This window comes from Ovis canadensis, chromosome 2, assembly GCF_042477335.2.
Source record: "Ovis canadensis isolate MfBH-ARS-UI-01 breed Bighorn chromosome 2, ARS-UI_OviCan_v2, whole genome shotgun sequence".
NCBI classification, from domain to species: domain Eukaryota; kingdom Metazoa; phylum Chordata; class Mammalia; order Artiodactyla; family Bovidae; genus Ovis; species Ovis canadensis.
In genome coordinates, this window is record NC_091246.1 from 231325146 (window position 1) to 231445780 (window position 120635).

Sequence of the window (120635 nt, forward strand, 5' to 3'; positions counted from 1 at the left end):
ATGCCTCCTTCTGCCATCCTTTTAACTGTATTGTGGAGAGGCAACCTAGCCAAATCACAGAAGGTGCCATGTCATATTAGACCCTCAGTGCCCTGAGGATGTTACATTCCATGACTAGCCTGTGGCCTTTTGAAGCTGTGTAAAAATTAGCTTTTCATTTGAGAATTATCCAGAATATGTCAAAGGAAGAGACCGTTTTAAACCTAGAGTTTGCCTAGGATTAAAGTTCATCCTGAGTCAAATTTATCCTCTTGGCCTCAGGGGTGATATTAATCTCACGCTTGCTTTATCCAGTGAAGCAAGAAATTCATCCTGGCCAGCGGCAGGCCTGCAGCCTCCATCGCAACAGCAGTCAGGAGTTCAGAAAGGACCCTGTGGGGAAAAGGGGAGGAGAAAGACCACCACGTCTGCCTTAAAGGAACCCTCTTCCTTGAATTCAATGTGTAAGAACTGCTGTGTGTGTTTGTGTGTGCTCAGTCACTCAACTGTACCTGACTCTTTGCAACCCCAAGGACTGCAGCCCACCAGGCTCCTCTGCCCATGGGATTCTCCAGGCAAGATTACTGGAGTGGGTTGCATGCCCTCCTCCAAGGGGTCTTCCTGACTCACCTGTGTATCTTGCATCTCCTGCATTGGCAGGTGGGTTCATTGCCACTGAGCCAGGAAGCCCTGTATTCAAGTGTAATTTCTGCAATCAACTTACAGGATGCTCTAGTTTTCTTCTTGTAGCTATTTAGGCAAAATAAACCTTCTCCCCCAACATCACAGTTGGGGCAGCCTGTCTGCTGTTTATCAGATTAATCTCAGTTCAGTTCCATCTCTCAGTCGTGTCCAACTCTTTGCGACCCCATGGACTGCAGCACACCAGGCTTCCCTGTCCATCTCCAACTCCTGGAGCTTACTCAAACTCATGTCCATCGAGTCGGTAATGCCATCCAACCATCTCATCCTCTGTCATCCCCTTCTCTTCCTGCCTTCAATCTTTCCCAACATCAGGTTCTATTCCAATGAGTTAGTTTGCATCAGCACTGGAGCTTCAGCTTCAGCATCAGTCCTTCCAGTGAATATTCAGGACTAATTTCCTTTAAAATTGACTGGTTGGATCTCCTTCCAGTCTAAGGAACTCTCAAGAGTCTTCTCCAACACCACAATTCAAAAGCATCCATTCTTCGGCATTCAGCTTTCTTTATAGTCCAGCTCTGACATACATGACTAATGGAAAAACCATAGCTTTGATGGACCTTTGTTGGCAAAGTAATGTCTCTGCTTTTTAATATGCTGTCTAGATTGATAGCTTTTCTTCCAAGGAGCAAGCGTCTTTTAATTTCATGGCTGCAGTCACCATCTGCAGTGATTTTGGAGCCCCCAAAAATAAAGTCTGCCACTGTTTCCACTGATCTTGGGGCCCTCAACTGTCAGAAGCTTGAAGCAGGATCTCAGCTCCCTGACCAGAGATTGAAGCCAGGCTGTGGCACTGGACTTAACCACTAGACGACAAGCTCAAGCCAATGGCTGGTGACAAGGCCCTGGCTTGTCTGCTATGTATAAATGAATTTCAATAGAGACAGAGGGTAGTGAAACAAGTAAGGTGTTTATCAGGAGGAAAAACAGCTCAGGTGGATAGATTCATATGGATGGGTTCAGACAGAGTCCTGCCCTTGTGGTAATTTAAATCACTTATATGGGACATGTCTTCTGGTTTCCCTCTGGCCAACCATCTTGCTTTGCCTGGTTCTGAATCCACACTTGGTATAATTCAGGGTCCTTCCCTGCGTATGTGTGCAAGATGGATTGGATTCCAGCATAGAGGACTATGGATAGGTTGATACCACATATTATGGAGTGATACTCCTTCCCTTCTTGGCCTGCAGGGACATTTTCTGAACACATGTACATAGGAAGGTCTCCTTGACCTTGAAAATGAGAAATATGTGATCTCTTTATCTCTTACCTGGGCAGGACTCAGTTCCTCTTTGTTCTGGCCATTATCTTCATCTTAGAGTCTGTCCACAGGGGACATATTTCAGCTGCTCAGCCTGGGGCCCATCTATTTCCTCCCTAAAGATAATCCAGAAGAAAAAGCAAGACCAGCATTGATGGAGCACTTTTGGGGTTCCACACCCTGTCCTGAGCATAGATGGGATGCTGAGGCTGGTGTAACATACCTATCAAAGTCACACAGCTGGCAGGTAACAGCATCAGGATCTGAATCCCAAAGTTCCACATCCAAATAAGACCTTGGGTACCTTATTGATCAACTCAGAGATTCTAGGTGCTAATGTCAAGAGTTTAGAAAGTGGACTATGTAAAGAGATTAATCTGGCCTTAAAGCTGAGAAAGGGACCCTCCCCTTGCTCCCATGCAGGTCTGCCTTTCCTGATTCCCCTGAGGCACCAGTCCCAGCAAGGCTGATAGACAAGCTTCCGCAGGCAGAGTTAGAACTCCAAGTCAGCCAAATTGTCTGTTTTATATATACTTACCTTTTGCTTATCTCATCCCTTGGGAACATGGAGATACTTTTAATGTCAGAAGAAACAGAACTGGACTTCCCTGGAGGTACAGTGGTTAAGAATCTGCCTGCCAATGCAGGGGTCACAGGTTCGAGCCCTGCTCCAGGAAGATTCCACACACCTCAGGGCAGCTAAGCCTGTGAGCCCCAGCTATTGAAGCCCACGCTATCTAGAGCCTGTGCTCCACTATGAAGCCACCACAACAAGAAGTCCATGCACCACAACTAGAGGGTAGCCCGCGCTTGCTATAAACGGAGAAAGTCCTCACACAACAAAGACCCAGTGCAGCCAAATATAACAAACAAAGAAATAACAATTTTAAAAAGAAGGAAAAACAGAGCTGAGAGTTTTTCCCCAGCCATGTCAACTCTGGCTCTGATCATGTAATCTCAGCAAAGAGGAACGACCCCACCTCCTCACCATCCCCAAAACACCTTCCTAGACTCTCCCCTTCCTGATTTCCATAATGATTTGTTTTCAATAAGTTCAGTTCAGTCACTCAATCTAGTACAACTCTTTGTGATCGCAGGGACTGCTGCAGGCCAGGCTTCCCTGTCCTTCACTACCTCCCGGAGTTTGCTCAGACTCATATCCATTGAGTCAGTGATGCCATCCAACCACCTCATCCTCTGTTGCCCCTTCTCCTCAGGGTCTTTTCCAGTGAGTCAGTTCTTCGCATCAGGTGGCCAAAGTATTGGAGCTTTAGCAACGGCGACCCACTCCGGTGTTCTTGCCTGGAAAATCCCATGGGTGGAGGAGCCTGGTGGGCTGCAGACCATGGGGTTGCTGGGAGTCGGACACGACTGAGTGACTTCACTTTCACTCTTCACTTTCATGCATTGGAGAAGGACATGGCAATCCACTCCAGTGTTCTTGCCTGGAGAATCCCAGGGACGGAGGAGCCTGGTGGGCTGCTGTCTATGGGGTCGCACAGAGTCGGACACAACTGAAGCGACTTAGCAGCAGCAGCAGCAGCTTCAGCATCAGTCCTTCCAATGAATATTCAGGACTGATTTCCTTTAGGATTAAATGGTTGGATCTCCTCGCAGTCCAAGGGACTCTCAAGAGTCTTCTCCAACACCACAGTTCAAAAGCATCAATTCTTTGGCACTCAGCTTTCATTATGGTTCAACTCTCACATCCATACATGATTACTGGAAAAACTATAGCTTTGACTATACTCCTAAGTCATAGCATCTGAATAGGCTTGTTCTCTGAGGTCCCCAAGACCACCCTCAGGGTGGATGCTTCACTAGGACTCCCAAGGATCAGAAGCTGTGAGAGTGACAGTTAGAGTTTATGGCTCTAAAAGGACAGAAAACAAAATCAGCAAAGGGAAGAGGCATGTGGGGCAAAGTCTGGGAGAAACCAGGTGCAGCCTATGTGTCCCACTTGATGATGTCACATGGGAACACCCTTAATTCTCCCAGCAAAGATGGGCACAACACACGCTAAGTGCTGTCAGTCAGGGATGTTCCCCAACCTAAAGTAAAAAGACAGGCTTGTAGGACTTCCTGGTGGCACACTGGATAAGAATCCACCTACCAATGCAGGGGACACGGGTTCGATGCCTGGTCCAGGAAGATTCCATGTGCCACGGAACAACTAAGCCCATGCACTGCAGCTACTGAGCCTGTGTGCTGAAGCTACTGAAACCTGTACTCCTAGAGCCAGCGCTCTGCAACAAGCGAGGCCACTGAAACGAAGAGTAGCCCCTGCTCCCTGCAACTGGAGAAAGCCCATACACAGCAATGAAGACTCAGTGCGACCAAAACTAAATAAATAAAAATAAAAAAATAAATAGAAAGGGTACGTGAGCCCCAGTGTTCAGAAAAGACAGGTGTTTACCATCACTCCCATTGTCTGGATAAACTGTCATGCTGTAGTTGCGTAGCCCAGCCCTTAGGCATGAAAAACACTCTTATCAGGCAGAACATTCCAAAGGCTCAGAGGTTTTCTCCCTAGAGCCAGCCAGCTCTGGAGGTGAGCTTTGTTTAAGAAGGTGCAGGGTTTGAGCAATGCAGACCTGCTGAGTTAACCCTTTCTGTACAAATCGTGAGAAAAAAAGAGAAAGATCTTCTCAAAAGAATTTATCTCCAACATTAAGGGATAAAATGGGAAAATAGGGGGACTTTGCTGGTGGTCCAGCAGTTAAGACTGTGCTCGCAGTGCAGGGGGCCTAGGTTCCCTGGTCAGGGAGCTAGATTCCACACACCACAGTGAAGATTCTGCATGCCACAGTTAACACTGTTGCAGTCAAATAAATACATTTTTAGAAATCTTTTAATAAAAAAATTATTTTTTAAAAAGGGGAACAGTAGGAGCCTAAATCCTCATGGATTTAGTGGGAACCCCCTGAACAGAATTTTAACCTTAACCTTAACTTCCACCTGAAGGTAAGGTAAGGTAAGGTGAAGTCACTCAGTTGTGTCCGACTCTTTGCGACCCCGTGGACTGTAACCTACTAGGCTTCTCCGTCCATGGGATTCTCCAGGCAAGAATACTGGAGTGGATTGCCATTTCCTTCTCCAGGGGATCTTCCCGACCCAGGGATCAAACCCGGGTCTCCCACACTGGAGGAAGTTCAAATGTGTTTACTTATGGAATAAAGAGTTAGTAGCTCTATCTGCTCTGAAGACACTCACAATCCTGAAGTAGATGTACCCTTTTGTCGATGTGTGGTCACGTATCTCTGAGCCACAGTGTTCTCTGTCCCTGTATCATCTGATGTCATCCGTTAATGCTGGGGAGGGACAATGCAGGCAGTTTCACAGGAGCTGACATCTGAACTGGGGCCCAGATGGTGACCGAGAATTGCCAGGTCAACAGTGAGCAGGATGCTCTCAAGGCAGGAAAGAGCTTCCTAGGGTATTCGGGTTAAGGGTCAGGCACATATATTAGAGACTGAAGAGCTTCAAGCATTGGGGGTTTCCAGACTGTCATACCAATAAGGTTACTCTTCTAAGTCCTCTCTGTAAGGTCAAGTTTGTAAGGCTTATTTTTACTGGGTAGTTTATGGCAGTTTCCCAACCTTTTTACGTCATGGCACTCATAAAAGATGATCCTGTTTGGTTCTCAGACTTCCTTTACAATTTATGCTCATTCTAATTCTTATTTTACTACTTTTCAATTTATTAACAGGAGCATGAGATGAAAAAAAATCAATAAATGGACAACCTTTACAGTTACCATCATGAAATATCCTATTCTCTTTTATGCTGTCTTTACTTCCTTCCCTACACATCTGTCCTAAATTTTTAAACTAAATTGCCTTTCTTGTCCCTTATGAGTTATGTCTTAGCTAAGTCTACTGTGAAATATAATTTATTGGTAGCTATCATTCCCAAAGCAAATACCACCTTCTGCCTCAGCAAGCTTCTTTGGAAGGTGTTTTTCCATTTCCGTTATGTCCTCATAACTTTGTTTTCACATCAGTACAGATCTCACATGGTATCTAAAAATCTAGTCAACTCATTTTTTGTAGCAGAGGGCAAAGGAAAGCTAAAGGATGGAGGGGCACCAGCATATCACTATTTTCTATTCCAGGAATTAGAAAAAAATATCAGAAAGGGAAGTTCTAGTCTAACAAAAAAGCCAACCTCTGTAATAATTACATAGCAGAGTCATACATAGTCTATGTGACACAATTAAAAACACAAAAAGTGCATATCTTTAGACAGAAGTTAAATATATATATTTTAGGAGGCTGTTCTTTGTACAACCACATCTATAAACCATTAGATTCTCTCACGTTGCTGGTAAGAGCTGACAATGGGTTTACAACTTAGATGAATGACGTCAATATAAAGAAGTTCAGTCACTCACACAAAAAGTATTGAATTAAGACTGACTTGGAAGTGTAATAGGTTAACTTCTGGTCCCAAATCACTTGTGTTCTTTCCTTGTTTCCTCTTTCCCAAGAAATTAAACATACCATTATGGTACCACCACCAAGTACTCAGTTTTAACCCTGGTCACTTTACTATTATCACAGGGACAACAGCAGCCAATTAGTTGCCATATTGAATTTAGCTTATTGTCATCCAATCTCATTTAGCAAACATTTATTGATATTTTACTGTGTGTCAGGGCCATAAAGAAGGCTGAACACCAAAGAATTGATACTCTCAAACACTTGAGAAGACTCTTGAGATTCCCCTGGACAGCAAGGAGGTCAAACCAGTCAATCCTAAAGGAAACCAACCCTGAATAGTCATTGGAAGGACTGATGCTGAAGCTGAAGTTTCAATAATTTGGTCACCTGATGAAAAGAGATGACTCATTGGAAAAGACCCTGATGCTGGGAAAGACTGGAGGCAAAAGAAGGGGGTAGCAGAGGATGAGATGGTTAGACAGCATCACCAACTCAATGGACATGAATTTGACCAGACTCCTAGAGATAGTGAAGGATAAGGAAGTCTGGCATGCTGTAGTCCATGGGATTGCAAAGAGTCAGACACGACTTAGCAGCTGAACAACAATAACAACAGGCACTGATAAGCATTCTGGGTACCTATCTGCAGACAAAGTGGAAGCAGCAGTGTCACCTGAAGTGTTGGGACCCTACTGTGCTTCAGAAATAAAGTAATTTAATGCTATTTCTGAATAGTATCAAGAATTGTAATGAACTGTACCAAGACAACACAAGAAATAGTATAAACTCTCTTGATGAAAAATGAGCTACTCTGGTGACATACTCTAGAAATGAGCAGACTGCTTGCTGGCCTAATGATTCTCTTAAGATTCTTCAAAAACATTCCCATCTGGAAGTGTTAAGAAAACTCTTTTTATTTTTTTGGCCATACTGTGTAGCTTGTGGAACCTTATTTCCCCAACCAGGATCAAACTGCGGCTCATGATAGTGAAAACGCTGAGTTCTAACCACTGGACCACCAGGGAACTGCTGAAAAATATACTTTCTTAAAGGGGGAGGTTTCCGGTTCTAGTTTGATAACCATAGGTTTCCTCCATTATGCAAAAGCAGGGTGTCTTGTGAAAGTTTTTGTAAGCCATAATGGCATAAATGCGGAGAAGCAGTTACCTTGGGACACATGTTGCTCGGAGATGCACAAATAAACGGAGATAAAGCACAGGTACTTATACACACAGTTCAAAGCTATGGCAGCTTGATGCTGAGATGCTGGGTGTAGCTCCGCAGAAGGAGCTCTGTGGCACCACTCTCCTGCTCAGCGTGCCTGCTGCCTCTGTAGCAGCTTCCCAGGAAACACACATGCATGCCTGTGTGCTAAGTCGCTTCAGTCGTGTCTGACTCTGCAACCCTATGGTCTGTAGCTTGCCAGGCTCTTCCGTCCAAGGGATTCTCCAGACAAGCATACTGGAGTGGGTTGCTGTGCCCTCCTCCGGGGAGCTTCCCAAACCAGGGATCGAATCAGAGTCTTTTTTAAGTCTCCTGCATTGGCAGGCAGGTTTTTTTTTTTACCACTAGTGCCACCTGGGAAGCAGCTCCCCACGAAACACACACAGTATCCTATTTTTGTTTTTTGCCTTTTTTTTGTAAAATTGAAAATCCTCTTCAGATTCATTTTGGATATCAACAACAGGAACTAATAAAGGTCTTTTGTAAAAGCTAAGTGGTGTAAAGCAAACTTTTGAAAAGTGAGGGATACCTGTATGAGAAATTGTGTCAGTGACTGTAAGTCTTTAATAGTACCTTTAGGAGATTCAGAAAAGCAATCTTCTCTGTCTCTCTTTCACACACACATAAACACACACACATAAACACACACACACACACACCCAGATCTCAAGGACTGTTCATAGCTGCAAGTGATAGGTCTGGTCTACAAATATTTATACTATTATACTAAAAATGACAAGTACCCTGGGAGGCACAATTATAAAACAAAGGGGTTTTAGAGGAGGTAGTTCAGTTGCTCAGTCGTGTCTGGTTATTTGAGACCCCATGGACTGCAGCACACCAGGCCTTCCTGTCCATCACCAACTCCCAGAGTTTACTTAAACTCATGTCCATCAAGTTGGTGATGCCATCCAACTATCTCATCCTCTGTCATCCCCTTCTCCTCCTGCCTTCAATCTTTCCAACATCAGGGTCTTTTCCAATGACTCAGTTTTTCGCATCAGGTGGCCAAAGTACTGAAGCTTCAGCTTCAGCATCAGTCCTTCCAATGAATATTCAGGACTAATTTCCTTTAGGATTGACTGGTTGGATCTCCTTGCTGTCCAAGGGACTTTCAAGAGTCTTCTCCAACACCACAGTTCAAAAGAATCAATTCTTCGGCACTCAGCTTTCTTTATGGTTCAACTCTCACATCCATACATGACCATAGGAAAGACCATAGCTTTGACTACATGCACCTTTGTCAGTAAACTGATGTCTCTGCTTTTTAATATGCTGTCTAGGTTTGTCATGGCTTTTCTTCTGAGGAGCAAGCATCTTTTAATTTCATCTTTTAATTTTCAGAGGAGGAAGGTAGGCTGGAATAAGAGAGGAGTCATGAAAGTGACACTCGAGCTGGGTACTAAAGAATAGAGCTCCAACATAGGGAGATGGAGTAAATAACATTTCCAGTAAAAGGAAAAAGCAGAACAAGCAACAGCCAAGAAGAGTAACACATCAACCTGTGGAAGGGTGGGATGCGTGGCTTGGAAGTCAGATCATGGAAGCTCTTAAAAGTCAGAGTGAGAAGTTGCATCAGTAACCACTGAAGCAGGGTAAACGTTTAGTACAGGGCAGCAAGCCCATGTGCCATCAGTGAGGGTAGGCGGTTATAACAGTGGGAGCTGCCGAAGTCTGCAGGGCACTGCCCCCACCTTCTGCTGATTCCTGAATGCAGACATGCAGGCCTTCCCTGCGTGGCCAGTTCTTACAACTTTCCAAGCAAAGCAAAGCAAACAAAAGGGAAATCTAATTTTTGTACGAAATCACACAATTGATTCCACTATACAGTGAGGGCCAAACAAAATTTGTATGCAGGCTCAGGGTAGCCTGTGGCCCCCAACTTGCAAAGCTGACATGTTGAGTGGATGGTAATGCTATGTTTCTACTTCTTAGCAGACTATTCTCCCGATCAGATTTATTATCTCATTACTTCTTCTACATAATTAATTGTGTGTGTAACTCTAAAAGGTGCTATACTTTTCCACTCTCTGAAGATAACCTTGATTATACAAATCCTGACCCTGCTGATGGTAGCCCACAATTGTTTCATGTATCAGGGTAGGCTCACTGCTATAATAAACAAGCCTAAGAGTTCAGGGACTTAACATCAGAGACGTTTATTTCCATCACACGTAACAGTCCAGTGTGACTGTTCCTGCGTGGTTGGCTTTCCCAACAAAATTTCTTAGGTTCCTTCCACCTCATGACTTTGCCTTCTCTGGATTCTGGCGTATTTTGCTTTGGCTATAAACCGGGAAGGATGAGAGAATGGAGTTACACGTGGGAGTGTTTCAATAGCCAGACCTGCACTTGGGCATATGTTACTTGGACCCACATGCCACTGGTCATGATTCCATTATGGATAAATCAAACTTCAGGAAGGGTGGGAAGTGAAGTCTAGCAGTAAGCCCAGGAGGAAACACAAAATGACTTGGTAAATGAACATCTCGTCTCTACCATATTTTCCAAGCAGTGTTTTGATTTCATCCAGCACTGGTCCTTGACTCAGAACCAAATGGAAGGTTTTATTTCATGCTGCTGCTGCTAAGTTGCTTCAGTCGTGTCCGACTCTGTGCAACCCCATAGATGGCAGTCCACCAGGCTCCCCCATCCCTGGGATTCTCCAGGCAAGAACACTGGAGTGGGTTGCCATTTCCTTCTCCAGTGCATGGAAGTGAAAAGTGAAGGTGAAGTCGCTCAGTCATGTCTGACTCTTAGCGAGCCCATGGACTGCAGCCTACCAGGCTCCTCTGCCCATGGGATTTTCCAGGCAAGAGTACTGGAGTGGGGGGCCATTGCTTTCTCCTTTTATTTCATAGTTAGCTATAAAAAAAGATTGAAATGACAAACTTTAACTGAAAGCAGGAAATGTCACATAATTCAGTGATTTTTCTAGATTATTAATCTCTTTTATTCACATTAGCCACAAAATGTATTGCACTTCTGTTCTCCTCTTTCCCCTAAAACACATAAGATATTCCAACTCCAAAATTCAACAACACAACCTTGGTGATTCACTCTTTATCTGTATTCCAAGAGTTGCCCTTCTTCCTGCTCCCATAATGGCACCCTTTATCTAAAGTGCACTCAATATACTTCACTTGTATCATTTAAAAGGGTGAAAAACATGCTTGAATGTCATTAGGCTTTTATTTCATATCAGGAAACAAACTCATCAAATACTTTCATGAAATTTAAGATCTTTGATCAAGACAAGGTTTAATTAAGCAAATGACTAGCACTGGGACCTGATCAAAGCATAAATGTCAATGTAATGATAATTCTTTCCTCTTCTGCATAGTGAATGGTTTAGACTACTAGCTCAGTTAAACGATCCCATCTAATTCTGACATTCCATCCATTTCAAAGAGCAAGTTCATGAACCTTGTCAGTGGTACATTCAGAATGGGTATGAAAGCTCCTAGTTCCTAGTCCATTTTGATGCTCTAAACATAATCAAGACACTTAGTCTTATGGCTCAGAACATCCTTAAGCAGTGAGCGATGGCCCACCTGTGTGCCCGGAGAGACTGATAGATGAAAATCATGTACAGAAGTTTTAGAAAGAATAAGCAATTATTTCCATCAGTTCAAAAGTTCACAAGAGTTTAACTTATATTTGAATAGCATTTGGATGGCTGCCTCAAAAATTCAGTAATTATGCTTGTAAGATTTTGAATACAGAAAGCACAGAGAGCAGAGAGGGTATAAATAAAATATAAGCACAGGTAACTCTCCCTAAATGAGTCTGATCTTTAGTTTATGATTTGTCATTCTTGAGCTTCTTTGCGTGTAGGTAAAAATTTAAATTTTCTTGCAACTTAATTTGCTGTCTGCTCTTACATTTTTAATGAAGTATTCAACTAATAGAGGAAGTATGTACGCATTGTCTTTACCATTATCATCATATAAGATATTTTAAGTAGAACATAACCGATTTTATTTTTCTTATGTGCCTTTGTTTATTCACTTGCATATCCATTGTTTCACTTTTAGCTTTTAATATTATAATTAGCTAAACTGACTCAGTAAAAGATCATTAAAAATACAATTCAAGAAATAAAACTGCTTATTTTTAAAACCATGAAAATATAATCATCATGTATAGATTCTCCAAAATTATTTTATCCTACATAAGGCTTCCTTGGTGGTTCAGATGATAAAGAATTTGCCCACAATGTGGGAGACCTGGGTTCAATCCCTGGGTCACGAAGATCCCCTGGAGAAGGGAATGGCAACCCACTCCAGTATTTTTGCCTGGAGAATTCCATGGACAGAGAAGCCTGGAGAGCTACAATCCATAGGGTCACAAAGAGTTGGACACAACTGAGCAACTAATACACATACACACATAAGTGAAAGTAATATTTATACTTCAAGACATTTTTAGTTTATTAAATGGAAATTAACATTTTACTGCTTCCAATATTGACTGCACTCATTTTCAAAATTACATTTTTATAATTTTTTAATTTAAATTTATTTATTTTAATTGGAGGCTAATTACTTTACAATATTGTATTGGTTTTGCCATACATCAACATGAATCTGCCACAGGTGTACACGTGTTCCCCATCCTGAACCCCTCCCACCTCCCTCCCCAAAATTTATTCTTGTGTCATTCTTAAAAGCATAATAGCCAAAATTATTTTTTAAACTTAATTTTTGATCATAAACCTCTTGCTGGATCGTGGAAAAAGCACGAGAGTTCCAGAAAAATGTCTATTTCTGCTTTATTGACTATGCCAAAGCCTTTGACTGTGTGCATCACAAGAAACTGTGGAAAATTCTGAAAGAGATGGGAATACCAGACCACCTAACCTGCCTCTTGAGAAATCTGTATGCAGGCCAGGAAGCAACAGTTAGAACTGGACATGGAACAACAGACTGGTTCCAAATAGGAAAAGGAGTACTTCAAGGCTGTATATTGTCACCCTGCTTATTTAACTTCTATGCAGAGAGTACATCATGAGAAACGCTGGACTGGAAGAAACACAAGCTGGAATCAAGATTGCCAGGAGAAATATCAATCACCTCAGATATGCAGATGACAGCACCCTTATGACAGAAAGTGAAGAGGAACTAAAAAGCCTCTTGATGAAAGTGAAAGAGGAGAGTGAAAAAGTTGGCTTAAAGCTCAACATTCAGAAAACGAAGATCATGGCATCTGGTCCCATCACCTCATGGGAAATAGATGGGGAAACAGTAGAAACAGTGTCAGACTTTCTTTTTTGGGCTCCAAAATCACTGCAGATGGTGACTGCAGCCATGAAATTAAAAGACGCTTACTCCTTGGAAGAAAAGTTATGACCAACCTAGATAGCATATTCAAAAGCAGAGACATTACTTTGCCGACTAAGGTCCGTCTAGTCAAGGCTATGGTTTTTCCAGTGGTCATGTATGGATGTGAGAGTTGGACTGTGAAGAAGGCTGAGCGCCGAAGAATTAATGCTTTTGAAGTGTGGTGTTGGAGAAGACTCTTGAGAGTGCCTTGGACTGCAACGAGATCCAAGCAGTCTATTCTGAAGGAGATCAGCCCTGGGATTTCTTTGGAAGGAATGATACTAAAGCTGAAACTCCAGTACTTTGGCCACCTCATGCGAAGAGTTGACTCATTGGAAAAGACTCTGATGCTGGGAGGGATTTGGGGCAGGAGGAGAAGGGGACGACTGAGGATGAGATGGCTGGATGGCATCACGGACTCAATGGACGTGAGTCTGGGTAACCTCCAGGAGTTGGTGATGGACAGGGAGGCCTGGTGTGCTGCGATTCATGGGGTCGCAAAAAGTCGGACACGACTGAGCGACTGAACTGAACTGAACTGAATTGAAACCTCTTATAAGTCCATTATTTTCCTTCACATTTGTATAGTCTCAAATTTCACAGATATTTTTCCACAAGAGAGTAAAAATGCTTTTTAAAACTGGAGGCTCCATAAATTCAACAGATTTCTCTCCCTCCAGAAAACTGCATAAAAGAGTTTAAATCACTAATAAAGCAATATGAGAATTATCTTACACTTGCAACTGAAAGCTCCCATAGTTCTTCTTCTTCAGCTTAAATGTCTTCTTTACTGCAAATTATTATCAAGTAAACATGCTGGCATCTTTCCACTAAACATCCACTATATACAAGATTCACATTTTAAATATGCTCAAGAATAAAATAAGAAGCACAGTTCTTTCCAAAATTAACAATCTCAGGTGTAGCTCATAAAGCTAGGTTTAAGGTCATGCTAACAACTGCAAAAACCCACACTAACTCACAGAATTGCAGACAACCTCCATGAAAACACTCAATATTCTCCACAGGAATGAGGAAAAATGACCACTTTTGAGTAATACTGTTGGTTACAGAGGACATGCCAAAGACATGAAAACAACTTTGTCTAATCTAGAAGATAGTTACATCATAAACATATCACCTCATATTAATCTACTGTTATTAGGAACTGTGCTATTAAGCTCTAAGAGATAATCTTACATTATTTATTCTGTAAAGTAGCAAATCAAAGTGGAAGTGAAAAAGTAATAGTAAATTAACACTTTGAAACAAGTAAGTTATGATGGAAACACAATGTAAGTTATGCACTGACTACACAGATGCAAGATTTACTCAGTTTGATTCAGTCAATATGTGAGTTTATTCACAAAGGACTGATCAAAAGTAAAAGAACATCTGAATTCCATATTAAATAGCTGGCTTGAATTCCATTATCAAGTAGTACTATCAAAAAGTGAATCTAATTCGGCCCTGGTTATTACAGTTCTTTCCAGTTTTAGCTGTATGTGACAGAATAGAGTATCACCGTTGAATACCACAGAACATTGTTGAAGGTCAGGATTTCTCAAGAGTTAAAATAAGGATTGAAAAAAATTTATTGACCCTCCCGTTGCAAATAATTGGCTTGCTTACTTACATTCCAGAGGATCTAATGAACTTAATGTAAAATTGCAGGGACCATGTGGAAAAGAAATGAAAACTTTTACCAATAAAGTTTATTGATTAATTAAAACAAAAAAGTAAAGCTAAACAGAGTTCATGAGTGATGTTTCATGGATATTGTAATACAAATCCTAAAGATGAATTATTAGATATAGAAGAACAATATGTATGTATGTTTGAGGGAAAAGCTTTTTATTATTTTAGGAGACTTGATATGGGAAAAGTTTGAATTAAAAATTCACTTGACTGGTCATAAGAAATGTCAACTTTACATTTGTTAATAAAAGAAAAGGAGCTAGTAGTTTAAAGAATGATTTACCACACATGAAAAGATCAAATTATCAAAATGTAGGTGAATCGTGACAAAAAAGCCAATGGGTGCAAAACAATGAATTCTCTTCTCTCATTTGCTGTCACCTGCTTATAAAGTTTCTCCTTGGTGGTAATTACATAGAAAATGATGAGGTTATAAGGTCTTCACTAGAAATTATGATTAGCAATTTCAGACATAAAATCTGATTAAAAAATATATATATTAATAAAAACACACTCAAATTCCTCATTAAAAAACTTAAAAAAATTTATTTGGAAGTTTTATACAAGTTTAATATTTATTATCTTTCCTTTCCCTTAGCAGTTTTATTACATTAAATGATATAAAGAAAACATGATTATTTTCACCAAGGTCCATGTAAGACGTACCCAGGATCCCTCGGATTTATCCCAGAGTGCCATATCGTTATGTTCATTTTCTGTGTGTGCTGCAGACATGAAGTTTGAGGAGTCCCATCTACAGTCAGACAGTGTCTAATACAGAATTCTCCAGTACATGTGTTACATTTGAGTGAGGTTCAATCAATACCTTCATCCAAAAGTCATGAACTTCAAAAGAACCAGAAACACTTAGATAATTACATAAAGTTTACCTTAATAAAATAATTCTTAAAGCTCTGCCGTATTAAAAAAAAAAAAAAGCTAAAGCAAAAAATTAAAGATCTACAGTAAACAAAGTGATAAAAATGACAACCTTCAATCTGATGCCCTACTTGTAAATACACGATTAAGCTGAGGAAATATTAGATATTAAAAGTCTCATAATTACTTCATAGACTAATCTGAGTTATTTCTTTTTTATGATGGTTCTATTTTGAAGTTGCTCAATTTTTACTCATGTTCTTCTACACTTCTCCAGCTGTTTTTCCCTAAGTATGTCTGGCAAGATCAGTTAAAGAGGACATTTTTCTCTCATGTTGGATTCTCCAACAGCAAGCACACTGTTCTCTTAGGAAGAACAATAAAGGATCCCTAACCACTGCAACATGATATTTGACCTCAAATACATGCTGAAAATGCACAGGTAAGACATCAAAACAGGGCACCAAGACAGAACAGTAGAAGTTAGTTCTCCCTGGAGGGTCTGATCACTTTTACTACCTGGTTATATAGAACTTTCATTTCAGGAAGCATGAGTGCGACATAGTCACAATAATAATAGGCAGCAGCAAATATTTCCTTCGGGAGATGAGGAAAGAAAAAGGAGAAAGGCACATACTATTCAGGCAACAATAATAGTCAATGTTCCAAGCAACCCTAATAAACAGTAAGTCTTCAAATATATTAGATATACATGAAAACATATTGGAAACAAAAATATCTCAAGCAACTAAGGGTACTTGTAACATAAAAGATAATTAAAATAGCAGTATTAATAACTATTATTGCTGCTGTTATTAATCTTTATTACACTATTTATGATAAGGGACGTTATAGACACTATTTTCAGATGTATCAAAATCTTAATAAATACACAGAGCTTGTAGAAAACACAACCTTATTGGAATGCCCCTCATATTCAATTAAAAGGTAAAATTAAAACCTTGCCTAGATAGCAGCTTCTAAGGCATCAAAACATATAAGTCCAGTCATTATCTCCCAACTAAAAATAAAATAAAATTTAAAATAACAATAATAAAAGCACTTAAGTCCTATACTATCTTTGGTTGTTTTCCTTAATTCCAGCCCTGAAAAATTAATGACTTCAGGACATCAAAATCAGATACTCTGTATCTGGATTGAAATGACAGCATTACGTGTATTAAAAGTGTCTAACATCATGTATGAACTCTGAACTATTAACATGTGAATCACTACACAATTTAAAAAGCTAAACATTTAGAAAAAGTATTACAAGATATACTTTACACTCAAAATCATGGATTATAATACAGTTTCCATCCTGTCAGAAGGGGATCAAATGCAACAAAACACACTGCAATAAATTTATTTAAATTCGCTCAAAAATATGACATGGAGTTAAAACACTGCAAACATTCGGTCTATTGAACTATGAAGCAGTTTTTTTAACATCCAAGCAGTCATATACAGTATAATACAGATATGAATAATGATAAATATATCAAACAACTTTAATTTTTGCTAGTGAAAAAAAAATCCCTTTTAAGCTATTTTTGGCATGGTGCCAGAAGCCCTGTCATCTAACTAAATTCAAGGCACTGCTTATTTACAGGTTCATAACACGTAGCACTTGTAGTTTTCAAGTAGATGTATGGTTAAAAGGTAGGCTTGTTCATGTATTCTTCCATTGTCTGAAAGAGAACAACAGATTAAAATGATTTCCCCTTAAACCACATCCTTCAAGAGACTGAAAATTTTGAAAATTTCTTCATTCTTCTACTCATTTATTATGCCACTGGTGAAAAGAAGCTTTTGTTTGTTTGTTTGTTTGTTTGTGGGGGTTTTTTGGTGGGGTTTTTTTGTTGTTTTTTGTTTTTTGGCCATGCCTCACATTTTGTAGGATCTTACTTCCATTACCAGGAACTGAACCCAAGTCCACAGCAGTGAAAGCGCAGAGTCTTACCACTGGATGGCCAGGTAATTTCCAAAAAGTTTTGGGAAGTGTATATGGTCATAAATATTTGCATTCTAATCAAGAAAGGTGGTTCAAAGTTTGAGTGTAATTTATATACACATCCTTATGGCTGGAATTAAATAACTTTCAACAGATGAAAAGCTAAGTTTGACTGTAAAATCAATGCCTGATAAGAGAAATGCTTAAGCAACAGCTGCCAAGCTATCACTATTGACTTCAGAAAAATGTACCTGCTAAAATGACCATGAGGACCACTTCCAGGAACAGGTATTAGAGAAATCTGAAAGGTATTTGTATGACATACATATCATTGTTGTTTAGTTGCTAAGTCATATCTGAGTCTTTGTGAACCCATGGACTATAGCCAGCCAGGCTCCTCTGTCCATGAGATTTCCCAGGCAAGAATACTGGAGTGGGTTGCCATTTCTTTCTCCAGGGGATCTTTCTGACCAAGGGATTGAACCCATGGCTCCTGCTGCATCTCCTGCATTGCAGGAAGATTCTTTACTGCTGAGCCACTAGGGAAGCCATATGTATCATTACAGATACAGAATATTTTATTGCCAAGACATAAGGATAAACAGACCATAATACTTTAAATTTCTTCCATGTATTTTGAAAAGGCTTTCCTCCAAAGTATACAAATTATGTTTCTTCATCCTCCTCATCACTTACCAAGTTTGCTAACATGCCACAAGACCATAATTCTTTCCCAGTACTTAAAAAAAAAAATGTTTAAATGGATTGACAGTTACAGGCAGAGTTAAAAATTACATTGATGTTGCAAACCCTTTATTATGCATGATGGATGGGCTTCCTCTTCCATTCTGTTCCTGTTATAAATATATACTTATACAACACAGTGGCCTTTGAGTTGAATCAGTCAGAGAACTCAAGGGGCCAGCTTTAGGTAATACCCCTTCTGCTTCTGTGTAAATAATGTACAATCAGTAATGTTCAACCTGTTCTTCAGCTTGAACTCCAGGGGACGTGATTCACATGCACCTGCCAGTGAAGACATCCACCAGCAAGGGCCGAACAGACCAGACCATGGCTAAGCAAGATTGTGCAGAGGATACTAGGGTTAGAAATCAGGTTTCTTGTTTCCACCAGCTCTATTTAGAATTCCAGTCCTCCTCTGCTGAAAATACTCATGCATCATCATCGACACTTTCTTACAAGCTCTTACACCTCCTGGATGAGCAAACCCACACCTTAAGACCTCTGCCCTGTATCTCCTCTTATAGCTATTGCCCATATCTTTTTTGGGGGGTGAGGAGGCCTACGCCTTGTGTGACTTGGGGGGTCTTAGATCCCCAACCAGGGATCGAACTCATGCCCCATGCATTGGGAGCATGTAGTCTTAACCACTAGACCAAAAGGAAGTCCAAGATATTGTCCACGTCTTTAAACGGACTATCACATTGGCCAGGAGCCCATGACTGTCTCTCAGTACCTAGAGTTTATACCATTTAACTAGGTATACAGGCACTTTGGTGGTCCAGTGGCTAAGAGTCTGTGCTCTCAATGTAGGGGGCCTGGACTCAATCCCTGGTCAAGTAACTAAATCCCACATGCCGCAACTAACACAGGAAGATAAACAAACAAATAAAAATAAATATTAGGAGAGACACAGATGTAAAGAACAGACTTTTGGGCTCTGTGGGAGAAGGTGAGGGTGAGATGATTTGAGAGATTAGCATTAAAACATGTATATTACCATATGTAAAACAGATAACCAGTGCAAGTTTGATGCATGAAGCAGGGCACTCAAAGCCCCTGGGACAACCCAGAGGGATGGGGTGGGGAGGGACATGGAAGGGGGGTTCAGGATGGGGCACACATGCGCGCCTGTGGCTGATTTACGTCGATGTATTGCGAAAACCACCACAATATGCAAAGTAATTGTCCTCCAATTAAAATAAATTAATTCGTTAAATACTAAATATTAAAAATAAATAAAAATTAAAAAATTAAAAAGTATACAAAATTATGAATACAGAGTTGGGTATAAAGTTTAATTAGAATGAGGAAAAGTGAGAGTAGATTATAAATTTTCTAAAAAATTTCTAAAAGTCACAAAATCCAGAATAGCATATGGGTTTCATCAATTAAATGCCTGACACACTTCTATAATAGCTTATATATTCATTAGATGGCCACAAAGTCACTGCAGCTGAGATACCTTACCTTTGCAAATTTGACCACAGGAGCTTGCAGCCTTGGAAAGGGCCTGGCCCAGGAAAGGCCTTGGAGTTGTCACTTCACTGGCCTCACAATTCATTGGTCTCTTGTTACTGGCACTGATTCACACCACTGAGGGAATCAATCTGCTAAAGACTGGCTGCCCTTTCAGAACTCGAGCTTGGCTGCTACTCAAGTTACACGAGCCAATGACATATGTGGTTGGTATTTTCTGGAGCTTGTCCCTTTAAAAGTTGGAATAGACTTTTAGGCCCCACAAGCTTAAAGAGCTCTGCCCTGACCTTTCACAAGGACTAGGGCATCATGGGACTCCAGCTATCTACCCAGCACAGCAGTGCATCTTGGGCATTCAGCACCAGGAATGCTACATTTTATTGTATTATGGTTTGGTTTAGCTGCCTAATATGTTTGTGCTTTTCAGGGAGACAGTGTTGGGTTATACCTAGTCAGTTCTCATGAATCCCAACCTACACATACATGGTATCTCATTGCTTGACCTAATGAGGTACCATTTGACACTCCCTTCTTTATTTGTTTTCTAATTCTGTGCTCAGAACATGTTTGTCACTCCCACTGGTAATCCCAAGAGCACCAACCTCTGTATTTGAGGATCAGTGTATTAAAAAGCAGAGGCATCACTTTGCTGACAAAGGTCCGTATAGTCAAATCTGTGGTTTTTCCATTAGTCATGTACGGAGGTGAGAGATGAACCATAAAGAAGGCTGAGCACCAAATAATCGACACTTTCAAATTGTGGTGCTGGAGAAGACTTTTGAGAGTACCTTGAATAGCAAGGAGATCACACCAGTCAATCCTAAAGGAAATGAACCCTGAATACTCACTGAAGGACTGATGCTGAAACTGAAGCTCCAACAGTTTGGCCACCCGATGCAAACAGCCAACTCATTGGAAAAGACCCTGATGCTGGGAGAGACTGAAGGCAAAAGAAGAAGCGAGTGGCAGAGGATGAAATGGTCTGATAGCATCACTGACTCAATCAATATGAATTTGAACAAACTCTGGCAGAGAGTGGAAGACAGAGGTGCCTGGCATGCTATAGTCCATAAGGTTGCAAAGTCAGATACAACTTAGTGACTGAACAACAATATCATCTTCGTCCTTTCAGAGTGTCCTTTTTCTTCTAATCATTTTGTACCAGTGTCCACAGGTACCTTCAAAATAAGGTACCTCCTAAAGTCATCCCAACCAGTTAAACTCTTCTTTCATTCCATATTTTCAATGTCTAGGAGAAGGAAATGGCAATCCACTCCAGTACCATTGCCTGGAAAATCCCATGGACAGAGGAGCCTGGCAGGCTACAGTCCATGGGGTCGCAGAGAGTCTGACACGACTGAGCGACTTCACTTAGCCCCAGTACACTCAGAATAAGCTTCGAGAATTTAGAGCTTTAAGACTACGCATTTTCTCACTAAAAACATAGAGACAGTCTTTTTATTCTAAAAAAACTTTTATTGGGTAGGGGTCAGGGAAAAGTCCAGGGCCTACTTTGAGATGTTCAGTTGTACTAAAAGTAAAAGGAATATTATAAAGGCCTCTGTTAAACATCAGCAAGTACAAATCATGCTTAGGTCCAAAAGACAGGGAAAAAATAAAGCAATAATTTTTTCTCTTTACCCAATTATATTACATGTGTCTATTCATGCTCAGCAGCTCTGACCAGATACACAAAGCAAACCATACATACAAAGTCAATTTTTCAAGCAGCTCCTCAAATGTTCATGGACTTAGCTGAAGTACCAGATCCCAAGAGAACACTGGTGACTCTGTTTCTATTTGGCAGGTGTTGCTAATTCATTGAGAGTTTTAGAGGACAGTCGTGATACTGCCTGCTCACTATGGGGACATTTAAGAGGACAGTTGTGATACTGCCTGCTCACTATGGGGACAAGCTGGCTAAATGGGGGGCCCCCTGAGACCTACCTATCAAGACCTTCCACTCAATAACCAGGGATATGAAAGACCAATCAATGTTTCATTGTGAAGGGTTTCTCTCTTGAAATAGCAGACATTCCCTGCTTCCCAGATTTAACTGGAACAAGAAGCACCATACAACCTGCAAGCCCTTTAAAACTCTATTTCCTAAGGAGGGAAAACAAAATAACCTAGGGGTGTCTTGGCCCTAATTCAAGCGGCTTTAATTACTGAAGTTCCAAAGACCCTGTTAAATGCCTGTTTCTCCTATAAGGTGATTCCACAGTAAGAGCCTTGAGGATAGAATTATAAATAACTCCCTGGCATATTTTAAGAAAGGTTGTTCTGTGGAATTTCCAAACCAGTGATTTCTCAAGTACCTTGTAAAATTCCCTTCCTGTGGCATTTGGGGAAAGCCAAATGAACATCAGAAAGTTTAAATGCATTTTTTGAGGTGATAACACATCTAGAGATAAATGCAGCAGCTTCCTAATAGGCAAGCACAGAGGCTCAGGGGTACCCTGTACCTTTCTCAGTACCCATTCACCTGAGGACTGGTTCCCTGGATGGGCAGGAGCAAGTCATCAGCTCAAAGATGTGCCAAAACCGTTACTTGGAAGTCATTCCTAATGTTGTTTCACTAACTCAAGCAAGCTCTTATTTCCAAACAGCAGCAAGAATGGCTTTACTGCCAATTTTTAAAAGATACTTCGTAATGCTCTGAGATGTTGTGACCTGCTGTCATGGAAACAGAAAGACAGAAAGACTCAAAGATGCTGTGAAAAGAAGAACCTAGAGGTGGCAGAGCAGGCATGGAACCCAGGCCCTCAAAGATGTGCTGGGTCAGGGGTTAGGCAGATCATCTCATTTGGGAGGGCAAAGGTCAGTGGATGAAGCGCTCTTTCTCATAGTGACTGTGGGCTAATGTAGGTAAGTTCCCTTATTAGGGATGATGTAAATCCAGACTGGATCTATAAGAAAAGCCCCATAGTATTTTATATAACTATCACAGAGTCAGGAGCATGACCAAATGGATGCTTCAGGGCCCATTTATTCCTTGACAGCAAGCTACAGAATTCCCAATTTATTTATGCAAATAGGAACACACACACAGCCTCTCCAGGAAGGTAGGAAATTTTAATTAAAATGATAAATGCCACTTTCAGTAATAAAGCTCTAGTAACCTTGGCAAATAGAATAATGATGTTATTCTATTCATAAGGCGGGTATTTTAATGCAAATCTTTTTATACCCCCATAAAATTATTCTTGAAAAGAACAGCACCAAGTATTTTATACCTTTATGAGAGGGAGGGATCGTCACTGATAAGGTCAAACATGAAAAGCAAAGACTCTGGAGCCCAAGTGCCTGGGTTCAAATCTCTATTCCATGATTACTAGCTCTGTGAAACTGAACAGTCATTAAACTTCTCTGTGTCTCAGTTTATTCATCTTTAAAATGAGGCTAAAGAATTTCCTGGTGGTCCAGCAGTTAGAACTCTGTGCTCTCACTGCTGAGTACATACATTTTGATGCCTGGTCAGGGAACTAAGATCCCACAAGCTGTGGTAGAGCAAAAAAAAAAAAAAAAAAAGTGGGTAACAATCTACCTCTTAGAGTTGCAGTGATAATTAAATAAGTTAATACATGTAACTTACTTAGAAACTATACCCAGCACAAAGTAAACAGTAAGTGTCAGCTAATACATCACCACCACCACCATCTTTTCCCAGGGCATGAGAAAATATGTACTGACCTCCTGTAACATATCAGAATCCTCAATGGCTTTGACAGCAGATTTCTTGGATGTTTCCTGAATTTCTCCACCAATGATAAACTCATCCAGGATAAAATAAGCCTTTTCAAAATTAAAGATAATATCTAGCTCACAGACCTGGTAAGACAAAAGCAAATGTGTTGATAAACTTGCCGCAGTATCAGGGGAAACACGTGCCAGGGATTCAAGCTTTGCAACAGTGACACCCCTGTGGCACACCAAAGATAAAAACATCAGATGGTATTTTTAAGGCCAGAAAAGCAGAACTAGGGGAATCTGAGCCCTGAAAAAAAAGTAAAACCACATTCTATTAAAGCAGAGTATGTCCACAGATAATACTGTTTAATGTCACAACAAGAAATTTGAGGCTCAGTAGAGGTGGGGAGCTGCCCAGTTCATCCTTCCATCAGCACAGATAAAAGCTGAGTCCTCGCTGACTTCAGGCACAAGGCAGCTTCGTTGCTCCTGATCACTGGTCTATAAATTTGGCTCCTGGCTTTAGAACTCTCAGAAGCTCATTCTTCAGAGGCAAATTAGCTCAATTGTGCTAATTTTTCTCAAAACTATGTCTCAAAAAGGTGGTTCTCAAACTTCAGAGTATGACCCAATCACCCAGAACACTCACTGCAACACACACTACTGGGCCCCACCTCTGGAGTTTCCTATTCAGTAGCTTAAAGCCTGAGAGGCTGAACGTCTAATGGGTTCCCAAGTGAGGCTAATGACCCTGGTGTGGGGACCACACGTGGAGAACCACTGCCACTGTCACAGACCAGTGCAGAGGCTGATAGATTTGGTTACATGTAGCAAGTAGCAGGAGAAGGCAATGGCACCCCACTCCAGTACTCTTGCGTGGAAAATCCCATGGACAGAGGAGCCTGGTGGGCTGCAGTCCATGGGGTCATAAAGAGTTGGACATGACTGAGCAACTTCACTTTCACTTTTCACTTTCATGTATTGGAGAAGGACATGGCAATCCACTCCAGTGTTCTTGCTTGGAGAATCCCAGGGACGGGGAGGCCTGGTGGGTTGCTGTCTATGGGGTCGCACAGAGTCAGATACGACTGAAGCGACTTAGCAGCAGCAGCAGCAAGTAGCAAGACCCATAATCCAAATAAGGCTCACTTCTAATGCTTCCACCAGCCAGCCAGCAAGGCCCCATCCCTACCATTTCCCTTCCCACATAGTCCTCAGCTCTCCCTTTCCGTACCCTCCAGAATGTCTGCTCACTGAAAGCTTTCAGGCCTCTCTCACCTTCACTGCTCAACAGCACTTGATACACTTTGCCAATCCCCTGCTTGAAAATCTCCTCTTGATGGCTGCCTGATGCTGGCAATATGACTCAATGCCTGCTTTCCTCCTCCATCTCTGAGGATTCTTTCCAGGCTCCTTGGATGGTTTATCTCTCCCTGAACCTTGCATTCATTTAAAAAGTATTTATAAAACGCTTGAGACACACCAACAGACAAAGCAAAAAAAATCTCTGCAGCAGGATGCTCACATCCTAGGGACCTGCTTTCCTCTTAAAGACTGATGCTTCTCAAGAGAGCCTCTTTGCAACACATACATTCTCCTGGACGATCTCACTGATTCTCTGCAGCTGGGTCTTGCATGCAGGTGACTTAGCAAACTGAGATGCCTGGGCCTGATCTCTCTCAGCAGTGCTCATCCAGTACCTTCACCCACTAACCAGACATCTCTCCCTCCATATTCCTCCATCCAAGTCTTTGAATCCCAAACTGAAGTCAAGCATATTCCTTTCCCTTTAGTCCCTACTTTGCTTAGTAGCTGCAACCTCTATCTAGAAGCTCAGTCTCATTTATTCTACGTTTATTCCATTCCTCCTCTCTCTCCCTTTTCTCCCTCCCTTGGTCTCATCCCTCTCAATTTGATCACCAGCTCCTATGGATTCCATCTCGTACGTAAGCCCATTACCCTTCCATTCTTGCCTATTTTCACTGCTGTTGCTCACACCTGCAACATCTCATGCTTAGGACACGATAGAGCACATCCTAGAAGGAGTGACCTTCTCGGTAGTGTCTGTGCCCACAAGAGGCCAACGACCACTAATGTCTCGCTGACATGCTCATCTGGCTCCTTTCCTGTGTGAGGGCTTCTGTCCAGGACAGTCTGAATTGCTCAGCATGGTGTATAGGAATCTCTCCAGCCCAGGCTGGGGCTTGCTCGCTGGCTTCCTGTGCTGGCACCCGCCCCATGCTACAGCTACGCATTCTACAAACTCACCCCGTCCTTTCCTGCCTTTGCTCTTTGCACATTCCAGGAATTCCTGGAACATTCTCTAAATGTCTTTTCCTTTATTCTGCTGACAAAATCAAGCTCATTTTCCAAGGACAAATTCAAAAGTTATGAGCAAAATGATTCCCCCAAATCCTCATTTCTCCCTTTGAGATTTTGCATCACTTCCTATATGTTCTCTCTTACATCTTGTGTGACTGAGTATCTGATACTTATCAGTCACTTCCCCTTGTCCTGTGAGCTCAGGCATAGATCTTGCCTTAGTCATCCTTGTGTCTCTGGAACCTGGCACATAGTAGGATGCAATAAATGTCTGCAGCATGCATGAATGAATCAGCCACCATACAGGCCTTGCTTTTATGCTGCTGGGGACTAATGGCTTACCAGATCTACAGTCCTCTGATTTTCATGACTTTACATAAAATGGATGTCAATATTTTAACAAATTGCTCTATATATTTATGCTTTAGGTCAATAAACTTGCAGACTCTCCAACTGAACCTAGAAGCATTAGCACAGATGAGTACAAAATCACTATAATATATGGCCAACTCAGATAAACTAACCTAACTAATCTGCAAGCATTACGGTCTCTTCATTCGTTAGAAAACATCATCAATTCACAAAGTGTGGCACTTTTCCGGTCCAGTGGTTAAGACTCCACATTCCCAGTGCAGGGGCCAGGTTCCATCTTTGGTCGGGGACAATCCCACATGCCACATGGTGTGGCCCAACAGAAGAAAAAGGAAAAAGAAACCAACAGCTGCATGTGTGTAACACACACATCTAAGTTCCCTCTCCCTACAGGGTCTGACTCTTTGTCTCTTCCCCTCTCTCTGTCTTTCAACACATATACACAAACATACATATATGCATATACGTATAGTTTAAAATGAGAATCTGTTCACTGAGACATAATACTATAACCTAGGATTTCCCCAGACCATTATGGTTTCCTCTTGAGAACAACCATCAGAAAAAAGATGGCATTACAAAAGTACATGTTTTCAGCTTATAAACCCATTCTTTTATTTCTAGACACTTTCACTCCAGGAATCTGAATGACAATGGAACCAAGTTTCTCAGGCAAAAATGTGGAAAGATCAGAGTATAGGTTAAAAGTAGAGCACTGGACTGGGGATAATATCTGCAACATATGTAATAGAAAGGGAAGTATACTATCCAAGATACAGAAAGTGAAGTGAAAGTTGCTCAGTCGTGTCCGACTCTTTGCGACCCCATGGACTATACAGTCCACGGAATTCTCCAGACCAGAATACTGGAGTGGGTAGCCTTTCCCTTCTCCAGGGGATCTTCCCAACCCAGGGATCAAACCCAGGTTTCCCACCTTGTAGGCAGATTCTTTACCAGCTGAGCCATAAGGAAAGCCCAAGACATAGAAAGAATTCTTGAAGATCCCTAAAATAAATACCACAGCATAACAAAATAAAAAAAAAGGCTGTCAAGAAGCAATCAATAGACAAGGCAAGAAATGGAAAAGGCCAGTACACATCCAATGACATATATAGCCTCACTAGTTACCAGAAAAATGCAAACTGAATTAATGACCATCTGACTATTATGAAGAGAGAATATCCATTGCTGTTAAGTATATGGATAAATAAACTCAGACTCACTGTTGGTGGAATTTGTAAACTTTACAAGCCATTTTGAAGGCTCAAACTGTAGTATCCATTAATTTAAAATGTACAAATCCTTTGACCCAATAAAAGAATTTATTCCTAGGCTATACCTAAACTAACGCACAATAATATGTATTAACAACAAGGATAACGGTAGCATCATTTGTAATAACAATTGAAAACAATTCAAAGTACAGCCATAATGGAATTGCTTAAATAAAGTATGGTCTACCCCTACTTGGTATTGTATTATATACCAAGGAAATTATATGTTTAAGTTGGAAAGAGTAAAGTAGATTTCCATGGATAGGCATGGAAATAGTTTCTAAGACAGGCTAGTAAGAAGAACAACAGAAAGTTGCAGAATAATATGCATAATGCAATCCCATTTTTTTTACTTAAAAAACTGTATACATCTAAAAGGATACATAAAAATTGCAATTTTAAACAATATAGATAAACAGGAAGAAAGCGTCATAGATTAGACATTCATGCACATCAAAGAAGGTACAAGAAGTAAGCAGTTACCAGAGGTCAGAAGAGGCGGGAGGTCAGAAGTTACAGTAGCAAGAGCTGGGGAACCCCAGAGTTCAAGGCAGGTGTAGACCAGGAGTCGAGGACAGACAGGAACCTCATTAGGAGAAACCAGCAACCAGAATCCTGTGAAGTGAACTTGACAGACACTAATGCAAGTCCTCTGGGACCATCTCATACCCCACTCTCCACTCTCCGAGCAGCAACTATCCCCAAGGCCATTGGCCTCACCAGCAGCCACAAGGCAATTAATTTAGCACATCAAGTTGCAAAGGATGGGATAAGGTCAGGTGACAGGCAAAGCCAGATACTCACAACATCCACATACACACACACGTGCACATTTTGATTATACAGTTACTAGTTCCAGATCATAAGGGAACTTGCGGTGTGCTGCACAAGTTCTATTGGCCTTAGAGAGAATGCTGCAAATGAGCAAGACTCGTATACAGCAATTCCAAAATAGTATTTGAAATTCTTTGAATCTAACCCCAAAGGGTTATTGTACCTGAGAGTAAGACGAGAACTTAAGATCTAATGCATATTTTTTCAGCTACTAATTACTCAAACATTACTTCTAATTCTACCTTCAGGGTGCTGCCCCACTGTATCAGATATACACCTTTGATGATCAAATGAGTGCCCTCCATTTTATGCAAAAGCACATGTGTTCCGTGTTAATAAACACATGAGCCTCTTTCCTTATCTTTTCTCATTTTTTTTCATGTCTCTGTATTCTGGAAGAAAGCTTATAAAAAGAAGCAGCAGTGGTCATTTAATGTTATCTTTGATCCCTTAGCCTTGTGCTTGACTACGATTTTCCTGTAATTTGGCTTGAGGGACATCTATTATAGCAGAACACACAATGTAGGGAGAGTATCTCCAGCATTTCAATAATTAAATCCTTTTAGGACCTTCCCTTACTGAATTCTGTTCTAAAGAAAACACAAAAAGTTCAAGCTACAAACAGCAAGTACATATAAAACAATAATCCAAAGTATAGAGTACATAGCAACCGACAGTTTATAAAGTATTGTTAATTACACTACATCTCTGATCCTCACAATAGCCCAGGTGAGCTTTAGCAAAGTAAATATTTCTATTAAACTTTGTGCATGTCATTTTTCTTATCTTTGAATCAATGATGAGCCAAATCATGGGTCTGGTGAGAGAGCCAGCTGACACCAGGGTCTAGGAGGACACACAGCATCCCTCTGCTGACAACAGGCAAACTCCCTAAATCAAGATCAAACCTCTCTGGGACAGCAACATCCACACCATCAATAAAATTTCATGTGGCAGCCTGTGATGGGAAATTGGCAGGTGTCTAAATCCTCAATCTGACCCTTATCTCCTGACCCTAAGAGGCATTGCCTCTTAGCTTCTATAAATTGGGCTTCACGCTACTTAAGGAAGACCAAAAGATTAACTAGTTAATCCCTATAAATCTCTTGGGAATTGAAAAGTGCTAAAAGAAAAAAATAATACATAACTTAAATAAGTAGCCTGAGATTTTGATTCATCTGTCACAGGAAGGTAATATTTTCTAGGGTTATGAGAAGCTCAGTACAGGTATTTTTCTGAGAGAGTGTAAGGGTAAAACTCAAGGAAACCTTCAGTATTAACACAGAGGAAAGAAGACCAAAGAGAAATATATTATACCTGAGATGATGTCATGAGACTCAGTATTGCTGGGTTTACTCATCACAGTTAATTAATAAAAACCAAACACCTACTGGGCATAGAGCCTTAAGCTGCTCTTAGCTGCTCTTAGCTTAATGAAAGATTCATTGAATTTTTTTTAGTGCATTAAATTTTGGTCCATGACAGAGACAGGGCTTCTAAAGGTATGCCAAAATAGGATGAAAAATTAATGTCGGAGAAATTGGAATGCATTCTGAGTCTGCTTATCCTTTAACTGGGTTTAGAATAAGTGAAGGTTATTCAAATTCCCTTGAGAAAGCAACGTGTTCTGAAACATCTGATATTTGGTCAAATAAGATTGAGATCAAAATTCAATCCCAATTCACATTATCACTGTTGGATACATCTAAGAAAACACAACAGGTCATACCACAGTGCAGAAATGAGGGGGAGAAGGCAGGTTATGGGAAAGTCTGAGCCTCAGGAGAATTCTTCTGCAAAAGGCCAAATCAGCAGTTTATTTCAAAAGAAAGTACTGCAATGTCAGAATTCATTTGAATAACTGAAAGCATAAAATTTAATAAACTCAAGTTTGAAAACATGCCATTACATACTTGGAAATATCTCTTTAAAAAATGAAAATAAACTTGGCAAACCAGGAGAGAGCAAAAGAAAAATGGTCTGTCTTATCACTTCTAAACACTGACCAACAAACTGAAATTTCAGAAGCAATATTTAGGTCTTATAACATCATTTACAAAGGAAAAAATAAAAAAAGGAAGAATCAAAGACAGAAAGGAAGGGAGGGAGGGCAAATTAATCCGGAAACCTTCCAAGTACTCATCTTTGTGAAAACTGTTGCAACAAATCTTATAAAACCTTAACCAGTACCTCTAATGCTGCTCATTCTGTTATATAGAATACACCACAGAAAACTCTTATGGAAGCAAATTCTCCCAAGAGTACTTAAAAATCTTCAGTGAACAAGGGAGTAGGGAAGAGAGTATTACTGAGAAGGACACATTTTCCTAGTCTACTAATTCATTTCTTTGGACTGTGAACTAAATAAAAAGTTTCCGGAACATTGGCTGTAACTTGGCCCAGAGCTGGTTCCAAGTGTCGGAAAAAAGAAACACGTAAGTCCCTGGTCATGATCTCTAGACACTTGCAATCTGGTGTCAGGCAAATGCTGTACAAGTTGAGGATAATATAAGGCTGTTCCATGTTGCTGGAGCACTGGATATGCACGGATAAAAAGACAGAAAAGTAAGAAGGTTAGAGAAGTGGGGTCTGGGACCGATGTGTAGAACAAGAAAATGCAGGGCTAAGAAATTTGAATTTTATCCATTAAAGCTGGAGGAGAGTGACTGAGCAGGCATGTCATCGGAGATCTGCGCCTTGGAAGGATGGTGATAATGGACAGGCCAGAAAAGGGAAGCAGAGACGAGCCCAGAAACAGAAAGGGGCAGAGAGGAGGTTTAAAAAAAAAAAAAGGCAAAGCAAAACTGTAATACCAGTGAGAGTGAAACAAGGAGATGAGTTTCAGTCCAATTTGAATAGACAGAGGGAGACTTAAGCAAAGGGTGGAGAAAGATGTAAGAAACACTGTCCTTTTGCACTGAAAGATCCTGGGACATAATAATTCTAATCACAAGACTGAAGAGGTTTTCAGAAGATGATTTTAGTCCTTGTCACATTAAGGCTGAGATGACCACGAAGAAGCCCAGTGAAGACCGTCAGCAGCAAAGTGAGGAAGAGTCATATGGTGATAGGTTTCCAGAAGAGAAAGTCTAGTAAACACACAGGAGAGGAAAAATGGCCAAGAGGGCATTTCAAAGGCAGGAGGAGGGAGGGAGCTAGGGAAGATATCAAGTTGGGGTCATGAGTCAGCAGAACTCAGGGTCAGGGTGAGATAGAGAGGAGCTGATTTAAAGACAGGGTTATGATGAGCAAGAGTCCAGGGCTGCAGAGACGTGAAGGCAGGTGAAGAGTAAGGAATCATCACTGGTGTTGACCATTAAGATTTCCTTGGAGGAGTAAAAGTGAAGTCAAGCCATAAGCTGCCACAAAGCAAACAAGTTCTGGCATAAGGGCAGCTCTGAGAGTATGTTAAAGTGAAGTCGCTCAGTTGTGTCCGACTTTTTGCGACCCCATGGAATGTAGCCTACCAAGCTCCTTTGTCCATGGGATTTTCCAGGCAATAGTACTGGAGTGGATTGCCATTTCCTTCTCCAGGGGATCTTCCCAAACCAGGGACTGAATCCTGGTCTCCCTCATTGTAGACAGACACTTAACCGTCTGAGCCACCAGGGAAGTGGCTCAGAGTATGTTACTAGGAGGTAAATGCATGGAGGCTGGATAGCAACATGAAGGGAAAGGATTTTGGTCTTCTTTCTTTATTTGTCTTACATACAAATAAAATAAAAAACACTTGGGTGTTTAGTAAAAGAAACCAGAGTGTGTATCATGTCCAACTCTTTGTGACCCCATGAACTGTAGCACACCAGGCCCCAGGCTCCTCTGTCCATGGCATTCTCTAAGCAAGAATACTGGAGTGGGTTGCCACTCCCTTCTCCAGAGGATCTTCCCGACTCAGGGATTGAATCCAGGTCTCCCACAACGCAGGCAGATTCTTTACCGTCTGAGCCACCAGGGAAGCACCCTCAAAAAAGAAACCAGCGAGGGGATTAAAAAGTCATAATAGAAAAGAGAAGACAGTCCATGGAGACAAAGGGACAAAATATTAAGGAATCCTTCACAAGTAAATTCTAGTTCATGGAAGCAAGGTGTCTAGTTGTGGCTCGGGCCTAGAGATACACAAGCCACCTGCTTCTGATAAGCTTTGGATCTTCCATTTACTAAGAGTTACGGGAAGTAGGGAAAGCTTTCTGTTCTGGTCCTCAGCACAAGCACAGTTCATACCTTAGACTTGACAGAGAGAGAGAAGAAATGTGATGACAGACTTAGAACTGAAGTCAAAGTTGGGGTGGAGACCAACTCATTCTAAACACCAGGACACCACTTACATTTCCAAAGTATTTGTCCAGCAACTCCACATACCGATGCACAATCTCTAGGGTCAAGAGCTCATTGTCCTGATTTTCTACTGCACAGCAAAAATATAAACTAGCATACCTTAAAAAGGAAAAAAAAAAAAGATAACGTAAAATAGGATGACACATTACACAACCTGACGATGGTTTTTTTCTATGAATATGCAGTTACCTCCTCCTCTCCAGGCAGTCTCCCTGTTCACATTCAAGAGGGAAACATCATTCACCACATTCAATATCCTCCCAAAATGTAAAGCAGCATACAGAAAAAAACATAATGGTGACTGGATCATTTCTGTTCATTATGTGAAAGATCCTCAACAAAACTGTACCTTGAGGTGCTGTGATCAGGGGACAGAGTCCTTTAATAGGGGGCTGTTCATGCTTCTTTGGATGGTGATTTGTCCTGTCTAAAGTCCAAACCCCTGACCACAGGGCCCAGGGGCCCATAGTGCCCATCCTCTCACTTCACACTGTACCACAGTATATCCCGTCCTCAGCTTGTCAGGTCCTCCATGCATGTTTCTTCTGCCTAGAATACTCCTCCCCTCCCCATTCATGGGGCTCTCTTCTACTTCTCCTGGAGCTCTGAGCACGGATGTCCTTGCCTTCAGGAAATCTCTGTCCTCTTTGACTGCCCTGGATGCCCCTGCCATGCATTGCTGTGCCTCCCCTTCTCCCAAAGAGTGTCTAGCACCATTCACTCTGTATTTCATGGCCTGTCTCTCCCCCACTAGATCAGTGGCTTCCCAAAGGCAAGTACTGAGTCTGCCGTGTTCACTGTTGTTAATCCAGGAGCTGTAAACAGTAGCTGTTGAGAGAACTGCTGAAGTCTATTCTTCATGTAATAGTTTAAATCACAACTGAACCCAAAGTTGTAGAAACCAGCAGGCAGAGAGAAGCAAGTATTTTCCCTTTTGCCTTTCCATCCCTGGGATGCTTATTACTGTAAGGTGCCTTCGCTTACATCTCTCATGATGCTCATATGAAAAGCTTTGACACGGCCCAGCAGAAGAAGCTTTGCCCAGGCACTTCCTGGTAATTTATTCCATTAAATATAGCCTTCAATGTTACCCTTGTCTTTCCCCTTCTAATTTTGTAAACATCCCTTGTGAGAGCTCTTCTAATGTGCATTTTGCTTCTGAAAGTTGCAGTATGATGTTAGATGCAGGGTCAGATCAGTTATGTTCTGATCCTGGCTTAGGCATCAGTTATCTGGGTCTTTATAGGCAAATAACTTTACCTCTCGGGGCCTCAGTTTCCTCATCTAGAAATTGAGGTCCCTTTCTAGTATGGTCATGCCATGGCAACCAGGTGCAGCAATGAGAAGATATAAAGGCTTTGAAGTCGGAAAAAAAATCTGGATTTTTCCACCAGTTACCAGTCAATTATTGCAACTAGGGATTAACTAGATTAATTACTTAAATTCTCTGTAACTTCAGTTTCCTCATCTGCAAATGTGAATAACAAAGAGCTTCTCATCTTTCTACCACATTAACCTTTTTTTCTATAGCATGTTACTAACTGAAACTGTTTTGTTTACTTAATAGGTGAATAAGTTCCAAGAGACCAGGAATGCTGTCTTGTTCACTACTGCATCTACAGTCATTGGAACAGGGTTGGAAATATAATAGATGCCCATAAGATATTTCTTGAATGTATGCATACATTATCAACATGTAAATTATCTTAAATAAGTATCTAGAATCCATCCTGGTACATGGAAAACCGTTCAATAAATGAGAGTTCTCTTCTGTTTAGTCTACTGGTACAAACATTTGGGCTTAAGCCTTCAAAGGTTACAGTAAATGATGGAATTGGTGCTGCAATCTAAAATGCTTAGGATTAAACAAACCAAACAGTAGTGAGAAATTCAGTTCTCAAAAAGTTACTCACACCTTTTATAAACAAGTTTTAGCTCCTTCCAGTCAACAAAACTGCTTGTTCTCTGACCTCGGGAGAGAATAATCTGAACAATTTCGCGCGTGATCTTTTTCCGTTCCTTGTCAGGGAGAGTAGTGTACCATTTCTGCAGCCGTAATTTCCCTTGTCGACTGAAGAGCAATATGAAATGTATCTAGAACAAATAAAGGACAGAAAATAAACGGAATTTGGTCAGATAAATCATTCTACCATAGGTATTAAAATTAAGCAGCAGGGTTTTCAAAGGATTATAAGTTGAAAAAGAGGAAAAATACTTACCAGCATGAAAACTATCCCATCTGGAAATGACATTTAACTCAAAAAGAACAAATAAATGTATACAGTGCAAACAGCTTATTTATACTACAGGAGAGAGAGAGTTTCTCTTAATTCATTTTATGAGTCACAAACTCATTATAGGGATATATCATCTCTCCATTTCTCCCACCTCCCCAGTCCTGGCAACTACTGTTCTACTCTCTGCTTCTATGAGTTTGATGTTTCTAGATTCCACATATAAGTAATCCCATGCAGTATCTGTCTTTCTGTGCCTGGCTCATTTCACTTAACATGATGTCTTCTAGGTTCATCCATGTTGTTACAAATTACAGGATTTTCTTCTTTTGCAAGGCAGAATAATATTCCACTGTATGTCTATGTATGTATGTATGCATACACACACACCATACTTTCTTTACCCATTCATCTGACAATGGACACAGGTTGATTCCATTATTTGGGCTACTGTCAATAATGCTGCAATGAACATGGGGGTGCAGTTACCTCTTTGAGACACTGATCGCCCTTCCATTGCAAACATACCCAGATGTGCCATTTCCCTTGGAACTATATCTGGAAGTATTATCATATGGTAGTGTTACTTTTAGATTTTTGAGGGACCTCCATACTATTTTTCATGATGGCTGTACCAATAGACATTTCCACCAGTTGTGTGCAAGGGCTCCCTTTTCTTCACACCCTCACCAACACTTCTCATCTCTTGTCACTTTGATAAAAGCCATTCTAACAGGTATAAGGTGATATCTCATTGTTCTTTTGACTGACATTTCCCTAATGATTAGTGATATTGAGCATCTTTTCATATACCTGTTGGACATCTATATGTCTTCTTTGGAAGTATGTCTCTTCAGGTTCTTTGCCCATTTTTTAATCAGGTTATTTGTTCCTTGCTATTGACTTGTTTGAATTCCTTACAGATTTGGGGTATTAACCTCTTAACAGATGTATGATTTGTAAAGATTTTCTCCCATTCCATAAGTTGTCTTTCTACTCTGTTGTCTCATTTGCTGTGCAGAGGCTTTGCACAGAGTTTGATGCAATCCCATTTGTCTATTTTTGCTTCTATTGCCTATGCCTTTAGAGTCATATCCAAAATATCATTGGCCAAACCAATGTCAATGTCAAGAACTATTTTCTGTATGTTTTCTTCTAATAGTTTTACAGTTTAACAGTTTCAGGCCTTACATTTAAGACTTTAATCCATTCTAAGTTGGTTGTTGTATGTGAAGTGAGATAAGGGTCCAATTTCATTCTTCTGTATGTGGATGTTAGTTTTCCTAACCATTTATTAAAGAAACTGTCCTTTCTCCATTGGGTGGTCTTGGCACCTTTCTCAAAGATCAAACTAAGTCTCAAATGTAAGTTCTTTGAGGATTACTTGGCTGAGACATGTAGAATCAAATTACCTTTGGCATCACAACAAATATTTAACGATTTAGATAGTGTTAACCACACTAGGGAGAAGCCTGATTTTATTTTCAATTAAGTTTCAAAATATGTATTTGAAATGCATGTTCCCATTTCAGTGAATTTTAAAAGTTTTAAATGAATAGAAGACACTGTGATATGTAGAAACTTACTGTGGAACCTGGGGGGTATCAAAGATTAGTTTTTCAGAAATTTTCAGATGATCTGATCTTTGTTTTATAAGAGATTAAGTTTTCTCAGTCTACAGTAGGAAAAGATCAATTCCAGAATCATAATTTATTTTGTAGTTTTGTTTTTTACAAAATAAAATTCATTACTGAGGCTAATTGCCTCATGGAGGGAATGATATATACTAGGAACAAAAATAAAATTCTCAAACTTTAAAAGTATTCAACCCTTTTTATTAAAGAGATTTAGCTCTGAATGGCACAGCGTATGTCATATATCGTACAAACTCAGCAGGTGGAGATTCTGAAGATCAAAAGAAACCAGGCTCTTTCCTCAGGGTATCCCCTACCCTCAACTTATAGAATTTGAGGTCTTCTTAATTAGTTATATTCTTTCTTAGAAAAAAAAAAAAGACCTTATAACAAGGTCTTGAAAAACCAAGACATAGAAAATGAATAGAAAGCAAGTTATAAAGTCCTGCTCATCTAGCCATTTTAAGAAAAATCACTCTCAGTCTGGAATTTTAAGCATCTAGTTAGAACATAGCATTTTCTTAAACACCCATTTCACTATCAGTGCAGGTACAGATAATTCAATAATGAAACTACTACCACTTTCTAAGAATCATATTGAAAGAAAGATATTTTTAACTTCTAAGAAGAGATCATCATAAAAGTGACATTCTAAAAGTACAAAATTGGACGGGAATAGAATAATAAAACCTCAGGATCTTGAGAACAAGGTTCGGCTTTGGATTATCACCAGTAGATAAGACTATTCAGTCCTATTTCAGTGAATGGTCAGATCTTTGCTAGAGAAATGAAATTCACATATTTTCTGGGTGTTGACTTTGCATTTTCTGTCAGAACATTTTCTTCTTCCCATGCAACCTAAACCTCTTCTGTTACAATTTAAACCGATTTTCCCTGATTTTATCCACAGAGCATATTAAAAGACAATATATCACTATCCTTGAAATAATAAGTAATTCTCCACATATTTGAAGACAGGCTTTAAAGTGTATCTGGAGTCTTTTCCTTCCAGAAGAAATTACCTGGTTTCATGTCTTCTTATTGGTTCTATTACCAGATTTCAAAACTGTCAGTTACAATTCCTCCAGGACTACTTCACAGATAAATGTCACTTTTAATTTAAAGAGCTCAGATCAATGCCCAAAGTTCCAGTGAGAAGCTGGAATTTTTGCTGAGTTTAATTGTGGATTACTTTCCAGTTCTCTTACAACCTTCTCTCAAGATCAAGTGCTTGCCTTCTTAAATGGATCAACAAGGTAGAAAATAAACAAAGAACTCTTTTTCATTCTAACAATGAATTCAAAGAGAAATGATGATCAAGAACATAATACCCACGGTCATGAAGTCATTTTAAATATAAAAATGTGTTTCAGATTCAAAAGAAGCAACAAATAGATTCAAGTTTAGCCTATCATTGCATTGATTGAGACAGTGTTGAAAGATTTCATTCTCTCAGGTTCTGCTCTGAGGAAGAAATAGCTTGTGTTGTGGTGTCTGGTGTCTGTTACATCTCAAACTGAACAACGTAGCATGAGAAAACTGGTGGCATGAATTGCAGTGACTCTCAGGAGTTCACTGCCTCTAGCAATTAATGTTATCCAATTTATCTGCTTAGTCATTCAAAGCATATTTGGATAATATGTTTCAAGAGATTAATCAAATACCATTTTTGATTAGCATTAGCTTAAAGAGTATGAAAGAAAAAAAGGCAATTGGAAAGTGTTTTCTTCCTAATATACACAGAGTCAACTTAAATGCCAACTCCAGAAATAACCCGAAATCCAATGCAGTGTGATGAGCAAGGCTGACTTCTTAACTGCTCTGGCCTCTGGTAGGCATCTGGCTTCATCAAGATCTCCCTCCCTCATTCAAGGTTAATCTGAGATGATCTGAGAGGAAATAATCACATTGGCAGCAAAATTAACTGTATTTCAGAGACCTTAAAGTACAGATTATTTATTCACTCAATGCATATTTACTGAGTACCTACTATGTGCACCATGAACCTACGACATAAAACTTCTTTATCTTCTTTACCTTGAACAGCTTTTAATCAAGACAAAGAGTCAAAAAAAAAAAAGGTAAACATATTTAATTAAACCACAGGCCTTTACGTTCTCTGGTGGTGGTTGGTGGTTTACTCACTAAGTCATGTCTAACTCTTGTGACCCCATGGACCATATCTCAGCAGCCTCCTCTATCCATGGGATTCTCCAGGCAAGAATACTGGAGTGGGTAGCCATTTCCTTCTCCAGAGGATCTTCCCAACAAAGAGATCAAACCTGGGTCTCTTGCACTGCAGGTGGATTTTTTACAGACTGAGCTACCAGAGAGGCCTTACCTCTTCTCTCCCGAAACACCACTAAAATGACAACAGTAACATTTCTTTAATGCATTAACCCTCAAGGGCCAGGAGAATGGCAGGGGATGTGATAGCAGCCAAGAGATTTCAACGATTCTTTGGAAGATGGAAGGAGACAGAAGACTGATAACTAACTTGGCAAAATAAGGCAAATTGTAGCTTAAGAGGTAGATTCCAAAGAGGAAACCAGAGAAAGCCTGAGAGCAGCTCTTGGGGGTACCACGGCCCCCCAAAGTTCTAAAAACAGGGACACTGGCTAAAGGTCTACCTACACACAGAGTGGTTGGCATGGACCACCTATGGCTCTCCTGGGGGATTACAGTCAAGTGAGAACACTCATGCATGTGTACACACACAGTGCACACACACACACACTCCACAGTAAGCTGCCAGCTGCTTTACTCAAGGGTGCAGAAATTAAGTGGAGTCCAGGCAGCTGGGGCATCTCTTGGCTCAGCTTCCTCTGGCCCCAGTCAGTAACGGGAAGCAAGCAGCTGGCAAGGCCAACACAGCTTGGCTTACTCAACCTGAGAAGCTCAAATCTGTGCAAAGCCGTATTTCTTCCCAGGTGGCCGAGTGGTCAAGAATCTGTCTGCCAGTGGAGAAAATGCAGGTTCAATTCCTGGGTCAGGAAGAGCCTCCACTCCAGAATTCTTGCCTGGAAAACTCCACAGACAGAAGAGTCTGGCAGGCTCCATGGGGTCACGAAGAGTTGGATACAACTGAGCACGCGCGTGCATGCATACACACACACATACTTCTTTACTTAAGGCTTACGTTACCTCTCAGGGGATTACACAAGTAATCTACATCCTCAAAAAGAAATATTTACAGACATCTGCAACCCTCCTGGATCTTAAACATAATTCAGAGCTGCAAAGCTACATATACATCTTCACCAAGTGAGAAACATGTTCCTCACCTCTACCACCAAACTCTGTGATATAAAAAAGCTCATCTATTAATTAGGAAATTGAATGATTCCTCCCTGAAGACACTAAATGGCAGAGAAAAGATCTCTAGGTACTAACAACAGAGCCTCCCGGGCCACCTGACTATGCTGCCAGAACTGTCTATTAGCATCTCAGCACCCACTTTTTTTTTTTTTTTTAAATTTTTAGTTTTTTATTTTTTAAATTTTAAAATCTTTAATTCTTACATGCACTCCCAAACATGAACCCCCCTCCCACCTCCCTCCCCAGAACATCTTTCTGGGTCATCCCCATGCACCAGCCCCAAGCATGTTGCATCCTGCGTCAGACATCGACTGGCGATTCAATTCACATGATAGTATACATGTTAGAATGTCATTCTCCCAAATCATCCCACCCTCTCCCTCTCCCTCTGAGTCCAAAAGTCCATTATACACATCTGTGTCTCTTTCCCTGTCTTGCATACAGGGTCATCATTGCCATCTTCCTAAATTCCATATATATGTGTTAGTATACTGTATTGGTGTTTTTCTTTCTGGCTTACTTCACTCTGTATAATCGGCTCCAGTTTCATCCATCTCATCAGAACTGATTCAAATGAATTCTTTTTAACGGCTGAGTAATACTCCATTGTGTATATGTACCACAGCTTTCTTATCCATTCATCTGCTGATGGACATCTAGGTTGTTTCCATGTCCTGGCTATTATAAACAGTGCTGCGATGAACATTGGGGTACATGTGTCTCTTTCAATTCTGGTTTCCTCGGTGTGTATGCCCAGAAGTGGGATTGCTGGGTCATAAGGTAGTTCTATTTGCAATTTTTTAAGGAATCTCCACACTGTTCTCCATAGTGGCTGTACTAGTTTGCATTCCCACCAACAGTGTAGGAGGGTTCCCTTTTCTCCACACCCTCTCCAGCATTTATTGCTTGCAGATTTTTGGATCGCAGCCATTCTGACTGGTGTGAAGTGGTACCTCATTGTCAGCACCCACTTTTAAATATGAGTAGAGGCCAAGGATTACCTGACATCTGAGAATAGTCTCTAATGTCAAAGAAAGAGACTGAAAAGAACAAATAGGAAAAAAAAAAGTAAGTAGTGGCTACAGTAAGAAAGCATGGAGCAGGACAAACTGTTACACACACACACACACACAAACATGAGTATGCTCAGAGAGTTCAAAGAAGATGGAGTTCCTACATCAATAAAACAAAAGCAGGGTTCTATGGAGGAAAAAAGAGACAAGAAAAAAACTCTCGTGAATGAAAAAGTACAATAACCAAAATAAAGCCAAAGGACTCTCCGAGAAATGAGAACAAACAGAAAAACAAAAGGAAAATTAGAGGAAAAGATAAAACTATCGAGGAGTCAACCCAGAAGGTACAGAATTCAGAGAGCTAAGACAGAGATAATGGGAGAAAATCTCAAATAAAGAATTCAAAAAATGTCCTAGGTTTAACAAGATGAGATGTCATATTAGATAGGCTCATCATGTGCCCAGCACAAAGAATTTTAAAAGGACATTGCATGAAAGAACTCTTATGATAAGGAGAATAGCTTAAGAGATTCCAGGAGGACAAAAAGTTCACACTCAACAGATCAGCAATCAAAAGAGCATAGGACTCCTCACCTGCAGCTTTTGGAAGACTAGATGTGTACACCCAAGCAAATTATCAACTCAGTGAAAGAGAAGAAGAGACCTTTCAATTTTCACCCTTGCATAGACTAAAAATGAAGAGAAAAATAAAGAAGAAATTTGCATCCAGCTTCCCTGGTGGCTCAGTGATAAAGAAATCTGCCTACCAATGCAGGAGACACAGTTTCCATCCTTGGGTAGGGATGATCCCCGGAGAAGGAAATGGCGACTCACTAACAGTATCTTTTCCTGGGAAACCCCATGGACAGAGGAACCTGGCAGGCTACAGTCCATGGAGTTGCAAAAGAGTCAAACACAACTGAGCAACTCAACAACAACAAATATCTTCCTTAGGAAGCCACTGGAAGATGTCTCTCAGCAAAGTGTAGGAGAGAGATATGGTTACCTAGAATACGGGCTTCCCACGTGGCACAGTGGTAAAGAGCCTGCCTGCCAATGCAGGACCCAGGAGAGACACAGGTTTGATCCCTGAGTCGGGAAGATCCCCTGGAATAGGGCATGGCAACCCACTCCAGTATTCTTGCAGGCATCAGAGGATGAGACGGCTGAATGGCATCACTGATGCAATGGACATGAACTTGGGCAAACTCCAGGAGATGGTGAGGGACAGGGAAGCCTGGAGTGCTGCAGTCCATGAGGTCAGAAAGAGTTGGACATGACTGGGCAACTGAACAACAAGAACCTAGAGTACAGGGAACCCAAACCAAAATGGTGGTGAAAGGAAAGACCAAACCAACAGCCACATACCAGATCAAGAAAGCAACTATTTCAGACAGAAGTGGTGGAGGCTGGAGGAAGAGGTGGGGAAGGGAGTGATAGAATTTATAGATCATTTCATTCCTTTTTATAGTTGGATAAAAATATTGATAGTCATCTGAAAGATCTGTCAGATGACTGGGGGGAAAAATAATGATAGCTATATAGAAAACCCAACAGTGGAAAAAATACTTACCAACTTCAGAAGAAGAAATGATACAAGCAAGAAATCATAATCTTAGTTCTTAAAACTACTTTGGGAAAAAGAGAAATGAGGAAGTATGTGTGTGAGTAGAAGAGAAGTACATGCTCAGTTACCATTAGTCAGGAGATAATGTAAAGAATTATGAGTAGGAAACTGCCAGCATAAGCATATTATGTAGAAATATAGATGGAAATACCCGAAGTGCTTGGTTGCTCAGTCGTGTCTCTTTGTGACCCCATGGACTATACCAGGCTCCTCTGTCCATGGAGTTTTCCAGGCAAGAATACTGGAGTGGACTGTCACCAAAGGAAAGGCTGCAATTATTGAAACTAATCGCCTCTAGGAGAAGAACATAGTAAGGAAGAAGAGTTGCTGTGTTTCATTATAAAGTAGATGTACCTAAGCAGATGTTTTAAAATATGAACATGTATTATTTATATTTAAAATTTTTAATGGAATTAAAAACCAATAAATAAGGGATGGTAGATTACCTATATTTAACAGTGACATTAAAAACATATTCTGAGATATCTTCCCCTCTCTCAATATTAAACTCTAAGCTTGAAGGGAAAAATCCATAAATACATTAACTGTTCTAAACTATCATTTATGAGCTCTCACTTGATTTTATCTGATGCAGTTTTATTTTTCAACCTCATGAGTAAGAGTGCCATTAGTTTACTAGCTTCCAGGTGGAATAATATATTTTATGTCCTGATTTTACTTCAAGCACATAACATTTGACCAGAATTCTACTCCTCCTAATACAACTCTTCAATATATTTCTATATTTATTTATTTGGGGCTTGCCTTGGGTCTTAGCTGCAGTGGCTCACAGGCTCTCTAGCTGTGGTACATGGACTTAGTTGCTCCACAGCACGCGCAGTCTTCCAGGACCAGGCATCGAACCCACATCCCCTGCATTTGAAGGTGGATTCTTAACCACTGAACCACGAAGGAAGTCCTTCTAATATAATTTTTAAAAAGAGAGGACAGATGAAATTTTTTGGAGATTCTGTGCTATTCTTCATGTGCTAACAATTCCCTATACACACACGTACCCCACCCCAAGCTTTTCCCTGCGGAGCAAAGATGTTCTCCTCTGAAGCTTCTTTTCATACTACCGGTTTCTCAGTTCTCTTACCATTTTTCATTTTGCTTCCTGAATGATGTTTAACTCCACATTTTGCTCATAACCAGGACTCAGTAAATACAGGTGGAACTGTTGAATTTTGCGAAATGGCAACTAGCTCTGTCTTAATATTCTGAGTAGGGAACTGAGTTTTCTATGAGGGTTGGAGAAAACTGTGGTTTGGGGTTTCGTTGAGCATCATGAGCTTGAAACTAGGATTATATTTCTCCAGATTCAGTAAAGTCAACTATTGCTTGTTTTTTGCCCAATCTTCTGGCTGCTTATCCTGACCGATTTAATAGTTCTCTGGCCAGAAGAGTTTAATAGCATTTATACACTGCAAGGAGATCCAACCAGTCCATTCTGAAGGAGATCAGCCCTGGGATTTCTTTGGAAGGAATGATGCTGAAGCTGAAACTCCAGTACTTTGGCCACCTCATGTGAAGAGTTGACTCATTGGAAAAGGCTTTGATGCTGGGAAGGATTGGGGGCAGGTGGAGAAGGGGACGACAGAGGATGAGATGGCTGGATGGTATCACTGACTCGATGGACGTGAATCTGAGTGAACTCCGGGAGTTGGTGATGGACAGGAAGGCCTGGCATGCTGCGATTCACGGGGTCGCAAAGAGTCGGACACGACTGAGCGACTGAACTGATACACCAAGAGCTCCACTTGCTCTGTTCTCTCTGCTAGGTCAATTACACAAATGTTACACATGACTGGTCGGGGCACTCTTTTCTTCAGGGCCCCACTTTATATCTGCAAGTAAGAATGAGCCCTTTAACGATATGCCTGGGGAATTTCCTGGTGGCCAGTGGTTGAGAATCTGCCTTCTGCCGCAATAGACATGGGTTCAATCTCTAGTCAGGAAACTAAGATCCCACCTGCCATGGAGTAACTAAACCCGAGTGCAACTACTGAGCCATGCTCTGGAGCCTGCACGCCACAACTAGAGAGTCCATGAGCAACAATGTAAGATCCCACGTGAGACAAAGAAGATTCTGCATGCCGCAACTAAGACCTGATGAGGCCAAATAAATTAAAACAAAACAACTAGCCCAATTTCCTTCCTCTTAGCCTTCTCTAAATACGACAAGACCAACCCCCTAGGACTGCTGCCTCTCAGGCATCTCCCTTTGGTCTATCAAAGGAGTTTCCAGAAAATAGAAAGAAAGACTATCCACTGCTTCTTCATCAGCCTCATTTACTCACTTTCTCATTGAGCTCCAGTTCTCTCTTCCACAAACCAAGCTGACTTCTTGGTAAAAAGGTAAAGCAAATTACCAGTGATCTACCTTCGTTGGATGAAGCACAAGCTGGAATCAAGATTGCTGGGAGAAATATCAATAACCTCAGATATGCAGATGACACACTCTTAGGCAGAAAATGAAGAACTAAACAGCCTCTTGATGAAAGTGAAAGAAGAGAGTGAAAAAGTTGGCTTAAACCTCAAAATTCAGAAAACGAAGATCATGGCATCTGGTCCCATCACTTCATGGCAAATAGATGGGGAAACAGTGGAAACAGTGGCAGACTTTATTTTGGGGGGGCTCCAAAATCACTGCAGATGGTGACTGCAGCCATGAAATTAAAAGACACTTACTCCTTGAAAGGAAAGTTATGACCAACCTAGACAGCATATTAGAAAGCAGAGGTATTACTTTGTCAACAAAAGTCCATCTAGTCAAGGCTATGGTTTTTCCAGTAGTCATGTATGGATGTGAGAGCTGGACTATAAAGAAAGCTGAACGTTGAAGAACTGATGCCTTTGAACTGTGGTGTTGGGGAAGACTCTTGAGAGTTCTTTGACTGCAAGGATATCCCACCAGTCCATCCTAAAGGAAATCAGTCCTGAATATTCATTGGAAGGATTGATATTGAAGCTGAAACTCCAATACTTTGGCCATCTGATGGGAAGAGCTGACTCACTTGAAAAGACCCTGATGCTGGGAAAGATTGAAGGTGGGAGGAGGAGGGGATGACAGAGGATGAGATGGTTGGATGGCATCACCAACTCAATGGACATGAGTTTGAGTAAACTCCGGGAGTTGGTGATGGACTGGGAAGCCTGGTCGCAAAGAGTCGGACACGACTGAGCAACTGAACTAATCTACCTTTATTTTACCTGCACACTCCAAGTAGAAATAAGAAGATGTGTCAGACCAAAGTTTCCCAGAAGTCAGTTACTCATGTTTTTAGGACAAAGGTTCATTGACAACTGGCCAGTTTTCTAACTTAGTGACACTTTGAAACTAACTAGTTGCATGCTGGAAGTGGTTTGTTTCTTTGTCTGGGCCATGTCACAGAACTTGCAAGATCTTAGTTACCTGACCAGGAATCAAAGCCCCCCTATCCATGAAAGTACCAAATCATAACCACTGGACCACCAGGGAATTCCCTGGAAATTTAAATTTTATAGTTTTATGAAACTCGTTATATGCCATCTAGTCAAAATTGTGTTACCTCAACCATTGTTTCAGACTTGATCCAGGACGTGCTGTGTGTTTACCACGGTGTGTATGTGCTTAATCACTCAGTCAGGTCTGACTCTTTGTGACCCCATGGTACGCTGCAGCTCCTCCGTCCTCTGGGATTTTCCAGGCAAGAATACTGGAGTGGGTTTTTCATTTTCTTTTAGGGGATCTTCCTGACCCAGGGGTCAAAGTCATGTCTTCTGCATTGCATTGGCAGGTGGATTCTTTGGCACTGAGCCACCAGAGAAGCCTACATTTACCTCTAGGCCAACTCTCACATCCAGTAGTAATGTACAGATGTGAGAGCTGGACCACAAAGAAGGCTGAGCACCAAAACATTGGTGCTTTTGAACTGTGGTGCCAGAGGAGACTCTTGAGAGTCCCTTGAACAGCAAGATATCAAACTGGTCAATCCTAAAGGAGATCAACCCTGAATATTCATGGGAAGGACTGATACTGAAGCTGAAGCTCCACTACTTTGGCCACCTGATGTGGAAGCTGACTCACTGGAAAAGACCCTGATGCTGGGAAAGACTGAGGGCAAGGGGAAAAAGGGGTGACAGAGGATGGGATGGTGGGATGGCATCACTGAGTCAGTGGACATGAGTTTGAGCAAACTCTGGGAGATAGAGAGGGACAGGGAAGCTTGGTGTGCCTCAGTCCACGGGATCACAAAGAGTCAGACATGACTTAGCAACTCAACAACACAACTCAAGTTAGACTCAGGACATGAGGGGTATTTATCACTAGGCCAGGTCACAACCTTGGCCAGGGCCAGGGGCAGTAGAGCAAGTGGGTTGTTAAGTGGGAAGATTCTGGTGATAGGCAGCTTGAGAGTTTGTATTTGCATCCTGGTTCCATCATTTGTAAAAGTTACCTGATCTCTCTGTTTCTCAGTGTCTTCATCTATGAACCAGGGATGACAACAGTAAATGACATCAGTAATGTTAGAGGATACTATCTTTTAGTGAGGAGGTTAGCACAGAGTAAGCTCTCAGTAGACACTTGCTATGGCTAAGGAATCATGGGGAGTCAGCCCCACCCACTTACTGTCCCATTTATCTTCACTGAGGCAAGCAAAAAACTCCCCACTTCTGCCTTTGGAATCATTCCACATCTCCTCCATCACTTCTCCCATGTTCTGATGGAAAGTGTCTGTGACAGTCATTCCATAGGTACCCAGAAAGGCAGTCTGCTGTTTCTTTGGATAATATTAATTAATGGATAACTTGCTATCTTGCCTTCTCAATCACCCAGTCTCATCAATCGCCTTCCTAATGCTTAAACAATGAATTTCTTCCATAGACAGCCCAAATGTGTAAGTAAGTTCTTTAGAGCTCCTTTCTTCCTTTTGATACCTGACCAGTGGTGTTCTGATCATGTATTTATGAATTCTCTCCAAGTTCCCTGTAAGGTGTTTACTTTGAGGTTCCTCATTTTTTCACTTGTGTGTGCCTGTGGCTACAGTTTCTTTTTCTATAGTTGAGTAAGAGCAAGTCACGCTTTCACCTTCCCTCCTGACTCTTTGCTTGAACCACATCACTTGTCTCTGGTGGGTCACACTCATTCTTTAACCACCTGTTTCTCTTTCATGGGAGAAATCGAGGACAGGTATGGCACTGAATCAGCTGCCAGCTCCCCTCTCTGGGTCTCATCTCTTCATCTAAGAAACAGAAGAGCTGGGTCAGGTATCCAAATACCTTTCATGGGCTGGGCAGAGACAGGCAACATTTTCAACAAGGGTAAAGGTTCAGTGTAATTCAACAGGAGAATGAAGACACAGAGTCAAACTGGAAATCACAAGTTCCAACTGAAGGGACAGCTTCAACTCAGCCATAGTAAGATTTTGCCAAGAAAAACATTCAGCCAGTATTGCCAGGTCTTCAATTTTTTCCCCCCCAAAAGAAGCCTGAAACCTGGATGATTATGTGAAATACTGGGATTATTTTAATATTGGCAATTAATAGGGATAATGACAACAAAACGCTGTGTAAGTCAAACAAAGCACATTGTGAGTGGCTGTGGTCATGAGCTGCATTTGGGCTGCAGGCCTCATTTGAAACTGCTGAATTAGGTGACAGTTGAAACCCCTCATTTCATGAACGCCATTTATAGCTTTATTGCACTCAACGTGCATGCTCAGTCGCTCAGTCATATCCTAGTCTTTGTAACCCCATGGACTGTAGCCTACTCTGTCCATAGCATTTCCCAGGCAAGAACACTGGAATGGGTTGCCATTTCCTTCTCCAGGGGATCTTCCCAATCCAGGGATCAAACCTGAGTCTCTTGCAGCTCCTGCATCGGCAGGCAGGTTTGTTACCACTGAGCCACCTGGGAAGCCCATGGCACTCAACTGATTTCCCCCTTTTTTGTGGTTTTGGAATCTGTTTGAGGAAGTAGACTTCGGACCTCAGAGCCGGGCTTCCACCTTTCAGCCTAATATTATTGTTGAAACTATTCTCAGATCAGTGACCTATGAATTCTTACTCACCAAATTTTTAAACATTTTTGCCCTCAAGATTTCTAGCTCAGGTTTCTGTTTCTACAAATACAGGAAGAGAAAGAGTGTATATAGAGAAGCAAAGTCTGCACAACCTCATTTTTGGCTTATTATGTCAACCTTCTTCCTGAGATAAAATGTTGAAAAGCTGCAACACTGGCCAGTGTGTTTCAAATCCCTTCTCAATTCTTGCACACCATCTGGTGGTGGAACTATCTATTTATAACAAGTGAAATGTTCAGTGAAAGAGGAAAAGTAGGTGAATTGGGTGAGGAGGAAAGAGGAAGAGGAGAGTAAGAGGAATGGTAAGAGAAAAAAAAAAAAGAAGGAAATAAGATGAAAAAAAAAGTCATGAGTAATCGACATAGTAAAAGTTCAACTGCTAAGAATTAGCTAGCAGTCATTTATGTAGCTTTAAAGATGCTCCTAAAATTGTCTGTTATGACTTAGAAAAGGAACTTACGGTTGCCGGGGGGAAAGGATAGTTAAGGACTTTGGGAAGGTCATGTACACACTGCTATATTTAAAACAGATAACCAACAAGGACCTGTTGTATAGTACACGGAACTCTGCTCAATGTTTTGTGGCAGCCTGGATGGGAGGGGAGTTTGAGGGAGAATGGATACATGTATATGTGTGGCTGAGTCCCTTTGCTGTTCACCTGAAACTATCACAACATTGTTAATCGGCTATACCCCAAAACAAAATAGTTTTGGTGTCAGAAATAAATAAATAAAATTGTTATCCATCCACCTGCATCGCACAATACTGTTAAAAGGAAAGGAGGATGGAGAGATGGATAGTTATATGAAAAGGATAGGACAAGCAGCCTGTGAGGGGCTGGATTTGCCTCACCCTAAGATTCATACGCTGAAGTCCTAACTCCAGTACCACAGAATGGGACCTTGGTCACTGAAGATGTAATAGTAAGGTAAGATCATACGAGAGCAGGGTGGGCCCCTAACCTATCAATATGATAGGTTTCATTACAAAAAAAGGGAAATTTGGGGACTTCCACGACAGTAAAGTGCTTAAGGCTCTGTGCTTCCACCGCAATGGGCACGGGTTTGATCCCTGGTCAGGAAGCTAAGATCCCACATGCCACACCACATGGCCAAAATATAATAATAATAATAAAGGGAAATTCAGACAAGATGTGCATGTGGAAAGAACACTGTGTGAAGACAAAGGCAGAGAGTGAGGCGATGCAGCAGAGGCCAAGAACACAGAGGCTCGGCAGCAAAGCAGCAGGAGCTGGGAGAGAAGCCCCAGTGTCTCAGAATCCCCAGGAGCAACCAGCCCTACTGAAACCTTGGCTTTGTACTTTCAGCCTCCAAAACTGAAACTATCCATTTCTATCATTTAAGACACTCAGTGTGCGGTACTTTCTACCAATAGCCGTAGTACAAAACTTGTCTCTGGCTTTTAATTTTATGTATTTAAAAAAAAATCTCAAAATCACCATCATTGTTTTCCATGTTGGTTACAATTCAAAATCATAAAACCAAGTTGTCTATATTCCAGAGATAAAGTCAGCAGATTCCAATCAGCTTAGCAAATATTTATTCAGTGTCTAGTCCAGTGAGGTATTTAAAATGAAACCACCACTCATTCCTAGACTCACAAAATGGCATTAGGAAGTAATGTAGTAATATTAGGAAGGATAACAGAGGTGATTTGGTATAAATCTCATTTTAACACAGATTGCCAGTGACTGGACCCTCAGTTGCATAGGTAAGAAGAAGCAGAGTTAAAAACCACCTCCTCAGCCCAAGGTTCTTTGCACTTGGCACCTTAAAATCACTTTTATCCAGCAAAGCTAAAACTACTACTTTTTTTTTCACTTATGTAAAAATGACAGTCAAATCTTATGCTAATGCCAGAGACCCACTTATAATGACCAACATGTTGAAAAACGTGCCAACACCACACTAGGCACATCACATCCCCTCATTTAGCCTTCATTAAACTGTAAGATGTAGATACTATTAATACCCTCACTCGATTGATAAGGAAACTAAGGTCCAACAGAGTTATGTACCTCGCTCTGGGTTAAGCAGCAGGAAGGTTCCAAAGTTGGGTTTTCATTCTAGAGCCCACTTTTTTTTTAAGTAAAAAAATTTATTGGTATAAAGATTTTTATAGTAGTTTTATTATTTTTTAAGATGGTATCTATATAATATAGACATATTTCTTTCTTGAGTCTCTCTCTCTGTATCCATCTTTGCCTCTATTATGTGGAGATATATTATAATCTCTGATACCCACTTTTTAAATTTCTCTGCAACATCACCCCGTGAGAAGACAGCAAAGATACAGACACTGGCACCAGTGAGGCTGGCTCTGCCCACTTTTGAAGTCAGTATGATATCAACCATCTTTGTAACTAGAAGGTAGACCCTGAAGCTCTCCCCGCCCTATCTGACACCAAAAGCTTCTGTAACAAATTTTTTTTCTTTGTGTCTGTGTGTTTGTGCCCAGTCCTGTCTGACTCTCTGCAGTCCTATGGACTGCAGCTCACCAGGTTCCTCTGTCTGTGGAATTTTCCTGGCAAGAATACTGGAGTGCTTGCACTTCCTACTCCAGGGGATCTTCCCAACTCAGGGATCGAACTCCTGCCTCTTTCATCTAGCACTGGCAGGCAAATGCTTTACCACTAGAGCCACCTGGAAAGCTACTTTTTTTTTCTGGAACAATTTTTTAAATCAGCAGGTAAGGTCAAAAGGCCTGTGCTTATAGAAATTAAAATAAGAGAAACATTCAACTGAAGATAATAATGCCTTTAGCACTGAATCACTCTGAGTCACTCACTACTACTAAACATATCACAGCAGTGACATCAGAGTAGATGAAGAAAGCATTAAGAGAAGTTTATTACACTGGAGGCTTCTCGCTAGCAGAAAAAGATCATCTGAACCCATCTATGCAGTTAGGTTAGATCAAACATGGGCCCTTATCACTTCTCATATAAATGGGGAGCAGTGAGGAACTTGAACTTGGAAAAAACTCCCTTAGAGCTCTATCAAGGGTCTACAACATTACTGAGAGAAAAGGCCATTATTTCCTTTGAGGTGATAACTAAAACAGTGCCTGTATTGGCAAGGAAGTTCCTGTTTCTAACAGAAATAGGGTAAGAGGTAGAGAGAAGAATGTCAAAAAAGGAGAGGAAGAAGGTACAGCTGTGCCTGCTGGGCTTGTTTTCTTACTGAAAATACATAGAATTTTACTTTTCTTCCTTTCTCTCCTTTTTTCATGTATTCATTCAGCAAGCATTTCCTGAATATCTAGAAAAGCTATGACAAACCTAGACAGTATATTAAAAAGCAGAGACATCACTTTGCCAACAAAGGTCCGTCTAGTCAAAGCTATGGTTTTTCCAGTAGTGAGAGCTGGACCATAAAGGCTGAGCACTAAAAACTTGATGCTTTTCAACAGTGATGTTGGAGAAGACTCTTGAGAGCCCCCTGGACTATGAGGAGATCAAACCAGTCAATCCTAAAGGAAATCAACCCCAAATATTCATTGGAAGGACTGATGCTGAAGCTAAAGCTCTAATACTTTTGGCCACCTGATGTGAAGGGCAGACTCATTGGAAAAGACCCTGAGGCTGGGAAAGATTCAGGGCAGGAGGATAAAAGGGTGACAGAGAATGAAATGGTTGGATGGCATCAACAACTCAGTGGACATGAGTTTGAGGAAACTCCAGGAGTAGGTGAAGGACAGGGAAGCCTAGCATGCTGTCCAAGTTGGACAGCAAGATAGCATTAGTTACATCCCTTGTGCTGCTTATCTATTTCTTTTAAAATTTTGGATTCACTTTAGAAGAGCATTTCAAAATAACTCAGGAAAAAAAAAATACTATGTGGATTGGGAGTATCTCAGAATTTTACAATAATGAACCACATCCCAATAATAAACCATGTAATCAGTGATGCTTATATATGAGTGGGTGAAAGTAATTCAGTTGTGTCTGACCCTTTGTGACCCCAAGGACTATACAGAATTCCCCAGGCCAGAATACTGGCCTTTCCCTTCTCCAGGGGATCTTCTCAGCCCAGGGATCAAACCCAGGTCTCCCGCATTGCAGGCAGATTGTTTACCAGCTGAGTCACAAGGGAAGCCCAAGATTACTGGAGTGAGTAGCCTATCCCTCCCTCTCTAGAGGATCTTCCTGACCCAGGAATTGAACTGGGGTCTCCTGCATTTCAAGAGGATTCTTTACCAACTGAGCTATCAGGGAAGCCCAGATGCTTATACAGAGGGTCCCAATTAATTTTTTTTTTTGGAAATTTTTATTTTGTAGGGGGTATAGCTGATTAACAATGCTGTGATAATTTCAGGTGAACAGTGAAGGGACTCAGCCATATATATACATGTATCCACTCTCCTCTCCCATCCAGGCTGTAACCCAATTAACATTAACATGTAAAAAAAAAATAGTGATTTATTTTCTAGATTGTTTTAACCATTTCAAAGTTTTTAACATAAATAAAAGTATTTTCTCATAAAACACAATGTAAAAATTACTAATGGTCTTTTGCGTTTTTGATTCCCATTAATGAATCCTATTTTTTAAAAGCAATTTCTAAAATTACAAATTACATTCTTAGGCAAATGCAAACTAGTTAAAAAACAGTACCACTTACACAATTTTAGCCCAAAACCACACTAATCTCAAATGCAACAAAGGCAAACTATTTTATTCTTTGAAACTCAGTGTTGAGTACCATCAATAGTTTAGGTAAGAAGCATTTTTTCTGAAGTTTTGAGTCCTCTCCACCATCACAGTTCTCAAAAACAACAAAACAAAAAATCTTTCTGCACACTACATAATCCAGAAATATATTTGAACAACTAAACATTTTTATAGATGAAATTGCAATAAATAAGCACCTATATCCTTGGCTATATAAACCAGTATAAGCTTGAATCAAAGTGACATAGTTTTCCAATTATTGCAATCTACTTAATTTTGTTAAAGTCTAAACATTTCCATCAGTTAAAATTTCTGTATCAGTTGATAGTTCAGACCAATCATTTTCTATGACTGCTTGAATCCCATTTAGAGTAACTTTAAACTGCAATGATATTGTCAAATGCAAATACATCCATCAGCAGTCAAGTGTTTTCTCTTTGTAAACCACTAGTTCTCAGTGAAGACCATCCACCCAAACTCCAAGATCTTCTATCTTTGAACAGGTCATAAATTCATTTATCAGTCTTCCTCTTTCAGAAAGTTAAACCTTTATTCATAGCTAAATGCAACCAGTTATGCTTTTTAATTTATATCCAAGAAGATCAAGAGAAGGCAAAATGGCATGCAAAAATTACAGACTGTGGTGCAAGTTTATAGTGTCACTAAATGTTACTGCACAGAATTCCATATGTAAATGCTTTTACTTCATACAATAATTAATGAGTTCTATCCTAAAAGCGTGGCACCTAAGCATGAGGGTAAAGGTAACAGAATAGACTCGAGGAAAATTGTTCTTAAAAGTCCCATGACGGCAGGTCACTGATTATCTTTGGTGTGAAAATTAATATCCAAAAAATAACTTAAGAATGAGCAGAATTTTCCTGACCTTTGAAAGGTGGAATGGACTGCACAAATGTGTACTGTAAGGATGTCTATTCAAACTCAAGTAGAAAGTTGAATTTTTTTCCCCACCTACCCTGCATCTTCCCTTTTCCATAGGCTGGATAATGGCCCTTTAACAAAAGAACAATGTGTGATGCAAGCCAGGTAAAGCTAGACGCAGAGAATCTCCCAAATGATGCCTAGACCATGCTCCTAATTTAGGTCCCACCCATGACTCTGGCATGACAGAGTAGCCAGTGGCTAGGCACCCATCCCAAATCCAAATTAGTGGGTGCACACATCCAAATTAGTGGCTGCAGATCTATGCTGTCAACACAGAGATGGAACCACTAATTATCTCCACAATGTACTTTCAAGTGAGCATGCCTGCTTGCCAGTACCATAATCATTTTTCCTCCAGTTTTCCAGGTCACTAATTCCAAACTAGGGGAAGCTGGAAAAGACTAGAATCTTCTGAACGAAATGACAAGAAGGCGAGTTTCAAAAGGAAGGATAGTAATGGTGAAATCTGAAAATTGTGCTTGTATGTCCATCTTGAATACTGAATCAGAAGACTTAATTTTGCAGCAGTGCTGTAGGGAATGAGCACTCCATTTCTAGTTAGTTGAAAACCGCCTTAAACTGAGAGCTGAAATTATTCAGGATTTAAGCTCATACATGTACAACAATAAGCCAAGGAAAACAAACCTGTGAGAAAACATTCCTGGAGAAACAAGTGCAGAAAGACCTCTGATGGCCAGCAAAGAAAAAGCCAGTGTTGAACAGAAGCCTTTAAACTCATCAGTGGGGCATAGGAAGCAGGAAATAGTGACCATTACAGTTTTACCATTATGTTGGTGGACAGTCTTCCAAAACAATTCTGAATATTGTACCTTTATATTAACAATATATAGTGCTAGATTTCTGGTGTCAAGACAAAGTTAGTCTCAGAATTCACTCTGCTTGGTAAGTGATTCATGAGATACTTTTAGATGTATATCCAATACCATTCCAAATTACTTTAACAGGCTATAGGCTAATACCTCACTGTCATTCAGAACCAGAGCTAACCTCTTATATTTCTACAAAAATGTATTTTGGTTTCTCACAGGCTATACCTCAACCTATTTAGTTTTGACACCTCACAGAATTTTTGTGTCCTTTTTTGCTTTGTTTTCCCGAAGTAGTACACATAATTTAGTATATTTTTACAAACTATGATGAATCTGAGATTAAATTTGAATACTTTCTGTGCCTTCACTACTCCGAATAGACCAGAAATCTCCATTTCTAACACTGACTGATCAAGTATAAAATCCAGTGTTCCAGGCGAGTTGGTTCTGTACTAAGTAGAGATTTTACCAAATGAGAGACAGAGAAAGAATGTCAAACTTTTAAGTTCTAAAGAAATAAAAATAAAGACAGACTTGAGTATAAACACTAAAAAAACTGCATAGCACTCTAGTAGGTACGCCTGCCAAGTTAAAAAGAAACCAGACAGGTTCCAACTGAGTGAATGCTTTCACTACTGACAGTGCCAAACCCAAATAACCCAAAGAATCCCCTGGTAACCACACCAGTAAAGGCAAAATGCATATCTTGTGAGATTCATAGTCATATTTCAGTTTTTCATATAAATGAAGAATTCTTTTTCCATATGTTTATTTTCATATTAACTGATTATTCTTATACCATTTTATATCACTCAGCTGTTTTTATATCATGTTACTATATATCATTTTATATCATTTAGATTCTCCCTTTTACTTTTCTTACTTTTGAAAGTTAACTTTATACTTTACTCAAAATTAATGCAAATATTTTTATATATATATGCTGAAATATTGCTCATGTTTACTTTTTATAATATTTGAAGAAAAAAGAAATAGTATAAAAACATTGCAATGATTCTCCAAACGCATAATTTCAGGTAGTTTTTATTTCCTTCTTTACATTTCTACATTTTCTATAATAGTTTATATATAATTTTTCTATAATAATTATGTATTAGTCAATATTTTTAAAAATTTAAGTTATTCCTAGGAAAATATAGAATATAGTAGCTCTCTCAACACCAGAAGGCTCTGGAATAGTACATAGTAGGTTCTGGAATAGCACACAGTAGGTCCTCAGGATTGCTGGGAGAAATATCAATAATCTCAGATATGGACATATCTGAGATGTGCCATACGACCCTTAAGGCAGAAAGTGAAGAACAACTAAAGAGCCTCTTGATGAAAGTAAAAGAGGAGAGTGAAAAAGCTGCCTTAAAACTCAACATTCAGAAAACTAAGATCATGGCATCTGGTCCCATCACTTCATGACAAATAGATGGGGAAACAATGGAAACAGTGGCAGACTTTATTTGGGGGGGGGCCTCCAAAATCACTGCAGATGGTGACTGCAGTCATGAAATTAGAAGACACTTGCTCCTTAGAAGAAAAACTATGACCAACCTAGACATCATATTAAAAAGCAGAGACATTACTTTGCTAACAAAGTTCCATCTAGTCAAGGCTATGGTTTTTCCAGTAGCCATGTATGGATGTGAGAGTTGGGCTATAAAGGAAGATGAGCTCCAAAGAACTGATGCTTTTGAACTGTGGTGCTAGAGAAGACTCATGAGAGTCCCTTGGACTGCAAGGAGATCCAACCAGTCCATCCTAAAGGAGATCAGTCCTGAATATTCATTGGCAGGACTGATGCTGAAGCTGAAACTCCAATACTTTGTGCACCTGACGGGAAGAACTGACTCATTGGAAAAGACCCTGATGCTGGGAAAGATTGAAGACAAGAGGAAAAGGGGACGACAGAGGATATAATGGTTGGATGGCATCACCAACTCAAGGGACATGAGTTTGAGTAAACTCCGGGAGTTGGTGATAGACAGGGAAACCTGGCATGCTGCAGTCCATTGGGTTGCAAAGAATCAGACATGACTGAGTGACTGAACTGAACTGAGGTCCTCAAGAAATACCATCTGAATCAATGGATGAAGTTCTTGGCAAATCAATTCTTGTGTGAAGCCAAAGCACATATTTACTTAATAGTAGTTCCATAATACAAAAAAAGAAAACATGTAAAACGTAATTACCTAATTAACTTACAATGAAACTGTAAGAATTTAGAAGATTAACATTTAGAATACTGATGGGTTTTGAATTATGTCTAAATCCATTTCTGCACCACATTTTAATAGCAGATTTTGCCTGTGGGATTAACTTTTTCTGGAAATAAAGCACACAAGTACATTTGGTATCAATCTATGATACATAATTCTAGGACAATACACTAAAAGCAACATGAAAACACTATGAATTTTCCTTCCTGTAAATGTCATTATAAAAAGAAAAGAAAAAAAAAGATGTAATGATCCATCACAGCAAAGTCAAGAAAACATCTCCCTTGGCCCATTTATTGGTAAGGCTAACAATCATAAAGTAACTGCCATGGGGACTTAACATTTAGTTGAATTTCAAATAAAGAAATGAACATTTAACTTTCTGATTGGCTACCTAATATCTGTTCTTCCAACACATTTAACATTACCCCTGCTCCCAGAAAATAAGAAAGAGATAATGAACAATCAGAAAACAAAATAATGGCCAAAAGAAATGTCTTGACAACACAAAAGTAGACTGGGCTGAGCACTTAAGATTGTGAGAATTACCAAGGTATAAAAGCAGAGAACAAGCCTCTACCTAAGGACCCTTGAAGCTGTAGGTGAGGATGAAATTTAAGGGTTTTCTTAAAGCCATTACTAGAGGTAGCCATCTTACTTTTTTGTTTCCCTGGAAGAACTTAAGTTTTAATTTACAAGCCACTAAATTCAGTATGAGGATCCAAGCCTTTGTCATCATCCGTCCCTTTCTGCGCTCCTTAGGATTTCTTCCATGTGTCCTTCAAGTCACAGAATAGCAGCAATGTCCACTAGGTACAGAACTCTAGAATGAGTGAATAACTGACTTCATCAACTATAGCAATAAGGGCTTCATAACAGCTTTCCCAATAATGCTCCTATCAATAATACTGAGAATGATGTGACAGAACACCTTCTAAAATCAAGAGGCCTTTTCTTCTTCAACTATGGCCTTTCTCAAGTCAGGGCTAATAACTGAGTCCACAGGGTTTCCTATCAGTTCACTTCAGGTCAGTCACTCAGTCGTGTCCGACTCTTTGCGAGCCCATGAATCGCAGCACGCCACGCCTGCCTGTCCATCACCAACTCCTGGAGTTCACTCAGACTCATGTCCATCGAGTCAGTGATGCCATCCAGCCATCTCATCTTCTGTCGTCCCCTTCTCCTCCTGCCCCCAATCCCTCCCAGCATCAGAGTCTTTTCCAATGAGTCAGCTCTTCACATGAGGTGGACAAAGTATTGGAGTTTCAGCTTTAGCATTAGTCCTTCCAGTGAACACCCAGGACTGATTTCCTTTAGGATGGACTGGCTGGATCTCCTTGCAGTCCAAGGGACTCTCAAGAGTCTTCTTCAACACCACAGTTCAAAAGCATCAATTCTTCGGGGCTCAGCTTTCTTCACAGTCCAATTCTCACATCCATACATGATCACAGGAAAAACCATCGCCTTGACTAGATGGACCTTTGTTGACAAAGTAATACCTCTGCTTTTTAATATGCTGTCTAGGTTGGTCATAACTTTCCTTCTAAGGAACAGGGCCTTTTAATTTCATGGCTGCAATCACCATCTGCAGTGATTTTGAAGCCCCCCAAAATAAAGTCTGACACTGTTTCCACTGTTTCCCCATCTATTTCCCATGAAGTGATGGGACCAGATGCCATGATCTTAGTTTTCTGAATGTTGAGCTTTAAGCCAACTTTTTCACTCCTCTTTCACTTTCATCAAGAGGCTCTTTAGTTCTTCTTCGCTTTCTGCCATAAGGGTGTCATCTGCATATCTGAGGTTATTGATATTTCTCCTGGCCATCTTGATTCCAGCTTGTGCTTCTTCTAGCCCAGCATTTCTCATGATGTACTCTGCATATAAGTTAAATAAGCAGGGTGACAATATACAGCCTTGACATACTGCATTTCCTATAGTTCATTCAAAATGAACTGTGGAGGAATTTTATTTTTTAGAAATTAGAAAAGATCTATATGGATCATGAGCAGAGAGAAATATTTTTAAAATCTGTGTATGCATTAAAAATCCCAAAGCAATAGACAGGAGAGTTCACAAAAGGCTAAAGCAGGATAGAATTTTGGACAGAATCTAATAGATAGTCAGTTTTACAGAAAATGCCTCAGCCCAAAGTCACAAAGCTGGTAAGCGGTTTACAGCCTGGGGATCTTGACCCCAAACACAGCTGTCTTTTGACCAAAGCAAAATGCAGCCGGGGTAGTGAAAATTTAGATTAAATAGCTTAATTTATTACAGAGGGAAAAATAAATGATACCTGACCTCACCCCAATCCCTTCTCTCTTTTTTAATTTTTTAAATGCTCTACTCTTAAGTTTGCACCTGACCCAAAGAAGTAGTATTTTTTTTTCCTTTCTTGAAACAGCATATCATATAATGTAATGTCTACTTGCCTAAATGCAAAGATGTGGTCCTGAATTAAAAATATATATATACATACTTTACAGAAACATTCAACAAATCCTTAGTGATGGATACAAACTCCTGATAATTAAATCCTAAAACCTTTAAGATTCCTTCCTTACAGACCCATTAACTGCAATATTCTTTCCAGAAGTACATTATCTTTTTACTGTGGTTTAAATTTTGGCTCCATTGCTAGGGTTTTTTTAAACTTTTATGTAAAAAAAACTACATGTAAAATTGTCATTGTAACCATTTTTCAGTGAACAATTTATTATTATTAAAGGTACCCATAATGTTGTGGGACCATCACCACCATGCAGCTCTAGAATTTTTTTCTTCTTTCGCAAAGGAAACCTGTACTCATTAAACAATAACTCCTCACTCTTTCTTTCCCTAACCCCTGGCAAACACCATTCTACTTTATGTCTCTATGGATTTGACTACTCCAGATATTTCTTAAAAATGAAATTACACAGTATTATAATTTTTGTGACTGGCTTATTTTACTTCAAGGTCCACCCATGTTGAAACATGTCAGAATTTCCTTTCTTTTTAAGTCTGAATAATATTCCACTGCATATAAATAGTCCATCTTATCCATTCATCCACAGATGGACACCTGGGTTGCTTTTCCCTTTGGACTATTTATGAATAATGTTGTTATGAAGAGAGTATACAAATATCTCTTCAAGTTTCTGCTTTCGATTCTTTGGGGTACACACTCAGAAACAGAATTGGTTAATAATACGGTAATTCTGTGTTTGATATTTTGAGGAACTGTCATACTATTTTCATAGCAGCCACACTCTTTTACATTTCTCCAAGCAGTACACAAGAGTTCCAATTTAGCCACATCTTCACCAATACTTATTTTCTGATTTTAAAAAATAGTAGCCATTCTAACTTTTATCTTTTTCGAGACTCCACCTCTTCTGCTAACTCTCCCTTTAGCAAACTTTAGAAACTTCTGTGTAACTTTGTTGGCCTTTAAAGTTCCTTTAAAACAGAGCAGCAAGTTCAGAAATTTTCATTGCCCATCTGATGTGTATGAATGCTCTCGTAGCCTCCTGATTGGTAAATCCTTGGGGGTTACATTGTATGCAATTTCACTTGTTCATTGATTCTATCTATTTAATAAGAAAAAAATCTGTCATTGGATTAAACAAAAACAGCCATCTTAATGGGTATTGAATACTATCTCATTGGGCTTTGGATTTGCGTTTCCCTAATGAATTGTTTGGAAGGAAAGTTATGACCAACCTAGATAGCATATTGAAAAGCAGAGACATTACTTTGCCAACAAAGGTCCATCTAGTCAAGGCTATGGTTTTTCCAGTGGTCATGTATGGATGTGAGAGTTGGACTGTGAAGAAAGCTGAGCGCTGAAGAATTGATGCTTTTGAACTGTGGTGTTGGAGAAGACTCTTGAGAGTCCCTTGGAATGCAAGGAGATCCAACCAGTCCGTTCTAAAGGAGATCAGACCTGCGTGTTCTTTGAAAAGAATGATGCTAAAGCTGAAACTCCATTACTTTGGCCACCTCATGTGAAGAGCTGACTCATTGGAAAAGACTCTGATGGTGGGAGGGATTGGGGGCAGGAGGAGAAGGGGACGACAGAGGATGAGATGGCTGGATGGCATCATTGACTCGATGGACATGAGTCTGAGTGAACTCTGGGAGTTGGTGATGGACAGGGAGGCCTGGCGTGCTGCAATTCACGGGGTCGCAGAGAGTAGGACACGACTGAGCGACTGAACTGAACTGAATGAACTGTGATTGTGAGCACTGTGATAGTGTGCTTATTGGTCATTTGTATGTCTTCTTTGGAGAGATGTCTATTCAAGCTCTTTGTCCACCTTCCTCTAGAGCTGTTTTTGGCTTCATCCAAAAACACTTCCATCTATATACAATTATAAATGCTGGGGCTTTTCAGTTTAATGGTTATTTGGAACGTGAGAATCATGTTTATATCTTGGGGTCCCTTGAACATAAGCTGTAGAAATTAAGAATATATGATCTAGTAGTTTTAAGGTGTCATAAAGCTGTATGTGTGTGTGCTCAGACACTAAATCATGTCCAACTCTTAGCACCCCATGGACTGTAGCCCACCAGCTCCTCTGTCCATGGAATTTTTCAGACAAGACTATTAGAGTGGGTTGCCATTTTCTCCTCCAAGAGATCTTCCCAACCCAGGCATCAAACCCATGTCTCCTGTGTATAAGTAGCCTAATACTTCTTTATTCGCTGCCTATTTACTACTGACCTAGTAAAATAAGTGAGTTAGCAGCAGCAGCAGCAGTAAAATAACAACCTTAGGAAAAGAAATATGGCATTGTGGCCTACCATGTGGTTACGAGTCCAGATTTTGGCCAAAAACCAGTTCTATATGACTTTCAGGTTGACCAGCATCTCTGGGGTGCTGGACCTGCAATAACTTCTAAGGCATTTTTCACCTCTAAACATCTGATACTAGACATTTATCACACAAGAAAAAGATAACCACACATTCTTTAAAATAATGGGATACAGAGAATGATTCTCAAATCAGCAGTCAAAAGCGTTTTTTACATATTTCTCAGAAACCAAATATTACAGTAACACAGATACCACATTCATTGGCCAAAGTCCTCCCCATTTATGCATGTCGATGTGTGAGCCATTGTTTATCTGCTGTGAGGGAGGTGTAGTAAATTTTGGTTCCCTTGCCCTGAGAGATTTTTCTTAAACATGGAAACCCTGAATCTAAATAAAAGTTAATTACAGAGTAAAAAGCAAAATCTGAACAACTCTGGTCAAAGAGAGTCTGAAGGCTTCAAAGAACTCCATGAAGCTTTACTTGAGTTACTTTTCTATGACTTCCAAAACCTGTTTTTTAAAATTGATGCCTAGAGATGGAGCACAGCATCTCCACACGGTATATTCATGGGCCTTCATCACCTGCCTGAGCCCAAGAGCAAGAGAACAAATAAACTAAAGTCTTGGGGAAAAAATGGGTAATACAACAAATAGGAATTTATTACCATTTTGCATAATTTGGAATATCATTGCTGCCAGCCATGCCCTGTGTTAAGTATTTTACATCATTTAATTCCCACAATGAACACAGGAGATAGGTATTTTCTACTTCTTAAGTTGGGGTAACTGAGAGACAGAGAGGTTAAGAAACTTGTCCAAGGTCACATAGATACAGGTGATAGTATTGGGCTTGGAAGCCAGCAGACTGGCAGCAAATCCCTGACTCTGAATATTTTTACCTTCTATAGCCTTGTTTGGAGGACACAGCCTGGCTAAGCCCACTCTGACACAGCCCCTGCATCATTCCTACAAGCCATTTTCCAAAATATGGATACTTCGAGTGCTGATTTGTTGGATGCAAAGATAGACAAATCAGCCTCAGATTCAGAGGAAGCTCCAGTGAGTGAAAGGGTAAGAAGGAAGGGGCAGGCCTCACACCCACAAAGCATCTCAAATTTAGAATCGTGCATCACGCAGGCTGTCACAGAAAAACCCCAGTGAGGCTGAAAGACAGAGACATTCTTTGTATGGCTATAAGCCTGTGTCCCACTACCAGTTCAAGATCCTGGCATACATAGGGAATCAATATATTTTTACAAATTCTTAAAATACTTTGCAAATGGCACAATGAAAGTGCACAGCATTTTATGAAAACTGCATGTATTATCTTGTTAAACATAAGGCTTGAAAGAGTGCCACAATATTTACAGCCTTGCTTGGACACTTCTTCATTCTGTCACATGCCAGTGGCGTTAGAATATGGAAGTGGCCTGGGCTTCACGCCCTCTCTGCCCCCCAGGCTCTGACCCTTTATGACTCTCATCGCGAGCAGGACTGTGCTGAGCAAGTCAGGGAAAAATCAGAAACGAGACCACAGTGTATACGGTTGGCATCACTCAGCGTCTCACATTCTGTTCCTTGTTTCGTTCATTAACAACGGGAAGCAGCTGTTCCCTGTGACTCGTTTTCTGTTCTGCACCGTTTAGTTCACAGCCTAGGAGCAGAGACCACACCCATCAGAACTGAGTCTGCTAACAAAGAGGCAAAAATAACAAAAGGCTGGGCTTTCTGCTTCTCAGACATCACCTAATTCTGAAACTGAATCTACTTGTAAGGTAACATTTAAACCATCCCTGGCCTCTCTCTAGGCCACAATAATTGGGGGCATGTGGCCAGGGCTGATTTTCCAATGACACTACGAAATACTGGGGGAAGCCCAGGTGGCTTAGTGGTAAAGAATCCACTTGCAATGCAGGAGATGCAGGTTCAATCCCTGGGTCAGGAAGATCCCCTGGAGGAGGGCGTGGCAACCCTCTGGTTTTCCAATGACCCTACCAAATATTACAAACAAAGTTCTCACTGATCATGGAGACAGCCACCATTTGCAAAATACATAGTTTCGTGTTTCAAATGTAGTTATACTTCAATCAAAACGAGGCTCGTACACTAAACGGAAAAATTATAAGGGTCCTAAGGCGGTAGAGGAGATATCAGGCTGACAATAATAACAAAGACCTGATCTTTATTTTGAAAGAATGAGATTTTGGTTTTGACTCGGATTTTTGTACTTTTAATTCATTCTACCAATAGGATAGACAGAGTTAGAACAATACCATGGATTCTGAAAGTCAGTGTCAATGTTCTATAAACCAGAACCTCTGGTTTTCTAGAACCATGAGTTCTGCAAAACTTATGAGACTCTTGCATTGCAACAGTCATTGCTTCTCCTTGGTTGGTAAATTCCAGCCATGGCCTCCAGGGTAGGACACATTGTCTTTGACAGGAACAGTCTGAAGGAACTAATTGTTGGAGAAACCATCCCAGGTTGATTCTGGGTATAATCCAAAGGAAACAGAGAGAGTGGGTTAAATTTTAGACAGCTTCGAGTAATGATTCTTCAGGGTCTGACTCACAGATAACAATCACTTTCCCTCCTGGTTTATGAACTAACTTCAGATTCCTAAGGACTGAGGTAGAAATGAACCTAAGATGAATGCCGCCTATATTGTAGAACTAACCTAGCATTTGAACCTTGTAAGAAAAACTAAGGCAATGGGTCCCTGTCAACTAAACTCTAAAATGCTCAAAATTCCACAGCAAATAACCCAAGTACATCAACCATTCTTATCTATACATTACTCCACGTTCCACAGAACATAATACCACCACAATGAACTTTGTCATGAGCTAGGTTAATCGGTTAAAGTAGGAATATAAGTAATATGTATACATGCGTGCTAAATCGCCTCAGTAGTGTCAGATTCTTTGCGACCCTATGGACTGCAGCTCGCCAGACTCCTCTGTCCATGGGATTCTGCAGGTAAGAATACCAGAGAAGGTTGCCGTGCCTTCCTCCAGGGGATCTTCCCAACCCAGGGATCAAACCTGCGTCTTTCATGTCCCTGCATTGGTAGGCAGTTCTTTAACACTAGTGCTACCTGGGAAGCCCTATAAGTAATATATTCTATGATAAATCTCCATGACAGAGAGTGGATGCTTTTTTTTTCCATTCTCACACATTTGAAAAAACTACTTCAGCTGGTCATTTGTCAGAAGCAAATCAACAGATCCAATGGCCCTTTTTTGGGCAAAACCAGGCATGAACATGTAGCGTTGCTAAGAGAAGCAGGAAATGTGAGCGGCCACAAGCCATCACAATCAAGATAATCACCAGCAGTGAAAAGACAGTGAGTGTTCATCTAAGGCCATGGATAGACATGCCGTAATACCTACATTAACGACTGAGCTGTAAGGATAGTAAACAACAGGAGTTCCAACACAGACCTGACTGTAGAGCCTCAGGTCTTCCCATCATCCGCACAATTGAAGGCAACCTACATATATGCACAGTGGAGATAGGACCGCTGTTACACTGCACAAGTCTTTGGAGTCTGCTAAATAGATGCATGACACTAGAATCAACAGTACTGCAGACTGCTCACAAATGCCTACATGCAATCCCCCAACTTGGCAACTAAAATAGCCCATAGGCAGCGTGATTACTCCTCTGCAGAAGACACGTTCCAGTCAACACAACTGTGGCACGGTCAGAGGACGAGATGGTTGGAATGACAACTAGAACGTGGCTCCAGGATCTACTCTACAGTAGCCTGCCTGAAGAAGGTCTTCACAGCCGCACCTGTTTACAGGCCTCAAAAAAAGAAGACAACTTGGAAGAATTTGTAAACACATTTCCATCCAGCCTCTTTGAGTGTCTGCTGCTGACTTCTGTACCTAAAGGGGAGACAGATGCAAGAGCTATGAGTCAGATGACACTGGAGACACTGGCCCTGGTGCTCCAACTCCTGCTACTCTGGTCCTAAGATCCCCACAGAATCTTCTGATCATCTTCTAACCTACCTGGGAGTCTTTCCTCCAAGGAGACGTGAACCTGCTGACCAACTAATATGAATGCAGTATTCTACACGACAATTTTATTTATCAGTAAAAATGGCACACTGCATGGCAGGCAAAATGCTGGGCATGTTTATATGCACTAATTCACATACCAAGGTGATGTACCAACATTGAAGACAATAATAATAATCATAATAATAAATTACATTGCTGACACTTAGAAGACTTTCCTGGAGTGATCAAGCTATAGATGGCAGGGCGAGGTATTGAATTCACATAGAACTCTATAGCTTGACAAGAAATGCCCAATGTCTAGGAATAATCTGGAAAAGAAAGGGGTATTGGTAGACTTCCTAAAAATATATTTTGAATTTATGAGCATTGCTCTAAGGAAAGAGTCCAGAAATTTTAGCAGATTTTTGAAAGGATTCTTCTGGAGAAGGAAATGTCAACCCACTCCAGTATTCTTGCTTGGAGAATCCCAGGGACAGGGGAGCCTGGTGGGCTGCCGTCTATGGGGTCGCACAGAGTCGGACATGACTGAAGCGACTTGGCAGCAGCAGAAAGGATTCTTATCCCATAAAACTCTAAAAACCATCAGCTGCTTTGAAAACATTATTTAATGGTCACAGAGTCAGTCACAGGGAAATAGTTTACATCTATTTTAATTGCCAACAGAGTAATTTCAGGGCTAATTACAATGATAATGAATCTGGCCTTCTGCTCAAATCTCATTATATTTAAGGCCTTTTTCTATTCTTATAATGTGATATGAGTAAGGGTGGGCAGTATTAATAAATAAATATGCACTGCTAGAGTACACCTGTTCTTTACCTGGTGGCTTCCAGCTCCCTACACAGCTCAGGGAACACCACACCACACCCAGGGCTGGCCTGGTCCATCTTAGGGTCAGAGCAATTAGTCACGTGCAGAGAGGGCTGAAGATGGACTTAACATCTTCAGTTTTGAACACTTGTTTCTTTTTTCATTAGATCTACCAAACAGCATGAAATTTTTTTAGGGGAGGATGCAAAAGATATTTGGGGATCACTTTTGCAAAAAATAACCATTCTTTACATCACCTGGTAGAGAAATAGGCAATGAAAGAAAAGTAGACTCTATTTTCTCATTTCTTTCCCTTGCCCAAAATTTTAAGTAGTTATTTCAAATTCAGAAATCTAACCTAATTTTAGCAATTTATAACTACAAAATAAACTATAAAGTCTCTGGCACCCATAAATAAATATGGCAGTTGGTGATAAAACTGATGTTTAATTATAGATCTTTCAAGGATGCTACAAAAAAAAAAAAATACCACCCCAAGGTGCTTTGGTCTATTATATCTCAAAAAAGTTGGAAAGAAAAAAGATGCTTTGTAAAGAAAAGTTCTTTTCCATTTGTGATTATATTATTTCACAGTTAATTAAAAAGAATTTGTGTCTTTTTTTTTTTTTTGGTCACTCTTTCAAGGCCCAATTTTTAGCTTCCATACCCAAGACTCTAGCACAGAATATAATTCTAAGTTGGAAGTATATTATGGAAGCATTTGTTATAAATATTTGCTAAAAATATAATGATTATAGTTTTTCCTTAAGCAATGACCACAGATGTTAACTAGACTTATTGCAGTGATCATTTCACAATTTATACATATACTGAATCATTATGCTATAGACCTAAAAGTAATATTATATGTCAGTTATATTTCAAAAACATTTTTTACAGCATTTTGGCATTGCTCCAACAACCAAGCTCATGATCAGGAGGTTCATCTCAATAAAGAGGAAGTGAAAAAATTACAAAAGATAGATTCAAGTTTTTCTGAGATATGGGCGTGGTTGTTCAACTTACCTCAGATGAAAGAAAATGAATATAAAACTTTAAACTTCACTTTAAACTCTTTCTGAACAACAACAACAAAAGATCCAGACCTTTCTGGACTGTCCTCCTGACAAATGACAGGAAGCAAATCTTCTCCGTCATAAAACGTCCTCCACCAAATGCCTCCACTTTTTCTAAGGGACTAGGTTTCTAGGAGGTTTCAGTGCATGTGCATGTGTGTGCCCCAAACCCAGTCCCACAGGCAGCCACACCAATCTGCTTGCAGGACCTGAAACACATCTTATTAGGATCCATCTCACACCCCAGCTCCTCCTTCCTCCCCCATGCCTGAAATACACTCTTCACCAAACCAAGCCTATAACACCTTTTCAGAATCTCCCATAAAATTTACATTTCCCCATGTACTTTGTCCTTTCCCGACTACATCTCTATTTTCAAAAGAAATCCATACTTCAGGGTAGCATGCAACTTGCTTTAGTTATACATTTTCCCTCCCTGTGGAATGAGAAGCATAATCATCTCTGTCTCTTCTCTCTTAATCATATCCAGTTCCGAGTATAGCACACAGTTGGTATTCAGGAAATTATGTACCTATAGCAAAATAATAATGCTGTGTTTCTTTCACACTTGACTTGACTGAAGCCCAAACTGTACTTACTCCTGTACCTAAAACACACACATAAACTGATGGGCCAGCAGTGCAATGACTCCATATACAGTGACATGAACTCGGTTGGTACAGCTGCTGCACCTTCATGGTGCATGACAACCCCACCTGGGGGCTGCACTTAAGACAAGCCCAGATCCTGATCATCAGCAACACAAGAACATATGGATCGATGATTTAGAATAAGGCCAGCCTTGCTTCTGAATCTGACACATGCAGAAAATAACGTACACTGGGTTTGGGGAGACAAACAATTTTCTTGTAGCTGATACAAACTGTGAGAGCCAGAAAGGATTTTTAAGATTCTTTCTCAGGCCCATGCTCACCTCATGTAACAGCTGAGAACTGGCTCCAGAGAGTTAGGTAATCTGGTAAATAAAGGTCATGGTTACCGGCAAGGCTGGGTACAGGACCCAAATTCCCTTATCTTCCAGTCCAATGGTCCTTCGAAATACCATGCTCTCCTGTCTTTCTAGTGATGTTTGCCTAATGCTTCCATGAAAAGAAGATGTGATACATATATACAATGGAATACTACTCAGCCATTAAAAAAGCATGAAATAATACCATTTGCAGCAATATGGATGGCCCTAGAGATTGCCATACTGAGTGAAGTAAGTCAGAGAAGGAGAAATATTGTATGATAACCCTTTCTAACAATAAATGATACAAATGAACTTACAAAACAGAAAGAGACTCACAGACTTAGAGAACAAACTTATGGTTGTGGGGTGGAGGGGGGAGGGATAGTTAGGGAGTTTAGGATTGACAAATACATGCTGCTATATTTAAAATGGATAACTAACAAGGACCTACCATATAGTACATGGAACTCTAATCAAAGTTATGGGGCAGCTTGGATGGAAGGGGAGTTCGGGGGAGAATGGATACATGTATATGTATGGCTGAGTCCCTTCTCTGTTCATCTGAAACTATTACAACCTAGTTCATAGGCTATACTCCAATGCAAAATAAAAAGTTTAAAAAAAATAAGCTTTCATTTTCAAAACATTCATTAAAGTGATGGAGAAAGGTAACAGCAGATGGTTTCTTAGAGATACACAAGGAAACTAGCTCATTCAGAGACAAAATATTAATACATACACACACACACACATCCCTTGCAACACATTTGCAACTTCAGTAACATTGTTTCTTTCTTGGCTGCTAAGAAGGCAGTTCAGTTCAGTTCAGTTCAGTTGCTCAGTCCTGTCCGACTCTTTGAGACCCCATGAATTGCAGCACGCCAGGCCTCCCTGTCCATCACCATCTCCCAGAGTTCACTCAGACTCACATCCATCGAGTCTGTGATGCCATCCAGCCATCTCATCCTCGGTCGTCCCCTTCTCCTCCTGCCCCCAATCCCTCCCAGCATCAGAGTCCTTTCCAATGAGTCAACTCTTCACATGAGGTGGCCAAAATACTGGAGTTTCAGCTTTAGCATCATTCCCTCCAAAGAAATCCCAGGGTTGATCTCCTTCAGAATGGACTGGTTGGATCTTCTTGCAGTCCAAGGGACTCTCAAGAGTCTTCTCCAACACCACAGTTCAAAGGCATCTATTCTTCGGCGTTCAGCCTTCTTCACAGTCCAACTCTCACATCCATACATGACTACTGAAAAAACCATAGCCTTGACTAGATGGACCTTAGTCAGCAAAGTAATGTCTCTGCTTTTGAATATGCTATCTAGGTTGGTCATAACTTCTACCTACAAAACCATGTAGTTAAGTGAGGTGAGGTTCCTCCTGACTCTGGACAAGCCTCAAGCTACTTTTAACCAATTTCCCTAAATATTTAAGGAAGATATTACTATTTTTTAACTCTAAAATAAAAAGTTCATCCATTTTCGTTTTCCGGAAAGTCCCTACGTGAGAAATGTCATTCTGATAATACTGGATAAAGAATTTCTTAGCAGGGGTGACTAGAGGGCAGAGTTAGAGATGGGACAATCAGTAAGAAACCAGTTTGTTGTGGCAGACCTTCAGCAAGCCCTCGTCCAGGACTTCAATTTCCTAATACTACCTTTCTGTGTTGTCTCCTTATTAACCCTTTCCCACTCACATATGTACCAGATATGCACAGTCTTCCTGAAAAGCTAATGGCAGGGTCACCTGCTTTTCCAGCCTCAGCCCTACATCTGTCTCTCCCAAGAGCCCCTCCCTTGTCCTCCTCCACAGAATTCCTACAGCAATTATGTAATCTGAATGACATACTTCAGAGCTTAATTATATACTTCCATACTCATCTAGGTTTGCTATGCATGTGAGAAATTTCTTCCCAACACCACAAGTTCCTTGGAATCAAGAAAGAGATACTAGAGGAGTTTTCTTTTCTAATAACCTCCCCAGTTAAGAACACAAGGATTAACAGACGAAGAAGAAGAAAAAAAAAAAAAAAAAACTCTGAAAAGTGATTCATGTATTCTTTGCCCATTTATCATTTCCTCTGGACAGAGTAATCAACTTAGGGTCTATCAACAATACCTGCCAGTAGTTAAATTTTGTCTTAGAGTCAGTATGTTCCTAATTAGGTTCTCTCCTGGAGTCTCTCAGAGAGGCAGACTGGCCTTTGGTTCTGTTTCAGATCATTCAAGGAGAAAAAAGATCCTAGAAACAGCGAGGAGAACATCCAAGCAATTTTTAGTATGACTTTGAAGTTGAATGAAACATTAACAACTTGGGACCCTATTCATATTTCACAGTGATGCTTATTTGATCTTTCTTAATGTGAATTTTTTTTTTGTGGTCAGCAACAAGTTTGTTCGGAAGGCTATCATCATGCTGAACTCAGCGCCCTGCGTGGTAATGACCACTTAAACGTTTATTAAGGACCTTCTTTTTTCTCCCTACTGCAGCCTACTGAACACTCATTAAAAGTCTGTCACCAGGGCCTTTCTACCTTGACAACCATGTGGACAGTTGTGAACGAAATTTAAGAGATGGTACAACCATCACATTTTTTGAAAGTTCAGGTTCAATCTGAGAAACAGACCTGCCTTGTTATGCTGTCAAGCCTCCCTCTTTCCCTTTAGTTTTGGCAAAGATTGTCAACACAGGCTAGATTTTCTGAATTCTTAAAGTATCAAAATCTTGAGGCCAAACAGACTTATAAAGGTAGGACTCATACTCAGGGCACTTAGAATTGAGAACTTGTCTTCTTATAAAGAAACTGAGGGCAAGTACTTATTTCAGACACATACACTGAGTTTAGAATCACATTTTTTAATATGATATCATCGTACAATAACTCTTACCTTCAAGGGCTCCCAGATGGCGCTAGTGGTAAAGAACCTGCCTGACAATGCAGGAGACATAACAGACGCAAGTCCAATCCCTGGTCAGGAAGATCCCCTGGAGGAGGGTATGGCAACCCACTCCAGTAGCCAGTATTCTTGCCTGGAGAATCCCACGGACAGAAGAGCCTGGGCAGCCTACTGTCCACAGGGGTGCAAAGAGTCGGACATGACTGAAGCGACTGAGCATGCACACACGCATAGCCCTCACCTTCTCTCATCTCCCCAGTCTCTGCAACCTAGTTTTAAGTGTTTCCTTAGCTTTTTCCTATTTCTCTTAAAAATATCCTGCTTACCACTGATGGAATGTGTGCCAGGATTGGACTGGCTCATTCAATCTTCAGGAAAATTCAGGAAATGGGCCTAGTTATGACAGTAAAGAGCACAGCAATCCAGATTATGAAGCCTGCACACAGGGGCCCAGGGCCAGGTGCCTCAGCACATTCTCCTCCAACCACATCACAACTGTGTCCCATACCTGCCTTCAGACTTGAATGCAGACAGCCTTCCTGAAACGCTGTATGCAGGTCACCCCCACGGGAATGTGTAGCTCAACATTTATATAAGCCCAAGGAAGTTCTGACACTTAAACACTTATCTATTTCAGGCCTCTAGTAGCATCACCTGCATAAGGAAAAGTTGCTGCCCTGATATTTTTTAAGGAAGCCAAGGGAAGCTGTGAGTGGGCAGCAGACACTAAACCTGGGGGCTGAACTATCCCGTGATCATCTGAATCTGGTTCCAGCCTTGACTAATCCATCCTGACTCTTTCGGAGACAGGACTTCTCAATCTTGCTAGAACATTCCACCAAGGCCAAGCCGAGACCATCAGACAAACATCTCTGTGCTTTAATGCTTCCGTCTGCTGAAGTGACTGGAAATATTATTTTATCTTATTACCAGAAGCTTTCAGAGTCATTTCAGTGAGAAAGCTGGATCACATTTTTCTCCCCTCAGCTATTCTCAATTATCCTTCAAAAGCAAGGTAAAAAGAATGGTCCTCGAAGCCTGGCCAAGAGCCCAACTGAAAGAGAAAAGAACAAAGTGTCTATGTGTGTGTACATGTATGTGTGTGTATATGCATGCATGTCCATGTGTGTGTATTTTAAGGAAATTTATTCTGCTTCCATCCCAATTCCAGACACACTCAAGCTTAAGAAGTTATAAAACACGGAGAAAAATAGTTTTGCTGAAGAAGTAATATAAATGGAAATATATTTCAAGTCATATTTCATATCATTTAAAAGGTATTGCATTCAAATATAAAAAATCTGAAGGATCTAAAGAACACAATAAAAAGTGAATCTTTTTAAACACCAGATGCTCAAAGTTCTTCCCCCAAACAATCAGTATCTCTAGCATACTCTTCTGTAAGTTTTCTGTTTTATGGAGGCATGTGTGTGTCCTGATTTTACACAAATGGGGAAATAATGTATAGGATCTAAGCTGACAGGCAACACTACATGTGACAATCAGGCAGAACTGGGAGGGCTAGAGAAGACATGGCCTCCTGCGCCCAGGGCTCCACGCACATGCAAGCGTGATGTCAGCAGCAGAAGCACCAACCTAAGGATTCAACCTACGGCAGATGTGGGGGCACAGATACAGCTCTGAACTCTCCATCCAGTCGGAATGTGTACAGGAAGTGACCAAGCGCAGTGTGAGGCAGCTGGGCGAATGGCCCCACCACCTCAGGACAAGAAGGCACAGGGTGGCAGGATGCGACGGAGCCACCAAAACCAACACTGCTAGGGGCCCTGCGCCACCTGCCTGGGAAATACCTACAACTTTCACAAAGTAAAAGTGAGATGATGACTAACAAGTGCTTTGGGAGTATAATTCTCTTCTGTGTGCTTGATACAAAATACATATTTAAAAAGCTTACAGAACTCCCTTCACCACCACCCCACCCAGAAAGTGGCCTCCAGGAGAGTTTCCAGGTTATTTAATACAATTTCTGTGGCCCAGATCCAGGGCTGGTTTCTGTGGACACTGGGGCCATAGGTTCACAAAGGCACAATCCTTGATTTAACGCTCTGCAGACATCATCTTGAAATTCCCAATAAATTCTGAACAAGGGCTCCCCCATTTTCAATTTGCACTGAGTGCCACAAATTATGGGCTTCCCAAGTGGCACCAATGGTAAAGAAACTGCCTGCCAATGCAGGAGACATGAGATGCAGGTTCGATCCCTGGGCCAGGAAGATCCCTTGGCGGAGAGCATGGCAACACACTCCAGTATTCTAGCATGGAGAATCCCCAAGGACAGAGGAATCTGGTGGGCTACAGTCCAAAGGGCCACAAAGAGTCGGACAAGACTGAGTGACTCGGCACGCACACACGCACCACAAATTACATAGCTAGTCCTGCCTGAAACATTGCTTGTCATAGGGCAGGTGTTCAATATATTTGTCAAATATACACATGAATGAACTTCCCTGGTGGTCCAGTAGTTAAGACTCTGTGCTTCCAAGGCAGAGTACACGAGTTCAATCCCTGGTTGGGGAAGTTCTTCACCTCTTGCAGTGCGGCCCCAGAAAGGGAAAAAACTACACACATGAGTGAATTAATGGAACCTGAAGTAGGACATGAGTCTACAGATCAAACCACAGCCTGCGGGCCAATTCTGGCTTTCCCACCTGCTCTGGTAAGTAAAGCTTTATTAAAACACAACCACAGCCATTTGCCTCTTGTCTGTGGCTGCCTTCACTCTGCAACAGAAGGGCTGGGTAATGGGGACAGAGACTGTAGGGCCCAGAAAGCCTGAAATATTTACAATCTGGCCCTTTACAGAAAAGATGTTTTGGACATCTACCTTAGAACACTGTCTCAAATTTCTCTTCCCAAATAACTGTAATAGTAGAAAAAGGCAAGTAGGTGTGTGAGACCTGGAGGGTTAGCCTTAAGCAACTGAAGCGTCAATACTCTGGCCACCTGATGCAAAGAGCTGACTCATCATTGGAAAAGATCCTGATTGTGGGAAAGACTGAGGGGAGGAGGAGAAGGGGGAAGCAGAGAATGAAATCCTTAGATAACACCATCTACTCAGCAGACATGAGTCTGAGCAAACTCCGGGAGATAGTGAAGGACAGGGTAGCCTAGCAAGCTGCAGTTCATGAAGTTGTAAGGAGTCCGACATGACTTAGTGACTGAACACAACAAACTAGTCAGAAACAAGCTGTTTCTTAGGGTTTTATTTTTAAAGTTTATGTGAATTTTGTATTTTGGACCCAAATACATTAATGTTTTAATGCAAAAAAAAAAAAAATCTTTTAATCTACAATGAACTGGATGGGTTGTTTTTATCTCCAGAAGTCTCCCCTTGACAAGGGTGGTTATACAAAGGGCAGATGAACCACAGTTTGCAGACCACATGTGACCTCAGTTCCTCCTCCTTAATAGGCCCAACATGGAAGGAAGACTCCTGGAGCATCTCACTGGCCACTGAACCTTGCCACACACCCACATTTCTTAGCAGCCCAGAAGCCCTGCTAGAGAAGATACAAGGACATAAAACTCAGAATCCCACACGCCTGTGTTCTCGACTGAACATAATATAGGTCTATGCTCCATCACACTGAAGGACTAACGAGTGGTCATATTCTTTTCCCCAGGCAGTTTCCAGAAACCATTTAGAGAGAGCTATTTCAGAACCCAGTTCCTCCTGTTGGGAAGTTTTCAGACTTTGGACTTTGTGGGAGATTTTTTGAAGGCCAGCTTCCTCATAATGGTCAGCCGCATTTCTTTTCTAATCGAAACAATTTTCAGTACCCTCTTTCCCTGTTAAAATTCTTAAGTTATCCCATGTTAGCAATAAGTTCATTTTCTCTAGCTACTCAGAATGCTGGCAAGACAGCTCAGTACACTTCAGAGAGGATTTTAGGGGTGTCTGCCTCTGATCTCTGTGTGCATTCTGTAACATCACAGGATTTGGGGGCTTCACACCGTGGAAAGGGAATTTCTCCTGGGCAAAGAATTCCATCAGAGTAAAACTAGATACACCAGAAAGGGAGACTGTAAGAGATGCAAAGATAGACTCCAGGAAAGAAGGATCCTCAGTGAAGCCTTAGCTCACTGGGAAAATCTCTGTATAGTAACAAGAAAATAAAATTGAAGGAATGATTTATAGAGATGTCAAGGAATGCTAATCTTTGAGGACTCAAGAGGTTTCTTTTTTTTTATTTCCACGTAGGATCTTAGTTACCCAACCAGATATTGAACCTATTTCCCCAGCACTGGGAGCACAGGGTTATAACCACTGGACCGCCAGGGTGGTTTCCACAGGAGGTTTCTTTACTTGTATTAGGGGTTCTTTTATCCATTATGTCTTCATCTGTAATAAAATAATTCATGGAACCTGAAAGGACAGATGTTAAAAACAGCTGTGTATTTGCGGCAGATACACAATCAGCTGACCATTTCCTTCCCGCTGTTTTAAATAAAATACCACACAAAAATTGTAAGCTGTTGACAGTATTTGTCACAAAACCAGTCATGGGAATTCAGAAGGAACAATCCCAGTGAGGGGTAAATACAAGTCTCATTGGTGTTGCTGGGAGACACACGAGAAGGGCCTATTGTAGATGAACCCTCTTGGGAGAACAGAACATCACAGAGTGTCTATTCCCAAGCCCTCTACCCACAGTAGGTACTTGCCAGCAGTCAGATCACACCTCAGAGGAGCGGGGTCATTACTGTTAAGAGGCTTTCTCACCCTCAAACTGGAATTTTCTTTAGATGTAAAAAGCTTTTTTTTTTTTTTTTGTATGGACCTAGCAGAAGCAGAAGATATTAAGAAGAGGTGGCGAGAACACACAGAAGAACTACACAAAAAAAGATTTTCATACCCAGATAACGGTGTGATCACTCACCTAGAGCCAGACATCCTAGAATGTGAAGTCAAGTGGGCCTTAGGAAGCATCACTACAAAGCTACTGGAGGTGATGGAATTCCAGTTAAGCTATTACAAATCCTAAAAGATGATGCTGTGAAAGTGCTGCACTCAATATGCCAACAAATTTGGAAAACTCAGCAGTGGCCACAGGACTGGAAAAGGTCAGTTTTCACTCCAATCCCAAAAAAGGCAATGCCAAAGAATGCTCAAACTACCACACAATTGCACTCATCTAACATGCTGGCAAAGCAATGCTCAAAATTCTCCAAGCCAGGCTTCAAAAGTATATGAACCCTGAACTTTCAGGTATTCAAGCTAGATTTAGAAAAGGCAGAGGAACCAGAGACCAAATTGCCAACATCCATTGGATCATAGAAACAGCAAGAGAATATCAGAAAAACATCTACTTTTGCTTTATTGACTACGCCAAAACCTTTGACTGTGTGGATCACAACATACTGTGGAAAATTCTTCAAGAGATGGGAAAACGAAACCACATGATCTGCCTCCTGAGAAATCTGTATGCAGGTCAAGAAGCAACAGTTAGAACCAGACATGGAACAACAGATTGGTTCCAAATCAAGAAAGGAGTACATCAAGGCAGTATATTGTCACCCTGCTTATTTAACTTCTATGCAGAGTATATCTTGAGAAATGCCAGGCTGGAGGAAGCACAAGCTGGAATCAAGATTGCCGGTTTTCTTGGGCTCCAAAATCACTGCAGATGGTGACTGCAGCCATGAAATTAGAAGATGCTTGCTCCTTGGAAGAAAAGCTATGATAAATCTACTGAGTATATTAAACAGCAGACGTTACTTTGCTGACAAAGGTCTGTCTAGTCAAAGCTATAGTTTTTCCAGTAGTCATGTATGGATGTGAGAGTTGGACCATAAAGAAAGCTGAGCACTGAAGAATTGATGCTTTTGAACTGTGGTGTTGGAGAAGACTCTTGAGAGTGCCTTGGACTGCAAGGAGATCCAACCAGTCCATCCTAAAGGAAATCAGTCCTGAATATTCACTGGAAGGACTGATGGCCTGATACTTTGGCCACCTGATGCAAAGAACTGACTCCTTGGAAAAGACCCTGATGCTGGGAAAGACTAAAGGCAGGAGGAGAAGGGGATGCCAGAGGATGAGATGATTGGATGGCATCGCCAACTCGATGGAAGTGAGTTTGAGCAAGCTCTGGGAGTTGGTGATGGACAGGCTGAAGCCTGGCGTGCTGCAGTCCACAGGGTCACAAAGAGTAGGATACGACTGAGCAACTGAACCCAACTGATAGTTGCTTTACAGTGTCGTAAAGCTATGGCTTCCCTCATCGGTCAGTTGAGGGAATCCGCCTGCAATGCAGGAGACCTTGGTTCAATTCCTGGGTTGGGAAGATCCCCTGGAGAAGGGACAGGCTACCCACTCCAGTATTTCTGGGCTTCCCTTATGGCTCAGCTGGTAAAGAATCTGCCTGCAATGCAGGAGACCTGGGATCAATCCTTGGGTTGGGAAGATCTCCTCGAGAAGGGAAAGGCTAGCCACTCCAGTATTCTGGCCTGGAGAATTCCATGGAATGTATATGCCATGGGTCCATTCACATACAAATGATGTAATTTCATTCCTTTTAGTGGCTGAGAAATATTCCATTGTATATATGTACCACCAACCAAAACAACAATACATGCTAGTTACAATTTATTTGATCCTGAGACAATCAAAATGACACATCGGGTGGGGAGGAGGACTCACAGCAGGGTTTCCAGGTTCAGAGTTAGATATCTCCACCCTTATTCTTGGCAGCTCCTTTTCACTGTTCCCATTTCTCTGTAATACAATGAGATTATGATGCACATAGAAGTTTGGAATTACCCTATTTAAGAAAAGGAAGAACTTATGCTGATTCAAGCATGAATTCTGATAAAGGAATAACTTTACAGTTCAGTTTGGGAAGGTCTCTCTCTCAAGTCAAATGTAAAATCACATAAAAAAAAACTTTGATTTTTTTTTAACATAAGTCTATTTTACTTTAGATAAATAACGTATATTATGAGAACTGGACTTGCAACACCAGAAGGTGTTTACTGATGTTTCAAAAAGGGTCACCACTTGAGATTCTTTCAATGGGTAATTTCCCAATTTTGCTCACAATGTGATGTTAAAAGTCACCTCAACTTTTCAGAAGCATGATTACTACATGAAACAAAGTCCACATGCATTTTTATTAAGGATGTTCCCAAAGCCTCTCGAGAAATCTGTATGCAGGCCAGGAAGCAACAGTTAGAACTGGACATGGAACAACAGACTGGTTCCAAATAGGAAAAGGAGTACGTCAAGGCTGTATATTGTCACCCTGCTTATTTAACTTCTATGCAAAGTACATCATGAGAAACGCTGGACTGGAAGAAACACAAGCTGGAATCAAGATTGCCAGGAGAAATATCAATAACCTCAGATATGCAGATGGCACCACCCTTATGGCAGAAAGTGAAGAGGAACTAAAAAGCCTCCTGATGAAAGTGAAAGAGGAGAGTGAAAAAGTTGGCTTAAAGCTCAACATTCAGAAAACTAAGATCATGGCATCCGGTCCCATCACTCCATGGGAAATAGATGGGGAAACAGTCGAAACAGTGTCAGACTTTATTTTTTGGGCGCCAAAATCACTGCAGATGGTGACTGCAGCCATGAAATTAAAAGACGCTTACTCCTTGGAAGAAAAGTTATGACCAACCTAGACAGTATATTCAAAAGCAGAGACATTACTTTGCCAACTAAGGTCCATCTAGTTAAGGCTATGGTTTTTCCTGTGGTCATGTATGGATGTGAGAGTTGGACTGTGAAGAAGGCTGAGCGCTGAAGAATTAATTCTTTTGAACTGTGGTGTTGGAGAAGACTCTTGAGAGTCCCTTGGACTGCAAGAAGATCCAACCAGTCCATTCTGAAGGAGATCAGCCCTGGGATTTCTTTGGAAGGAATGATGCTAAAGCTGAAACTCCAGTACTTTGGCCACCTCATGGGAAGAGTTGACTCATTGGAGAAGACTTTGATGCTGGAGGGATTGGGGGCAGGAGGAGAAGGGGACAACCAAGGATGAGATGGCTGGATGGCATCACTGACTCGAAGGACGCAACTCTGAGTGAACTCCGGGAGTTGGTGATGGACAGGGAGGCCTGGTGTGCTGCGATTTATGGGGTCACAAAGAGTCAGACACGACTGAGCGACTGAACTGAACTGAACTGAAAGCCTTTCAAACTTCACCCTGTAAATCATCACTGATATCTGCTTGGTGACAGTGGTGGTCTAAGTCATGTCCAACTCTTTCTGACCCCATGGACTGTAGCCCACCAGGCTCCTCTGTCCAAGGGAAAACAAATACATAAATGAGCAAAGTTTTAAAATCCTCCTTCTTCCATCAACACTGGCAACCATGCAATAGTAAATTCTCCCCAGTTAAGTGTTTAAGTGCAGTGGTCTCACAGCCAGTGGGGATCTCTGAAAACACAACAACCCTAGCTTTATTTCCCAAGGTAGAGATTTCTAAAACAAAGGCAGGGTGCAAAAGTACAAAGTTGATGCAAACAGAACTACCCAGCTATAAGCACTGCCCCTAGATGCAAAGTGTATGAAATTTCTGCCCTTGAAATCTAGATCACTAGCCCAGTGGAACCAAGGACCATTTTCTGTGTGTAGGTACCAGCGGGATGCTGTGGGCATCTTCTAGTTTCCTAGCAGCAAGAGTCAGGAACGAAGCAGAATAAAAACAAGGAGTCACAAAGTGATCCTCACTAAAAAGCCTAGAGAAGCTGGGCAATGGGGAGGGCCACTTATGCTTCTCTGCCACGTGACAGTAATAAAAGATAGGAAGTGACAGTCACTGAGCACTTACAATGGGCAAAGCTGGTCTACCAGCTTTCACTTGCATTCATGCACAGAACCTGCCTGGGATTCTTTTCACTCTTAAAAACTCAGCCCCAAATAATAAAAATAAGGTATTAATTAAATGAAACAACAAAGCAAAACATGTATATATATTTTTAAAACTTCAGCCCCAAAGACTTTTTGTTTATGTAAGTTGTATTGATGTTTACTGTATTGCGAATTTAAGCACAGAAAAAATTTAGATACTTATTACACTTCACTTCAGTCGCTCAGTCGTGTCCGACTGTTTGCAACCCCATGAATTTATTAATTCACTTAAAACTATAATCAACCTATTACACATTAACAGAAGCTCTTTAATGAACAGTAACAATATTTTCCAAAGGAAAAAAATTAGAATGGCATTGTTTTACATTTTGGCAAATTTCCTTAAAGTCTGGCTCAATAGAAGACAGCTGGACTGGCCTTGTGCCTTTGCCTTCACTCTGCTGCACTCTCCCAGGTCAGGTTAACCTTGAGAAAACATCACGTATACTCATGTAGGAATGAACGTGTAAAGGGTAAATAATACCTTTGTGTTATTATGAAAAGAGTTTTGGCCTTCTGGACTTCTAAAAAACCTTGGGGACTCCTAAACGTACCCAGACCAAAGTTTGAGAACCACTGCCTTATGAGTTAGGATCAATTATTACCCCTACTTTATAAATGAGCAAACTGGCATAGAGAGGTCAAGGCATGATCCAAGGACATGTTGCTGGGACAGGCCAGAGCAGGTAAAATGCAAAGAGCATAATACTTTCATTTGGTTGGATGTTGCACGAACTAACTGAGATCATGAAGGTAGAAGATAGAGTTGGTTATCACAAGCACTCAAAAACATCAATATCTCCCATTGGGCAAGGTCTGATGAGAAACAAGAGAAACTGCACATTTTTGATCAACTCATCATTGACACCAGCAAGAAAAAATAAAACTCCACTGCAAGTGTTGTCCAGAACTTGTACCAGCTTTCTGGATGGAAGATTTTTGCAACTCACAAACTCCAGGGCCTCATTCCATTCTTCATGAGGCAAACGGTGCAGTGTGCTGCACATATGTCACTGTGTTCCTTGAGAAACCTGAGCAAGCCAGAAGAGTTGCTCCATTATTTACAGGTTCCTTTTTGCACCATGCTGTATTTACAAGGAACCCTCAACAAACAACAATGGTGCCTCCAGTCTATGCAGCCAAACCTAGGAACCACCATCTGTGATCTTCTGGACCAGGAGCTCAGCACTCCGCTGCCCTCCTTGTCCATCAACTTTTGTAACCCTCGGGGCCTTCCTGCTCCGCCTGCAGCGAGTACTCAAGTGCAGAGTGCGGGTCACTTTTGTTCCTCCTTTGATTTGGGACGTGACTGCATACTCAAAAAAAAAAACAAAAAACAAAACAAAACAAAAAACCTGCCCTGAACAGAAGGCAAGAACGAGAGAGGCACTTGAAGCTACTGCTTCCATCAACTGCAACCAGGATCTCTCAACTGGATCACTGCAGACTGGTCCCCCTCCACTCGGTTGGAATAAAATCCAAACCCCTTAACTGGGCTTATGAGGATTTCTTATCTGGTACCTGACAACCTGTCCCACTAGAAGCAAGGGTTCCTCCTCTCCAGCCTTTGCTCTCTCTGCTCCCACTACCTGCAATGCCCCCCTAGGACTTCCAACAGCTCAGATGTCACCTCCTCTGGGAGGCCTTCGCTTCTTGCCCCTCTTTTATAGCTGCCTCTCCATCCCTGCATCCGGTTGTACTTGAGACTTCAGAGCACTTACTCTCGGAAGTTATTTCGATTTTACTGGTCTATTACTCATCTCCCTCCTTCCACATCCTCCTCCTAGAAGATAAGCCGCCAACAGCCAGGGCTCCACCGGGTCCCCACGACGTCTCCGCCGCCTGGCACCGCGCCTGGCACAGACTAAGCGCTCAGCAAAAACGGTCGAATGAATGGAGCAGCGGCGCCCCGTGGCCGCGAGGGACCCGAGCTGGGGTCCCGGGGTCCCGGGCCGGGGTCGGGATGGCGGGGTGGGGGACCGCGGGGCGCGACCGGGCTGCTCCCCTACCGGCCGCGCCCGGCCCAGCGCGGCAGGTGCTTGGGGAGGGCGCCCGCACACACCCGCCGGGGTCCGCGCCGCCGCCCAGCTCTCCCGCACTCACCATGGTGGCCGGGCCGCCGCCGTCCCCGGCCGGCGAGGGACGAGCGCGGGGGACGCGAGGGCGAGACGCGAGCGCTGGAGCCGGCGCGGCTGACAGGTGAGGCGCCGGCATCAGACCATGGCTGCTTCCCACAATGCTCTCGAAGCGAAAGTTTGCAGACTCCGCCCCGCGCCGCTGCCCTGCCTCCCTCCCGCTCCTCCCGCTCCCTCCCTACCGCACTTCCTCCCCCCGGCCCCCGCACCTCCCTCCTTCCCCCTCCTGCTCGCCCTCCTCCCGCTCTTTCCCTTTCCTCATCTCTTCTCACCCTCCTTTCTCCTCCCCTCTCCTCCGTTTCCCGACGCCCTTCTTTCTGCTCCCTCCTCCTGCCCCGCCCCGCCCCCCGATGGCCCCGCCCCCGATGGCCCCGCCCCGCCTCAGCTGGCCCCGCCCCGCGCCGCGCCGCGCGGGCGGCCCTAGGTGCGAATACACCTGCGCGCGGACCTCGGCCTCCGGCCTGATCTGCGGTGCGCGGAGCACCAAGAGCTCCGCGGATTCCGCACTGAGGAGCCCTGCGCAGGGAGCGCGAAAGGAGCTACTTTCCTGATTCACCCGCGCCGTGAATGTGATTTCATTCATTCCGCAAACGTTGATTAGACCTGGCTGAGAGATTTCCCCAGACACTTGCGGCAGGAAGTGTCACTGGTTGTCTTCTCCTGAACCAAGTAAGGGAGGGAGCATTTGGTAGAGCCGGAACCAGAAGCGATCTCTTGCCGCCGAGTTTTTTGGTTTTTTTTTTTTCTTCATATGTGTGTGTGTGTGTGTGTGTATGTGTATACAATCCAAGAACATAGGTCATTTTAAGCAGACCCGATTTTAAGAACTCTCTCCTAAGACTCTGGCGTGGACTTCCTAATCTTTCTTCTTCTCCCCTTGGTTTTTCTTAAGCCTTGAGTTTCCACCTGGGACGTTAGAAGTCTCCAAACCCTAAGTTGTACGTAGTGTTTTTGAGTGCATTTTCATGTTCTTTTGGTTGAGTCGATTGGTTTTAGCAAATACCTAAAGAGATCTGTGACCCTGAAAAGGTTAAGAATCTTTGCCTGAATGGTTTCTGGAAATCAAAACTGGTGAATATCCTCAGATCTGCCTTGTACGGTGTGATCCAGCCCAGGTGACCTGAAGATATAAACTCCATATACCCCATGCGCTTGCTCCTTGGAAGAAAAGCTATGACAAACCTAGACATCATATTAAAAAGCAGAGACATTGTTTTGCCAACAAAAGTCCCACAATCAAACCTATGATTTTTCCAGCAGTCCAATAGGGATATGAGAGTTGGACCTTAAAGAAGGCTGAGCACTGAAGAATTGATGCTTTCAAACTGCGGTGCTGGAGAAGACTCTTGAGAATCTCTTGGACAGCAAGGAGATCAAACAGTCTACCCTAAAGGAAATCAACTCTGAATATTCATGAAGAACTCATGCGGAAGCTGAAGCTCCAATACTTTTAGCCATCTGATGTGAAGAGCCAAGTCACTGGAAAAGACCCTGATGCTGGGAATGATTCAGGGCAGGAAGAGGAGGGGCAACAGAGGATGAGATGGTTGGATGGCGTCACCATCTTAGTGGTGAGTTTTAGCAAACTCCAGGAGGTAGTAAGGACAGGGAAGCTGGGTGTGCTGCAGTCCATGGGGTTGCAAAGAGTCGGACGTGGCTTAGCAACTGAAAAACAGCAAGCCACATTAATCAGAGCCCTACACAAGGAGCCTGGGGGATCCAGCTGGGAACCAGCAAGATACCTTCTTCGGAAGCTTGTAATCTCTTTTTGCCTCAACAAATAATAAACAAGTAAATAAATCATTACGAAGTAATGAACACTAAGTAGGTGAGAACATGACCAAGAAGATGAGTAAATGTTGCTGGACAGGAACAGGGGAAGCTACAGTTATTTAGCTGGGGCACCTGGGAAGGCTTCCCCCAGGGAGGTGACATGAGATGTGGAGGTGAGATGTCAGTGCACTGAAGAAAAGAAAGAAAGGTTTTCAAAGAAAACCTCTGTGGCCAGAATTAAGTGAGAGGAGGTCAAAAGGTGAGCAAGAGGCAATGGGTCTTTCTTTCCTACCTTAAGGCAACTCGTTTACGAAAACTTCCAAGATAATTGCAGTTTCAAACCTAGAAATTCTCAACAAGCTCACTGCCTCCTTGTCTTGACGGCTTCCACCCCTGGTGTGGTGGCATCTGCCCAGAGTACTCTAGAAGAGGATTATTTAGGAAATAATTAAACCCCAGGCTATGGGATGAGTTTGCCTCCTGACAGAGGATCTGCAATTTACTGTAAATTTAGAAGAGCTGTTTTCTAAGCAAATTCTACCCCAAAGGTTCATTTTCTTCCTATCTTGGGCATTTTGGGCTTCAGTCTAAACTTTGTGCCTCCTGCTTGCTATCTGACTTCAGGGCTCACCCCCGCTCCATTCACCTTGCCCATTCTGCAAAGCTTCTGTTTTAAGGATATTATTGCCATTGGAGAGAGATAGGAATGCTAAAGGTGAGACCTAAAGAAATCTTGATGCTCTTGTCATGACAGTTAAGTAAAAGAGAAAAGCAGAAGAAAATTCCCTCACTATGTGGCCCAGACTAGAAAAGTTTGGTTTAAGAATAAGGGCATCCTTTGTCTTCCCACATGACCTTGCTGAGAGGGTCAGAGGATGCTCTCCTGGGCTTTTGCTCACTAATGTTCTTCCCTCCAGATTCCCACATCACACCCTAAATCACTCTTGGTGCTGGATACTTTACTTAAGTGGTCTTATCTGGCCCTTAAACAGCCTGCAAAAGAAGGAGTTCTTTGCCCACTGTACAGATGAGAGCCTGAATCTCAGAGGCTTTGAGACCAAAGCAAGCACAGACAACTAATCAGAGGCAGAAATGAGCCTGGAATCAAGACACTGAGGTTCCAGTTGATTCCCACTGAAGCCTCACACCTGGTAGAACCACACAGAACACACACTGGGGAATAAAGAAAGTTTATTCAGAACACCCATGGGTCATAGTGGAATAGCATGCATTTTTGAGTCTTGACTTCCCTAGCCCATCTTTGCTCCCTTTTGACCTTCACAGCAGGTCTACTATTAAGAAGGCCAACCCCAGGGAGTACGCAGAGGCCCTGTAAATCAAGATGCTCTACTGGGGAGATGGTCCTGAAAGTGCCTTTGATTCTAAATCTGCTATCATAAGCAGAAGCCAGAAAGCATGGTACGTGACACATGATTCAGATCAGGTCGTCTGTGAGCTGATTCGTGTAATTCTGTGCACAAAGCCCTGGTATTAGGTCAACTCGATTTGTGAGTTTCACTTCTCAGATGACTCTATAACTGCACATTAACAGAAAGAACAGAGAATACAAAAGCCACCACAGAAGGGGAAGGGGGTGGCGTTACAAATCAGGGACATGATAATAAAGTAAAACACTGATAGTCCATAAACCAGAATACTGACTGTCTGGAAATTGAGAAAAGTCAAGCTACAAGTTTCACAATATAGAAGGAACAAAGAAGAAGCCAGCTTCAAAGCCAGCCTATGCAATTCCTCCATGGCAGCATGCATTTGACTAAAGCCCCGCTGTTCTTCAGTGTGTTCCTATTAGTGTCTTAAGCAATCAACATCCCCAGTAATCCCCTCTGAATTGTCTAGGAATTCACCTTGTCATGGGGAAACTGGTGGTCTGAGGCCTTATGTTTTCAGAAAACTTCTTTTCTTTTCAAAACTGGACAGTTTTATTCCAAATAAAAGAACCTTATCCAATGTATCTCTAAAGAATATTTTCAAAACGTTTTCAGTTAAAAAATAATACAAGTTCCCTGTAGGTTTGGAAAATATAGGAGAGTGTTATTTTAAAGCCTCATTCCTAATCTTACCATCAAGAAATAAACACTGTTGAAACTTCCCTGGTGATTCAGTGATTAAGGATACGCCTGCTAACGCTGGAGACATGGGTTCGATCCCTGGTCCAGGAAGATCCCACCTGCAGCAGGGCAACTAAGCCTGCATGCCACAACTACTGAAGTCTACACACCCTAGAGCTTGTGCTCTCCAACAAGAAAAGCCACTGCAATGAGAAATTCACAACTAGAGAATAGCCACTGCTCACTGCAACTAGAGAAAGCCCTTGAGCAACAAAGACCCAGCACAGCCAAATGTAAAATGCATTAATTAATTAATTTTTTTTTTAAAAAGAAATAACCACGGTTATAGTTGGTGTATTTCCGTTTAGATTTGTATTTTACAGGCATAGAGGACAAGAGCAAAATTTAGCTATTAAAACAAAAACGGGAATCCTACCATATGTACTGTTTTATATTCTACTGATTGTTTTCTTGTTTGGGGCTTTTTGGGGGGGTGAGGGTAACAGTTACTGAACAAATATTAATTGAGCATCTGCTTTGTGCCAAGAACTGTGTTGGCCCTTGGGCATAGAACAGTGAGGCAGGGGGAAGGATATGAATGGTCCCTCTCAAGATGAGTATGCAGTGCTACAGGGAAGACAGTTTTTTTAAATAACATGCATTAGTACATAATTATCAAAAAGAAAGAGTGCTATGCAAACATGTTGGAAATCCTGACAGACATTTACTTTCTTCTCCAGGATCCATTCTGCCTGCTGCCTGAAATCCCAGTTAAGGTTTGGAGACCCAACATACACATAACTCTTCGCTTCAGGAGTAGCACATGGCCTGACAGCGTCCTGGCAGATCAAAGTGTTGTTCCCCAGCAGAGACAGTGATTGGTCCTGAAACAGGTATATGCTTGGAGTTAAGTAACCCAAGCCATCAAGACTGATTTCTGGGGTATTAATTGGAATCCTCTTGGAGAAGTATATCCACTCTTCCCACTAGGTTTGAAGTTAAAGGAGGAAGCTGGAGCCATTGCAGCCAGCTTAGCACCATGAAGAATGCACATCTCTTTGAAGCCCTCACCAAAGAAATGGGGGCCAAGAGCCAAGAAGATAATCAGGTCCTCATGACACTTTTTGAGTCCTAGATCAAGCCTGCATTTTGCAGTTACCTGAACCAGTTTGGTTGTCACGGTTTGGCTGGGTAAGATGGTTCAGGGCATAAATGGGTCAGGTAAGGTTTCTCTGAGGAAGGGAGGCATAAGATGAGGCCTGAGGCCTGGAGCAGGAGCCAACGTGAGGAAAGAGCTGAAGGGGAGGAACAGTGGCACAGAGGCCTGGGGCTGATGGAGCTTCAGAGCACTACTGGACAGGAAGCTTGAGTACACGCAGGGCCTTGGAAGAGGGCTCAAAGATGCAACATATGAGATCCAGAAGTGAGAAGCCATTGACAGCTTGCAAGTAGAGAAGGGCCAAAACTGTGGTTTAAAGATGTTCACTAACACCCGATTTGCTGTGGTTTGGACAGCTGAATGCACGGCAGACAAGAGGATTCAGAGACTTAAGTGGTTTTTACAATGTTTCAAGTGAGAGATGATACACGCTTCAACCAGGAAGCTTGGTAATACATTTTTATGTAATATTATTTTGTGAGAATCTCTCAATATCAATTTCTAGTTAGACACACACATGCACAGGGAATTCTCTGCTGGTCCAGCGATTAGGACTCTGCCTTTCTGCTGCAGGGAGCGTGGGTTGGATCCCTAGTCTGGGAACTTAGATCCTACATGCCACAAGACAGGGCCAAAAAAAAAAAATTAATGAAAAATACATAATACTTAATAGGCCATTCTTGAGCTATTCATGTTCTAGTCCTTTATAAGAAACCCATCATGAAATTCTAGAAATCTAAGTCCTTATAACTAAATACTGAGATTGTTTCCACTTCTTATGTTATGAATATTACAATGGAAACCTTGTACATAAATTTTTTCTTCAAGTTTCTGGTTACATCAGGATAAATTCATAAAATTCAAACTACTGTTCGAAAGAATAAACCTTTTGAAGCCTCTGTCTATATATCCATCAAGAAAGAGTGTCCCAGTTTATACTGATCTACATGCCCACCAGTAAAAAACAACCCAGGTAACTCTTGAATTAAGAATAAATTTCAGAACTTTCCTGGTGGTCCAGTGGTTAAGAATCCACCTGTCAATGTGGCGAACACAGTCCTGGTCCAAGAAGATCCCATGTGCTGAAGGGCCACTAACCCGTTGCACCACAACCATTGAAGCTCTCACTCTAGAGCCCCTGCTCTGCAATAAGAGAAGCCACTGCAATGAAAAGCTCTCGCACATCACAACTACAGAGTAGCCCCCATTCTCTGCAACTAGAGAAAGCCTACTTGCAGCAACCAAGATCCCAAGCAGTCTAAAATAAATAAATAGATAAATAAAATAAAAGTTCAGTTTAAACAAAGTTGAGGCTTCCCAGGTGATGCTAGTGGTAAAGAACTCACCTGCCAATGCAGGAGAGTTAAGAGACACAGTTTCAATCCCTGAGTCAGGAAGATCCCCTGAAGGGAATGGCAACCCACTCCAATATTCTTGCCTGGAGAATCCCATAGACGGAGGAGCTTGGCAGGCTACAGTCCATGGGATCACAAACAGTCAGACACTACTGAGCAAACAGCATTAACTTACCCAAGTCAGTGTCTGGACCTCTCTCATCTTCACGCTCACTTCCAAGTTTAGCTGAGATGTCGTGTGAGTTAAGATAGTGTTTCAAAGCCACTAGTGTGGTTTTGCACCAATTTTTGAAGGGCACTAACATCAGTCAAGGGCTTCCCTGGTAGCTCAGCTGGTAAAGAATCTGTCTGCAATGCAGGAGACCTGGATTCGATCCCTTGGTTGGCAAGATCTCCTGGAGGAGGGCATGGCAACCCACTCCAGCATTCTTGCCTGGAGAATACCCACGACAGAGGAGCCTGGCAAGCTACAGTCCATGGGGTTGCAAAGAGTCAGACACGACTAAGCACAGCACAGCACAATGTCAGTCAAATAATTCCTGTTTCAGTTTTAAACAAGAATCTATTGATGTTTTTATAGCAGAGGCAAGGAGGGGGTGCAGTGGAAAAGTCTAGCAGCATGTGGCTGAAACAAAGCTGTCCTTGAAAGACATAAACTTAAAAAGGTATTTGGCTGCAAGGCATAAGGACATGCTGCCAGAAGGAGATGTTCAAACTGGATGCCCAATCGAGTAGGACCGTAAGTGTCTTTTTTGAGATCTGAAGAGAAACTAGTAACTTGGCCAAGAAATTCAGTGTGTGAATGTGATTTAATTTACTGACATGCATGTGAATTAACACACATGTGCATACACACACACATATTCCAATGAAAACAAAATTTCCACAAGCAGTTCCTTCAGGTAATGTCTTTTATTGTTTACTTAGAAAGCAGTACACAAACTTTCAAGTTGTTTTCATCTCTGTATAAGTGTGTTTCCAACATGTTTTTCATGCAGTAAGGATTTATGAAAGAGGGTGTAAACTCCAGAGCCAGCGCTGTGGTGAGGTTGGGACAGATCCTTGAGGAAGATGGGAAAGCCAGCAAGTCAGACGCTGTAGGTTCACTACAAGTTCTTGGTGGGGATACTTTGAGTAGGCTGCTCCCTCTTCAAGGAATGTCCTGGACTGCCAAGCCCTATTGGTCCCTCCATAAATTAATTACATCTATTTTCTCTAGAGACCACAAATGGGCTTTGAAAGCATAGCTACGTGCATATCACTAAGAGTGGGCTGCTCTAACATCCCATCTTGACATACTGAAGGATTCGTGCAGACATTGCAAATCCCTGAGAATGTGAAATCATTAAAGAATGAGGCAAATATCCCTGTGGTTACCTGCATGTCTGCCTTAGAGGTTTAATGGTGCTTAACCAAATGATATATTAATATGTATTGATTAATACGATTTAAATGTTTCTTTATCACACTGTAACTTCCAGATTGTCTTTAGAAAAGAAAAAAGGTACAAAGTATGCATTTGTGTGTGTGTGTGTGTGTGTGTGTGTGTGTGTGTGTGTGTGATTAAGCAAAATGCTTCCTGACGGTATTGAATTCTTAAAAGTAATCTTTGGAGTCTGTGAATAATGACTTACTAATGTCATCAAAGAAGATTTGTCAGGAAATGAATAAGGTTATTCTTTTTTTCTGATCATAATGATAATTTGGTTAAAGGCTAACTAAAGTAAAAATAAATGGAATGGGAGGAGTAGTTCCTGGGTTTCTCATCTTGTTAATCTGGTCAAATACAAGATACTTCAACTAAAGTAGGCTGATGGTTATCACTGCTTCACTGAAGGAGAAAAGAAAACAGAATGTGGATACAACTTGACATTGGCTAGCAGTTACGATTACCATTAAAAGTGCAGAATGTATCAGGGTAATGGATGCCAACTAAGCTCAAGAGCCTTTGAAACAGTTCCTTGAGAGCTGGCCTTTGATCCTCCAGTCATGTCCAGAGACTTGCCTTGGTTTCAAAGCGCTGGCATTATTCCTGACAACAGCACTGCACTTCTGTCTGAGTCATGCCACCATTTTCTCCTTACTTATTTCCACCCTGCTTTGGAATTCTGAATACTCAAACAATTGTCATGCTCCAGGAAGCTCTTGTGGCCACTCACGATATCCAGTGGTGATGCTGATGAGTTGCCTAAGGCATAGATATGATGTTTGGGGCCAGACTTATAACTGGGGAGGAGGGGCCTTCCCTGAAGCTTACTGCCACAGTGGTGTCATCACTGCCAAGTGAAAGTGTTAGTCACTCAGTCATGTCCGAATCTTTGCAACCCCCTGGATTGTAGCTCACCAGGCTCCTCTGTCCATGGAATTCTCCAGGCAAGAATATTGGATTTGGTTGCCGTTCCCTTCAGAGGATCTTCCAGACCCAGGGATTGAAACCAGGTCTCCTGCATTGCAGGTGGATTCTTTACCATCTGACCTAACAGGGAAGCTCATCATCATCGCCAGTCTCCTGTGAAACATACTGGACTCCATGGTTGATATTTAAATTTCATATCAACCGGAGAATCCTTAGTCCTGATGTTCCTGATAAGCAACAACCTTTGGTTTTGTAGATTTAGTCCAACTCCCCAGGTAATCCTGTGGTCATGTGTAGGATGAGTATGCCTACAGAGTCATTAGATCCATGTGTATGTTGGGCAAGGGATTGAACCTCAAAGCCAATGATTTCAAAATCCAAGGCAGGGAGTGGGAAGAGTGATGAAGAGTCAGAATCACGTAGTCCTCAAGTGAGTAGGGACGAGGAAAGAGAGTGCAGGTCTGGTCTCTCTTCTGACCCACCAGGTGAATTTGGGCAAGATGCTAAACCTCATTGCAACTCTATTTCCTCATCTCCAAAATGGAGATAATCATTGTCGTGCCTCCTAAAGGGATTCATAGGGAATTAGGATTCCCTGGTGGCTCAGATGGTAAAGAATCCATCTGCAATGCAGGAGACCTGGGTTCAATCCCTGGGTTGGGAATATCCCCTGGAGCAAAGGGAATGCATACCCACTCCAGTATTCTTGCCTGGAGAATTCCATGAACAGAGGAGCCTGACAGGCTATGGTCCATTGAGTCACAAAAAATCAGACATGAATGAGTGATTTTCACTTTCACTAAAGACACTGGCTATAGACCATGGGGTGGCAAAGAGCTGGACACAACTGAGTGACTGAGCATAGGATTAAAAGTCCACACTCAATAATTACAGTTGCTGCTACTAGTAGTAGTAAATTTAATTAGTGTTAACTTTATCTTTTTTAAAATGTATTTATTTATTTTTCATTTCTGGCTGGGCTGAGTCTTTGTTGCTGCCTGGGTTTCTCATTGCAGTGTCTTCTCTTGTTCTGGAGCACAGGTTCTAGAATGCAGGCTGCAGTAGTTGTTGCTCATGGGCTTAATTGCCCCAGGGCATGTAGAATCCTCCTAGACCAGGGAATCAAACTCATGTCCCCTGCACTTGCAGGCAGACTCTCAACCACTGTGCGTGCATGCTCAGTCACTTTAGTTGTGTTCAACTCTTTGTGACCCCATGGACCATAGCCCACCAGGCTCCTCTGTCCATGAGCTTTTCCTGGCAAGAATACTGGAGCAGGTTGCCACGCCCTCCTCCAGGGGATCTTCCCAACCTAGGGAGCAAATCCAAGTCTCCTTCCCTGCATCTCCTGCATTGCAGGCGATTCTTTATTGCTGAGCAATGGGGAAGCCCCTCAACCAGTGTACCACCAGGGAAGTCCAGCATTAACTTTATTTAAAAGCTGTCTTATTTCCTCATTGATCAAAACACCTTTTCCCAAGTCTGATGTGCCTTCTTAAAAGCATGTTTCACAGGAAAAAAAAAATTTTTTTAAGCATATTTCAAAGCTATGGAGAGAGCTGAGTGGGGTGGCATGGTAGCTCCGTGTCTCCAGCCAGCTTGTCCCCAGCACTGCAAGCCACACTTGACTTTCACACAAAACTCAAGCAATAAGAAGGGTAACAATCTGTACACACAAGCAGGACTTGGGTGATCACATGGTCTCCAGAGTGCTCAGGATCAGTGATGTCAATGTGTAGGGGAGATGGTCACTTAAGGAAATGTCAGCTCACTGTCTTGCATTCAGGAACTTGTGAGAGAATGCTTTCACTCCTTTGTTGAAAGAGATCAGGTTCTCTGCCTTCTAATTTCTGTCCTTATAATGTTATGCCATCAAAATACTTAATTACATGCTGGCTTTTTTTTAATAATAATAATTAACATTTACTAACTGCTTACTGTGATTTCAGTGGAAGGCTTTAAATGTATTGCCTTATCTAATACAGTTATCCATTGATATGGGTTATATGTTTATAACTGTATTTTTATTGAAGTATAATTGATTTACAATGTTGTGTTAGTTTCTGGTGTACAGCAAAGTGATTCATTTTGTGTGTGTGTGTGTGTGTGTGTGTGTGTGTGTGTATATATTCTTTTTCATTTTTGGCAGTGCCTCACAGCTTGTGGGATATTGTTCCCTGACCGGGGATTGAACCCAGGCTTTCAGCAGTAAAAGCACAGAGTCCTAACCACTGGACCACCAGGGAATTTACGTTTCTCATATTCTTTTCCATTATGGCTTGTTACAGGATATTGAATGTAGTTCTCTGTGCTATATAGTAGGACCTTGTTGTTTAACTATTTTATATATACTGGTGTGTATCTGTTCGTTACAAATTCCTAGTTTATCCCTCCACTGCTTTCTCATAGTGTGTTTTCTATGTTCGTGAGTCTATTTCCATTTTGCAAATAAGTTCATTTGTATAACATTTTAGATTCCACGTAAAAGTGATATCATGTGATATTTGTCTTTGTCTGACTTACTTCACTTAGTATGATAATCTCTAAGTCCATCCATGTTGCTGCAAATGGCATTATTTCATTCTTTTTTATGGCTGTGTAGTATTCCATTGTTTATGTATACAACATCTTCTTTATCCATTCATCTGTTGATTAACATTTAGGTTGCTTCCATGTCTTGGCTATTGTAAATAGTGCTTCAATAAACACTGGGGTACATGTATCTTTTTGAATAAGAGTTTCCTCTAGATATATGCCCAGAAATGGGATTTCAGGATTGTACATTTAGATTTTGTTTTACATAGTGGCTGCACCAATTTACACCCCCACCAACAATATAGGAAGATTCCTTTTTCTCCATACCTTCTCCAACATTTATTATTTGTAGGTTTTAGTGATAACCATTCTGAATGATGTGAGGTGATACCTCTCTGTCATTTTTATTTATATTTCTCTAATAGTTAGCAAAGTTGAGCGTCTTTTCACCTGCCTATTGGCCAACTGTATGTCTTCTTTGGAGAAATGTCTATTCAAGTCTTTTGCTCATTTCTTAATTGGGATGTTTTTGTTGTTGTTGCTGCTCTTGTTGATTTGTGTGAACTGTTTGTATATTTTGGAAATTAGGCCCTTGTCCGTCCCTTGGCTTTTTCCTATTATGGGTCAGTACTCTAAAAATAATGTTAGTAGGTGCTAGATAATGGCTGTTAATTTTGTCCTTAATACAAACATACTGCCCTTTTGATCTAAGATTTTAAGACTTGGGTGAAGCAAACAACTAGCCGGAATTCATTCAGTGGTGAGGTTTTCTACACAGGCTCAGTCCCTTCTTTATCTATTTTCTTAAACCACATGCTTTTCCGCTTTGGCTACTCATTTCCCCTCTGGTCACACTTGTTTCATTTTGTTTCCACCCTGGTCACACAATTTGAAAAGTACTGAGATTGCTCCAGATATTGTGTATGTTGTTATCTCTCCTTTGTACATGAGGAAACTGAGGCTCAGAATGATGAAAAATTGTCAACATCACCTCAGTCGTAAAGTGCAGATAGATCCACGCTTCAGATTTGGGTAACTGTGGCTTCCAAGTCCATCATCTTTCCACTAAGGTGATCTTTCAGCCCCCAGCATGTGCTTTATCCAGACTTGAGCCTTCCTTTAGTCTTGTCCCCTTCATTCCCAACTCCAAACCTTCCACTGTGTTAGAGGACAACTGCTGTGTTTTGTTTTGCCATGCCACATGGCACATGGAATCTTAGTTCCCCAACCAGGGGTCGAACCTGCACCCCTTGTGTTGAAAACTCAGAGTCTTAACCGCTGGACCATTGGGGAAGCCGTCAACCACAATTCTGAAGAGGCCTCCCAGTCCTACACACATTGTTCATACCCTTCTTCAGCCTGAGGTATGCAGCCACCACCTTAGACATGGGTTAGAGTCCCAAGGATGGGCAGGGTGAACTCAAACCCACGAGAAAGGTCCTGCAGTGGGAAGCTGTGAGAACTCTGGCCCCACTCACTAGAGCCACTGAACTCCAAATTTTGGTGGCACAGAAGAAGTGAGGAGAGCCCATGCTAATTCCCCCCTGCCTAGAGAAACGCAGACTCAGGATCTCTGTTCCAGGCCTTAGACTGAGGGCTCAGATTCTAGAACAGGCTTTGATTTCAGTCCTGGTCTCACCACGCACTAGCTCTGCCACCTTGGACTGACTGCCTAGCTTCTCTGTGCCTCGGTTTCCTCATCTGTAAATGTAGATATAACATCAACATACAGTTCAGTTTTGCTTTGACCATGAAGCACAATAATCATATCTGAAAAAATATCTAGTGTGGTGCCTGGTACATAGTTGGTGCTGTTTCAATCACTAAGTCATGTCCGACTCTCAGGGACCCCATGAACTTAGGCACACCAGGTTCACCTATCCATGGAATTTTCCAGGCAAGAATACCAGTTGTTGTTCAGTCACTAAATTGTGACTCTTTGCGACCCCACGAACTACAGCACACCAGGCTTCCCTGTCCTTCACTCTCTCCCAGAAATTGCTCAAATTCATGTCCATTCAGTCAGTGATGTTATCTAACCATCTCATCCTCTGTTGCCCTCTTCTCCTCCTGCCCTCTTTCCCAGAATCAGGGTCTTTTCCAGAGAGTTGGCTCATCACATCAGGTGGCCAAAGTATTGGTGCTTCAGCTTTAGCAGTAGTCTTTCCAATGAATATTCAGGGTTGATTTCCTTTAGGATTGACTGCTTCCCTGGTGGTTCAGACGGTAGAGAATACTGGAGTGGGATTGCCATTTCCTCCTCCAGGGGATCTTCCTGTCCCAGGGACTGAACCCAAGTCTCCTGTGTCTTCTGCATTGGCAGGTAATTCTTTACCACTGAGCCACCTGGGAAGCCCCTGGTACATAATTCAGTTCAGTTCAGTTCAGTCACTCAGTCGTGTCTGACTCTTTGCAACCCCAGGGACCGCAGCATGCCAGGACTCCCTGTCCCTCACCAACTGCTGGAGTCTACCCAAACCCGTGTTCATTGAATCAGTGATGCCATCCAACCATCTCATCCTCTGTCGTCCCCTTCTCCTCCTGCCCTCAATCTTTCCCAGCATCAGGGTGCTTCAAAAAAATTAACTGTTTTGGGGACTTCCCTGGGCTTACCTGGTGGCTCAGATGGTAAAAAATCCTCCTGCAATGCGTGAGACCTGAGTTCCATCCTTAGGTTGGGAAAATCTCCTGGAGGTTGGCATGGAAATCCTGGAGAATCCTCATGGACAGAGGAGCCCAGCAGGCTACAAGTCCATGGGGTCACAAAGAGTCAGACATGACTGAGCATCCAATGGCTAATACTTCATGCTGCCAATGCAGGCAGAGCAGGTTGGATCCTTGTTCAAGAAGCTAAGATCCCACAGGCTGTGCAGTGCAGCCAATAAATTAAAAAATAATAATAATAACAGTTCTTGTTGATAGTAAAAGTTTGTGATTTTTTTCTTAGGCAAAAACAAAGATCTCACTCAAACTTTCTGTCCCCCAAGACCAGTAGAGAATTTGGAGTTCTGAGTTTTCCCTCTGTCCTGGCATCCACACACAAAGGCAATTATTTTTCAGTTCACTTCTGTCTGGAACGGTCCCCAGTAGGAAGCTCTCCCCAAGAGCACTCCAAAGGCAAGGCAGAAGCTACCCCTCACTTTCTAACATAAATGATAGAGACCTCACAGCTTGTGAAGACCCCAGAGTCACTTCCTTATTCACAAGCACCACATCAACATGCCACCATTCCTTTCTTTGCTAAGCCCAATTTCACTATTCTGTATTTTGTCCCTACTATGTGCCAGGCACTGAGTTTGGTGCATAAGCCCCATTGGATGATGCATCATCCCAGTGTATCATAATCTAGTGGAGAATGGAAAGTAACCAGTATACCAGCAAAAACATTGTCACTGGAAATTGTGATAAGTTCTATGATGGATAAAATCAGAGACAACAGTGTAATGGGGAATCTACTTAGAAGGGGAATAAAGGGAGAGACTCTCTGATGAAGAGACATTTAACCTGAGGGCTGAAAGGGGACCTGCCAGGTAAAGGAGAAGGGAGAGAACAGATGCATGCTTGGAGGGACTGAAGGAAGGCAGGTGGAGCTGGAGCACACCAGGGAGCAGAGCATTTGTGGGGCAGGAGATCCACCAGGTTCTGCTTTTACAACTGGCCTCCTGTTTGCATCTCATGGGGCACTGAGACCTGAGCTTCAGGCTGAATATTTACAACTAGTCTCCTGTTTGCTTTTCCTGAGAGGGGAGATAGGAGGGCTCCAGGTAAGGTATTTATCATCAGCCTCCTGTTTGCATCTCAAAATGGAAATGACAACTGAAACAGGGTAGACAGTCTTTGTCTCTTGTAAACACCTTAAGATAACAGTCAAGGCAAGAACAAAGAGGGGTAAAACCCTGTTTGAGTAAAGGATTAAGGGATTGCCACTCTCCCTTCCCCCACCTCTTGGGGCAAGGGAGACACTACACATGCTAGAAAGGCTCTTTGGGGTCAAAACTCAGAATAATGCCAGGCTTGCTCCTCCCAGAGGCCTTCCTGTCAAGATCCGTCTTGGCTGAGGAGTGAGTGCTCTGCTCAGGAGAAGATCTTGAGACAAATTAGCCAGAGGGGGACAAAACAAGATGATTGGCCTAAAGGAAGACAAAGACCCAAGAAATTGTCCCCATATACTGTAGCCATGAAATTAAAAGATGCTTACTTCTTGGAAGGAAAGTTATGACAAACCTAGGCAGCATATTAAAAAGCAGAAACTTTGCCAACAAAGGTCCATGTAGCTATGGTTTTCCAGTAATCATGTACGGGTGTGAGAGTTGGGAAATAAAGAAGGCTGAGTGCCAAAGGATTGATGCTTTTAAACTGTGGTGTTGGAGAAAACTCTTGAGAGTCCCTTGGACTGCAAAGAGATCAAACCAGTCCATCCTAAAAGAAATCAACTCTGAGTATTCATTGGAGGGATTGTTGCTGAAATTGAAGCTCTAATACTTTGACCACCTGATGCAAAGTCCTGACTCATTGGGAAATAACCTGATACTGAGAAAGACTGAAGGCAAAAAGAGAAGGGGTTGCAAAGGATGAGATGGTTAGATAGCCTCACCAACTCAATGCACATGCATTTGAGCGAACTCTGGGAGATAATGGAGGACAGAGGAGCCTGGCGAGTTTCAATCCTTGGGGTTGCACAGAGTTGGACATGATTTAGCGACAGAACAATATAAAAGATTTAAACTTCCCAAAGGCATGACTCTTTCTCTGAGTTCGCCTGTGGGTCTTTCTGCATGTACTTTACAAATATACTTCTTCCTCTTCTCCTTACCTTCTGCCTCCTCGCCTGAATTCTTTCTTGACAAGGCAGGCATGGACTAGGGATCCAGGCCCTAGCTGCTGGCCTCTGAGGTCTAATGGTTTAGGATTCCTGGTCTGGAAACTAAGATCATGCTCCCTGCTACTGCTCACTGACATTTGCTGCTGCGTGTGTCCAAAATCAGTTGGAGAATATCTTGGTCCCAAGTGAGGCAGGCATTAAGGACTCTAGTAGAGCTAGAATTTTATTTTTTAAAAAACCTTACTTCTTTTACCTTTCTAAACAAAATGGGCCTTAGACAATGGAATTCCAGCAGAGCTATATAAAATCCTAAAAGATGACCCTATCAAAGTGCTACACTCAATAGGTGAGCAAATTTGGAAAACCCAGCAGTGGCCACAGGACTGGAAAAAGTCAGTCCCCACCTCAGTTCGCAAGAAGGGCAGTATTTAAAGAATGTCCAAACCACCAGACGATCGCATTCATCTTCCATGCTCCTAAGGTCATGCTCAAAACTCTGCATTCTAGGCTACAGCACTATGTGAACCAAGAACTTCCAGAAATCCAATCTAGGTTTGGAAAACACAGAGGAACCAGAGATCAAATTGCCAACACGCTGGATCATAGAGAAAACAAGGGAATTCCAGAAAAGCATCTACCTCTATTTCACTGACTATGCTAAAGCCTTTGACTGTGTGTTGTGCTGTGCTTAGTCACTCAGTCGTGTCCAACTCTTTGTGACCCCATGGACTGTAGCCCACCAGAAACCTCTGTCCATGGTGATTCTCCAGGCAAGAATATTAGAGTGGGTTGTCTTGCCTTCCTCCAGGGGATCTTTCCAACCCAGGGATCGAACCCAGGTCTTCCACATTGCAGGCAGATTCTTTATCATCTGAGCCACCAGGAAAGCCCAAGAATACTGGAGTGGGCAGCCTATCCCTTCTCCAGGGGAGCTTCCCAACCCAGGAATAAACTGGTATCTCCTGCATTGCAGGCAGATTCTTTACCAGCTGAGTTACCAGAGAAGCCCTAAACATATCTAGAAACACTCATTTGGAGAAAGATGTTTTCATACAGTTTGGGTGAAAATGAAGCCATCTGACAGAGCCGTGCCATAAACAACACCGACGAGTACAGACTTCCAGGCTCGAATCCTTCCCAACCCCGTAGTTCCCGATTGCCTCTTTCTGGTCCAGGACCCTGGTCACACTCTGTGTTAAACGGGCACCACTGGGTACATCTTCTGTTTGCTGTTTGTGAGGGAAAGGAGCCCGGATCTGCTGGTGGCCCATCTGCACCCCATCCAGGAACGGGGCACCGGGGTGATGGGCATAGAGTCTGGCTGTATGGTGTACCCCACGAAGTGGGAGGCAGGTACTGCCCCTGACGGGGCACGATCTGGCTTTCTGGCAGTTGAGCATGACGTTCATGAGCATGTTCGTGGTGCCTTGGGCAAGCAACAGTTGGTCTGGGACCTAGTCAGGGGTGCCTGGGCCAAGAGCTGGACTGTGTGGATCATAACAAGCTGTGGAAAACTCTTAAACAGATGGGGATAACAGACTAGGTTACCTGTCTCCTGAGCAACCTGTATGCGGGTCAAGAAACAATAGTCAGAACCTTGTATGGAACAACTGACTGGTTCAGAACTGAGAAAGGAGTACAACAAGGCTGTTTACTGACACCCTGTTTATTTAATTTATATGCAGAGCACATCATGAGAAATGCTGGGCTGGATGAGTTACAAGCTGGAATCAAGATTACCAGGAGAAATATCAACAACCTCAGATATGCAGATGATACCACTCTAATGGCAGAAAGCAAACAGGAATTAAAGAACCTATTGATAAAGGTGAAGGAGGAGAGTGAAAAATGCCAGCTTAAAACTAAATGTTAAAAAAGCTAAGATCATGGGCATTCAATCCCATCACTTCATGGCTTTCTATTGAAAGGGAAAATGTGGAAGCAGTGACAGTTTCCCTCTTCTTGGGCTCTAAAATCACTTCAGAGGGTGATTGCAGCCAGAAGGAAAGCTATGACAAACCTGGGCAATGTGTTAAAAAGCAAAGAGATCACTTTGCTCACCAAGTGCGTGTAGTTTAGGTTATGGTCTTTCCAGTCACATGTGGTTGAGACAGCTGGACTATAAAGAAGGCAGAATGCCAAAGAATTGATACTCTAGAGCTGTGGTGCTGGAGAAGACTCTTGAGAGTCCCCCAGACAGCAAGGAGATGAAAACAGTCAATCTTAACAGAAATCGACCCTGAATACTCATTGGAAGGGCTGATACTGAAGCTGAAACTCCAATACTTTGGCCACCTGATGTAAAGAGTCAGCTCATTGGAAAAGACCCTGATGCTGGGAAAGATTGAAGGCAGAAGGAGAAGAGGGCAACGAAGATGAGATGACTGGATGGCATCATAAGTGCAATGGACATGAACTTGGGCAAACTCCGGGAGATGGTGAGGCACAGGGAGGCCAGGCATGCTGCAGTCCATGGGGTCGCAAAGAATCAGGCATGGCTTGGCAACTGAACAACAAGAAGAGACAAATGCAGAGACTTCTCCCCGCAGTCCAGTGATTAAGACTCCGTGCTTCCAATGCAGGGGAAAGGGTTCGATTTCTGGTCGGTGAACTAAGACCCTACCTGCCGCAGAGGGCAACCAAAAATTTTTAAAAATTTAAAACAAAATGGCACCCAAATCTCATTAGTTCCAATGACTAGCAAATTCATGAATAGAATGTTTGTCCCCTACTCCTGTCTCCCCTCTCTGAATCCTTTTATAGATTGTGTCACCTGTCTCAGCCCTTGGTAGTGGAGTTATTTGCTTATCTGAGCCCCCCATAAGCAACACAGGAAATCACTTTTCTTGGAATAGGGAGTTTTCCACATTTACCATCACTCCCATATGTAATTACTGAACATTTGCCCACATAGTTCTCCTGCATTAAACTACACTTCTGGGCAAAAAGAGGAGTATGCATATTAGCTCAGAGCTTGTTTACTCCTTGGAAGGAAAGTTATGACCAACCTAGATAGCATATTGAAAAGCAGAGACATTACTTTGCCAACAAAGGTCCGTCTAGTCAAGGCTATGGTTTTTCCAGTGGTCATGTATGGATGAGAGAGTTGGACTGTGAAGAAGGCTGAACGCCGAAGAATTGACACTTTTGAACTGTGGTGTTGGAGAAGACTCTTGAGAGTCCCTTGGACTGCAAGGAGATCCAACCAGTCCAACCTAAAGGAGATCAGTCCTGGGTGTTCATTGGAAGGACTGTTGCTGAAGCTGAAACTCCAATACTTTGGCCATCTCATGTGAAGAGTTGACTCATTGGAAAAGACTCTGATGCTGGGAGGGATTGGGGGCAGGAGAAGAAGGGGACGACAGAGGATGAGATGGCTGGATGGCATCACCAACTCAATGGACGTGAGTTTGGGTGAACTCTGGGAGTTGGTGATGGACAGGGAGGCCTGGTGTGCTGCTATTCATGGGAACTGAACTGATTTTTGGTAAAATGAAGCTCTCAGAGGAATAAATAATCTTTTCTGTCTCTGCTGGATTTAAAGACTAGATTCTAACAGTCTTAGGAGAGTTAGGTGTTAGCATAGCTTTCAAAGAAGACCGCAAGAGTGAGCTGATTTCAGCCAAAATATGGCAGGAGAGACCCCGTGTGTTCAGTTGGAGTAATAGCTACTGGCATGAACCTGGTTTTCCCCTGATTAGAAACAGAAAGAATAAGTCAGGAGCTTGGAATGAACACAATTTCACTACTATATATGACAGATGACTGATGGGGGCCTACTGTCTAGTCCTGGCAACTCTACCTAATATTCTGTGATAACCTATATGAGAAAAGAGTCCATTTATTTATTAATAAAAATAAGTGACATTTCACATTTAAAAAAAGAAAATTATAGGAGTTAAGTGTAAAAATGTCCTTTATGCACCAGAGCCATTCTTAAAGAGTTTATTTTTTTTTTCTGTAATTAGTTGCCACATTTCCAAATACAACTTGATAAACAAGAAAGTCAGCTCAGATTCAGTGTCACTAAGAAATAGGAAGTTAGCCTTAAAAATGCATTCCAATTAGGTGCAGACAAGTACTGTTTGAGTCCACTTACATAAGTTACCTGCATGCATGCCTGCCAAGTTGCTTCAGTTGTATCTGACACTTTGCAACCCTATGGACTATAGCCCACCAGGCTCCTCTGTCCACGGGATTCTCTAGGCAAGAATACTGGATGGACTGACATGCCTTCTTCCAGGGGAACTTCCCAACCCAGGGATCAAACCTGTGTCTCTTACATCTCCTGCATTGGCATACGTTCTAAGTTGTTTCAGTCATGTCCAACTCTTTGTGACCCTCTGGACTGTGGCCTGTCAGGCTACTCTATCTATGGGATTCTCCATGCAAGAATACTGGAGTGGATTGCCATGTTCTCCTCCAAGGGATTTTCCCAACCCAGGGATTGAAGCCGCACCTCTTACATCCTGTATTGGCAGGCAGATTCTTTACTACCAGAGCCACCTGGGAAACCCATAGATGGTACCTAGAATAGTCAAATTCATAGAGTCAGAAAGAACATTAGTAGATGCCAAGGGCTGGGGATGGGGTGGGAAGCGAGGAGTCCGTGTTTAATGAGGACAGAATTTCAGTTCAGAAAGTGAAAAGTTCAGGAGATAGATGATGGTGAGAGTTTCATAACAATGTGAATGTACTTCGTGCCACTGAAATGTATGGTAAATATGGCTAAAATAGTATGTATTATGTTATGTGACTTTTACAATAAAAAACATTAATAAAATAAATGGATCTACAGGGAAAAAAGAAGTTGGGTCAGTAATGAGCTGTCTTTCAGCCTTGATGAGACGTGGTGTTATCATTGGTAAACATAGTACATTTGGTCCATGTACTATCCAGCGGCCATTTCAACTCTAAACTTTCAGGAGCCTGTGATGACGACTGGAGATCTGGGTTCTAGTCTTGCCTTTGCCTTAGGTTGTTAAGTCACTGAGCTTCACCCGGCCTCAGGGTCAAGAAGGAGCTAGGCAATTGGATTCGGTGCTCTTGTAGGCTCTTCTTTGCTGTGTTCAACTCGTAACTTTCAAGACTTCCACCCAAATTCCCAGGCCTGAAAGAGTCCCCACTGCAACGTGTCCAAATATATGGCACTCCCCGAGCCTGGCTGTCCGTGTTTGGGAACACTGTGGTCCCTGTTCCCAAAAAAGAAGACCTGATTACAGAAGGCCAGTCGGGAGCCAGGGAAGAAAGACTCAGACATGAAACCATGGGAAGCACGTTGGACTCTTCAAACACCGTCTCATCAAGCAGGGCTGGGAACTGGGTGGAGGACCTGCTTGACACTCTCTCTCCCTGGATAAGGACTCCCAGACTCCATCTGCTGGGCACGAGGGGCCTCTGAGTGTTTTGCAGTCCTCTGAGATACATTATTATTCTTCGAATTTCTAATCTTCTGGCCCAGGCTGGTGCATCAGAAAAGTTCAGGTTTATTAGCCATTGGATGTGGCAGGCAATGTTCAGAACATTTTGCATATTTTAACTCATTTCACCTTCACTACAAGAGCCTCTGCAGGCAATTACTGTCCCCACCACATGGGTAAAGAACTCTTAAGCCAGAGGTTAAATAACCAGTTTGAGACCACACAGCTCCTAAGCAAACCTCAAGTCCAGGCAGTCAGCTCCACAACCCATGGTCTTGGTCACCCCCCAGTACTCTGAACCCCCACAGCTCTGCAGAGTGGCTGCAGAGCTGCATTAATGAATACATGTTGAGTGAATCAATGTTGAGTGAATGTTTGAATCAAAATGCAACTCACTTCAAGATTCAAGATCCCACTGAGCAGTGTTCCTAGATTCCAGATTCTCCCAGCCCCTTCCCTTCCTTTCTGGCCTCTATGGGCTTCTTGGCCAGCAGGCCAATTTCCTGCCCATGGAAGGTGTTTTCCCTTCATGACTACAGAAAACTCGTGGCTACCTTTGGAGAAGCGACCTCACCCATAATTCCCAGTCTTGCTCACTCAGATTTATGTTTATTTTTCTTTAACTGATAACAAGTACCCCTGGGCCTGGGCTAAGGAACACCTGCGTTCCCTGCCCATTATAGGCATTTTGTTAAAGCACCCGGTGTACTTTTTAGGCTGTGAACCAGGAATTCAGGATGCCATCAGGTCGCACACCTTAACTCTCCACCCTAAACTGAGCCTTGCCTCAGGGAACGTGTCTCACATACCCCTCTATCCCCCATCAGCCTCCCTAAAGCAGGTTCAATCTCCACTTTAACTCCATCACTTCTAGTGAAGGGAAAGAGGAGAGAGAAACTAATATCTAGTACAAATGCTAGGCTAGCTATTTCAAAAACTTTATGCTTTTACATATACAATATTATTGTACTGATTCTACAGGTAATGAAAGCAATGAATGGCCAGGATGTTTGCATAACTTGCCAGGGTTAACCTAGCCAGTGAACAGCAGTGCTGGAATTCAATCCCAGATAAGTCTGGGACCAAAGTCCATGCTCTTTCTACTCCATGCTATCTTTGAAGGTGCTTATTAGCACTTCCCCTGGGCTTCCTCTAGGATGCCAGAATCAACGTTTGGGTAGGAAAACAAAACAAAACAGTATTTAAGGACCATTTATTTATTTGCAAAATAGGAATAAAAATAGTTCCTACCACAAAGGGTTCTTTAAAGGGTTAAATGAAAAAACCCAAATGAAGAATTTAGCACCAAGATTTAAAAAGAATAAGCTCCACTACCCTTCCTCTTCCATTATTTTCCTCCTCTAACTCCTCTGGACAACAGGTGAACAAAAACTGGACCTCACACAAGAGAAGCAGTAATGCCAGGCCATTTGGAAGATAAAGGAGCAGTGTGGTGGTAAAAAAAAAAAAAAAGTAGGTGGTGTAAACATGTAACTTTATATCCAGACAGGGTTTCAAATGAATACAATTTAAAATCATGTGCTGGGACTTTCCTGGTGGCACAGTGGTTGACAATCTGCCTTCTGATGCAGGGGACATGGGTTTGATCCCTGGTCTCAGACGGTAAAGTATCTGCCTGTAGTGCAGGAGACCCGGGTTCGATCCCTGGGTTGGGAAGATCCCCTGGAGAAGGAAATGGTGACTCACTCCAGTACTCTTGCCTGGAAAATTCCATGGACTGAGGAGCCTGGTAGGCTACAGTCCATCGGGTCACGAAGAGTCGGACATGACTGAGTGACTTCACTTTCTTTCACTTTCTTTCTTGGAACTAAGATCCCTCATGCTGCTGGACAACTAAGCCCCTGAACCTCAACGAAGACTCAGCACAACTAAAGAAATAAAATAAATAATCGCAAGCTAGTAAATATGTTTTCAGTAGAGAAATTAGTTAAGTTCTGATTCGAATTTTTTTGTTTTGGCCACACCACTCAGATTTTGTGATCTTAGTTCCTTGACCAGGGAGCGAACCCAGGGCCATTGCTAGGAACATACTGAGTCCTCATCTCTGTACCACCAGGAAAACTCAAATTTTTAAAGAACTGCCAGAAATTCAACAGAGAAAATCACACATGCAATAATAACAACAACAAAGCAACAAATAACAAATAAAGCAACAAATAACAAAACACAGAGTTCTGAGATGTTATGTGTTGTCAGAATTGGGCCAGCCCCACAGCCTGGTGGGCTACAGTCCATGAGGTTGCAAAGAATCAGACACCACTGAGTGACTAATGTTCTCATACTGAAAGGTCTTCCAAGGTGGCGCAGTGGTAAAGAATCTCCTTGCCAATGCATGAGTCACAAGAGATGTGGGTTTGATCCCTGGGCTGGGAAGATCCCCTGGAATGGCAACCCACTACAGTATTCTTGCCTGGAAGATTCCATGGACAGAGGAACTAGCAGGTTACAGTTCATTGGGTTGCAAAGAGTTGGACACGACTGAGCACACACACCCACACACATCCATGCTAAAACACAAGCACTGGATTCAAAAACAAAATGCAATTCAATCCTATGCCTACTTTAACTTTTTTTTTTTTTTTTTTTAGCATAGCTGGTTGCTCAGTCATTAAGTTGTGACGGACTCTTTGAGACCCCATGGACTGCAGTACTACAGGCTTCCCTGTTTTCACTATTTCCTGGAGTTTGCTCAAACTCGTATCCATTGAGCCTGTGATGCCATTCAAACATCTCATCCTCTGTTGTCCCCTTCTCTTCTTGCCCTCAGTCTTTCCCAGTGTCAGGGTCTTTTCCAGTGAGTCAGCTTTTCGCATTAGGTGGCCAAAGTCAGCTTCAGCATCAGTCCTTCCAATGAACACCCAGAACTCCTTTAGGATAGACTGGTTGGATCTCCTTGTAGTCCAAGGGACTCTCAAGAGTCTTTTCCAACACCACAGTTCAAAAGCATCAATTCTTCGGTGCTCAGCTTTCTTTATAGTCCAACTTTCACATCCATACATGACCACTGGAAAAACCATAGCCTTGACTAGATGGATCTTTGTTGACAAAGTAATCTCTCTGCTTTTTAATATGCTGTCTAGATTGGTCATAGCTTTCTTTCAAAGGAGTAAGCATCTTTTGATTTCATGGCTGCAATCATCATCTGCCGGTTCCATCACTTCATGGCAAATTGATGGGGAAACAATGGAAACAGTGACAGACTTTATTTTCTTGGGCTTCAAAATCACTGTAGATGGTGACTGCAGCCATGAAATTAAAAGACGCTTGCTCCTTGGAAGAAAACCTATGACCAACCTAGACAGCATATTTAAAAGCAGAGACAATATTTTGCCAACAAAGGTAGTCTAGCCAGAGCTATGGTTTTTCCAATAGTCATGTATGGATCTGAGAGTTGGACCATAAAGAAAACTGAGCACTGAAGAATGCATGCTTTTAAATTGTGGTGTGGGAGAAGGCTCTTAAGAGTCTCTTGGACAGCAAGGAGATCCAACCAGTCCATCCTAAAGGAAATCAGTCCTGAATATTTACTGGAAGGACTGATGCTTAAGCTGAAACTCCAATACTTTGGCCACCTGATGCGAAGAGCTGACTCATTGGAAAAGACTCTGATGCTGTGCAAGATTGAAGACAGGAGAAGGGGATGGCAGAGGATGAGATGGTTGGATGGCATCACCTATTTGATGGACGTGAGTTTGAGCAAGCTCCAGGAGTTGGTGATGGACAGGGAAGCCCCACATGCTGCAGTCCATGGAGTCCCAAACTGTTAGACACGACTGAGTGACTGAACTGAACTGATGCATGGTTTTTTTTTTTTTTTAATTTTAGTTTTTTATTTTTAAAATTTTAAAATCTTTAATTCTTACATGCATTCCCAAACATGAACCCCCCTCCCACCTCCCTCCCCATAACATCTTTCTGGGTCATCCCCATGCACCAGCCCCAAGCATGCTGCATCCTGAGTCAGACATAGACTGGCGATTCAATTCACATGATAGTATACATGTTAGAATGTCATTCTCCCAAATCATCCCACCCTCTCCCTCTCCCTCTGAGTCCAAAAGTCCGTTATACACATCTGTGTCTCTTTCCCTGTCTTGCATACAGGGTCGTCATTGCCATCTTCCTAAATTCCATATATATGTGTTAGTATAAAAAATCCTTAGTATGCAGTGGCTTCTGCACAACTTCCTACTCAGTTTTCTCTTTTTTTCTAGAGAATGACTTTATTAAAGTTGTATATCTAGATATAGATCTATAGTTTTATCCTGTAGGGCTCTTTTACTAACCAATCTAAGGAGTCCTTTGCTAACCATCTTCATATCCTATTCAGTGTTCCTGTATCAATACTAACTAAGGAGTCATCTCCAATTAATGGAAGCTTCCCTGGAAGATGGACTTTTCCTTCTTGTTAAACTCTGTGTATCACTCAAAGACCCTGTAATTTTAATTAAGATCCAGATAGATTATCAATAGTCCCTGGACAACCAAAACTTCAGCTAATGATTTCTCTCATTCTGTCATCGTGTGATATAAAATCCATTGCTATATTCCTAGTGTTTTCTTAAAACGATGCCAGAAACTAAATATGTGAAGAAGATATTTGAATAAGTGAATAAATAAATAAACACATGAATCAATATTTACCCTCTTTGAAAAATGGGTTCTTCAATGCTCTACTTTTTAATTCGACTTTGTTGAAAGCACCAGTTGGCTCTAAGTAATAACCCAATATTCTTTCATTTCACCAGAGGTATATACAATAATATATTGGACATTTTTTTCCATTGAATTAACCCTGAACTCTGTGATGCTGGGAAAAATTAAAAAAGGGAACAAAGCTTTAAGACTTACTCAAAGTACACACACTTCCTCTTATGTCATTTTGGATACTTGATTTCTAGACACTGAGCACAAACACTGAGATTAATTCTATAATGGTATCTTATTTTCTGAGATGTAAATGCCCCTCTGAATCCTGCCATGACTTAGTTTTGAGGCTTAGGCAATAGGTGGGAATATTCAACACTCTGCATTTCATTAGAAGCTTTCACTGAATTCATTAGGACACAGATAAATAGTTTACATCGGGAGATTAAAGAACAATTAAAATAATTATAGGAGTACAGAAACAACTTTGAAACTAGTGAGAATTCTCCTAAATGTGTAATTGCATTTTCAACACAATTAGGTGCTTAATTGTGTACAATCTTTAATTAATACATTTTAACACATAAACCCTTAGATTGGGGGGGTGGGCGGGGACATGTCTTTGTCTACTGCCTTTTGGCAATCTGAAAAATATATGGAGTTTTCTCTCTACCCTTTACCCAACAGGTTGCTCAAGTTTTGAATGGTGAACCTAGAGTATGTCATACAGAGCGAAGTAAGTCAGAAAGAGAAAAACAAACATCATATATTAACACATATATGTGTTAGGGGAAGCATACTGACTGAAACCGCCCACCCTGGCCAGGCACCATAGTAACTATTTGCATGAGTTGTTTTACGACAGGAGATCCTGTTCAGGAATACGGAACTAATAAGCCACCACCAACCGCTAGAGTTCAAGAAAGGTCAAAAAGTGACACCACATGTCCAACCGCCTCCCAGAATCCTCCTCTCTGGCAGCCATCTTGGCTGAACAAGGCTTGCACCACCAGGAAGGACTCTGAGTCAGAATGATTGGCTAAAGACAACTGGGAAACTAATCCCATTACCATAAAACCCGAGACTGTGAGCCATGTTACAGAGCAGCTCTCCTGGGTTCCCTTACCCTACTGCTCTCCGTCCTGGTACCTTTTCCCAATAAAATCTCTTGCTTTGTCAGCACGTCTCCTTGGAAAATTCATTTCCGAGTGTTAGACAAGAGCCCACGTTCGGGCCCTGGAAGGGGTCTGCCTTCCTGCAGCATACGTGTCGACTGAAAAGGATGCACAACATGAGAATTGCACGTTAAGTCTTATCTGGGGCAAAATGAGAACTGCAGCCTGGGAGATGGCTGAGAGACTGCCCTAAAGAGATAGTGGGGGAAGATCAATATATATGATTTCGGTGAAGGGAGAGTTCATGAAATCAAGCACTTATCTTATTCTACTAGTCACAGGAAGCTGATGTCATCACGAAGGGACTCAGTGTTTTTCTAGATATGAGGAAATGCAAAGATTGGGATCATGAAATTAGTTCCTGAAAATGTCTATCTAAAGCCCTGTTTCACCAGTTTTCCTGGAGCACAGAGTGCATCATTCCCCATCCTGAATGCCCTTTGGGTGTGTTGAAGGTCAGCAGCTACAGCAGCACAGGATTCCATCCCTTCAGAGGCAAACGCTCTTTCTTCAGTTCAGTTCAGTTCAGTTCAGTCGCTCAGTCGTGTCCGACTCTGCAACCCCATGAATCACAGCACGCCAGGCCTCCCTGTCCATCGCCAACTCCCAGAGTTCACTCAGACTCACATCCATCGAGTCCGTGATGCCATCCAGCCATCTCATCCTCTGACCTCCCCTTCTCCTCCTGCCCCCAATCCCTCCCAGCATCAGAGTCTTTTCCAATGAGTCAACTCTTCGCATGAGGTGGCCAAAGTACTAGAGTTTCAGCTTCAGCATCATTCCTTCCAAAGAAATCCCAGGACTGATCTCCTTCAGAATGGACTAGTTGGATCTCCCTGCAGTCCAAGGGACTCTCAAGAGCCTTCTCCAACACCACAGTTCAAAAGCATCAATTCTTCGGCACTCAGCCTTCTTCATAGTCCAACTCTCACATCCGTACATGACCACAGGAAAAACCATAGCCTTGACTAGACGGACCTTAGTCGGCAAAGTAATGTCTCTGCTTTTGCTCTTCCTTGGTAGGTGCCAATTTGTAGTTGACATATGGAATCTAGAAAAATGGTACAGATGAACCTATTTTGCAGGGCAGGAATAGCGATGCAGACATAGGGAATGGACTCCACATAGGGTGGGAAGGAGAGGACGGCACGAACTGAGAGAGTAGTATTTACATATACACACTACCATGTGTAAAATAGATAGCTAGTGGAACCTGCTGTATAGTGCTGGGAGCTCACTTAGATGGGTGGGATGGGGGAGGTGGGAGGGAAGCTCAAGAGAGAGGAGATATATGTATACATAAGGCTGATTAACACTGTTGTACAGTAAAAACTAAAACAACATTGTAAAGTAATTATACTCCAATTAAACATGTTTGTAAGTTTTGAGTGGTTCAAATTCATGTAAGTATAATCTGTTTAATATTTGTAGACAATGGTTAAAAGTTTTACTTTTTTTTTTTTACCATAATTAAATATGAAGATTTGAGAGAACACTATATTGAAATGTATGTTTCTTAATTTTCATTTATCTACCTTTACAAGCTGGGTTGAAATGTAGCAGGAAAAATTCTTCAAGTAAGTTATTTTATATCACTGATGCCCAGGTTTTATGAAGACTAACAGGTTTTTCTGGGAATAGAGGCGGAAACACAAAATTGTTTAAAACAGTCAGCACTCAATTAAAAAGATCAGTCAAGAAGCTAGGTATAATTTCAAAAGAAAAATATCAATAACCATTACCAATTAGAGGATATAATGAGAAGCTTTCAAATCAACAAAATGAAAAGAAAAAAGAAATTTGGGAATAAATTTAACACCAAGTGTGCAAAACTGTAAAGGAGAACCAAAATCACTGGTTGGGGAACAAAGATGCCCGCCAAAATAGTGGGTTTTTTGGGCTGTGACCCTATTAAGAGTCTAGGAAGGTATCTGTACATGCTGCCCTGTTCTTAGTTGTTCATTCATGCCCAGCTCTTTGCAACCCCATGGACTGCAGCTTGCCAGTCTCCTTTGTCCATGGTGATTCTCCAGGCAAGAATACTGAAGAAGGTTGTCATGCCCACCTCTAGGGGATCTTCCAAACTCAAGGATTGAACCCAGGTTTCCCGCATTGCAGGAAGAGTCTTTACTGTCTGAGCCACCAGGGAAACCCAAGAGTCCAGCAGACATGGGCATTTATGCAGCAGTAACTCCTCAGCCAGCCCTGCCACTGTTCTTCAATATCCTCCTATTGCATATCTCCATAGAATAGAAGTCTATGAGGATGTAAGAAAAAAACGTAGTTTATCAGGCACTCCTAATTAACAGATCATCTGGCATCATAGAGAATTCAGATGTCAAAAATAAAATGGTGCCAAAGTCAGCACAGCAAAGATCTAGAAACTATAGGTAACTTATATACCTATGCTTGGAAACCCTCGGTATTTATTACTAGATAACTATAGGTAGGACTCAAAGAAACTTGACTTCAACAATCTTTGGCAGCAATGTGTTCGAGCTATACAAGATAATAAAACAGTAAGAACAGAAGCTATTCAAGCTGAATGGAGAAAATCAAGTCGATTTTTAAGTATAAGGATACTGGAGAATATATCAGCTTAGAAAAATGATTTAGAAGGCAGTGACACTTTTTGTTGTTGTCACTAATTTGTGTCTGACTCTTTTGTGACTCCACGGGCTGTAGTCTGCCAGACTACAGGTGCTACACTTCCTACAGGCTACAGGCTCCATGACATTTTCCATGCAAGAATACTGCTGTGGGTTGCCATTGCCTCCTAGGGGATCTTCCCAACCCAGAGATCCAACCCACATCTCCTGCACTGGCAGTTTCTTTACCACTGCATCACCTGGGAAGTCCTATGATACTTTTCAGTCAATAATTTTGTCCTACACAATTGCATAGTTAAGCAACATAGTATGATAAAGTAATAGTGAAAATGCCAGCTACTAAGGTCCTAGAAAAAGACCTTGATGCTGACCCTGATGCTAGGAAAGACTGAAGACAGGAGAAGGGGACGACAGAGGACGAGGGGTTGGATGGCATCACCAACTCGGTAGACATGAGTTTGAGTAAGCTCTGAGAGATGGTGAAGGACAGGGAAACCTGGTGTGCTGCAGTCCATGGGGTCACAAAGAGTTGGACATGACTGAGCGACTGAACAACAAGGTCCTAGCGGAGGAAAGCCCCCTGCTCCCCCTCGCCCCAACCAGGGTGCACAGAATCAACAGGCAGTAGATTCGAAACGGAATTGAATTCTGGCTCCTCCTCTGGGCAAGGTCACTGAACTTTAATGTCTCTGAACCTTTCGAAACTGTAGTTTCCTTCGCTTTAAAATGAGGGTTCATCCTCATTCATGAATGTTGTGTGAAATCAAGCAAAAATGCACAAGGATTATTAGTTCAGCATCTGGTCCAAATCCGCTGGGTTCTTTTTTGTGGTATGAGGTTCAGATAAAGGCTCCCAGCATCTACTCTCCAGCTCAAAAACTGATCATAATTCTGAACTATATGTCAGCTTCGCCCTTCCAATGCTCAGGGCAAACCTTGGAGCCTTTTCTGACTGAGCCACTGTCACTTTTTGCCTAGATTATTCCTGATTCTTGCCGCTACAGGCAAAGAACAGAAGAGTGGCTGGTGACCCTAATATAAGTCAGATGACAGCGCTCCTATACTCAAAACCTTCAGATGGCTCCTACCTCATTCAGCAAAAGCCAACATCCTCGCAGTGGCCTCCATGATCCAGCCCCCACGAAGCCCTCACCGTCTCTGCCAACTCTCCTTCATTCAGACCACTGCAGCCACTCTGCTCTCTTTGCTGTTTCCTGACACACCAACCTCACTCCTGTCTAGGAACCTCTGATCCAGTGGTATTCCCTGCCTGGGACCCCCATCTTTGATTTCCACTTAGCTATCTTCCACATCTCCTTTGAATGTTTTCAATACATATCACCCTGATCATTCTGACAAATTGCCCCTTATCCCTCACCTGCATGCTCCATTTGCAGCAACCTGCTCTGTCCTTTCTCTGTAGCACCATTACGTTCGAGTATGGGTGTGTGCTCAGTCGTGTCTGACTCTTTGAGAACCCATGGACAGTTGCCTGCCAGGCTCCTCTGTCCTTGCCATTTCCTTCTTCAGGGGATCTTCCCAATTCAGAGTTCCAACCAGCCTCTCCTGTATCGACAGGCTGATTCTTTACCAGTGAGACACCTGGGAAACCCACCTTCGAAGTATGCTGTATAATTCATCTCTCTTTTAGGTTTATTGTCTGTCTCCCATTGCAAAAATGTAGACTCCACAAGAGCAGGGTCTTTGTTTAGTTCTTTTTTTGTTTTGCCCCAAGGATCTAGAATAGTACCTATACATGGTAGAAATTCATTTTTCAAAGAATGGTGTTGTGTCAATAGAAACACAATATATATGATACATATCTCATAGCAATGTTTCAGTGCTTGGAAAACTGGAAATTCCATAATTCAGAACTCCCTATGCCCTAATCATGGTACGTAACTTGCATTTTAATAATGGGCAAAAACACTGAGAAAATTGAGCACTCTTAAATATGGCCCATATAAAATCTGAATATGCTTAGTACAGACTGGGGGTTAATTCAAAACCAAATTCAATGTGGCCAAAACAAAAACCTTGAAGAAAAGTTTGGAGTGGAAATAGGCGGATGATGCTTGGTGGGTAGGAAAATGGAGGAAATCTGAAGAAAAAAATAAAGAGGATCATGACCCATTAACTATAGGCCTGTAGAATACTCATGCAAAAAAACTCACTACTACATTGACTTGGGTCCACTTTTCTTGCTAGGGTTGGTGGTGGGGGTTGCTCTGCCCTCTGGTTCCCAGATGGGGAATTAATGGCTCCTTGTTCAGGTTACTCTATTGCTATAAAACAAATCACTCCACAACTTAGCAGCTTCAAACATTTTATTTTTTTGACAGTTTTGTGGGTCTGGACTTCGGGAAGGGCTCATCTTGGCAGCCCTCAGCTGGGTGTCTCTTCTGCTATGGCAGTTGGCAGCTGGATCTGCAGACATCTGAGAGCTCAGCTGGGCTGGCCGTCCAAGAAGGCACACGCACTCGGCTGGCAGTTAATGCTGGCCATCAGCAAGAGCTCAAGCTAGGTGGCTGACCAGAACACCTGTTGGTCTCAGGTGCCTGGTGTCCCGCAAAGAACCAGGTGGAAGCTGCAGGGCATGTTCTAATCTAGCCTCAGATACTGCACAGAGTCACTTCTGCCACATTCTATTGGTGAGTCACCAAGGTTGGCCCAGATTGAAGGGGAGGGTACATAAGACTCACTACTCAACAGAAGGAAGGTCTAAGCATTTGCAGAAATATTTTAAAATCACACACAGCTTCAAGCATGAAGCTGCAGAGTGAAGTTACATCTGATTAGGTCTTACGATGATCAGAAACCCGGAACTAGTGTTTGATGTTTTAGAAATGTCTCATATCCCCTGTGTACTTAGCCTCTATAACATCTTCCCACTTTTCTCTAACTGCTCCTTCTGGCCTCTGGAAACTGTTTGAGTAGCTTGGAAGGTAGAACAGGGTGGGCAGGAATGATGGTAGTGGAGGAACAGGAATTTCACACTACCGACTCACTCCCTAAGAAAATTCACCTAAGTTCCTTGTCATTTATGTACTGCATCCAAACTGTACACATACAGGCAACATCATGTATTTATTTTTAAAGTATTGCTAGTTTAGAATTTTTTTTGGCTGTGGTGGCACAAGGCTTGCACAATGAATCTTTGTTCTCAGGGATGGAACCCATGCTTCCTGACGTGGAAGCAGTCTTAAGTAAGCACTGGACCACCAGGGAAGTCCCACATCATTAATTATTGATTGCCCACTGAGGTCTATGCTGTTTGCACAAATTCTCTGTCCCATAGCAGTTAGAGAGATGAACACAACAGCTGTGTGGCTAGACCAGAGTGAGCGAGGACAGCACAGAGATCAGGGAGGTGATGACTGGACTGTTTACAACTAGGGTGCCTACTATGGGTGGGGTGTTGTTTTGAGGGTTTTGTGTCCAAGAATGGCATGATCAGAGTCATGTTTTAACAGGCATGTTGACAAAAGGCTGGTAGGGGCAGGAGCTGGGGGATGGGTTAGGAGGCCACTGGCACAATCCAGATGACAGGGAACTGAACCGTGGTAATAGGAGCTGGATGGTGAAAAGGGGCAGTACTGGGAATATGTACTTTGAAGGTAGAGCCACTAGGCTTGTACTGAGGCTTGGGTCTGCAAGCTTGTCTGTTATTTCAGCACATGTTTGCAACATGGGACTCTAATTAGACAGATACAGCTGATAGACTCCTGCAGCAAAAGACAATTTAACGTCAATAAAATACAAACAACAGGAAAGTATGTTAATAATGTAGAAATAAAGTCCCAAGTCACTTGAGTAAAAAATTATTTTTATGCAAGTAAATCCAGAAATAAATTTGTTTGACCATATGCTTTTTCCTCTGGAGTGGGTTGTCATTTCCTCCTCCTGGGGATCTTCCCGACCCAGGGATCGAACCTGCATCTCCCACATTGGCAGATGGATTCTGTACCACTAAGCCAACTGGGAAGTTCCCTTTTGACGCCACATTGGGTTAAGTCCACCAGATGTTTCTACTTCATTTTAGAAGCTGCTCTCTAATTAGTTCCTCTAACTCTAGGTAACAGCTCAAGGAAGAGCACACAAAACCAACGCATTCAGCCTAATGTGGCATTTTCAATGGATGGGAAGGAACTCGGGTATGAAGGGCAATGACGACACAGAAAGGCTAGTCTCTGCCTTCCAGAGGCTCTCTGGCAGGAATCAGTGCACACGTTAGCAGGCCATCACCATGCACGTGGCAACTTTCCCGTCATGATTTAAAGTATGTGGTGGGTACAGAAAAAGAGTTTAAATAAACCTGCAAGTGTTAGAAAATGATCTTCCTTTCTGTGACTTAAGTTATCTTGAATTCAACAAATTGTGTGATTTTCTGTGATTCAACAAATTATGCAAGTTCTAATATCACTGCATTAACTGGGAACAGCCTACAGCTATGGAAATACTTGGTTGCCATTATATTGTCAAAAGAATTATCATATTTAATAAGGGAATGACACTCTGAATTCTGAAATAGTAAAATCATGAAACATGTAAATGTAACATGAGACTCTATTAAGTGAGTTTGACTGTTTCTAGAGTCTATAGGCTACTGGCCATTCTTAAATGTTGCAGGAATAGATGATAATACTCATTAAATGAGGGCAGATCTAAAAAAAGTTACAAATGTCATACGCTTTAACAGCCATACTTTAGAAGAGTGATTCCCAAGTTCTTTCAAACTTTTGATTTGGCGGCATGCCTACATTCTTTATTATGCATTAATCTATTTGAGATACAAATAAAATTTACTTTCTAGAAGGAATTTAATCACTGTGAAATGATGTAAAAATAACAGAGTATCTTAAGTATCATAAAGCATAGATTAAGGATCCCTGTTCTTTAGAGTATATGGGAAATGACTGGCTTGTAAGAAATTTTGGCATTATGTCACCAAAGAAGCCACTTATTAGGGCCATTGCTGATTCATGACTGGGAAGTGAATAAAGTCCTAACGGCCCTCTCGATCTCAGGGAAACATGCCACACGACCCTTACTAATGATATAAAAACATTTCTATTACTTTGTCATTCTCCAGAATGTCAAGTTCAGGATTTAAACGTGCTTCAGAGAAAGAGCTAGATGGGGCACTAGAAAGAGGAGCATGGGTTTGAGGTCAGATGGGCCGCCGCTTGACTCTTCATTCTTCCATTTGGCTTTGACCCGGGAAATTTTCTCTCAGGCTCCATCTCTATGCTACAAATGATAGGACTCATGGTCTCAACTTTTATGGGAAACCATATGTATCAATACGGGACAAGCTTCCTAAGGGATGGTCTGTATGTGCGGTGAAAGGATATAGAAAGAGATCTAATTATACTGCTGTCAAAGAAACTTAGGAACTAAAGACTGGTGGATGGGAAAGGAAGCTACATCTCAAGTGCCTACACTCTCCTCCCGAGAATGTTTCTACAAGGAAGCCAGGTAACACCTGAAAGGGAAGGCAGGACACAAGGACTAGTTGGTCTGCTTCCACTTTCCGAGTAGAGAGACCAGCTCACCCTCCAGCAGCCTTGGAGACACGCATATCAGGCCGTCGTGACAGCAGCAAGGTCACCCACCAACCTTTCTTCCTCTGCATCCTGTCCACTGAGCGGCCTTCCTGGGGTGACTGGGATTCTATCTAGACTGTCCCACAGAAACTCAAACATTAATAAACTGGAATTTCATGGATAAGACACTAAGCTATGCCTGTTTATCACCTGTGCAAAGGAACCAATTCAAGTACTGGCAATGGTATGAGGATATTTGCAGTAAGAGTAAAAACTTAGAACAGATATTCTTTGACCTAGCAATTCCTAATTCTAAGAATGCATCCTAAGAAAGTAATTGGAAAAATGAGCAAATATGAATATATAAGCATGCTGAGTTTAGTGAAGAGGAACTAAAAAGCCTCTTGATGAAAGTAAAAGAGGAGAGTGAAAAAGTTGGCTTACAGCTCAACATTCAGAATATGAAGATCATGGCATCCGGTCCCATCACTTCATGGGAAATAGATGGGGAAACAGTGTCAGACTTTATTTTTTTGGGCTCCGTGAAATTAAAAGACGCTTACTCCTTGGAAGAAAAGTTATGACCAACCTTGACAGTATATTCAAAAGCAGAGACATTACTTTGCTGACTAAGGTCCGTCTAGTCAAGGCTATGGTTTTTCCTGTGGTCATGTATGGATGTGAGAGTTGGACTGTGAAGAAGGCTGAGCGCCGAAGAATTGATGCTTTTGAACTGTGGTGTTGGAGAAGCTTCTTTGAGAGTCCCTTGGACTGCAAGGAGATCCAACCAGTCTATTCTGAAGATCAACCCTGGGATTTCTTTGGAAGGAATGATGCTAAAGCTGAAACTCCAGTACTTTGGCCACCTCATGAGAAGAGTTGACTCATTAGAAGTCTCTGATGCTGGGAGGGATTGGGGGCAGGAGGAGAAGAGGACGACTGAGGATGCGATGGCTGGATGGCATCACCGACTCGATGGACATGAGTCTGAGTGAACTCCAGGAGTTGGTGGACAGGGAGGCCTGGCGTGCTGCAATTCATGGAGTCGCAGAGTCGGACACGACTGAGCTACTGAACTGAACTGAACTTAGTATTTTAAAATGTTTAAATTGAAAATTTAAATATTCTAAAAATGTATAACCTAACTTCAACTAATGGGATCAGTGAAATAAAGGATGGTTTAATCACATAATGGAATAATGGAATACAGTTATCCAGGCTAGATTATGCTGCAGCTAAATACCTGTGGTGTTGGAGTAGACAATCTTGAGAGTTCCTTGGACTGCAAGGAGAGCAAACCAGTCAATTCTAAAGGCAATCAGTCTTGAATATTCACTGGAAGGACTGATGCTGAAGCTGAAACCCCAATAATTTGGTCACCTGATGGGAAGAACTGACTCATTGGGAAAGACCCTGATGCTGGGAAAGATTGAAGGTGGAAGAAGGGGACGACAGAGAATGAGATGGTTGGATGGTATCACTGACTCGATGACATGAGTTTGAGCAAGCTCTGGGAGTTGGTGATGCACAAGGAAGCCTGGCGTGCTGCAGTCCATGGGGTCGCAAAGAGCCAGACATGACTGAGCAACTGAACTGAAAACCCTTACCTCAGCAGACTAAAACAACAGAAGATTTAGTAACACCCACTGCAGATCCAGGGCACGTTGGGTTTCGTGGGATTGCTTGGCATCCCAAAGAAACTGGTGGTTAAGCCTCTTACCTGCAATTACATGCTCATGACTGCACATCATGGGCTGAAGCAAGTCACGCGGCCTTACCTACCTTCACAGAGTTGGAGGCTGACAGTCCCAGTGCATGGGCACAGATCTAGCATCCAATTTGATTCTACAGCAGCTGATGAGGCTAATAGGGGGCACAATCTTTGGGCATGGGGCGAACTCTCCACAACACATCAGGTGGGGCAAGAAGGTAGGTACCCATTAACAATAGGTCTATAAGTATGTGTCCTATATGTACACATGCATTAAAAAAAAAGCAAAAATACTGGGAAGATATACAGCATAAATTTAACAGTGGTGTCTCTGCATGGTTGCACTAAAGGAGTCTTTAAAAATAAACAATTTAAAATACTTTTTTGGTATTATCCTTTTATTTTCCTTTTTTTATTGCAATAAACATATTTTTTTTTTCCTTTGGCCACGCTGCACACTTTGTGGGATCGTAGCTCCCCCAACAGGGAGGGAACCAGGGCCCCTGACAGGGACAACATTGATTCCAAACCACTGAACCACCAGGGAACTGCCAATAAACATTCTGATCATGAGAGAAAATAAAGCTTTGGTTCTTTAAAAAAAAAAAAAAAAACAACCCTCAATAAACTGCTGTTCTGATCTCTAAGTCAACCCCTAATCAGTTAAGCTGAGAACTCTGTTCTCCTGGATCTGAATCATCCTGTGTTCCTTCATAAAACAGAGCTGTTTGCGAGGGGACCCAGG

The 120635-nt window shown here is 41.8% G+C and overlaps 1 protein-coding gene, 1 long non-coding RNA gene and 1 other non-coding gene across 3 annotated transcripts; 1 reads left to right on the forward strand and 2 right to left on the reverse strand.

Annotated features, from left to right (window-relative positions):
• Nucleotides 1-15149: 15149 nt before the first annotated feature.
• AP1S3 (adaptor related protein complex 1 subunit sigma 3) lies at nucleotides 15150-83015 on the reverse strand. Its single transcript, XM_069574669.1, has 5 exons — nucleotides 82661-83015; nucleotides 34426-34604; nucleotides 32501-32609; nucleotides 23377-23514; nucleotides 15150-17200 (listed from the first exon to the last, which is right to left on the reverse strand). The coding sequence occupies exons 1-5, from the start codon at nucleotides 82769-82771 to the stop codon at nucleotides 17165-17167; spliced, it is 573 nt and encodes a 190-aa protein (XP_069430770.1). The 5' UTR covers nucleotides 82772-83015; the 3' UTR covers nucleotides 15150-17164.
• Nucleotides 83016-83100: 85 nt separating this feature from the next.
• Nucleotides 83101-88614, forward strand: LOC138432930 (uncharacterized). Its single transcript, XR_011254052.1, has 2 exons — nucleotides 83101-83361; nucleotides 87275-88614. It is a non-coding gene; the product is annotated as an uncharacterized lncRNA (long non-coding RNA).
• A 4963-nt stretch (nucleotides 88615-93577) lies between these two features.
• Nucleotides 93578-93650, reverse strand: TRNAK-UUU (transfer RNA lysine (anticodon UUU)). Its single transcript has one exon. It is a non-coding gene; the product is annotated as a tRNA-Lys (tRNA).
• Between the last annotated feature and the right edge of the window lie 26985 nt (nucleotides 93651-120635).

Bases quoted from the DNA above. Each gene is read 5' to 3' on its own strand.
- AP1S3 (XM_069574669.1), bottom strand. From the start codon at position 82,771: ATGCCGGCGCCTCACCTGTCAGCCGCGCCGGCTCCAGCGCTCGCGTCT. The intron at 34,605-82,660 runs GTGAGTGCGGGA...TATTTGTTCTAG, and splicing joins GCGGCGGCCCGGCCACCATG to ATACATTTCATATTGCTCTT. The intron at 23,515-32,500 runs GTAAGTGGTGTC...TTGTCTTACCAG, and splicing joins TGGACAAATACTTTGGAAAT to GTCTGTGAGCTAGATATTAT.